This window comes from Bos taurus, chromosome 14 (assembly GCF_002263795.3).
Source record: "Bos taurus isolate L1 Dominette 01449 registration number 42190680 breed Hereford chromosome 14, ARS-UCD2.0, whole genome shotgun sequence".
Classification (NCBI taxonomy): Eukaryota; Metazoa; Chordata; class Mammalia; order Artiodactyla; family Bovidae; genus Bos; species Bos taurus.
Window position 1 is genome coordinate 80,823,631 of NC_037341.1, and position 143,651 is coordinate 80,967,281.

Below are 143,651 nucleotides of genomic sequence, written 5' to 3' on the forward strand. Positions count from 1 at the left end.
ATTGAATGGGCGGAGACACAGTCCCTGCCCTCGAAGCAGCATGGTGCAGCATCACCGCCTTGTCGTGGCAGAGGGCCTCGAGGAACTCAGCGACGCTAAGAGCCATGCTGGTCACGGCCACCCGAGTCAGACGGGTCGTACTCAAGAGTTCCGACGAAACGTGGCCCAGCGGAGGAGGGAACGGGGACCACGCTGGTGTTCTGGCCACGAGAACCCCATGAGAGTGAGGCACGACTTAGGGGCTGAAGAACAGCAGCAAAGGAGAGGAAAAACAGTAACAGTGATCATTCAAGTAAAATGCAACAGAAAACGTGACAGGTGACGGGAGAAAGCGATGGCTACGAAAGCATTAGAAGGAAGACCTGAGTTAGTCTGCAGGGGAGAAAGAGATGGCTATGAAAGCATTAGAAGGAAGACCTGAGTTAGTCTGCAGGGGAGAAAGCGATGGCTACGAAAGCATTAGAAGGAAGCGTGACAGGTGATGGGAGAAAGCGATGGCTACGAAAGCATTAGAAGGAAGACCTGAGTTAGTCTGCAATCAGGAAAACACTTCCCAAAACAAAGGACATTTTAACTGAGATTGAAGAACTACGTAAGGTGTGGCATCTGTGTTTTGGGGGGATAGAAAGACTGCTAAGAAGGACGTCATACGCAGAAGGCCTGTGGCAGGACGGAACCGCCAGCCGCATCAAGTCCAGCCCTTAGATTTCTCAGTGAAAAAACAGACTGAGTTTATGATTTGCCTAGTCGTACCGTGTTCAAGGCAGAGCAGGAAATAGGATCCAGAACTCCTACCTCCAAGTCTAGTGTTGTTTCCATTCCACTGACCTTGTATTCCCTAAGCTAATGTTGGGAATTACTAGATCATTTTCTATAATGACATTTGTCATTTTATGGCCCATGATACATTATGGGCAACACATAATTTTGAATTTTACTTCCATTTAAAAATCATTATGGCCAAATTTTATCTAAGATATATTTTTAATTGCCTATATTTTTATGTATTTACAAAGAATATGACACAAATTGTAAATAAATGTACGAGAGAGCCCAAAACAGAAAAGAATGAACACACACATTTAGCACGCTGAAGCCATAATAGCATCATAATGGCCGGGGAACGGTAATGCAGCTCCCTAAGTGGCTGGATGACACCCAGGAGATTCCCGCTCAGCAGCGGAAGCCGTTAGCACTTTCAGACATTTGGGGAAATGCAGCCATTGCCCATTCCAAGCTTAATTGGCATAATAAATGTCAATTAAAACTCCTTTAAGATTTTAAATCGCAAAACTCAATGAAACTATTTATGTGTAAACTCACACAAGACTTCTTTACAAGAAAAGTTGTATTTCTTGTACATTTACCCTGGGCTACAAATCTCCTAACATGGACACGCTGCAAACCTGCCTTCGCACGGGGAGGAAAGTGCAGAGCACGTCACTCTGAAGTGGCTTACAGCTGATTATAGGTTTCATGTGTTAATAAGATTCAGTTTTCTTTCAACAAATACATAGAGAGTACCAACTACATGCCAGGACTGGAAATACAGCGGGGAAGCAGTAGAAGGGTCCCTCCTATCGGGAGGAAGAGATCCTCCAAAATGCTGCCAGGAAGTCCCTTTTCATCTTAAAGGGATCCTAAATCTACACACGACTCCTTTAACTTTTACCTATGAGGCTTAAAAGACAATCATTCATCCAGTATAAATATAAAACAATCTGTGTTAGCTGCTGTATTTGGCAAAAACATCTTCGTGTCTTATGTACAGCTGTGTCCAAAACTTCCGCTCTAAGTAGCCCAAGCTGCCAAATGTTGGATGTCATCATCCTCTCCTTCTGTCCTCCTAGAAGATGCTGGAAAAACAACAACAAAAAAAGGATAAAAATCTGTCACTGGTGACATTCACACTTTCAGCACAGAAAACAAATTAGAATTACTCATTAAAAGGTGTATATTTATGAAATGGAAAATAAGTGCTAAAAGAGAGATGTGTGCTAAGTCGCTTCAGTCGTGTCCGACTCTTTGCGACCCCATGGACCCAGCCCCTGTGTCCACGGGACTCTCCAGGCAGGAACACGGGAGTGGGTGGCCACGCCCTCCTCCAGGGCATCTCTCCGTCCGCTGCAGGGCGGGCAGGCTCGTTACCGCTAGCGCCACCTGGAGGCCCAGGCGCGCTCATTACTCGAGAGTTGCTTTTCTTGGCCGCGCAGGGCCTGAGGAATCTCACTGCCCTGACCAGGAATCGAGCCCACTCCCTGCGGTGGGAGCACTGAGTCTGAACCACTAGGCCGCCAGGGAAGTCTGCAGGAGAGGCCCCCTGAGATGGGCCTGGCCACGATCTCAGGCCAGCGTTTGACCACGGGGGCCGGGGTGAGGCACAGACCTGCTCGAGAGCGGCGTGCCGAGGGCGCGCCGGGCATCCTGCCCGACCCTCTGTCCGGCTGAGCCGGGAGCGAGGAGGAAGGCGCATTCGGGAGTCGGATATTTGTCATCTTCTTATTTAATTCTTCCTGCTCCAGTTCTTCAAGTTCTGCCATCAGCTCATCCTGAACACAGGAGAAAGAAAGAATTATGGAGTTAACGTTTCAAGACGTGGGTTTCCTCAAACACAATAACAAAAACATCTGCTACCCAATTGATATGTGAGAATCCAGTGGAATGGAATATTTATTTTAAGACTAAGTCTTTTTTGCAACACTGAGCAATAATTAAAATATGAATATTTGGGGCTGTGCAAATTTGTTGTAGCTAATCTTATAATACTTCAGTCAACAGTTTTTTTTTTTTTAAGTAATTTGTGCTAGCTGAATATACAACCTCCAGAGCTTCTAGAAGTTTTACACTTTGCCTGTCATTTTTGCGATGTAACTTTTATGTTCTACTGTTCAGAATTCAGAATCCGTGAAACTTTAATTAGAGGAAATATATATTTTCATTTTGGCTAATGCTACTGAAAACAAAACAGATATAGCAAAACCTTAACATACCAAATGTAAAAAGAATCAAAGATACTCTGGCTCCTTTGTTAAATTTCCAGAGCCAGTGAAAACCATGCTGTGTGTCTGAGTGAAGAATAACTCCAGGTGGCTACGTTGTATTTCTTTCTGTTAGCAATAGTCCCCGACAGTCCTTAATCTTAAATTACTCTGTCCCAAGAACCCAGAAAAGCAAGTCCAGCTGAGACTTTGAGGGTAAAAGCCGCCTTATGACAGAAATAATATGACTTGAGATGACTAGTTCAGGTCTAACCGGCTCCAAGAGTCCTCAGGTTGAGCCCAGCCCCCTGAGGGAGGTTGGGAGTCAAAACTGAACTTGTCGTCATTATGATTCTGAGGCCGTTGTCGTGAGCAATGACCTAAGACTCATATTCCACCAAGGAGATTTCTTCATTTATTCATTCGTCACTGAACAAATTTATCGAGAGCTTACTCCAGGCCAGGCATGAACTCAGGGCTCGGGAGACAAAATCCAATCAACAGTCCCTACATTTAAGGAGCTTTTTGGAACGCAGGAGAGAGGCTCACAAACAAATAATTATTCTATCTTAAAATGAGAGTAACAATACTATGGCCAAGGGTAGAGATCCTGAAGCCAAGCACAACACTGGATCAAGTCAGCATGTATCAGACACACGGCGAGCTGAGCTGTCTGAGAACTGGTATATCTACCTCAAAAAAGGAAATAAACACGAAAAAGAATAGCAGGAAGCCCTGTGAAACAGTGCCTCAGGCTAGTTGCTGGCTTTTCAGTTCTCCACAGGCTGAAGGAATAAAATGCCTTCAGGACGAATATTCTGACATCCTATTTCTGCTAAAAGAACAATTAGGAACGAATATAGCAAATGTAGTAATAGCAGAACACACTACCCCACCCTGAATGTACGCCCAGAATCGCCAACACCGCTTGACGGTCATTACCAGCACTGAAAAGACTGATATTTTCTATAACAAATATGTGATCACAAAATAATCATTTCCATCATTTTCAGATTTCAGGGAGCGAACACTTTTTCATTCATTGGTAAAAGAATTTTAGAATTTAAGGGACTTCAGAATCGTCTAGGGACCGTCGTTCATTTTATGAATGAGAAAACCGAGGGTCCGAAAGAGAAGGGACCTCACGGGCTCAGCGGTCTGTGGCAGAGCGGGGCGTCCCCACGCGCCCAGGCCCTCCTCGGCGCGGCGTCGAGACTCCCCACGCTCACCAGCCGGCCAGGGGCAGGCGCACGTCTGGGGAGGCCCGGACAGCGCTGCAGGCCACAGACGGTCCCTGTCGAGCGGCCTTCTGGTTGCTACTGCCATTGCTGCTGCGGTTTCCCGCAGCCATTTAAACATACAAAAACCATCTTGCTCCACAGGCCAAACAGAAACAGAACTCGGGAAAGATCTGGCCTGAAAGCCACCCTTTTCCAAGCCGCAGCCTACATCACTTAAAAAGCTGCTGAAGAAACAGACCAGCAGACGCAGCAAACCAGCTCACGGTTAGTTACCAAAGGGGAAAGAGGATGGGGGTTAAATGAGGAGTCGGGATTAACACAGACAGTGTTATAAACGAAACAGACAGCCCTCAAGGACCATGGCACGGGGAACTCTACTCAGTGTTTTATGATAACCTGTAAGAGAAAAGAATCTGAAAAAACAGTTATGTGTGTGTGTAACAGAGGCAGGTTGCTGCACACGCGAAACGAGACAATACTGGCAAGTCAGCTGCACCTCAGCTTTTTTAAAAAGGAGAATGGAGGAAAATGAGATGAAATGAAGTAAGTATAGAAACGAGAGCTGCTGACACCCAATCCCCACTTTCAAGGACTCTGGAACTACGTCTTACTTCCTACATGTGCTGTGTTCAACAGGACGTGAATGCAGGAGTCAGGTTCTTTGCCACGCTAACCTGAAACGTTTCAGAACATGCACCAGTCCTTCTTGTGTGTGCTTTGAGGAGGACAATTGAAATTCACAGCGCAGACTTCACCAGTATAATTATAGTCTGTTATTACTGGACTGATTAATCTCAATGGAATGTGTGTGTTAATAATGCCACTCCACATTTGTTTCATAGCCCGGGTAATAAACAGAGGCAGCATAAGCCCTGATTTAACAGGAGCGTGATCTGCCTGTCCTGTGCAGAGTGACACAGTCTGCTCTCTTTCACCCAGATGTGTGAGCACTCAATTTCTCATAATGGGGCTATTTACGTACCCGTCAACAATTAAAACTCACTGACTTCACATAATCACATGCTGCTTTTCTTTAATAGCTGAGAACTTAATTAGGGGGCTATTTGCCAAACTATATTAATCTTTCCTTTAAATCAGAGCTGCCAACACTTCATTTCCCTCTTAAGACAGGTGTTTTTCTAACAGATATCATTTATTCTTTAGTGATATTAAAGGACATGTGTAAGAAAACCTGCTTGCTTCACATGGTGGGAAGCTATCTTTTTTGTCAAGATTTTTTTTTTTTTTGAGGTGGACCACTTTTAAAGTGTTTATTGAATTTGTTACAATATTGCTTGTTTTATGTCTAGGGTTTTTGGCCCTGAAGCAGTGGGATCTTAGCCCTCCAACCAGGGATGGAACCCACAGCCCCTGCGCTGGGATGTGAAGCCGTGACCAGCAGGCCTCCAGGGAAGTCCCAGGAAGAGCTGTCCTCCTCAGCGGCCATGTGCTCCATTCTTTACACTGCGTCACCCACCTCATCAAAGTCATCACCAAATCCAACCCGTTGAGAAAATGCTTCAGAGATTTCTTGGGCAATATCCTGTTGCTCTGTAATCTCTTGCATCAAATCGTCTATTTTGTTCAGGTCCCTGGGAAACAATGTTTTGTTAAAATATTGTAGAATTTTACTTTAAAAGTATGAATTTAGACACAATAAAATCCCCTATGAAAAGTGAGTCAACTTAATATAAACTCTTGGTTATTTCAGTAGGATTATAAACATCCCTGGTGGTAAGATTTATCAACTTGAAGACTTTACATTTCAAGAAATTAATAATTCTGTATATGCACATATTTTAAATTATGTAAGTTAATTGATAGCCATTATGTTTGGGAGTCACTAGGGGCATATCTGTAGACACATTTCGAAATTTTGTCTGGTAGGGCACGTTCAGGTGCTAAGTCGTGTCCGACTCTTTGCGACCCCATGGACTGTAGCCCACCAGACTCAGACTTTGTCCACGGGATTTCCTAGGCAGGTTGCCATTTCCTGCTCCAGGGTGGAAGGGCATATGAAATGGTTAAATACATGCTATGTATTAACTCTGCAGGAAGCGACGCCACGGGTCATCAAGGACCACGGAGAGTGAGATAAGCAGGAGCCGCTATCAGAGCAGCTTTTTGTAGAAGATGGACTGGAGACCAGAGATCCATTTTCCAGAATGCCACATAGCCCTGAGATTCTGACTCCCTGAGAACTTCCCCACGGCTGCTGATGGGCCGGGAGACAACGGATGAGAGCAGGGTTAGGCCTGTGAAGGCCTCAGAAGAATTAGCAGCTTCAGCAAAGGGATCACAGGCCCAGGGCCGACGGCAGCTCTCAAGCCAGTTCCTGGTGCCGAGCCCCTCTGGCCCCTGCAGCCCCATGGGCTCGGGTCCGAGTTTCCCGGCAGCCGCGTCTGCATCCCATCTCCAAATCATGCCTCCAGCTCTGAGGCCAGGCCATGCTGATGGGTACCGGGGAAGTGACAAGGCTACTCATTACTGAGCCGCTAACGCTGACATTTTCACTCCTAGTGGCATTAAATGCTTTGCGTGTTTTCCAGACTCCACGTATAGGAAAAGCTGAATATTTGACAGCATTCATGCAGTAATCAAAACGAGAACCTTCCATCTTGCCGTGCTGTGCTGTGCTAAGTTGCTCAGGCATGTCCACCTCTTTCGACCCCAGGGACCACAGCCCGCCAGGCTCCTCTGTCCCCGGATCTCTAGTCAGGACACGAGCCTGGGCCGCCAGTTCCTCCTCCAGCCGCCCTCCACCCACCCCTTATTTCCACTTCTTATATTCATAACAAAGATAGTAGGATCATGTATTTAAAAATCATATGTGAAATGTACAGCTAACATGTGGGCCCAGCAGTAGATTTTTCCCAAAAGGAACACCCGGGGAGGATGCGGCTTAACTGCCTGGGAGAAGGGCTGTGATTCTGGAACAGAGTTAGCACCTAACTCACAGCAACGACAGTGGGTGGTGACTCTGAGCGTGAGTCTAATGATCCCTCAGAAGCTGTCAGAATGACGGCTGGTGGTCAGCTGGTTATCAGGACAGGAAAAGGTCAGCAAAGCCGCCTTCACTGGCCGCAGCCTCTCTCCCCCTTCTCCCATCCACAGAACCTTCTCCACGAGTCCCTCAGACACTCGTTGCCCTTGTACACCTTTGGCCCAAACTTCACCGTCATATTTAAGCTCAGGAAAGGATTAGATTCTCTGTCAAATAAAAAGCAAACAGCCACGAGCCCCACTACCGCTATGATTACTGATGACTGAGTGCTACTTTATGCCAGGAACTCCTAACGGCAGTGTATCTAGTTTCCCATCAACTCTCACAAGAACCACATGAGGTAAGTATGATTATTATCTTCAACTTATAGACAAGGAAGCTGAATCAGGAAGAGACAAAGTATTGTCCAAGGACAGTCAGCCAGGATCTGGGATTACAATCCAGAAAATCTGGCCCAAATCCATGTTTGTATCTATTATATTGTATGCCAGTGGTTCTCGAACACTGGTTAGTGTCAGAACCACCTGGAGAACTTGGTTGAAAACAAAAGGCCCAGTCCCGAGCTTCCTCAAAGGGGCGTGGGCATCTCAGTTCTCTTTAGTACTGATTTCTGAGTCCTCCCAAAGTTTGACCCTGGGAGGGGAAGATCCCCTGGAGAAGGAAACAGCAACCCTCTCACAGTACTCTTGCCTGGAAAATTTCAGGGATGGAGGAGCCTGTAGGCTACAGTCCATGGGGTCGAAAAGAGTCAGGCGTGACTGAGCAGCTTCACTTCTGCAAAGTTTGACAGCTACTATTGTACAGTTCTAATACCCTCACAGATGTTACCACTTAAGCCTTTTTGAAAGTATAGGATGAAAATATTTGCAGGTGGAGTATCAGAGAACAGTGAGACCTGGAAAACATTAAAGGCAAAATGAGTGCCCTTTATTTTCTCATGATCTTTTCTTCTTTGGCTAATATATTAAAACTTCTGCTTTTTCTCTGTGGGAGCATTCCATTCCAACATGTCAAAGAGTCTCAAATGAGTAAGCCCATCCCTGCCCAAGCCATCAGAGTTCCAAAGCTCTGAGGGAACGTAGGACTCAGAGGGAGATCGCGGTCACTCACATGTTCTCATGAACGGCTTTCATGGCTTTCGCTGCAAGGCCCATATTCTTTAACACTTCCGTGTTGGTATATGAGTTTTCCAAGGCTTCTCTCTGGAACTCAATGGTGGAAAGTGTGCCATCAATCTGAGTGAGCTGCTTCTCAAGCCTCTTCTTCCTCTTCAGGGCCTGTAATGCAGCTAAATAAGGGAGAAGCCACATTTATAAGGAGCTTTACATAAGCTCACTTACTCAAAAGACATTTACTCAGCATCAACCGTGGAGACCCGGGTTCAATTCCTGGATGGGGAAGATCCCCTGAGAAGAGAATGGCAACCCGCTCCAGTGTTCTTGCCTGAAGAATCCCATGGACAGAAGAGCCCGGGGGGCTAGAGTCCATGGTGATGCAAAGAGTCAGACACAGCTGAGCGCCAGATGAGTGAGTGAGTGAACCATGGACTCGGCACTGTAGAAACCCACAAAAGTGAAGTCGCTCAGTCGTGACCGACTCTTAGCGACCCCATGGACTACAGCCCACCAGGCCCTCCATCCATGGGATTTTCCAGGCAAGAGTACTGGAGTGGGGTGCCACTGCCTTCTCCGTTAACAGCGGCGAGGCCTATAAAGTGGACTCCAAATAAACCTGAGGAACGTAGAGGCAGCATCTGTCCTTGCAATTGCTTGCACAAACTATCACTCCCTAAAACATTTTGTTATTCTCCCAAAAATCTGCCAGGTGTCAGAGGATGAAAAGTCAGAATGCCATATTCTATAATATATACCACAGAAACGTTTTTGTTAAAGTTGGATTTTAGAAAAAGACTAGGTAAAAATAGAAGTACCTATTGTGTAATATGAAAATAAAGCTTTAGAGAAAGAAAGAGCCTGAAGGAATATCTATCTGAGCCCTATATTCTTATTTCAGTTAGCAATAATCGCGCCTCGAATAAGCGTCACTGGCTATGATACTGCCACTGTGCAAAGTTATTCTTATTTCAAAGACAAGTTAGTTGAGACCCAGAACAGTTATGAGTTTCCTGAATTTAATAACAGTCCAAAACCTAGCAAGCCAACCGAGTCTTGATCTGAAGTGACTATGAGACAATCAGTAAGGTTACATCTAATCTTAAATGTCATGAAATCAAGAGTCATCCTCGAGGATTAGATGGCGGACTGCTGAGGGAAAAGACTGTTGCCTTCAGAAAAATGAAATCCAAATTCCCTCTATCAGCACTCAGCAAAATCTTAACACGCATCTTTCAGAAATCACAAAGCTAACGAGTCCATTTGACTGTAGCACCTTTGAAGGCACCCTGAAAAACAGGCCTTAAAATGTGAGTTTTTTGAAAAGGCATTTACGGAAAGTACAGGAAAGAGCAGCAGAAGAATGGCAACGTGAAGATAATCGAATGGCACTGACAAAAGAACGCAGTTTTATGGTTTCGGAGTGAAACGGGATTGCAAGAGATTTCTGAGAGAAGGCTCTTCTCTGTTTGGAATAATTTCTTCTTGCACTTCCAACAGATTTAGTATGTTTATTCAAATGCTTTTTGTTTGGTGCACAAAGACTCCTAGCCATTATACTTTCTTGTTGGATTTTTATTAGTGGTCAATAAATAAATATTTCTTTGTTGTGATTGTTTATTGTTTAATCACTAATTCGTGTCCAGCTCTTTTGTGACCCCATGGACTGTGGCCAACCAGGCTCCTCTGTCCACGAGATTTCCCAGGCAAGAATCCTAGAGTGGGCTGACATATTACTTGCCATCCATTTAATCCTTTTTACATTAAATTCCATTTTGTTTTATATTAATACTTAATATAAAATTAATACTTATATACTATATACTAGGATTAAAGAAAATTAATATTTCAACTTTCTTTTTTTGAAATTTACCTGTAATAGTTCTATGTGTACCTCAATTTCAAAATTTTTTCTAATTTTTTTTTTGGTATGCCTATAACAGGTAGAATATATTTGAATGTTTAATGTGTATGATTATTTTTGATCATTTGGATAGTCTCCAACTTTTAAGGTAAGTTTTTAAGTTATTTTTATTTATTGTAATAACTGATATTGGTCCAAAATGGTCTTTTTACCATCATTTTCTGTGTTTTATGTTATGCTTTTTATTTTCTTTTTGCTTTCTTGTCTATATAAAGATTAATTTTCCTTTGTTTATTTTATCCCCCTTTAATTGTATGATAGTTACACATACTAAATTTATTCTCCTACTGGATACACTTGTATTTAAATAATATGCTTAAAATTAAACTTAAGCTTTCTATACATGTTGAAAATTAATCAGCATCTATAAAACTAATTTGGAGAAGGCAATGGCACCCCACTCCAGTACTCTTGCCTGGAAAATCCCATGGACGGAGGAGCCTGGTAGGCTGCAGTCCATGGGGTCGCTAAGAGTCAGACACGACTGAGCGACTTCACTTTCACTTTTCACTTTCACGCATTGGAGAAGGACATGGCAACCCACTCCAGTGTTCTTGACTGGAGAATCCCAGGGACGGGGGAGCCTGGTGGGCTGCCGTCTATGGGGTCAGACAGAGTCAGACACGACTGAAGCGACACAGCAGCATCATAAAACTAATTGTTCCTAAGCAAGATTGTCTTAACACCCCAAAACCCCAAGTGTTTGATTGAAATTGTTAGGTAGGTAGAATAGGGAAAAGGAGTCCAAAATGGCGGTGGCTAAAAGACAAGGAAGGTCAAAGGAAGGTCCGAGGACCAGAGTGAAGACTTCAGGCAGAACAAACAGCACTCCTGGCTAAGCCCAATTTGCATAGGGCAGGCCCAGGTGGAGGAAAAAACAAATAAAAGGAGGAGCCAAAGCGCTTTCTCTCGGACTCTCTCTCCTGCGTGCCTGCGCTCTTTTCTTTCTCTCTCTCTCTCTCTCTCACTCTCCTGCTATCTTCTAAATAAAATGGAGCTGTAACACTGATTTGCCTAAGAGCTGTAACACAGTTTGTCCAAGACCCGAGAGCTGTGATGCGCCGAGGGCTTTAATGTCCATTGCTCCAAATCTTTGTTGTGACGAGACAAAGAACCGAGGAACATACACTCACGTGACAAAATAATCTGACTTTTATTAGTTCCAGATGACTACCAGTTTTTAAAATTATTCTTTCAATGTTTAAGGAAATATTTCTTAACAACTGCATTAAGCTTCATAGACACAATTTCAACAGTTACTTACACTAAACTGAGAGTGTCTGCTGGCTTGCTTTCTTACTACTGCTTCTTGTATCCTATAATATCATGAATCCAAGAGGAGAGAGATAATGTAGAGAATAAAATATGTTAAATAAAATCTGTTAAAAACAAAACTTACATTAGTGTCTACAGGGAGATCAAGAGGCTATTGTGTTATAAGACAAGAATGGGCTGTCTTAAAAATGAGCAACTAGAAAATAAGAAACAGTTCTTAGAAATTAAAGACATAACTAAAAAATAAATTAAAATGTTTAAAAGGTAGAATAATAAATACAGCTGAAGACTAAATTAGTGACTTGGAATATAAAGTTAGAGAATTCTCCCAGAACAGAGAACAAAAAGACAGATAATTTAATAAATTAGAGGACAGAACCAACGAATCCAACATCCATCTTATAGGAAGTTCAAAAGAGAGAGAATGTTTCAGGGGAAGTGTGGATACTAATAAAAATAAGCAGCAGTTTTAGTAGAAAATAGGCAGAAATAATGGAGGGGAAGAAGCAATAAAGAAATCACAGAATGCGCTGGAACTTTCTGCACACCCAGCACTTAGGACTCAGCCTACCACTGCAGAGGCCCAGGGTTTGATCCCAGGTTGGGGAACTAAGACCCTGGGAGCCATGTCCTGTGGCCAAATAAATGAAAGACAGTTACCGCTGATGACGTGATGAAAAAGAAATTAAAGAGTACAGTTTCCCCAAGACGAAGGGAGATGATTCTTCAGAATAAAAATACTCACTGAAGACATAGATGGGAAAACAAAAAATAAAAGGCACATACCTAGACCTCCACCTTGAGAAAAAAAAAAGAAAATCTTAAATGTTTCCAGAGAGGAAACAAACGAAACGATTATTGACAAACGGATGAGACTGATACTATTAGTAAACTTAAGACATGTTGGCTCTCCAACAGCAACAGCATTATAACTTTGGCAATGTGCTGAAGCCAGCATTCTGTAAAAATCCAAGCAATTATTTAAGTTTGAAACAAATGAAGTCATCTTGAGACGCATAGGTATTTAGAGAATTTATATTTATGAACCGTTTCTGAAAAAGAATTCTTTTAGGTTTTACTCCAGTAAAACTAAAAAAAAAAAAAGAAAAAAAGTCTTAGGACAATCTAGGATATCGGAAGCAACATTAAGGAAATAAGCCAGCAGACACCGTGGTTTGATGTCAATAGCTGCTGCAATCATAGTCACAGAGGTGTGTTTCTCCATGAGGCCTCCCCATAGACCTGGGCAGGGCGTGCCAACGGGCAGGCCTGCTTTCGGGGGTGGGGAGGAAGCAGACAGGCCGGGCGTTCCTGCAGTTGCCAAGGACGCTGTAGGTGTGGACATTCTTCTGCTTCCCTCGTGGTGGTAACTCTTCCTCCCCGTCCCTTCCGCCCACAGGGAAGGTCCAGGGTCATCTCGCCTCCTCCCTGGGGCCAACACCACAGTTTCCAGGATCGCATGAACAGCACTTACTCCTAACTTTAAGAACAGTTTTTGTGTATTTATTTAATCTTTCCTTTAGGAAGGAAACTAAAAAAAAAAAGAGGCCTCGGGCACAAGGGCCTTCCTACAAAATCACACAGAGCTGCTCTGCGGAGCGGCTCAGCACGGTGGACCGCAGAGCCGTGCTATCCGCCGGGGGCCACGACTGTGAGCGGGCCTCATACAGGACTACAGTTCTGTGTTAATAAAATCTATCCGACCCCATCTCCCCCACACTGAGAGTAAGCCCTCTGTGGAAAGATACAGTATCTTATTCCCCTTTCTCCCCAGCACCTGACCCAGCTCAGGGCACACAGCCAAACGAAACACAAAACAAAAACCGACTTTTATGGAGCATTTGAAGTGAAGTGAAGTGAGAGTCGCTCAGTCGTGTCTGACTCTGCAACCCCGTGGACTATACACTCCACGGAATTCTCCAGGCCAGAGTACTGGTGTGGGTAGCCTATCCTTCGCCAGGGGATCTTCCCGACCCAGGGATCAAACCCAGGTCTCCTGCGATGCAGGCGGATTCTGCACCAGCTGAGCCACAGTTTGTTACACACCAAGCTGGTGTGAATTGCTTCGAGCGCATCATGCGATGTGGTTAACTCTCACAAAAATTGCAAGAGTAAACACGTCATTGATCCATTTCACAGAAGACAAGATGAAGGAATGTTAAGCGAATAAACCTGACAATTGTGTGCGCCGTGACAGCACAGTACACTGGAAAGAGTTTGACCTTCAAGGCCAGAGGGTGAATTTTTCTTCCGTGACTTAATAGATGTATATTCTTGGATAAGTCAGTTCCCTTCTCTGAGCTTCAGTCTGCTGTGCTGGAAAAGGAAGACAGAATCCCCCAGAGGCTGGGCAAGTATTCTAAGAATTAGTGATCATTTATGGAAACCGCCCTAGACTGAGCAACTAAATATTGTTACTAACAACAGTGATTTATATAACATTCCTTAGTTAATGAGACTGTATATCTTACTTGTTTTTTGTTTCTTTTTTTACTGAAGTAGAGTCAGACTCGACTGAGCGACTTCACTTTCACTTTTCACTTTCATGCATTGGAGAAGGCAATGGCAACCCACTCCAGTGTTCTTGCCTGGAGAATCCCAGGGACGGGGGAGCCTGGTGGGCTGCCGTCTATGGGGTCACACAGAGTCGGACACGACTGCTGCGACTTAGCAGCAGCATGGACAGGGGAGCCTGGCGGGTTACAGTCCTTGGGGTGGCAGAGTCTGGCATGACTTGGCCACTAAACAACAAAATAGTTGACTTACAATGTTGATTAGTTTCTGCTGGATAGCAAAGTGACTCCGTTACACCTTTCCACGTTCCTTCTTATACTCTTTTCCATTATGATTTACTCGAGGTGTTGAGTACAGTCCCTGCACTGGAGAGCAGGACCATGTTATCTATCCGTCCTGTATCACAGCTTGCATCCACTAATCTCAAACTCTCAGGCCGTGGATATCTTGTTTCTGAGACCCTCTGGGCAACAAGTCACCTGTTTTTTCACCATAGCTCACCATAACAGGAATACACTATTAGAAAACAGCTCTACATTTCAGTGGTGCAGTACAAAATACTACGATACAGCAGGTATCCTCAGAAGTTAAACTCTAAATACACGTCTCCACCCGACAGACCCGAAGGGGAACGTCAGTGTCCGCCTCCTCCCTGCCTTGCTGAGCAGGCTCAGTGTTTATGCTCTTTTGGGACCACCAACCCCAAGACATTTTCTTTTAGAGAACTTTACAAAACTTTTTCATTTAAAAATATGCCACGTTTCCTAGTAAGAATTGATTTTAGATTACTTTCTACAAATCGAGAAATATAATTTGGTAGAAAAGACGGGGCTTTGGGATCACTGCTGCTGCTGCTAAGTCTCGTCAGTCATGTCTGACTCTGTGCAACCCCACAGACGGCAGCCCACCAGGCTCCCCCGTCCCTGGGATTCTCCAGGCAAGAACACTGGAGTGGGCTGCCATTGCCTTCTCCTTGGGGTCCCTAGATCAACATTTTAATCCTACCTATACCAATTAAAACCTGTGTGTAATACCCTTAGTGTGTGACCTTAACTCTCCTTAAATGATGCTTCCTCGCTTGAACAATAACTGTTGTGGTTGCTAAGTCACATTAACTCTTTTGCAACCCATGGACTGTAGCCTGCCTGACTCCTCTGTCCATGGGGTTCTCCAGGCAAAAGTACTGCAGTGGGTTGCCACTCCCTTCTCCAGGGGGTCTTTCAGACTCAGGGATAAAGCCCACATCTCCTGCACTGGCAGTCAGATTCTTCACCACTAAGCCACTAGGAAGCCCCCACGAAGAACAATAATGACACACGGAGGACGTAAACAGGCCTCTGCACTCTGCAGTCAGGCTGCCTCCTTTCCAATCAGCCTCCGCCCCTCCACGCTGCGTGGCCTTACACAGTTGCTTATGGGAAAATGGGGATAAAACTCACATTATTGTTGAAGATTAAATTAAATAAGGTATGTAAAGTACCTAGACTGGCGCCTGGTGAGCGATTAATAAATATTAGAAACCTTCATCATCATCACCATCTCCGTCACAAGATGTCAGACCACATGGTGGAAGCCACATGCTATCACGCCCAACCTTGCCAATGTTTTTTAATTAATAATAAGTTTTGGTTTGGACACAGTTTTGAATGTTTGTGTTCACATATGGATTTGGCTCTTCAAAGTAATTGGGAGAAATTTGAAAATTCACCAGTATGTGAGGTCTCAACTTACACTGTAATCCACATACCGCGAGCTACACAGTGGCCTGAATCAGAATCCTACACTCTGAAAGCCAGCAGGTAATGAAGGAAGTGACGGAGAAAGAGGTCAAGGGGAAAAGCTTTCTTCGTTTTCTCACCTTTGAGGAAGAGACAGGGCAGTGTTTCACTGCTATCACAATAACAGTGCAAGAGTGAGAGTAAACGGCAGTGGAGGCTGGCTCCAGCCGGGGGCCCGCAGGAACAAGTGGGCCCTCTGGCCACCAGGAGAAGTGAGCCCCACCCGTGGGGGCAACACAGCCAGGCTCCCGCCCACCGCTGCCATGAAGCTGCACACCCAGCTCTCCACACGCTCAAAACAAGCCAGACATCTGGGTTTGCATCCCAAATCCTTCAAATTTAAAAACTAAGCTACATTTTCAAAAAAACCTTGTGTGAGCCAAATTGATGAGGTCTGCATGGCTGAACCCAGCCCCAGGACAACGGGCACTCATTGTAGCTTCCATCTGGCACAGTAAGCTGAGATAAGAGGCTTCTGTTTCAGAGCCAAGAGGTGTACATGTCAGGAGTCTCTCTGTGAACTGTTTCTCATGAAATGATGATGCTACCGCCCACCAAGAGTTGGACAGGCTTTGTTTCCTAATAACCAATCTAGGAAAGAAACAGCTGTATTTTTTTTCCCCAAAGACATACAACAAATGTTGCAAATCAACCATGCCTCCAGTTTCCGCAAAGAAGGACACTTTTAGAATCCTGTAATTTAACCTGTGTAAAATGTGCAACTCAATCTTCCAAGCTCCTACATGCGGTTTTAGGCAGCTGATGAAACCTGGGGAACATCCTTTTGAAAACAAAGGAATCTGCTGTACCCCGTTGAGGGGGAAAAACTTGTAGGGGTTTTGTCTCTTTGCCTAATGGTGATGTTCCTCCAGCAATGGTTGCAGAACGTGCTGTATGTGTTCTGTCGAGGGATCCAGGAAGAGCCCTTCCTGTACATGCACTGAGCATTTGGAGCTGAAATGTAAGAACTACCCACTTGAACCAAAATTCAACTAGCCCTATGCGACTTTATCACATTGCCAGAGGAGGAAGGCTTTCAGTCACCCACTAAAAAAATAACTTCAAACAGCAGAGAAGAGCAGCAGTTTCACTGCTCAGATAAGGTACAGGGCATCCCGGTTAGAAAGGTCGATTTGTTCTTTGCTCATTCAAGATGTATAAACATGTCCATTGTTCATCCATCAGGTGGCAAAAAAACCTTTTCGGAACCATCATACCCAGGGACTATAGACAAAACTGTTTGTGAAATATGCAACTGCGTTATGACAGCTCCTCTCTCTCCCAGGAATGGATGATTTCTGGAGAAGGCCTAAAAAGACGAAGCCTGGAAGATTTAATCCTAGACAGCGCTTAATTGATGCATGCCACGCATAATTGCTTATGGTTCTCTTTTGTTTTTAACTGAGTAGTCTCATAATTGTGCTGTTTTATATGAGAAACTTTAATGCAAGTCCTGTGACTCACATAAAACTCACTTGATTATCCAGTACCTTCAATTTATGGCTCCCTGCTATTGTTCTCAAAAAACACAATCTGAGTAATCACCACCACGAGCATTCCATAAATGGAATAAAAACAAAATGTCTCTCTTCAAAGTCACAGGTTAGATGGGAAACAGCCAGTGAAATATTAGAGAATTCTAACACTCATGTATTTGTCCAGGGCCAGGCCTTAATGAATTCTCCCTGGCCTTCTTATTTATATAAAATATATATTGCTCATCTGTTCATTTTCAGTCACTCCACAAATATGTACTGAAGCATCATTGTGTTAGGCCACTGCAGGGACGAAGAAAGAAAGCTACGATCTCAGAGGAAGCAAAAGATAAAACGGGCGTTCAATCACTTATCCATCATTCAGCAACAGTACCATCTTACAGAACTGTCTCCATGGATACTAGTGTGTATACCGTACCTCCTTCACTTCCCTGGTGGTTCAGATGGTTAGCAGTCTGCCTGCAATGCAGGAGACGAGGGTTCAATGCCTGGCTCAGGAAGATCCCCTGGAGAAGGAAATGGCAGCCCACTCAAGTATTCCTGCCTGGAGAATCCCATGGACAGAGGAGCCTGGCGGGCTGCAGTCCATGGGGTCGCAAAGAGTCAGACATGACTGAGCGACTAACACGCTCCCTTCAAGCAGCAGAGGAGGCACAGAGGAAAAGAAAGAGCCAAGTACGAGGCACAGAAGGTACACGGAGGAGCACATCAACTCTCCGGAGGGCGAGGGACACCCTCACGGAGGAGCGCATCGACTCTCCAGAGGGCAAGGGACGCTCTCACAGAGGAGGTGACGCACATTAAGCCAGGGTCAGGGTGACTGTCTACATGGATTCTCAAACACACAGCCCGGTAAGGACCATGAGTGAGGAAAGTTATTACACAAAGGCCCTCCCCCTCTTCCCTATTGCAAGTCTCCTACTCAATGATGCAAAGTTTCTGGCTGAGATACATTAGACACCAGAGCAAATCACGCCAGCTTGCCACACTAGCTGAAACTTATAAGCAAGATCCCATTTTCGGAGGTCTCACCAATATTAAATGTCACGAAAAAAGGATGACCAGCAAGTCAAAAGGAGACTAGCCCACAGAAATGATGTAGCGAATTATACAGTGGCAAAGCAGATGCCCAAGAAAACAGTAAAGAGGAATGAGACTGGACAAAGTGAGTAAGAGACATTCTGAGGAAAGGGCATTTGGAAGAGGAATATTACTAAGCAGCTAGTAAGGTTGGGCTGAATTTTGTGTAAAAAGAAAAAAAAGAGTATTGATTAATACTGTACGGTGTGAAAGATTACAGTCAGGTGTCCTCACCCATCCGCAGAAAGAAAGAGACAAGGGAAGCGGAAGTTGTTTTCCAACAGAAATGTCCATCTCGTCATCCTAGAAAGCTCAGACTCTCTTTCGGAGATGAGTGAGAGCTTACTGTCAGGATGTCACCCAAGAGATCATGAGAGGAGATAAATCTGAGAGGAGAAGGTCATGACCTCAAAGTGCCATCAGCCTTGAGTTGACAAAAAAGGAAGAAAGGCTTGCATAAAAGACTCATTTTAAATATCCACTGAAATTCCTTTTTTTTTAAATAATTAATTGCTTCCAAGGTCAGTTTCCAGGCAAGTAAATTAACTTGATGTTGGAACATGATACCGAACTATTCATTAAGGTCTACTTGATATTCTTTGTAAAAACCCAATTAAGTGTCCAGGCAGAATATATAATCAATTGAATGAATGTGTTCTTCTTGCTACTAGTATCACTGGTAACCTTACACACTGGTAACCTCCGAGGGCCTGCTATTGCCGAGAATACAGGGAGAAAAGTATAAACCTGAAACCAGCAAACACTGAGCAGAAAAACTCTGAAACAGCTGATCATGCTCCATTCTACAGGGTAGACACAGGCGCCTGTGGATGTAGCTGTGTGGTGTGTGTGTACGTCTGTGTACGTCTGTATATACGAACACATGTGTGTATATATATGCATGTGTGCATACGCGTGTGCGTATCTTTGTGTGTGTATGCGTGTGTGTGTGATGTGCCCCTCTCATACTTGTCAGTGAGCATTCCTTGTTCACATGATGTACCAGTATTTCCAATGACTGTCGCTGTGCCTTGTAGGTGCTCCTGACAGGCAACAAACCCTGACCCTAGAGCCCCCTTTGCTCCCACTGCCTGTGACTCAATGACTGTTCCCCACAGATCCGGCGATCAGCAAATCTGGAGCGCCCCATAGCTCCTATCCCCAAAGCAAGCTATCACTACCAATACCTTTAATTCTTAAACAACACATTTAACTTGACCTCAGTGATGAACAATAGGCACTATGCTTTAGTTTTTCAAACGTGAGAGAAAAACACTCAGCAAATACAGTTCACATAAATAAAGCAGTCCGGTTGCTCAAAAAATGATAAAGCATAGGTTCTTGGGTGTATGATCTTTGAGCTACATATCAATATAAATTGGCTTAACATAATCGCAACTTTTTTTCTTTCTGCAGTTAACACAGTAGAAGTTCTGAGTTAGGATAATATCTTTATTCAAACTCCAAGGTTATATTGACTTTCACTTTACATGAATGAAATAGACGGAAAGAACTGGTAATGTAAATAGCTCTGCTCACTGAGAAAGGCTGTTGAACAAGGTTCCTGCTACAGCAAAAAAGGCACAGCCACTATGACAAGCAACACGCAGCACTGTGTGAGAGAAGCAAGCAGGGTCGCCAGAAGCTCATGTTCAGAGCATGGAATCTCCAAAGTGCTTGCCAAATGTTTGGCCACACAATTGTCTCTTTTATGAGTAACCAAACACAAAAGTGTAAACTTCATTCATTTAAACTAGATGGTTGGCATTACATTTTAATTTGCAAATAAAGAACTTCTAACGCAGGGATTCCCAACTTGTAGCAGAGAATAACCCACTTTTCCTTTCCTGTACTTCTAAAGTCACCACTCCTGCTTGCTTGCTCTTGGAGAGCTTGTTTTGTCTGAGGGTAGCAGTTACACCGTTGGTACTTCAGTCACTAGACTGCCGGACTCAGAAGAGCTGACGGAGGCCGCACAGAGCAGATGACGGGTGGGGCTTTAGCTTTTTCCCATCTTCTCACTGGAAATACCCACAAGGTAGAACTATTTGAGACAAAGGCTTAGCGTGGGCTGAGAAAGCCTCTGGTCCAGGTTTAAGAGTTCTTACTGCTTTAAAGTGTAACCATATAAACTTCAGACTAAGTACTAGATATTTCCAGTGAGTTTGAAAAAGACCCTGATGCTGGGAAAGAATGAGGGCAGGAGGAGAAGGGGGCCATGGAGGATAAAATGGTTGGATGGAGTCACCAACTCAATAGACATGAGTCTGAGCAAACTCCAGGAGATAGTGAAGGACAGAGAAGCCTGATGTGCTGTAGTCCATGGGGTCACAAAGAGTTGGCTACAACTTAGCAATAGGACAACAACAATTCCCTATTAGCACCATTTCTTTGAGGTAAGTAATTAAAATCTCTGGTACAAGAAAGTTAGTTACTCAGGAAATGGTTTACTATTTGCTTTATATTTATTCCATATTGGTTTTTTGTTGTTGTTGTTCCTTCACCTTCTGCAAATTTTTGAGCCAATTGTGTATATTAGAATTTCTATCAAATGATAGAAAAAGTAGGAGAAACTAAAATTACCAGTATATACTAGAAGTTATGACTACAGCTTGCTAAAGCAGAGGACTGAGAGTGTGACTTTAGAAAATAAATCCTCAATATTATCTATATATTTTAAGCATTGGCGATAATTTTGTCCCTTAAAAGCACAAATAAATCCATGTGTACTTAAGCATATAACAAAAATTGAGTGCCAAATTGGATTAATTATGTCCTTTCCAAACCAGAGCCCCAAAGCAAGGCATCATAAACTTTAAAACTCAGAATTGGAGCTCTTGCCTTATATCTCGTATGTTTTGAGTTGTGTTTTATTCTGTTATCTTGAAAATAAAATCTGATCTGAAATAAGTAGTCCTAAATACTGAGAAACGTACTAATAATACTAAGCACACCTGAGGACAAGCTCAGGGTCTTCTCCTGTCAGTTTCTTAAAGCTACAACAGGTCATGGGATTTTGGCATAATCATGGTATTAGTAGTAACTTTTCTATCTTATTCTATTTTATTGTGGCTGACTCAATAAACTGTAAGATAGCATAAATCATGGAAAATGATATCTTTGCTGAATGGAATTGTTTCCTAAAATAAGGTGCTCTTTTTTCAGCTTTGTGGAATTTAGATGAAGAATAATAACAAATGCATGCTCCTATATTTATAATATTGCTTCAAATTCATGATGGAAAAAGTTAACTGTATATATAAAATGTTATATAATACAAAAAATAGCAACAATTAGCCTCATATAAGGAACTATAATACATCAGCAAACTGTCAAAATTTGTGCCACAGGTACTTGAAAGAATGATTCTAGAAGAGAAACACTATATACTCTAGTTTCCGAGGAAGTAGAAAAGAAGCCAGTGGTAACTAGAAGTCAATTCAAGTTCACAAAGATGAAAAATGAGTTCAAAACCTAATCTTATAGGCTTCTTTTCTTTGGGTTACGCAAAGCTGACCCTAAGAAAAAATATGGACCACCCACTGGCTTTCTAACCTTAAATATATCAAAATCACCCAGAAAGCTATGAGTACCACTTATCCCAGATCTCAGAATCTCCTGCTGGGGCAGTTTAAAAGCTCTCCAGGTGAATCTGATGAAGCTAACACACTATCTATTCATAAACTGGCATTTGTGAACCAGAGGCGTGTGAATATAGTTCAGTTTTAGGAAGATAATTCACAAGGTGTGCTGAGGCATTGTTAGGGAAAAGAGAAAAAAACAGAGGAGTAACGTATATGGGCCAGAGATAGAGGTCAGGTGTATTCACAGCTAGATGAGCAACTGAACTCACTGAGTGCTGAGCTGTCAAACTGGTAACGTCGCCTTAGCTGAGTCTCACACGAAACAGCACTGCTCTGTGCAGACAGGATCCTGGACCGAGGGCTCTGGGAGCGTCCACCAGGCTCTGTCCTTGTGCGTGCAGACAGGATCCTGGACCGAAGGCTCTGGGAGCGTCCACCAGGCTCTGTCCTTGTGCGTGAGTGCAGTCGCTTCAGTCGTGTCCCACTCTCTTGTGACCCCATGGACTGCAGCCCCCCAGGCTCCTCTGTCCATGGCATTTTTCAGGCAAGAACACTGGAGGGGGTTGCCATTTCCTCCTCCAGGGGATCGTCCAGACCCAGGGATCTAATCTCTTGCATCTCCTGCATTGGCAGGTGATCCTTTACCACTAGCACCACCTGGGAAGTTTTATTCAGTATATTTTAACAAATACTTTGACAACAACGAGAAGAAAAGGGCAGCTGATTCAACTAAAAGAAATCGCTCATACATTCTGTTTGTTGTTCAGTTGCCCAGTCATGTCCAACTCTTTGCCACACCATGGACCACAGCACGCCAGGCCTCTCTGTCCCTCACCATCTCCCAAAGTTTGCCCAAGCTCATGCCCATTGCATCAGTGATGCCTCCAGCCATCTCATCCTCTGATGCCCTGTTCTCCTTCTGCTGTCAATCTTTTCCAGTATCAGGGACTTTTCCAATGAGTCAGCTGTTTGCATCAGATGGCAAAAATACTGGAGTTTCAGCTTCGGCATCAGTCTTTCCAATCAGCATTCAGGGTTGTTTTCCCTTAAGGTTGACCGGTTTATCAATATGTCTTATGTCTCATACATAAGATAATGAAATTGCAATTTAAAAATCTTAATTTTAAGACAACTGAAAATAAGATGATATTGAATAGACATAAAATGCGGAATGCAAGCTTAACATATTGATTTACACAAAGGGGCAAGGGTAAATCTGGCTGGGATTTTTTTAACTCTTTCCAAGTCCAGTTGAACAAAAAGCAACTAAAATGGCATCTGGAAAAAGCAGATACAAACTCAAACTGTGTCAGCAAAAAAGAGACACGACTCTGAGCTGGTCAGTACCTAAGTGTGTAAGTGAGTGTGTAAATCTATGCAGGGCCCAGAGGGGAGAAGGAGGGATTAGGAAAGCAAGAAGTTTTTAAAATTACAGCTCAAGTGAATAGAGCTCCCAGGGCTAGTTCAGGTATTTTAGGTCTTGGTAAGGAACCTGCCTGCCAATGCAGGAGACATAGGTTTGATCCTTGGGTCGAGAAGATCCCCTGAAGGAGGAAATGTTAACCCACTCCAGGATTCTTGCCTCGAGAATCCCATGGATAGAGGAGCCTGGCGGGCTACAGTCCATGGGGTCACAAAGAGTGAACACGACTGCAGTGACTTAGCATACATCACACACACCACCAGGTAAAGCCCGACGGGCTCCCGAGGTGAGGGAGGGAAATTGAGCGTAGGGGTTAAGAAAGTATCACATTTATATTGATCTGTCTTTTCCAAGAGAGAGCGAGGCAGTCGACAGGAGAATAAAACCTAGATGCTGTTTGTTAGGGGCTTCCCAGGTGGCTCAGCGGTAAAGAATCCACCTGCCAATGCAGGAGAGGCAAGTTTGATCCCTGGGTCGGGAAGATCCCCTGGAGAAGGGCATGGCAACCCACTCCAGGACTCTTGCCTGGAGAATCCCATGGACGGAGGAGCTGGTGGGCCACAGTCCACGGGTCGCAAAGAGTCCGACACGACTGTGCCCCGTAGTGTCCAGGAATAAAGTTCCTTTCCCTGACTCAGGATAGTGTTGTAAACACAATCGGACAACCAGAGACCAACAGAACGCTTCGTTCTGAGATGCTTGGGGGCGATCTGAATACTGGGGCCCTTCGCGATGACTGTGGAGTTACAGGACCGTGTGACTTTCCTACTGGAAGCTAATGCGGGTGCCTGAAAGGCCTTGCCGGAGCTCGGGAAATGTTCCCTCACAGCCCTCATGCGGGAGGCGGTGCACGTTTCCCGTCCTAGAATCTGAGCGGCGGCAGGCGGAGGGGAGAAACAGGGACGGATGACGGAGAAGCAGAGCGGAGACGGGGGCCCCCTGTTTCCCGGCCGCGGAACACGTCACAGACCCTCAGACGGCATCCGAGTCACCGCGCTGTCTGCTCAGAGGTCAGGTTCCCGACCCCTCCACTCACCCACTGAACTGGAAGTTTTAGGGGCCTCCTTGTAAGTGCACCCCTTCACCAGCACCCTCGGGGTTCCGGTGCGGCTGGACTGAGGCCCGGGTGGTGGGAGCTCTGTTCAGAAAGGAGGCCGCCCCGTCGGCGAGGCCTCCCCGGGGACCTTCCCCGCCGGCCGGTCTGCCTCCTGTTACCTGAGCCCCTGGCACTCGGCCCGCTGGCACTGGGGTCGTTCTCTTCGCCCAGTTCTTCGCGGCCCTGGTGTGCGGCTGCAGGATTCAGCTCTGTGACCACTGTCCTAAAAGCCCAAAGGGCGTCCAACACGGAGCTAACCCGGGAGGGCTGTGCGCACAGCCGACTCCGAGGAAGCCCAGCCCGCATCCCGACTCAAGCAAAGTCATCCTTGCCCCCAGCAGCGGGGCTCAGCGTGAGCGAGCGACGCCCACAGCGGACTCCCCACCCGGGGGCTCTCATTTCACCCACGCCTGCAGCGGGGTGGCCGGCCTCGGCCCCGCGGTCGGCGCCCTGGGACGCGGACGGCCGTGGCCGCAGCCCCTCGCCCCGGGCCGCCCCTTCCCGCACGGAGACGAGTCTGGTTTCCTGCTCGGCCTGAGAGGCCGCCCCGGGCTGAGAGGAGAGGGCAGCGAGGGCGCAGAGGCCGCGCGCCGCTGTCGGCCGAGCCACCCCCTGCGAGGGGCGGGACGGTGACAGACGCGGGGCTGCAGCGCAGGCGGCCCGGGGCTGGCTGACCGCGGCCTCCAGACGCCGACCGCCTGCAAAGACTCAGCCGTGCGGGGCCGACCTCACCTGTAACAAACCGCCGCGGAATCACAAAGGCGGATGCTTACAGAGCACCGAGTTAAGGGCTTTACACAGTAAAGTCAAGCGCCCTCGGCCCTGAGGATCAACCTTATCGTCAACTTCACGCGGGTGAGGAGACGGAGACTCAGGCCGGCCCAGCCAACGGTTGGAATCTGCTTCTGTTAAGCGAATCCCTGTGACCATCTCTTAATGATACCAGCTTTTAAAAAAAGAAAAGCCTCGTAAGGGAGGTTAGAACCGGGACCCAAGGTCTAAGGGTTCCACCTACCCGTGCGGCAGCAGGGGACGGCAAGGCACGGACACGCTGAGGCCCCGCTTGGGGGGCAAGAGTCCCTGGACACACGGCTGTTACTGTCCGTTTACGGTGGGGACGCAGACGCGGAGCACAGCCTTGTGGACGCAGCCGGGAGGGAGAGGGTGGGGCAGACAGAGAGCAGCTGCACACACACATGTATATGTATAGCCGACTCACTTTGCCTTACAGTAGAAACTAACAACGTTGTAAAGCGACTATACTCCAATAAGACTTTTAAAATAAATGAATAAAAACAATTGTTTACAAGTCCTCAAGCTGCTGGTCCTTGGTCATCCCAGTGACACACACAAATGTCATCCGTGCTCACGGGCGCCGTGATATGAAAATGGCCAGGAAGCGCTTGGAGTTCCACCCCATGGACATGACCATGGATTTGGTTTCCTCACCCTTAACCCTGGCCCCAGGGCAGAGTCACCCCCAGAGGCACGTTCAAAAACGGACGTCCCAGCCCCACTCCAGCCAGTTACACTAGAATCTGTGGGGGTGGGATCCTCTGAGCATCGAGGCGACTTTCACATACAGCCAGGATTGAAGACTGCTCTGGAGGACAGTGCTCAGCAGAAGCAGAAAAAGGAATTAAGTGGTATCTAAAAAATGTGCTTTCCCACCAAGCGGATTGCTGGTTATAAAGGAGTTCTGTCATAGTAATCTGAACGAACTGTGCTGAAGACTTTCTACTCTTCTCCAGTTTTAACCAGACTATAGACCTTGCTTCCAAATGTTACTCTTTCAGATCAACAGGGCCTTGATATCATGGTTGTTTTCACTCAGGCTCATTTAGGGAGAACATGGAAACTGCCAGAGAAGTCTGAAGGAGCATTAGCCACCACTGCACGGCCTTGTTCTGAGTTACAGTGAAAGCAAGCTTCAGACTCGCATCTGCAGATGCGCCTATTAAACAAACACATCTTGGCCATGTGGGCCAAAACAGTTTCTCAACCAGCTTTACGAGCTCACTGAAGCCCCAGCTCCATGTCTTTTAGTCTAATACACGTGATATGAAAGGCTCACTGAGCACAGACAATGACCTTCACTGGCAGGGTGCCATGCTCTATGGAAGGTCAGACACCCACCTGGACCCAGGACTGGACGCTGCACTGATCTGACCAAGCCCCAGGCACCATCCTAATGTTAGTTATAAACCTCATTCATCCTTAATGCCTGTCCTTACATTGTGAGCAAGGAAGTACCTCTAAACTCTTAGCCAACCCACATGTTTGGGATAGCCACAATTTCACCAATGAAACCCCATTTCTAAGGTTTATTATGCTAATATAACCGTTACTCATTTTACCAATAAAACCCATTTCTGACATTGAGGATGCTAGCTGTCAAAACTCCTGTTGTGGAGACCATGGAAGAACGTGAAGTGGCCGGGAATGTGCAGTGTGCACTGCAGCACTGCTCACAACAGCCAAGACACGGAAGCAACCTGTGTCCACGGACAGGGAACGGATAAAGAAGATGTGGTGCACGCACACAATGGAATATCGTCCTTGTTGTTTAGTCACTCAGTCGTAGCTAACTCTTTTGCAATCCCATGGACTCTAGCCTGCCAAGCTCCTCTGTCCATGGGATTTCCCAGGCAAGAACACTGGTGTGGGCCGCCGTTTCCTTCTGGAGTGGAATATTACTCAGCCATTAAAAAGAGTGAAATAATGTGTAGAAGCAAGGATGGACCTAGAGATTGTCATAGTGAGTGAAGTAACAAAAAGAAGGAGAAAGAATATGATATTCTCTATATGCAGAATATAAAAAGAATCTAAAAAGAAATGATACAAATGAACTTATTTACAAAACTGAAACAAACTCACAGACTTAGAGAACGCGGTTATGGTTGCCAGAGGGATAAGAACAGGAGGAAGAGATAGTGAGGGAGTTTGGAATTGATGTGTACACACAGCTGTATTTAAAGTGGACGACCAACGGGGACCTACTGTAGAGCACAGGGAACTCTGCTCCGTGTCATGCGGCAGTCTGGATGGGAGGGGAGTTGGGGGAGAATGGATACATGCATATGTGTGGCTGAGTCCCTTTGCTGCTCACCTGAAACTATGACAGCATTGTTATCGGCTATTCTCCAATACAAAATAAAAAGTTATTTTTTTTTAATTGTTCTGTCTGGGAGTGTGGCCCTTTCTGAAATGATATTAACTGGACACCCAACGAGTGTTCTTGACAGCATGTTCTTGGACTAACCACCTCTAGAAGTAAAACTTTAACTGCAGGTACACGTGTCACTCTGATTACCAGGTAATTTACAGCCATTCTAACACTGACATTGTGTAGCACAAGGCCCTTTTAGTAGTAAGTCTATTTGGCTTTATTACATGTGTGAAAATATTTCTTAGTGGCTAGTGGAACACAGTAGCCATGAGCATGTGAAGTTACTTGGTTTATTTGAAGATGCTGATGCTGACAGTGTATCCAATGCATGGTCTATGACCAGATTCTCTCACAGCTCAGACTACAGATGGCCTCACGCCAGCCACACTCTTCCTATTCAAGGCCCGCTGCAGAACCAGGTGAGGGCCACACCAGTGAAGGTCCCATGGATAAATGACAAAAGATAAATGGCCTTTCTGACATCAATTGATGATTAATACTTGAACTTGAGACTTATATCTGTAGCTACTCCGATTCCAGGAAGTTAGGTTGGCGCTCTTATTCGTGTCGTCTTTGTGTGAATCTTTATAAAGTCTGCTTATAGACACTTTAGTGTATTGCCACCTCAAGGACACTTCTATATTATTTTACATTATTTTCTTCTGAAAGCAAATCTGTATTTCCACCACTTCACAGAAGCAGATGTTTTTTATTTTTCAGATTTTTTAAGCCAATATTTACTTAACAACCACTGTGGATAAAGCTACAAACAGATCCAAATGGATAACAAAACAAAACAAAAAAAACCTTGACAGACACTAAGCAAATGTCGGAGTGCCTATCAAACCAAAGAGGAGGGACCCAGGAAAAGAACAACCAATGGCTTTTTAGCAAGTCTTAATGTCAGAGTCTCTCCACATAAACTGCCATTGAATAACATCCCAAAATATTTTCAGACATGAAGTAAAAATAGAAACCAGCACTTAACTCTAAAACAGGCCATAATGGGGACAAGAGTTGTACGCCAGAGCGGAGGAAAATGAAACTTGGTTTCTTTATTGTTGGCTATAAAATGGGCACAAGTGTAGCGGACACATTTTGTGGGGAGAGCAAGACTTTCAAGGCCAACTCCAAGACATGGTTCCTTTCCAGCATTAAACAATGGCAGGGCATTTAGGGCGAACTAAACCTTCCCAAGGTTTCATTATGACTCAGAAAGCCTAACTTCTTGGGAATGCAAGTTCAGGGTTCGGTGGAGAGCACAGTCCTGAATTGCCAGCCCTATTTCTGGGTCTGCCATTGACCTTGTGTTACAAGAGCAAATCATTTCAACTTCTTGCTGGGTTTTTATATGCGCCACGGGGGCTGTTTAGATTTGTTCTCTATAGAGAGAGCCATTCACCAAAGAAAGCAATTCACCCTGGCAAAGAACAAAGGGTTCAAGGTGCAAAAGAAGCATCCAGAATGATTACTGACTCAAAGTCCTTCCCAAGTGGCAATAGCCAGTGGTAGAATTAATATTTAAATCTCTGACTTTTTTTTTTTTTCATATCTCAACTGCACCACCAGCTAAAGTCTTCCACAGCGAAGGGAACCGGAACACACCAGAATATGCGTCCCTGGAGACTTACAGGCAAGGTAAACTGTGTGATTCAAAACACAAACGCAGGGCAGAGAAGTTGATATGTACAGCTGGAGTCAGCAGGACTGGACCAGGGTGAGACAAGCCGGGGGCAAACTTTAAAGCGGCATCCCCCCAAAAAAAAGATTATCTTATAACCCAGATAAGTAAGATTTTATTGGAATATTTTTGAAATTCAAAATTAAGGCAAAAAACTCGATGATGAACAAAACATCACATTTTAAAATGAATTTGATTTTTTTTTAAGTCTGTACAGAACACATAGGTGTGTGTGTTAGTTGCTCAGTCCTGTCCAACTCTTTATGACCCCATGGACTGTAGCCCACCAGGCTCCTTTGTCCATGGGATTCTCCAGGCAAGAACACTGGAGTGGGTTGCCATTTCCTTCTCCAGAACACATAGGAGCCAATTGCAAAAGAAAAGAACCAATAACACCAATCCGGTCTTTACTTTAAATGTTGATGTTTTGTTCATCACAGATGCTTCTGTGTCAACTTTGAGCTTTCTAAAGATTGCATTAAAAATGCGATTCGTCTTGATCACTGAGATGTTTGGTGTGTCTCCCTCTTTCGCCATCGAGGATGGTGCTGCGCTCAGCCCTCTCCCAGTCCGGGCCGGGGGATCATCACCGGTTCCCAGAAAGGCCGGGCAGGCGCCGGGCGGACAGGGCTGCCCCAGGCCAGGGGGTGCCTACCTCGTTTGTTCTGCGTCCCGTGCTTCCTGGCCAGGCTGAGCTCTCTCTGGATGCGGCCTTCCAGGTACTCCTGCTTCTTGCCCAGCATCTCCTCCGTCTCCCGAAGTCGGGCCAGAGCTTCCTGGGCGCTGGGGGCCGCGCGGCTCTTGGAAGAGCCTCCGCCTTTGAAGAACTTGCCCAACTTGCTCATGGTGCTGGGGGGCCGGCCAGCGGTCCGCGGGGCTCGGGGCTCGGGGCTCGGGGCTCCGGGCGCGCCTGCGAGCAGGTGAGCGACGTTCGCCCGGGTCTCGGCCAGGCCCGGGGAGGTGGCGCCCGCGAGTCCACACGCCGTCGGGCGCAGGTGACTCCCTCTCCCGGGCATTTCCTGGCGGCCGGGCCCGCCCCGCGCGCCGGGAGGGGAGGGCACCGCAGGCGGACGCGGCGGCCCCGCCCGGGCCCCGGGCATCGGGAGTGAAGAGAAGGAAAGAGCTGGAAAGGCCGCAGGGGCCGCAGCCCGGGGCTGTTGTACCCACGCTGAGGGCCACCCGGGGCCAGTGACCGATTTGATGCCGGCCCAGAGAAGCGCAGACGGCTGTCGGGGGTCTAGTGCGGGGCCCGAAGTTCAGTTCAGTTCAGTTCAGTCGCTCAGTCGTGTGCGACTCTGCGACCCCATGGACCGCAGCACGCCAGGCCTCTCTGCCCATCACCAACTCCCAGAGTCCACCCAAACCCATGTCCATCGAGTCGGTGATGCCATCCAACCATCTCATCTTCTGTTGTCCCCTTTTCTTTCTGTCTTCAATCTTTCCCAGCTTCAGGGTCTTTTCCAATGAATCAGCTGTTCACATCAAGTGCCCAAAGTATTGGAGTTTCAGCTTCAGCATCAGTCCTTCCAATGAATGTTCAGGACTGACTTCCTTTAGGATGGCTGGTTGGATCTCCTTGCAGTCCAAAGGACTCTCAAGAGTCTTCTCCAACACCACAGTTCAAAAGCATCAATTCTTCGGCGCTCAGCCTTCTTCACAGTCCAACTCTCACATCCATACATGACCACAGGAAAAACCATAGCCTTGACTAGACGGACCTTTGTTGGCAAAGTAATGTTTCTGCTTTTTAATATGCTTTCTAGATTGGTCATAACTTTTCTTCCAAGGAGCAAGCATCTTTTAATTTCATGGCTGCAGTTACCATCTGCCGTGATTTTGGACCCCCCCAAAATAAAGTCTGACACTGTTTCCACTGTTTCCCTGAAAGCCGGTGTGTAATGTACGTGCACCTTGATGACCTGGCCTGGAAGGACAAGATGCTGGTGTTCCACGTGTGCGTCCTGTGTGTTTTTGTCTGTGACTGCATATGAGTACAGGGTCAGGTCTCTGTGAATAAGAATATTCAGGTAGGTTCGTGCCGGGGTGCGTGGTGTGGGTTGGGAGGGTGGGGGACACCGGCTTGCAGGGACATTTGTGTGCCTCTGTGATGCAGGTGTGACGGCAAGTGGCTTATTCTCAGAGCACCTGGTCTGACTTAGACTGGGCATGTTGATGTGTGCTGGCTGCCCGTGGGCATGGGTGGATTCTAGATCACCACCACCCCCCACACCGCTTGAAGTGAGGGAGGCGGGGAGCATCTCTTTTCCTAACGTGGGGACTTTGGAGTGTGTTTCGTGGCCGCATTCAATTCAGTGTCACTGTAAGTATCTCTCTCTCTTTAGTCACTAAGTCATGTCCGACTCTTGCGACCCCAGGGACTGTAGCCCGCCAGGCTCCTCTGACCATGGAGTTCTCCAGGCAAGAACACTGGAGAGGGTTGCCATTTCCTTCTCCAGCTGTTAGTATATACAAAGCCTTTAATGGGGCGTCCTTGTGTTTGGATCTATATCAGATGCCTTTGCAGAGACACCTCAGTAACAAAAGGGAAAGAATGTCTTAGAGAAAAGCAACATTCTTTTGTTCCTTCTCAATATCTCAGTCCCGTCTATTAGAGCTGCAAACAAAGAATTTGGTAAGATGAAAGCACAGCAATGGGTAATGATTATGGATGATGCAATTCAGCTGAAAATCTGTGCAGAGCATGTTACAAAGATGTGGAATACGGGACTGAGTCTGTGTCCTAGTTTTCCAGGGCTCCGATGGCCTCCACATAATACAGGCCTATTTGAGCCACATTACCCACTGCCATCAGGACCTGTTTGTGATCATTAGCTACCCACTGATTATTAAAGCGGAGGAAGCACCCATTACTATGACAGACACACCTTGCTACTCAAGACCAATAACCCACTTTTGTCTGCTATCACACCAACCCAGAAGCATCAGTTCAGTCCATTTTACCCAACATTGGTAGATCCAGCATTACATCTTGACAAAGAAATTGGAAAATTTTATAAGAGGCTTAGTGTCCTATATCTTAGACACACAAACATGTGAACTTATAATTTCCCAGTAACTACAGCCTGCCGTCTCTTACCATTTCCTGCCTGGCCATCCAAAGCACTTATGAACTGTAATACATCTAATCTCGTGTATATTACACTATAATAAGCATTATCTTTTGTTATTATCTAAATGGTTCATAAATCTGTTTTGGAACTTATTTTCTTGCTTAGATTTTAAGCCCTTTGAGAGTGGAGAAATTGCACATGTTCTGCTGGTCAGTTTAACCAAAGTTTACTGAGAGTATTCTACACATAAGGTTCTGGGAATGCAAGTATAGTCTGCCATCTGGGAGCTCAGCTTATAGTAATAGTAGCAACGGGTGCCATATTTGAGCACCTATTATATGGCAAGCATGCCACATGTCTTCTTAATAACCCCTACATCAACCACACAAAACAGGTACTGCTGCTCTTCTGACAGGTAAACAACCCGGCTCAGCTGGTGACTTGGACAAGTTCACAAAGGTAGTGAGTGTAAAAGATCCTTTTGTTTTAAAGCTTCTGGTCTTTCTGCTGTTTACATGACCTTTCCCTCTGTGTGGTTCGGACCAGAGGAGAAACTCACAGAGCATTTATTTAATTAAATAACAGGGGGAGTAAAGAGGCTGCTATGAGGTATCAACTTTCAGAGATCATACAAGTATTACTGAGTCCATAAAGGGGTATGTTTAAATAAGAACCTCTCCAGTATAGAAAAAAAACATTCCTTTCTGGCTCACTAGATTCTGTATTTTTGTTGAGAGAACATTGAAGAAATAGAACAGAGGGACGGAAAGTTATGAGCTACTTAGTCATCCATCTAGCCATAGTTTCATTCAACAGCTACTTATGGAGCATCTCTGTTTCGGGCATTATGGTAGACAGTGAGGAGATGATTAAGAACAAGATGAAGGCATTTTACAGGTTAGGAGAGAAGACAGGAGGTAAGCAACTTATCCCACAAACAATAGGCTTTATAAGTTAAAGTTTTAATAAGTGCTATGGAGAACTCGGAAGGACAGAGACCTGTCAGAACAAATTGTAGATAAAGTTGATTTTGTCTTGGGTGTCAAAAAAAAGGTGGCTTGAAAAAGTGACATTTAACCTGGAATTTGAATGATGAATAGAGAATAGCTTGGTATAGAGAAGGGAAACTGGTTTTCCAAGATAAGGAATCATTCATTCATTATTTTTTGCTGAGTGCATACAATGTAGCCAGTACAGATCTGGATGCTGGAGACTCAGCAGTGAAGAAAGAGAAACTAAAATCCATGCATTTTTGAAGCCTACTTTCTAGTCAGGAAATGATGGACAATTAATTAAGAAAGCAATGTACTCGATGGAAAAAATAAAGCAGGTAGTGTTAGAGAATTAATGATCCAGACAATATGTGGAAAAACATTGACTCTAAAGAATTAGGTTTTGACATAAGGCCAGGTTTCTGGTGACAGAAGAGCTGTGAGATTGTCTCTAAACGTCAGCTGAGTCCTGGTCACATAGGGGCCACCTGATGTTCTAAGGATCTTGTTTTGTATCCAAAGAGCAAATGAAAATCAGTCAGAATTTAAAAGAAAGGATGTAATCATTAATTTAAAATTCAATGGAAAAATCTATTTTACTCAATTTAGTGTGTCACACTTTCATAAACACACATCGTGTGCAAAGCAAGCTACATTTGAATTAAAAATTGTTCCCTTCCATTAATATGTAAATTCAATAGGGAAAAAATAATACTGGCAAGCAAGCCATCCATCCAAATATATATTAGTGTTTAATCCAGCGGTGGGATTTAGAGAATAAATGTTTAAATCAATGATGTAGAAGCTGAAAATAACACATTAATCTTCATTCAATACTCATCCTATAAATGTGGTTTCATAAAGAGTTCTCAGCAGCTAGTGTGTTTTTCATTTTTTAATCTCAATTGATCTCAGCTAATAAGGAGGCTCTTGTTCAAAAGAATGATCTTGTTCAGAATGATTTACCATGGTTAAGATGGCAAAGGAAATTGGAAATTTATAGGTCTGTTAAAAAGACTTAGATGTCAGGCTAATTGATACATTTTGGTCACCCCTTGAAATTACATCCATTTTTAGAATGTCAAATGAACTCTCCAAAGCAGCAGCAGCAGAATTACCCTTTAAACACACTGCAGAATCATCAAATAGTTATTTATTAAACAGCTCAACGAACATGTACACATTCTTTCCATCAGCAGTTTTTTGTTTGTTTCTCAGAACTAGATATTCATTGTATATAACACAATCACAGTAATAAATACAAAAGTAGCCATTATGAAAAACAATAATTTTGCAAAAATAAGTTTTATTGCCCTAATTGATAATGAAGATCTATGGTGCCTCTGACTGAGTTTTGCCTGCATAGCTCTGTATGCATATTTTCTCATATCTCTGTCCATGCCTGATTAGAAAGAAATTAAAGAATCTAAGGGTTCTCAGATTGAGCTGTAAAATGTTTTCTACACCAGCCACTTAATGAATATAAAAGGAGAGGTAACCCATCCACCTCAGCATCATCTTTATCACATAACCTTCCCAAAGTTGATTCTTGATGCGTGCTAAGTCACTTTAGTCGTGTCTGACTCTTTGTGAGTCTATGGACTATAGCCGGCCAGGCTCCTCTGTCCATAGGGTTCTCCAGGCAAGAATACTGGAGTGAGTTGCTGTGCCCTCCTTCAGGGGATCTTCCCTATGCAGGGATTGAACCTGCGTCTCTTACGTCTACCTAGAAAGCCCCTGGTTCTTAACAAAGATCATTGGAGAATTGGATTCTCCCCCAAGAGCCTGCAGAAGGAACACAGTTATGCCAACACATTGGTTGTAGGAGTTTTCACATCCAGTACTGTGCAATGATAAATTTGTGGTTTTTTAAGCCATTAAATTTGTGGGAATTTATTGTAGTAACAATAGAAAACTAGTACATATAACAAGGAGCTGATCTGATCTAGGGCGGGTCCTAGAAACTCTTTTGAGAGCGATGAGGAGGAGAAAAGTAAGTAAGTGAGGAAAGGAGAGAGCATCCCAGACTGAGAGACTAGTCCATGTGGTGGAGCAGAATAGCTGGTGAGTACAATTACTTAAGACGTCAATGGGAAGACAGAGAAGGAGAGTAGTTTCAGATGCTAGGGACAGGGAAGCAGGAGGTGGGTAATTTTTTAAGCCATTCTATGAAATGGGAGTAATAATAGAATATATCTTAAAGTTTCATTATAAAGATTAAATAATTCATTTAGGGGCCTGGTACATAATAAAATAATCCAAAATTTTAGCTGTTATTATTGTTCAGTTCAGTTCAGTCGCTCAGCCGTGTCTGACTCTTTGCGACCCCATGAACTGCAGCAGGCCAGGCCTCCCTGTCCATCACCAACTCCTGGAGCTTGTTCAAACTCATGTCCATCAAGTCAGAGATGCCATCCAACCATCTCATCCTCTGTCGTCCCCTTCTCCTCCAGCCTTCAATCTTTCCCAGCATCAGGGTCTTTTCCAATGAGTCAGCTCTTCACATCAGGTGACCAAAGTATTGGAGTTTCAGCTTCCACATCAGTCCTTCCAATGAATATTCAGGATTGATTTCCTTTAGGATTGACTGGTTGGATCTCCTTACAGTCCAAGGGACTCTCAAGAGTCTTCTCCAGTATTGTTAGGTTTGAATAAATGTTCAAGATTTGATTTTGAATATATTGTGCAAGATAAGTGTTAGGGATAGATCAAATCTACTGAATGTTACATAAACATACAGAGACAGATTAACGAACAGCTACACAGTGAACATCTGTGTAACCACAACACAGCCCCCTGTCCTCGTGGAGCTTGCAGTACAGAGGAGAAGACAAACATTAATCAAATAATCGTATAAACAAGTAGAAAATCAAATCTGGGACAAATGTCTTGGAGGGGATATGAGGTGAATGTTACAATAGCAGGATTTGTCCTAGACAGGAAGAACAAAGAATTTCCTAAGGAAAACATGCTTGTGGTAACCGCTAAAGGAACAGCAGAAGTGAGCCAGATCAAATGGGAGAGGGAAGAGTATTCCAGGCACGACGAACACCAAGTGTGAAGGGCCTGAGACTGAATATGAAGAGGCCCCGGGGAGATAAACAGAAGAGAAAGACGGGTTGGGCCAAGATTTGTAAGACTTTAAATGCCAAGCAGAGTCATTCCTTTCTAGATCATGTGAGCTCCTTGAGATTGGGTCTTAATCAAACCTAGAATCTTTGATTCTGTATCAAACCTAGAATCTTTTTTGATATATAATAGATACTCAAAGGACTTGCTAAGTTGACTTAAGTGCAGATTTCATTTTGTAGCTAATAGAAGCCACTGAAGGTTTTTTTTGGGGGGGGACAGGTAAATTATAATCTTGCCTGGTTAGTGTTAGTAAGAAACATATGTTTCAAGTCCCACTCACTTACTATAGCAGACGGCTAATGTCCTGGAGGACTGAATTTTTGCCTGTGCATTCAGAGGTCTTTCGCAGGTGAAAGGGTAAAAGCGTTACACTCTGAAAGTGGAGTAAGAGTGAAACCTGTCTGCTAAACCGGCCCAATGACAAGAATGACAGTGAGGCCACTTGTTAAAACATAGCTTCCCAGGACCCGTCCTAGACCCTGTGAACAAGACTCCGGAGAAGCTGTGCGCAGCTGTATTTATTGACACGCACTTTACCTGATTCTTATTCTCAAGCAGCTTTGGAAAACTCTGGTATGGAGGACCTTTAAGGGCAACGGAAAGGCATGTGCAGAAGTATGAACATCTGAAAGAGCCAGAAGGTATATCATGAAAATGACTGGGGAATAGGGCGCCTGAGAGGAAGTGGTTGTTACTGAGGCTGGAAATTGTGAAAAGCTTTACTGGTAAAGTTTGTCCTCGCTAAGCTGAAAAATCTTGTGAATAATGGAGACCCAATGGAAGATCTTAGGCAAAGAAGTGAGGTTTGGGGGAGGAAATAATTCAAGAAATGGAAAAGTACAGGTTTGAGAGACATTTTTGAGAAATAATTGAGAGTGCTTAATGGCTACTTTTATGAGAGAAGTGAGAAAGGAGAGGTGGAGAATGAATCCAAGGCTTATCATGTGGCAGAGTGCCTTTGTTACGGAGCAGATGATGTGGTAAGAAAGCATTCCATTTTAGACTTAGAAATACAGAAGGAGAAACCTCCAATTTGGGAGGAAGTTCTCAAGGCAGAGAATATGGTTAAGGAAGTCATTGGAACCATGGGAGTGTCACTTGTACGAGGATGTAAACTGATAAATGGTCCAAGCACAAAATTATGGGGAAATGGGCATGTTTAAGCAGCACTTACGGAAATCCTTCCCAGGTGGCTCTGTGATAAAGAACGCAGCTGCCAGTGCAGGAGACTCAGGAGATGTAGGTTCCACCCCTGGGTCGGGAAGATCCCCCGGACAAGGAACAGCTACCCACTCCAGTATTCCTGCCTGAAAATCCCATGGACAGAGGTGCCTGGCAGGCTGCAGTCCACAGGGTCACAAAAGAGCAGGACACAACTCAGCAACCAAACAGCAACAAGGGGAGAAATCAGCAAAGAGACTCAATGGAGACGGAAGAGTTGGCAACTGTGTCTCAGCTGTCCTCACCATCTACTGGCAACCTCCTTCGAAAGGGCTTATGCCAGGACTGTTGTACTCATTGCCTCTGACCCCACAGCAGGCCACCACCGACCCACGCCTCTGCTGGAGACTCCTGGACACTCACAGCAAGTCTGGCTCAGTCTCAGTGGGGCCACTGCTCCTTTCTCCTGGGTCCTGGTGCGCATGAGGTTTTGTTTGTGCCCTCCAAGAGTCTGTTTCCCCAGTCGTGCGGAAGTTCTGTAACAAATCCCACTGGCCTTCAAAGTCAAATTCCCTGGAGGTTCTCAGTTCCTTTGCCAGATCCCCAGGTTGGGAAATCTGTTGTGGGTCCTAGAACTTTCACAACAGTGTGAGAACTTCTTTGGTATAATTGTTCTCCAGTTTGTGGGACCATCTAATGCTTCCTATACTCCCATGCTAGTGAACTGAAAGAACAAAAACATTTCCATTATTATTGCGCTGATAAATAAATATTTGCCACCCAGCTAGAACATTTAACGGTAAAATTCTATAGAATCTGCCCTTGGTTAATGCTATCAGATAAAGAAACATACAAAATCTATATAAGCCACTGGTTTTTAATGTTTAATTTCTTTATTTTTTATTGGACTATAGTTGATTTACAATATTGTTTTACCTTCTGCTATACAGCAAAGTGAATCAGTTATACATATACCCACTCTTTTTTTAGGTTCTTTTCCCATAAAAGCCATTAAAGAGTATTGAGTAAAGTTCCCTGAGCTATTCAGTAGGTTCTGACTAGTTATCTCTTTTATATATAGCAGTGAGCATGTCATCCCAACCTCCCAATTTATCCCTTCCCCCAAGCTGAGCTTCCCTGTGGCTCAGTAGGTGAAGAATCTGCCTGCAATGCAGGGGATAGGGGTTTGATTCCTGTGTCGGGAAGATCCCCTGGAGAAAGAAAGGGCAACCCACTCCAGTACTTTTGCCTGGGAAATACCATGGACAGAGGAGCCTGGTAGGTTACAGTCCATGGGGTCGCAAAAGCCAGACACAACTTAGTGACTAAATCACCAATCTCCTCCAAGCCACTGGTTCTTCAAAATACCGGAAGCTGTTGACACTTGGATTTTAGTCTGAACTCTTCTACTAACTTGAGCAAATCATTTAATTTCTCTCAACCTGCAATGCATGAGACAGGGTGCTCAGGGCTGGTGCACTGGGATGACCCTGGGGGATGGAGTGGGGAGAAGGTGGGAGGGGCGTTCAGACAGGGTGCTCAGGGCTGGTGCACTGGGACGACCCTGGGGGATGGAGTGGGGAGGAGGTGGGAGGGGCGTTCAGGACAGGGAACACATGTACACCCATGGCTGTCTCATGTGAATGTATGGCAAAACCACCACAATATTGTAAAGTAGCCTCCAATTAAAATTTAAAAAAGAATTCACACACAAAAAGAATTTCTCTGAACCTGTTTATCTTAAAAAAAAAAAATAAAGAAAGAAAGAAGGAAGCTGGGATAGCTAGATATCTTCTGCTACTTCCAGCTCTAAAATCTAAAGTTTCTCTCCAGACCCAAACAAGCCTGAGATGAAAATTTTAAACAGATTTTTGAAGAGCAAATCTTGAAGTAAGGATACCTGTTTCCCAGTCCACACTCCCCCTTCCTCAATGAATATTTGTTGGGAAATATTCAAAGGTATATAGGACGCACTGGATATTTCACAGTTCTTGTCCTTAGCACAGCTTTGTCACTCACCCACTCTGAGGCGGGTGGTGTCACGTCAGCGGCATGGCATCCCTTTAACCCCACCTAGAAGAGCCTCTCTTTTCTCAGTACCTTTGAAGTGACGCATCAAGCACATGAAGCTTCCTACCTCCCCATGGAATGACCACAAGCTTTCTTCAGGATGTGTTAAATGAGTCTGTGTTCTCTCAACTGAGGGGCCCTAGGCAGCTCAGTGCACACTCAGGACTTCAAGAGCTAGAGACCTTTTTTTCTGCCAGAACGTTCTTATATCATCAAGTAACACTGGTGTAGAATGAGTCAGGAATTCACACACACACACACACACACACACTTCTGAGGAAGCCTTCCACAACTCCAATTTCGCGGAAGGAAGATAAGCACAGAGGGCACACAAGCACGCAATCTCCCAGAAAACCGGGTATTTTTTCTAAGGACTAGGCGACAGGACTTGCACCCGAAGAAACGCCGGACAGATCAACAACCCCTCCTCTGGCTCCGGACGCTCGGAGTGCCCAGTCCCTCTCGGCACGGGCCACACCCCCACCTGTAGGCCCTGCCCCCTCCCCGCCCATTCCCAGCGGGGACCGCCTCGCCCCGCCCCCGCCCTACGTGCAGGCCCTGTGCCACCCCGCCCGTTCCCAGAGGGCGCCGCGCGCCGCCTCGCCCCGCCCCCTCTGCGCCAGCCCCGCCCCCCTCATCCTGCCCCCCCCTCATCCCGCCCCTCTTCCCGCCCCCACCTTCATGCCCCGCCCCCTCCCCGCCTGTTCCCAGCGGGCGCCGCGCACCGCCTCGCCCCCTCGCCCCGCCTCTCGCCCCGCCGCCCCTCCCCTCGCCTAGCCCCTCGTGCGCGCGGAGATGGCGGAGATGGACGTCGGGCGGCACTGCCAGGTGGAACGCTGCAGGCGGCTAGGTGATGCGGCGCCCCAGCCCCGGCCTCGGGGGTCCGGGCCGCGCTCTGCCTCCGGGGCGGCGGGGCGTGAGGGCCGCGGCGCGGGGCGGAGGCTGAGAAGGGGCCGGGCGTGTCCCGCGGGCCCTGCAGTTGGCCGGGTCGGAGGCTTTCTGGCGGCCCTGGGGCCTGGGAGCGGCTTGTCCCCCTGAGGGGCCTGCGCGACTCCTGGAAGCGTACCCGGCAGCGCCCGCTCCGGTTTCCAAGGCCGCCTCGCCGAGGAGCCGCGCGCGCCCGCTGCTGTCTGACGAGCCCGGGAGGGAGCGCGTTTCGGTGTGGAAACCGGGAAGGTGCCCCGTCCCGCCGCGGCGATCTGGGTCGTCGTCCACAGCCCTTCCGTTGTCTGTCAGGGAAGGACTGGGCTGGGTCAGCTTTGAGCCTCGTTTTCGCTGGCTGCTCAGGGGACGGACTTCCAGTGAAAAGGCCCCAAGCATCGCCTTGGGAGCGTGTCTGTGCGCTCTCAGCTCTGTCTTCTTCGGCTCTGACTGTTTCTGACTCAGTAGACGTTTACTGAGCACCTGCCTTGCTTCTGGCCCACGTAAGGGTCCAAGATATGGCCATTTCCACAGAAAAGCTCTCAGGGTAGTTCGCTGCGTTTTAGAGCTTTAGTCAGGTGATGTTCTGTCTCTGCTGAACTGAGAGACCTTGTGACACACGTGACCAAGTGTGTGACCCGTGACCAAGACCCGTGACCAAGCTCACGGCCAGTGGGCGTGTGGCACAGGCCTTAGGAATGTGCAGCAGGCAAGTCCTGAAGCCGAGAGCCACACAGAACGCCGTCTGTCTCTAGTACCCGGCTTGCACTCCAAATGGATGCTATCACATCTGGCTCGTGCTGTTACACATCTCGGGGCCAAACAAGTTTTCTCTCCCATTGCAGCTTCAGTCGTTGGTAGCAGGTACCCTGTCACTATTGAGAAGGGCTCTGGGGGTTAGCCCAGAATTAGTGGGAGTGCTCCAGTTGATCAGTGATGACCTGTTGTGGACGATGGGCTAAAGGGCTCAATCCCTACCAGGCTTGTTACTTACAGGACTCTGTAGCTTTCACCACTGGCTGTGATCCTCTGCCATTCAGTAGCAAGGACCGATGTTTCTTTGCAGACTCTCATAGGGAAGCTTAGCCTATTGGGTTTTGACCGTAAGTGATGTAATTCTGGTATACCTGATTATCAAGTCCATGATATCTACCATCTGTGACATAGTTCATCTTCCCTTCCAACTTCAGGTGTCTCTTAAAATGTATGCACTGAAATGAGGCCAGGGTCTGGCTCTTTTGGAGTTCGGATTTCTCGCAGTCTCTAGTGGAGAGCAGTTAAGATTTAGAGGATATTGTGAGTGTACTCGGAGAAGGCGATGGCACCCCACTCCAGTACTCTTGCCTGGCAAATCCCATGGACGGAGGAGCCTGGTGGGCTGCAGTCCATGGGGTCCGCTAAGAGTCAGACAGGACTGAGCGACTTCACTTTCACTTTTCACTTTCATGCTTTGGAGAAGGAAATGGCAACCCACTCCAGTGTTCTTGCCTGGAGAATCCCAGGGACAGGGGAGCCTGGTGGGCTGCCGTCTATGGGGTTGCACAGAGTTGGACACGACTGAAGTGACTTAGCAGTGAGTGTACTAGATTTCATTTAGCTTCTGGATGAATAGAAGAATGGTGTCAAGTGTTAGGAAGTTACCTTAACTCTTACCCCTGGGTCCTCTTAGTTTCCATCTAATACTTAGTTGGTCACCAAAGTCTCTAAAAGTAGCAATCATGCACATTTTCCCCATTTTAAAGAGACATAGGAGTTTTGCAGAGTAATGTGTATTTCAGTTTTCTTCTCTTTGACAAATGTATATCTACATACCTGGTATGGAACAGATGCTTACAATATCATGCTTTCAGGACAGTAGTGACAGTGCATTAAGCTCACTTCTCAGGTGAGGGAAGAACTATATTAGAGTCCTCTTGTCCCACAAGCAGCAAGTAGCCACGGGTCCCTTTGGGTTACTGTGCACGTGTTTTAAGTCACTTCTTTCATGTCTGATTCTTTATGACCTTATGGGCTATAGCTTCCAGCCTCCTTGGTCCATGGGTTTCTCCAGGCAAGAATACTGGAGTGGGTTGCCATGCCCTCCTCCAGGGGATCTTCCTGACCCAGGGATTGAACCTGTGTCTGTTACATCTCCTGCATTAGCAGGCAGGCTCTTTACCACTAGCACCAACAGGGAAGCCCTGGGTTACAGTAGGACCTCTTTTTTCTTATGGGTTACAGTAGGACCTCTTTTTTCTTATGGGTTAAGATACCCTGTAGGATGAGATCTTTTGGAGTAATAGTGGCTTTCTCTTAAGTGCAGTACTTTCTGTTTTCATTTTGTAAAGGCAGTGTGATTAGATACATCCAGCCTCACTTGTCTGTGTTCTGTAATTTATTATGAGGTACATTGAAAACAGATTAGAGAATGAATGATTATATTCAGTGATTTGTGGTCAATTGCCACATCTAAAAACAGATGCTTTCGTGTGCTTTCCAAAAATTCATTTCCTGACTTAATTGTTGCTTAGTCCTAACTTAGTTGTTCCTTAACAGCAAGGAAAGAAACAATTCAGGACTAAATTTTTCACTATCAATCCATCTATTTAATTTCTGGAATATCTTTGAACATGTCTCTACCTAGTCACCCCAGGATTTTTCTCAGAGTTTGAGTCTATTCAAAACAAGTGAATTGTTGTAATTATTCTTGTTAATTAACAGTTCTGACCTTACTATTATCTTTTACATATCTCATTTAGTTTTTACAATTACCCTATGAAGTAAGTGTGGCATATAACACAGGTATGTACACACAATAGATATACATACACACACGTATACATATCCACACAGGTGCAATGTACTTATATCCTATTTTTATCTATATTACCTAACAATATATTTTTGATTTTGTATACATATACAATACCATATACTGTATCTATATCTATATATATATCTAGTGTGTGTGTATGTATATATATATAACCCAGAGCTCTACTGTTAAGTAACTTGCCTAGCATTGCTAGATTAGTAAGCAGTGCAATCAAAACTGAAATCCAAGATTGTCACTTCAAATGCAGGATTTTTGTGATATATGTTCCTCAGAAGCAACATCTGGTAAATATGGGAAAAACACTCACAGAACTTCTTTTTTTCTGATTTAGTCTGTTACTGCAAGTAATATTTATCTCCTGATAATCTGGTTACTTCAGAGCACTTGAGGTTGTGATAGCCTTTGTTTAACCACTGCTTGCTGCACTAGGATATTGTTCAAAAGGAAAGTTCTCCTGTAGCCACAGTTCAGTGCTTGATTCCTTTTTACTTAAGAAACCTAAGTCAAAATCAGTTACTGACCAGAACATATAACATTTTCCCTTTATTTTAGATTTTCTTCCATTTGTATGTGATGGATGTTCAGGAGTATTTTGGTAAGTTAAGTTTTTATGCAGGATTTAGAAGTAATTTTAGTGTTGATATGAGATTTATTTCTAAAAAGCAGAATGATTTAAATAGTTTGTACTTTAGCCATTGATATCTGATATTCACTAGAATAATCACTTGAGGAAAAAACAGATTAGTCATAGGCTCTGATTACTTATGCATATATGTGGCTAGTCTTTAAACTTTCTAGAGTTACGTGTGTGAGTTTTATGTAAAAATTATGTGTATTAATCACAAGGAGAGAATATATCCAGAATATAAAGAATATGGTTTTTAAAATCCAATTATGATTATTAGTTTTTATTTTTATTAGTACAATGGAAAGAGTCCAACCTATATATTTCTTAAATTGGGTACTATATGGCCTTTGCATATATATTACATGCAATGTAAAACCTGGGAACAAACAAGAATTTTGGAAAATGTATTTTCAATTAAACTTTCAAGTATCAGGCATTTAATGTATTTAATAGAACACTGAAAATAAATTCTTTTCAGACAATAGTTCAGAAAGACTTATTAGAAGTAAATAAAAATAGTACATATGTTTAAGTCATTCAGAACTAGAATACTCCTTTGACATATTATTATTGGTTATTTTTGAGAAATAAAAGGAATCAAAAGAGCCTCTTGTGTTTTCACATACCTTAGAACACTCAAAGTAAAAAGGTAATTGAGGTGAATTATTTGCACTCACATTGAAGTGGAACAGTAGTTGGGTTTTAAAACTTATGAGACTATAGGCGCTCTGTCTTTTGTTTGTCTTTTCAGCTGATTCTTGTATGCAGAGTTGTTAATGTGGTGTGAGTGTAATTAATCTTAAGGATTTAACCATTAAAATATCTCAAATTTCTGCAGTTATCTTTAAGTACGTTATTTGATTACATGTAAATAAACACTTTTCTGTTGTTGTTATTTAAGCCTTGAACACAGGAGCAGAGAGTCCCATAGCTGTCCTGAGGTATGTTAATATCCCCTAGTGAAACGTGTTTGTATTTCAGAATTAGATTCTATTTATCTGTTTACTTTGGTTGTGCTGTGTCTTCCTTGCTGCTCACAGGCCTTCTGTAATTGCAGGGAACAGGGGCTCCTTTCTGGTCTCAGGGCGAGGGCTCTAGGCACCGAGGTGCAGTGGAGCTGCGTTCAGATTGGGGCTCGCGGGCTTCAGTGGCTGTGGCTCCAGGCCCCAGAAGGCACGGGCCCAGTAGTTGTGGCCCACGGCTCCAGTTGCTCCGCGGCGTGTGGGTCTTTCTGGACCAAGGGTCGAACACACGTCCCCTGCACTGGCAGGCGAACTCCTGTCTACTGTTTTGCCAGGGAAGTCTTGATTCTGATTAAAATTTGGCGTACTAAACTGATTTATAAGAGACTGTTACTTTATATTTTTTCCCAATTTGTTTTAAAAATAAACTTGCCTACTTGGTATTTATAAATTTTTATTCTTATAATTTTCATTCCTTTATACTACCGTTCTGTGGAGGTAGCCCACTTTTAGCTTCAGGCTCTATATTTCTAAATATGTAATGGAATTAACATCCTCATCATATGCTCCCTCCAGTTTGCTTCACTGTTGTGCTCATTTTCACTGGTGCCTGGGGTTAGGATTCTGTGGTAATAAACTGTGCTGACTCCATCAGCCTTAGATCATCAGGAGCAAACCTGCAGTCCAGCAAAATCCCTACCCTAATTCTGACCACGTCAAAGATTAAAAAGAGCTGTTAGATAAAAGCCAAAATACCGTCTTTATGACATGTAAAGAATAAGTTGAATGATGAAGCTTAATGTAGAGCCAAAAAGATCTTCAAAGAAAATCCAGAATTAGGTGGATTTGCCACCTGTCACAGCAGTGCTGCACCAGGTTAGGCCTCTTAGGAAATAAAGAGAAAGCTGAGCCTAATTTTCCTGAATTTGTAATCAGAGAAGTTGCTCCACCTCCTTTGGGTCAGAGGTCGGCTGGACGTTAAACTGAATTCACTCCATTTGGAAAGAAGCATTTGCCTGCCATTTTGCAGTTGATATTTATTCCTTCCCACCATTTACCAAACACTTTACCAAGGATTTTTACATCTGTTCTCTCAATTATAAAAATTAAGATTAAATGAGCTTCAGTCAAAATCTGGCCTTCTGAAGTTTTGGTGATTTGAGGGAAATAAAAATTAATTAACATACTGGTATTACTCAGGATTAACTGGAGAGAAATACTCAGAGTCATATAGTAAACATTATTATAAATCTCTGTGCTTTCTTTTTTCTTGTGATACAATTTGCTTTCTGTGAATGTCTCATAGAATGTCTCTCAGTTAGATCTTATTAATTAAATAGTGAAATAAAAATCTTCTACCTTTAGACCATTGAAATGAATTTGGAAAAATGGTTAAGAAATTACTTCCAATGAGATGTAACTATATTTTTATAGAGAATACCCTTTGGTCATGGATTTCAAGCAATTACCATTGACCCTTGAATGACACAGGTTTGAACTGTGTGTTTCCCTTACACGTGGATCTTTTTTTTTTTCACTAAATGTGTGCTGCACAAAGCGATGAACCTGCAGATGCAGAACTGCAGCTATGGAAAGCTAACTGTGAAGACACACTCGGATTTTTAACAGTGTGGGGAGTTTGTACCCTAACTCCTGAGTTGTCCAAGAGTCAGCTGAGTTCATTTAAATCTAGAAACCTGGTTACTTAGTACTCACAATAGCCTAAGTGATCTGGATTTTTTTTTTTTCTTAATTTCATAAAATCTTTTTCCTCTGGTGTAATATTTGCTAGTAATACAGTAGGTGGCACTAGTGGTAAAGAATCTGCCTGCCAATGCAGAAGATGTAAGAGGCGTGGGTTCTACCCCTGGGTTAGGAAGATTCTCTGGAAAAAGAAAATGGCAACTTACTTCAGTAATCTTGCCTGGGAAATCGAATGGACAGGAGCCTGGCGATCCACGGTCCATGAGGTTGCAAAGATCGGAACCAACTGAGCATACACACAAAAAATATTATATCGTTGTGAAAACTTTTTTTAACTCTGTGTATCATGGAAAAATATAATTTTAAGTGTTCTTTTACATATATTTAAGCCTCTAAAATCAGTGTGGAAGGTGGATATGACTTTTCATTTGAGGAGTGATGGGCTGATTTCCCAGTCCGTGTAAGTCACTCAGTTGTGTCCAACTCTTTGCGACCCCACAGACTATATACAATCCATGGAATTCTCCAGGCCAGAATAGGAGTGGATAGCCTGTCCCTTCTCCAGCAGATCTTCCTGACCCAGGAATCAAACTAGGGTCTCCTGCATTGCAGGAGGACTCTTCACCAACTGAGCTATTACTGGGACATTGCTGTGTAGTACGTTACAAAGTAGAAGACTGAAATCGTGGAGGAGGACAGAGTAGTCATTTTAACATGACTTAGAAGGTAAACACGCCACAGTAGGGAAAATTTGAAAATGTGGGGCAGTCAGTACAGTAATCGTTCTGCACACAATTGTTATAATCTGTGCAAGATTGTGTGGGTTGCTTTTACAAGTTGAAGCAAAAATGCTCTGGATATCGAGAATAGATTTGTTGATTTACGTTTAATGTGAAATATGATGCCATACCCCCCTTCCACCTTTTCAGGTGACTGTAATCAACAAGAGACTGAAGTCAGACACCGGTACATCTCACCCATGCTCCTTCAGGGACTGTGCTGAGAGAGAGCTTGTGCCCATTATGTGTCCTTCCTGTGAGAAGAACTTTTGCCTGAGGTGACCACTAAGACCGTTCAAACTGTGTCTGTTTAAGTCACATGCAAGCACATGAACTACTGTCCCTCTTCTGTCGCTCACAGACACCGTCACCAGTCAGATCACGAATGTGAAAAACTGGAAATCCCTAAGCCTCGTATGGCTGCCACTCAGAAACTCGTTAAAGACATTATTGGCAAGTACCTGGAAAGCATGTTTGTTGTTTACTTACTGCCGTATACTCTTGAGTTCAGAGCCCTGCTTCTGTCAGCTTGCCGGTTATGGAAGGTGCCGTTAGCAGCCCTGATGGTTATAACTTGCTATAGATTTTGAGGGCATTCTTGTGACAGTATTTTTCCAAGTCTTACCTAGCCAGTGGAAATTTGGAAATTCCATGGAAATATCCGGTAGGTGTTCTCTTGCTGGACCACTTGTATCAGCTGGTTAACCATCTTGGCTAGAAGTTCCATTCATGAAGCTAAAGTAGTGGTTTACGTTCTTCAGAGACTAAAGTTAGGACTTCCTGGTGGTCCAGTGGTTAAGAATCCTCCTGCCAATGCAGGGGACACGGGTTTAATCCCTGACGCGAGAATATCCCACATGCTGTGGGGCAGCCAAGCCTGTGTGCCCTGGAGTCTGTGTTCCTCAAGAGAAGCCTGAACACCGCAACTAGAAAGGAGCCCTCTCTCACCACAACTAGAGAAAGCCCGCATGCTACAGCGAAAACTCAGCACAGCCAAAAATAAATAAGTAAAAATTGAATGAAAAAATAAAATGTAAAACTATTAAAAAAAAAACTAAGAAAATGAAAGAAAAAGATCCCTTTTAAATAAAAAGACTAAAGTTTAAGCTGAGTCAGCTGTCCTCTGAATGCTGCTGATAATCTGACATATGAGGAAAGAATGTATTTGTGATGTTGACCAGTGTTACTGCCAACATACTCAACTGAATTTTCATTTTATATTAAGGATAATCAGATCAGATCAGATCAGTCACTCAGTCGTGCCCGACTCTGCGACCCCATGAATCGCAGCACGCCAGGCCTCCCTGTCCATCACCAACTCCCAGAGTTCACTCAGACTCATGTCCATCGAGTCAGTGATGCCATAATAATTTAAATTAAATTCTATTAATTAAGTAAAAAATCTTCTGTAACACTTCTCTGTAGAAGTGTTAGTGATTGCTTTGGATTAAATAGATTTAAGTTGGAAAGAAGGACATGTAACTTAAGTTTTTTAATGTGCAGCTCACTTACGTCCACTCAGTGCTATTTTTCCATTGTTCTTGTAAATATAATATCTACAAAATGAATGTGGTCTCCATATATCTTTGCTGCTGCTGCTGCTAAGTCGCTTTAGTCGTGTCCGACTCTAGTATATGTAATTCATATATGTTTCAAGGCCACAGTTAATAAAACTTTGGAAAATGTGCAAGTTCCTATTTGCTTATATCCCTATGCTTGCTTCTTAGATTCCAAGACAGGAGAGACAACAAGTAAACGACGGAAAGGTGCAAAAAATAGTGAAACAGCTGCAAAGGTAGCACTGATGAAATTAAAGATGCATGCTGCTGGAGACAAATCATTGCCACAGGTTGGTTTTAGATATTTAGGAAACAAAAAGGTTCCAGATACGGTTGGAGCCCCCTTTGTAGTCTTCCCTTTCATGAGTAACAGCTAAACCTGAACTCCATGTGTATCATTTTTGATACTACAAGGTATAAGCCTGCATAAATAATGGTCTTGCAAGTTTTTTTTGCATTATAGAAATGGCTGTAAGCCATATGTATCGTTCAACCTTTTTTTTTTTTACCCTTGGTATCATGTTTTTAAACATATATCCGTGCTGATATGTTTAGTCTGTTTCATTCATTTTGGTAGCTCACATTTTTCTGTAGTATGTATGTACCAGTTTATCTATTCTCTTAGTGAACACGATTCAGATTCCTTTTCCAAGCTGTTTGCTGTTATAAACTGTTCAACAGTGAACACCCTGTGTATACATGGGAACATTTCTCTAAGGCAGTTTCTTTCAAGCTCCGTATTATCAACTACATTTTCTACAACTATCCAGTACATATGTACCTACATATATACCTTAACACAGTTTTAGTAAGTAAGATCTAGCCTCATGAGGGTGTGTATCTACTCTGATATTTTTTGTTCTATGTAAAGACTGTTGACTTTATAGCCCCTGAAGGATTGAGACCATCAACTTGAAAAATGATATTCCAGGGAACATACCTAGAAATAGAAAACTGGAGAATGGGGTTTGCTCATCTTTGGCTTTATTAAATATTGTCAGTTTTTTATTGTCAGTAATTGTACTGATTTATCTCCTTCTTGCAGTGTCTGAGTTTCCTGACAGTGTTGGGTATTATTGATTATTACCAGTCTGACAGATTGAAATGACACATCACTGAGGTTTAAAGTTGAATTTCCCTGTGATGAGTGTGGTTCAGCTCCTTTGCATATGTTTATTGGCTATTTGACTTTCTCTCGTGAATTGCGTATCTTCTGCTGGGTTGTTTGGAACTTTTAAAAAGGTCTATAAGGGTCTGTATATTCTAAGTTCTGATCTTTTCTTGATTAAATCAAATCCCTTATGATTATACAGTGGAAGTGAGAAATAGATTTAAGGGACTAGATCTGATGAACTATGGACTGAGGTTCGTGACATTGTACAGGAAACAGGGATCAAGACCATCCCCATGGAAAGGAAATGCAAAAAAGCAAAATGGCTGTCTGGGGAGGCCTTACAAATAGCTGTGAAAAGAAGAGAAGCGAAAAGCAAAGGAGAAAAGGAGAGATATAAGCATCTGAATGCAGAGTTCCAAAGAATAGCAAGAAGAGATAAGAAAGCCTTCTTCAGCAATCAGTGCAAAGAAATAGAGGAAAACAACAGAATGGGAAAGACTAGAGATCTCTTCAAGAAAATTAGAGATACCAAGGGAACATTTCATGCAAAGATGGGCTCAATAAAGGACAGAAATGGTATGGACCTAACAGAAGCAGAAGATATTTAGAAGAGGTGGCAAGAATACACAGAAGAACTGTACAAAAAAGATCTTCAAGACCAAGATAATCACGATGCTGTGATCACTCATCTAGAGCCAGACATCCTGGAATGTGAAGTCAAGTGGGCCTTAAAAAGCATCACTATGAACAAAGCTAGTGGAGGTGATGGAATTCCAGTTGAGTTATTTCAAATCCTAAAAGATGATGCTGTGAAAGTGCTGCACTCAATATGCCAGCAAATTTGGAAAACTCAGCAGTGACCACAGGACTGGAAAAGGTCCATTTTCATTCCAGTCCCAAAGAAAGGCAATGCCAAAGAATGCTCAAACTACTGCACAATTGCACTCATCTCACATGCTAGTAAAGTAATGCTCAAAATTCTCCAAGCCAGGCTTCAGCAGTATGTGAACCATGAACTTCCTGATGTTCAAGCTGGTTTTAGAAAAGGCAGAGGAACCAGAGATCAAATTGCCAACAGCCGCTGGATCATGGAAAAAGCAAGACAGTTCCAGAAAAACATCTATTTCTGCTTTATTGACTATGCCAAAGCCTTTATGTGGATCACAATAAACTGTGGAGAATTCTTCAAGAGATGGGCATACCAGACCACCTGACCTGCTTCTTGAGAAACCTATATGCAGGTCAGGAAGCAACAGTTAGAACTGGACATGGAACAACAGACTGGTTCCAAATAGGAAAAGGAGTATGTCAAGGCTGTATATTGTCACCCTGCTTATTTAACTTATATGCAGAGTACATCATGAGAAACACTGGACTGGAAGAAGCACAATCTGGAATCAAGATTGCCGGGAGAAATATCAATAACCTCAGATATGCAGATGACACCACCCTTATGGCAGAAAGTGAAGAGGAACTAAAAAGCCTCTTGGTGAAAGTGAAAGTGGAGAGTGAAAAAGTTGGCTTAAAGCTCAACATTCAGAAAATGAAGATCATGGCATCCGGTCCCATCACTTCATGGGAAATAGATGGGGAAACAGTGAAACAGTGTTAGACTTTATTTTTCTGGGCTCCAAAATCACTGTAGATGGTGACTGCAGCCATGAAATTAAAAGACGCTTACTCCTTGGAAGAAAAGTTATGACCAACCTAGATAGCATATTCAAAAGCAGAAACATTACTTTGCCAACAGAAGTCCGTCTAGTCAAGGCTATGGTTTTTCCTGTGGTCATGTGTGGATATGAGAATTGGACTGTGAAGAAAGCTGTGCACCAAAGAATTGATGCTTCTGAACTGTGGTGTTGGAGAAGACTCTTGAGATTCCCTTGGACTGCAAGGAGATGCAACCAGTCCATTGTGAAGGAGATCAGCCCTGGGATTTCTTTGGAAGGAATGATGCTAAAGCTGAAACTCCAGTACTTTGGCCACCCGATGCGAAGAGTTGACTCATTGGAAAAGACTCTGATGCTGGGAGGGATTGGGAGCAGGAGGAGAAGGGGACGACAGAGGATGAGATGGCTCGATAGCATCACTGACTCGATGGACATGAGTCTGAGTGAACTACAGGAGTTGGTAATGGACAGGGAGGCCTGGCGTGCTGCAGTTCATGGGGTCGCAAAGAATCTGACACAACTGAGCGACTGAACTGAACTGATAAGGGTATATGTTCTAAGTTCTGATCTTTTCTTGATTAAATATGTTGCACATATCTTCTCTTGGTCTATAGCTTGTGTTTACTTTGTTTTTGATCTCTCTAGTGATACAGACTTTTTAAATTTTAACGCACTCAAATCTATTAATTATTTCTTTAGGATTGTAATTCTTAAAATGAGTTTTTTACTTACATTTTCCTTTAAAAGTTTTATTGCATTTTTTTGTTTAGCTTTTTATTGCATCTGGAACTTAATTGTAAGTAAGTAGAGGTAGAGATTTATTCCTCCCCCTCTCAACCAATGGGCTACTTATCATAACGTAAGAAAGTGAAGAGTTCATCCTTGTAATGTCACTTCTGTTACACACCAGCTTGTTCTGTAAATGTGGGACTCGTCTAGGGATCTCAGTTCTGTTCCTTTGGTCTGACTCTCGGCATCAATATTGTACTGTGTTAATCGTAGTAGCTTTTACAGTAGTAAGTAGGAGAAGGCTGTCCACCTCATTCTTGGCTTCCAACTGTGTCTATTCTTGGCCATTTATTCTTTTGTAAAAATTTTAGGATCACTTCGTCCTGTTCTGTGAAATGCTGATTTTGATAGAAATTGTGCTAAACTTTAAGTAAGAGACAGTGGACATCTTTAAAATTTCATTCCTCCTATTCATCTCCATAGTCTATCCCAACTCTATTTAGGTCTTTATTTATGTCTTTAAATAACATTCTATAATGCCTACCATACACATTTAGATGTCTTAAGTTTATTTGGCTCTTCATAACTTATGCTGCCATTATAAATGGTAATTTTTTTAAATTAACATTTTCCTAATTTGGTTATTGGTGGTTGTTGTATAATGTCTTTCTGTCTAGCAAATAAACTCTGATAGTTCCCATATTTTGTAGATTTCCTGTCTAGTTTTCTGTGCAGTCACATCTTCTGCAAATGGTAACTTTGTGTGGTTTTTGTTTTCAAATTTTCTTCTCTGTCACGCTTCCTCCTCCTCACTACTCTTGTGTCACTGTTGGCTGAGACCCCCGCCACCGCGTCAGGTCACGCAAGTGACAGCAGGGCTCTCCATCTTGTTTCTTTCTTTTTTTCTTCTTTTTTTTTTTCCCGTCTTGTTTCTGACTTCAGTGCAAATAATTCTAAAGTTTCATCACTAAATATTATATTTGCTGTGGATTTTTGATAGTAGCCTTCCTTGGGTTAACAGTATTTTTCTATTCCTAGTTTTCTAGGAATTTGTATCAGGAATGGGTAGTAAATATTGCTATAATTTTTTTCCTCCATCTAGTAAGACGATTATCTGGAGAAGGCAATGGCACCCCACTCCAGTTACTCTTGCCTGGCAAATCCCACAGACGGAGGAGCCTGGTGGGCTGCAGTCCATGGGGTCGCTAAGAGTCAAACATGACTGAGAGACTTCACTTTCACTTTTCACTCTCATGCAGTGGAGAAGGAAATGGCAACCCACTCCAGTGTTCTTGCCTGGAGAATTCCAGGGATGGGGGAGCCTCGTGGGCTGCCATCTATGGGGTCTCACGGACATGACTGAAGCGACTTAGCAGCAGCAGCAGCAGTAAGATGATTATATAGTTTTTTTCCCTTATTAATGTAATGAATTACATTGATCATCTTCTGTTGTGAATCACCCACATATTCTCAGATAAACCACTTGACTCTAGTATATAATTCTTCTGAAATGTACTGCTAAACTGATTCACTAATATATTATTTACTGTTTTGTCCTGACATTAGTAACAAAAAAAACTAGTTGAGTAGCTTTCCTCTTCTATTCTTTGAAATAGAGGCATATTGTTTTTGAAGGTTTAGTAATGGTTGTTACAGCCTTCAGATTTGTTGCCTTTTGTAGGGGGAGAGTTTTGAATACTAATTAATCTGTTAAATAGTTCCTTGGTTTATTTGGATAATCTATGTCTTCTGAAATATATGTTGGTAAATAACATTTTTCTTAAAAATTTCTGTTTAATACAGATTTTTCAGCTTACTGTTACGTTCCCACATCTCTGTTGTGTCTTTCATTAGTCCTTCATATTTTTCACTTGTACTTTGATTTCCCTTTGAACAGTCTTGCTAGGGGTTTGTGTTTACTTTTTTAATTTGCATTTTAGTTTTTTCAGAGAGTCATGTTTTGGTTTTATTGACTTCTCTATTGTTTCTTTGCTTTCTGCTTTACTGATTTTGTTTTTATATTATTATTTCCTTTTTTTGCTTTGCTCAGATTGTCTCTGATGTTGTTTTTCTAACTTCTCACATTGAATGGTGAGCTTACTTTTTCAACCTACTTATTTAGGTGTTTTTTTCTAGGGGAGGTAACTTTATTTTGAGTTTCCTGTGTGGCACTAGTGGTAAAGACTCCGCCTGCCACTGTAGGAGACATAAGAGATGTGGGTTCAGTCCCCGGGTCAGGAAGATCCCCTGGAGGAGGGCATGGCAACCCATTCCAGTATTCTTGCCTGGGAAATTCCATGGACAGAGGAGCCTGGTGGGCTACAGTCTATAAGGTCACAAAGAGCTGGATATGACTGAAGTGACTTAGCACACATGCATGCAACTTTATTTTAATACAATTTCAAACGCAGAAAAGTTCTAGAATAGTACAAAGAATGTTTTCATACTGGTTACCCAGATGTTCCAATTACTTACATTTTGTCCTGTTTGTTTTTTAATGTGCAATCATTCTGTTTGTCCACGTGCATATGTGTGTGTGCGCTCACTAACTTTTGGTCAGCCTGATCTATCAGGTTCTGAAACAGATGGTATTAAATAAAATCTCTCACTGTAGCTGTGGTTTTGTCAGTTTTTTCCCCTATAATTCTTAGTAGTTTTGCTGAGTTCTATATTATCAAGTACATTTAGTTTTTTCATCATTACGTCCTCAGTATGAATTTTTTGCCTTAAATCTATTTTGAATTATGATGTTTCACTGTGTTCCTTTTGGTGAATAGTTACTACTATGTGTGTATTCCTTTGTATTCAACTTTCTGTGTTGTTTTATTTTTAGAGTGTTTCTTGTAAGCTGTATGTAGCTGGACTTTGTTTTTTTAATCCAATCTGATAATATCTGTCTTTTATAGGTGAGTTGAACCCATTTATATTTATTATGATCACAAGCATTTAAATATATTTCTTCTATCTTACGTTTTTTTTGCTGATTGTCCTTTTGCTGTTGTTATTTATTTCCTTCCAGTCATCTTTTGTATTGATTGAATTTTCTATATTCTCTTTTATTCTGCTGGTCTAGAAACCATTGATTATAAACTTCTTTTAATACTTTTTTTAATGTTTCTTTTTTGAAGCCTTCCTTATTTTTCAGTTATAGAAATACTACATACTTTTAACAAGGGTAATTTAAAAAGCTATATCAGGGAAAAAGCCAAACACCCCCTCCTGTGTCCACGTTCATCCCACTAAAGCAGTGGTTGTCAAGTGAGGGTGGTTGTGCCCCTCGGGGAGGCCGGACAGTGTCTGCAGACCATTTTGGTTGTCACCCCTGCGCACGGGGACACGACTGGCACAGCAGGCAGAGGCCAGGGGTGCTCTCGGCACGGGACAGCCCCCGCAGGAAAGCACCGTCCAGCACGAGGTGTCAGCAGTGACGTAACTGAGAGGCCTGCTCTAGAGTGTCCAGTTCTTTTATGATTTAAAACATAGTAGCAGAAATTTCTGTAGCACTTACTTTGTACCAGGCCCTCTTCTAACACATTTAATCCTCGCAGCAGGCTTATGAAATATATACTATTATCTCTGCCTAATAGATGAGATAATTGAGGCACAAAAATGTTAAGTAACTTGGTAGTAACACAGCTAGTGAGAACTGCGAACTGGAATCAGGTGGACTGGCTCAGAAACCATGTTCTTAGCACACTTAACACTTTACCACAGAGCGTGCAGGTCTGTACATAGAACTTTTCCCCCTGCATCATTAAGATTTGTGTGTGTATACATGTATGTATGTACTGACATAAGTTATTTATATATATCCACACCCATGTATATATTAATATATGTATGTATATTTTACATAAAGTATCTACTGGTATATGTATGCAAAGATATAAAGAGTGCTTTAGGATCATTATTTCATAAAAAGGGCATCATATTCATTTAGTCAACACTTTTTTTGAATACCTGCTATAAATCAGGCCCTGGGGATATGACAGTAAATTGTTAAAGTCCCTGCCATATAGAGTTTATATTCTAGTAGGATGAGATGGTTATTTAATGTATACTACAATTTTCAGATAGTGATAAAGCCTATAAATAAAAATAAAGCAGTTTTCAGATAGATAATGTATTCTTTGAGCTCTGTATATTCCTCTATAAGTTTCTAACAGCAGTTCCTCCAAGGGAAATAGTATGGTTTTAAATCATTTTCTTTGAAAGATGGATAATCCAAGGGATCCTGAGTTTCGTTGCCTTTTTCCTGTTAATGAACATTCACTTCGTTTCCCATTTGGGTGACTAGTTCCCTATTTCTGATTTCTTTTGTCTGTGAGATAGATTCCCTGGAGTATGTTTGCCGAGTCCAAGGGTATGTCTATTTTAAATTCTTATAGATGTTGTCAAGCTGCTTTACAAAGAAGTTGCAACAATTTACATTTTTACCATCAGTAATTAGGATAGTGAACTTTTATTGACTGACTGTATCATGCCAAGCATTGTCTTGTGGCTCTGGGTTTTTTACCTCCCTTAATACTCATGACTATCCCGTCATATATCATTATCCTCATTTCACAGATGAATAATCTGAAGTGTTAAGATCACTTGCCTGGTCAGAACCTGCCATCTGCCCTGTTTAGTACACTGCCTCTTGTGGTCACTTATGAGCATACTTCTCCCCTCCCGTGGTGTCTAGTAACTGTTTAGATAATCTTTTTAAATGTGTTCAGTCTAATGGCTGTGAAAAGATATCTTCTAATTGTTGTATACTGTGGGTTTCCTTGACCATCGTTGAGTTTGTTGTTGTTGTTCAGTCACTAAATCGAGTCCGACTCTTTGTGACCACACGGACAGCCGCACACCAGGCTTCCCTGTCCTTCACTGTCTCCTGGAGCTTGCTCAAACTCATGTCCATTGAGTCAGTGATGCCATCCAACCATCTCATCCTCTGTCGCCCCCTTCTCCTCCTGCCCTCAATCTTTCCCAGCATCAAGGTCTTTTCCAATAAGTCGGCTCTTTGGGTCTTTGCGTTCAGTAGCCAAAGTATTGTTCAGTTTAAGTATTTTATTATGTTCATTGGCCATATATGAATGCTCTTCCCTAAATTGCCCTTGCATATCCTGTGATCATTTTTCTTTCACATTGTTATTTTTATTTCACTTTTATTTTGCTTGGTCAACTGTGGATATTCTTGGAATAGAATAGATATTGATCCTTTACCTATAATCAGTCTGCTTTGGAAACTTTTTTTCAAAATCTATCTAATAATCTTGATTTTACTTACGTACCTTATTGACATATCAGTGTTCTAAATTTTTCTAGGGTCTGTCTTTTCTTTCATTTCTGGTTTGGTTTTCTTAGGGTTTTAATTTTTTTTGTTCATCTGTCTTTAATTGGTCTGGAATTTGATTTTAACATATTCTATGAGCTAAGGATATTTTCTTCCAGTTGTTTAGCTCCTTTGCCCACTAATTATTAAATAAATCATTTTTGTCCTATTAAATTGAAATACCAAATATCACCTTCATGTTAAATTCAAGATTTATTTTTTACTAGGTTTGTTTTTGGATTTCCTATTCTAATCCCTTATCTGTTTTTTACTTGTTATGTTAATACCAAGTTGACTTCATGTAATAACTTTATAGAATGTTCTAACATATGACCATGTAAATCCCATCCATATTTTCCCAAATTTTGTCTTAGCAGTTCTTTTTTTTCTTTTGGTTTATTCATCCATATGAACCTTACGATTATTATATACACTTTTTTTTTTTTTAATCCATCTTGGGATCTCTATGGTTGTCATAATGGGACAAGGTTGTCAGTGACAGACTCCAGCAAATACTGCTGAAGGATGTAGGCTCTTTAAAAGCCAAAATGGAGAAACGGAGAGAAATCATTATGAAAAGCAAAAAAGAACACAGCTTGATCTTAGAATGTAGTTTCTTTTATCTGTCACTGTTTCCCACAAGGATGTAGGCTGTGAATAACAGTGCCTACAGAAGCCTGGCTGCCTTCTCAGGAGCATTTCTTACCTTGTTGGCTTCCTCCTCTTTGTGCTAGGGATTCTGGCGCCCTTCCTACCCACCAGGTGTAAGTAATTGGTACAAGACCTCCTTCGTGTTATCAGGTGATTTCTGCAAAGTTAGGTAAAGTAAACTCAATTTCCCAGCAGCGTCTATTAAATCCTGACTGAGGATCATTCCTGAGGATTTCTCTGATTTTGCTTTACATGATATATATTAATTTTGAGAGAAATGACATTTTTATAAAATTATCTTCCTATCTATGAACTTTATGTCTTCTCTTTTATTTAGATATTTTATTGCCATCTGTAACATTTTATATGTTTTTCTTCATCTAAGTCTTATTCCTTGTTGAATCCGCCTGCAATGCAGAAAGTGTGAGTTTGGAAGATCCCCTGGAGGAGGGGCAACCCTCTCCAGTATTCTTGCCTGGAGAGGAGAGGCTCATTGCATGGGCAGAGGAGCCTGGTGGGCTGCCATCCATAGGGTCACAAAGAGTCGAACATGACTGAAGCCACTGAGCACATATAAACATCTCTAATTATCTTACAGATTTTCTTTCTTTGGTGAACAGAATATTTCCCTGTACCTGTTTCCAGAACTTACTGTTCACATAGGAGGAAAAAAGGTCTTGATTTCTGTATATTCATTGTATTCAGTCACAGCATCGAATCATCAAATTCTTTTATTTATTTTAGAAGTTGTTTTGTTTTTGCCTTTGATTTCCTAGGTGTACAATTACATCCCATTGACAAACAGCTTTAGTTTTCACCTTTCAATAATTAGTTCATTTTCTTGTACTATATTATACATAATCTCCAATATAATGTTTTGTAATAATGGTGATAAGAGGCATGTGCTTATATTTAAAATTTTAATGATTAAATACCAATTCTTCTCTCAAAACCTAAAGTTACTTGAGATTGTATCCTCTTGAATAAGACAAAGAATTTGACATGTTTTCTGCAGTTGAGTATCTCCCATCTCATTGACTTTGTTTACACGATTGTTTTTAAATCAGTTGCTATTTAAATTTGCAGTATATTTTTTGAGTTTCTTTTTTTCTTAAGACTCACTTTTGATTTGGCTCAAGCACATTCTTTAGTAGTTCATTCGTCAAGGGTCATTGTGGTAAACTCAATCTTTTTTGTCTGAAACTGTGCTTATTTTCCCTCACTTGAGCTGGATTGTCCGTTTGCCTCTCTCAGCTCTTCTAATAGACTATTCACTGGCCTCTTTTGTTTATTGTTTGGGAAGTATGTGCTGTGGATCTTGCTCTTGTTGCTCTATGGGTAATCTATACCTTTTTTGTAACTTAAGATTTTTGTCTATGATATTTGCAGTTTCAGTGCAAGGTTTCTAGGTATGATTTGTTTCAATTACGCACCTTGACCCTTGAGGTACATTTTAGCTGTTGATCCCTTACCCTTAGAAAATTATTGTTGTTTTCTTTCTGAACATTGCTTCCTTCTCTTCTTTTCTGAAATTCTTATTGGACATGTTTTGGGGATTTATAATTTCTACCTTTATGTCTGTTTGTGTTGCCTTCTAGATGACTGCCTCAAATCCATCTTTCAATTAATTAAACCTTTTTATTGAATATTATAGAAATTTATTGTTTAAGTTTATTTCAGAAACTGTATTTTTAAGTTTTTTTAAATTTCTAATTGGTTCTTCATAGCTTTTCATGGTTCATTTCTGCCTGTTTTGGTTTTATAACTGTTTGTTCTGTTTTTATGAATATTATTCTTTAATTTTTCTCATTGTTCATCCTAAATAGGGGCTTCCCAGGTAGCTCAGTGGTGAAAGAATCTGTTTGCCAATTCAGGGGATATAAGAAATGCCAATTCGATCCCTGGGTCAGGAAGCTTCCCTGGAGGAAGAAGTGACAACCCACTCCAATATTCTTGCCTGGAAAATCCCATGGACAGAGGAGCCCAGAGGGCTACAGTCCGTGGGGTCACAAAGAGACGTGGCTGAGGACCCACAGATATCCTAAACAACTCTTTAAAATGTCTTTTTCAAGTTTAGTTTCTCCTACCCATAATAAGCTAAGCTCTGATGTGTTTGGAAGTTTCACCTTCTAGCTTCTGCATGTTTGTGTTGAGCTTCTGTGTCTCTCCGAACTGTCTCACTCACCTCTCCCCGAGTCTTGCCTTTTCTTCCACAGGCCCACCTACCCACGCCCTCTGTTCCAAACCCAAGTCTGAGACTGACAGTTTTTGCTTCTGCTCTGCACAGATTTTCAGCCTACTGCAGATCCACTACTGAGCTAGAAGGCTTTGGCTTTGTTCCCTCTCAGGAGGTTGTATCTGCACTCTTGTGCCTCCCTGAATGGCAGCTTTGTGAGCAGCAGCCTAAGTCGGCCTGCAGCAGTGACTTCCTCAGCCTCCTCTGCTGGGGTCCCCATCCCCAACAGGCCACTGCCTCCAGGCAGTCAGCCAGAGGCAGGGGCCCCCCGCCCTGTGCCTTGCTTTTTCTCCTTAACCCGCCTCTTCTGGGCCCTGGGGCCTGTGGCTCAGCCCTCCTGCTGTCACTCTGCATTTCTGTTTCATTTTGGATACTCAGACATAGTTATTTTTTTACTTTTAGGTGAGGGTATATCTTTTAAAATTTCTCTTTTCATGTGTATGCTTTTATTGCCATGTTTCTGGAGCAAGAACTGTGAGGTTACAGAGTTGTCCCAAAGCTTGAATTTCCCATAATTTCTTCTTTTCCTGTTATATGTAATAACACATTCCACTGGTCTTTAACAAATCTAAATTTCTTAGTGCTAAGATGGAAATTGTGTTGAATCTAGTATTTCTTAAAATAATTGTGATCTTTCCCTATAACTGAGAGACCTTCCAGTTATGCCAAAATATTTATTGTAGCAGGAATTGGTCTATAAAGCCAGCACTTTTTTAAAGTGATTTTAGGAAAGAAGAGTAGCTCAGAAGCTAAATACCCTTGCTTCTATTCTTGTTTCTTACATTTGTAATTTTGCAAGAAAATGCAATATAAAGGAAGCATATAGGGTATAGAATACTAGAGGAACCATCTCTGAATTTCTGAGTCTTTCTCTTTTGTTGATGTGGTACTTTTCTGATTTTTAAAGTTTCTTTTTTTCTCAAAGGCCCTGCTATCTAAGTATGTAGTGAGGTCTGTTGGGGATTTTCTCCCCGGGACTTGGAAGCAATGAACCTGAAAGAATGACACTCAGACAGTCTCTTGCAAGGACTGACAAGTTTATTTCTGCAGCCAAGCCTTTTTATATAAGCAGAAACAAAGAGCTTAAAGTATAAGCAGAGTGCATACAGGGTTAACACATAATCAGTAAAAACATTTCAAGGACAGCACTCTAAGTGACTCATGTGCTTATCCTACAACCTGTTTTCTCAAGTAACATCCCTATTTATTATTAAATCTTGGCGCCGAGCGTAACCAAAGGCAGGAGATGTTTTTCTGTCCACAGTACACAAAGCCAGGGTACTTCTGGCCCTTTGCCATTTTCCCAAGGACTTTCTCCTAATTCAGCTATTTTGTACTACGCTTCCCAACAAGGTCTTTCAGGTGAACAGAAATGTATATGTATCAGGAATTTTTCAGTTGTAAGAGACAGAAACGTGACTGAAACTCACTAGCCATATCTTCTCTTGTATAATGAGAAGTAATGCATTGATCTGGTCTCACAGGATGACTGAAGTCCAGGACTCAAAGGCTGTTGAGAGATGCCATCTGTTTTCTCGACTTGTCTCTTTCTGTTAGATTCACTGTTTTTCCTCTGAAAAAACTTTTCTACATTGGTTCAGGAGTGGCTGAGAGGCATGGGGGATAACTGTAGAAACTTTTGGATGTAATTTAGCAAGACTTATAAAAAAAAAAAAAAAAAAAAAACCTCTGAAAAAAATGTTGCTCCTCCCTACCCCCAGGTTTTGAATGCAAAATCCCAGGAAATGATTAGCCTAATTTAGGTCACATGCCTATTTTTGCACAGATCATCCAGACTAGTGAGAGAGTCATTTCCTAGGCAGGTTGATAAGGAGTCTGGCGGTCCCCAAGGAGAGAGGGGTCTGGAATTCTCAAGGAGGAAGAAAGGACAAACGTTTTTTTTTCCTTCTCTACATTCCTTAGGATTATATAACAATAATGTATCCTGCCTGAGGACAGTCTCTGGATTAAACCTTCTGGCTAATTCTGTTATCTAAATATGTAAATTATGGGAGTAGGTCTGGTGAAGTCTTTACAACCTCCAGACATTCTTTGGATTCATTGGAGAGTATAAAACTTCATTGCTAACACTAGCAAGTGGGTACTCTTTCTGCCCCCTTCGATGCCTATGTCAGAAGCTTTCTCTGTCTCCTTTATACTTTAATAAAACTTTATTACACAAAATCTCTGAGCAGTCAAGCCTCGTCACTGGCCCCAGATTGAATTCTTCTACTCTGGGGGCCAAGAATCCCGGTGTCTTCACGTGATTCAACAACAACCTTTCACTAGGGACTTGGGTCCTCTGCCCATGCATTTAGATGGATGCTGGGCTCTATGATTGTCTTCCCACTCAAAGGTGTGTCATCAGAGGATAAGCCTTCTCTGGCCAGGAGAAGCAAGGAAGAGATGTCACCAGACAAAACCAGATGTCTACCTCATGTGTATAACCTGTATTTTAAATTTTTATCTTTACAGACGGAAAGAATTTACTTTCAGGTTTTCTTACCTAAGGGGAGCAAAGAGAAGAGGAAAGCTATGTTCTTCTGCCGAGGATGGAGCGTCGGAAAGGCCACAGACTTCGCAGCTTCTTTAGCCAGCCTTAAAAATGACAACAACAGACTAACAGCTAAGGTAACAACAGGGTGTAACTTTCCCTGGAAGTTTTAGAATACTCTATAAAGCATGTTTATTTACTGCATATGATGTATTTCTGTCTTAACAGAAATTGAGGTTATGTCACAGTGTCTCAGGAGAGGCATTACCCTTGGATCATATTTTGGAAACCTGGATTGCTAAGGAGGATTGTCCTTTGCACAGTGGTGGAAATATTATCTTGGAATATCTGAGTGATGAAGAACAGTTTTTAAAAAATGTTGATTCTTACTTGGAATAGCCATGCAGGGACTCAAGCCAGAAATCACGAGGAAAATTCATCGTTCGTCAGCTTCTTTTACTACAAATACTGTGTGTGTGTGTGTGTGTGTGTGTGTGTGTATAAAAGTTCCTTTCGAATGCCATTATGTCATAATTTATATTATTAGTCTTCTATTAAATTGAATTTGAATTTTTGTGTTTTCAAGTGTAACCATGAACTGACATCCAGTTAAACAAATGCTTGTATCTAATTAACTTTTATTAGTTTATGCTGTAATTACAACAACAAAGATATATTTCTCATTTGGTTAAATGTCAGCTTTGATGGGCCGTGAGTCTGCTCTACCCAGAATCTAAGATGAGGCAATGACCGTTTTGGGGGACATTGCCGTTCTTATGGTAGAAGAAAGAAATGGCTCTTAGAAGATAAGATGCATGACCTTTTGCTTTAAGCAAGACACATGACCAAGCCTAGTCTCATGGGGTGGGGAAGTATAGCCTTAGTATCTGCCTCCATTATGATGCGTAAATTGGTGTGTATACATGAATCATAGAAACTTAGAGGTCATCTCATTCACTCTACAAAGTTTGTAGATGAGGAATCTCAGGCCTAGGAAGAAGAAATTATTTTTTTGTTGCCACCTAAGTGCTTTGGGGCATATCTCTGATAAAAACCCCCTCCAGTGACTTCATCATTTTGTTGGTATGGATATATTACAATAAAAAGGAAGATGGGATAGCTGAAGTTCATTACAGACCCTTTATATATACCCAAGCACAACTCATGCCAAAAGTAACAACCTTGTACCAACACATTAAAATTAATGCTCCTGACTGATGTCTTCCATCTATACTCCACAAAGTACCACTATAGAGAAGGAATGGAAATTATTTCTGTTTGTTATCTGTCCCTTTCCTACTTTGCAATAGACAGGGGTAGTGGCTTTAGGTTTAATTAAGGGAATAAACTCAGAATGTTTATTTCATCTCTAATTCTTTCTTCATACTGTTTTCATGCGGTGAATGGAGATAACTTCTGATTTCTATCAGCTGCTTATACATTCATTTATTAACCAAGTTATTCAAGTACCTTCTAAATGTAAGGATTTGATGCTAACTGCCATGGTGGATACAATGAAGAAATGCATACTTAATTAAAACTAAAATACAAAGCAGTATGGCAAGTGCCAAATGAATATATAGTAAGTGTCGTTACGCTCTAATAACTCTTTTATGAGAAACCAGAAGACCAGAAGTAAAAATAATCCTTAAATATATTACCAAATACCAGAAAGTTTTAATACCAACTAATACCTTAGCATCTGTCATAATTACTTGCACAGAGTAAGCTGACCATGAATTGAACAAAAGCTAAATGTACCAGAAAAAATACCAGTGGGGTTGAAAAGAGAGAAAGTAAGGCAGCAGAGATTGAGCTAAACTTGAGGAGACCAAAGAACAGGTCCTGTCATGCCTGTCATGATTAGAAAAGAGAAAGCAGTGTGGTGGGAAGGACTTACTTAAATCATCAGAAATCTTATCTCGGATAGTTGAGTGGACTAGTTGGAAGAGCCACAGTTGCCAGCATTCTTGGAGGCTATATGGATCCAGATGCTGGGAGGATCCAGATGCATTGTGGGCAGGAGAGGAAGTCCCTCAAGGGTCTCATTTCCAGATGACTCTTGCAATCCGACCCCTTTCTCAGGCTTTCTTTTAAGGCTTTGTGTCTGCTTAATACGGAGAAGGCAGTGGCACCCCACTCCAGTACTCTTGCCTGGAAAATCCCAGGGGCGGAGGAGTTCTAAGGTTGACTGTACCCACCTTCCCCTTTAGAATCTTTTCACTGCTCACAGGCAACTAGAACTGAAAGTAGAAAACCCACAAATTGAAATAAGTTTTAAACTCAGATAAATATTTAACGTACATGATGATAGAAATGAGTTGTTATATAAGCAGCCAGTAAAGACATGTGAATGATGAACTACTAGATTTTCCCCAGATTTGTCAGATTGTATTCTAGATAATTCTTAAGGAGAAGGGGAAAGGCTGCAGATGGAAGAATCTGAGGAAAGTAAAATTTACATGTCACACCTCTTTGATGTGGGAGACAATGACTGAATGAAGATATTTGGTCACAGAACATGAAGGCAGCTTTGGCTTCAAGTCCTTCGTGTCTGTTGTTCTCGTCTTTTTAAACCAGGGAAGTTCCCTGAGAATTTAATTGAGATATCACAGAAACAGTTCCAGTTGCTATTTTCAGTATTGGTACACTGTGTCTTGTTTTTCTTAATGTGATACATGGAAATAAAATTTATGAACTATAATGTATTGCATTCGAAATATTAACCTACATAAATCAAATTTTCAAAAACTTGTAAAAATGTGCAATAAAAATTGCTTGGACAGTTTTTGAAGAGCAAACGTTTTATGATCTAAAATACTCAGCACATAACTGTCATGGTTAGATGAGACACGTTGTCATGGTTACATGAAGGGTCTGCTGAAACGGTTATATGGTCAGACACTACTAGTTGTATAGGCCCAGTAGTAGATAACGATGAAGGGTTTTTTGTTGTTTTGTCTTTTTTTTTTTCCTGCTTAGCATCACAAACCCCTCCTCTTGTCTAGAAAATTGAAAGCATTTGTGAGTCTATGGATTGAAGTCCAAAAAGCCTGATACTTTTCCTTATTTCTGGCAGCCCTCAAGCATATGGCCTAAGTTGGGTCAGTTGAACTATCTTTGTCCTTAGCTGTGAACTAGGGTAGTGTTACAAGGAAGGAGGAAGAATTCCGAGTTAGTCCCAGTGGCCTTCCGTCACCCGATTGGGTCAGAGTCCAGGTGCCCAGCAGCAGTGGTCCACTATTGGCCGTGCGTACGGCTATATGCTTTCTCTAGGTTGCCAGGCTATCGGGTAACCACCCAGGAAATTGTTTTTCTACCTAAGGACACGGCAGACAGTTTCAGTTTTTGCCTCACTGATAGGATCACTATTGAGAGTTGTGGGAAACCTTACTGGCCTAAGGTTGCTGCACGGCCGGGTTGTGGGCTCCGCAGTTTCCTAAGTAATGACAAAGAGCCACCAGGACCACGCTCCAGGAGGGAAGAATCGGCTGGCTTGGTTACTGTGGTGTACCCTGCTCCTGGCCCAGGCCCCCAGCACGTGCGTTTAGTAAATTTTTATTTGATTTTGACCTGAATGAATAAAATAATAGTACTCAACTTTAGGCCTCCTCAACATCTATTTAAATTTTTGGATCCTGTCTGCTTTTAGCATAGAAGGGAACAGAACTCAAAGACGATGACACTAAGGTGTTAAATTCAGGTAAATAGGAGGCTGTTTTTCCAGTGGCAGAAATGAGGAAAGGGGTGGGGTTGGGCGGGAAGGAGCTAGGTTTCGACGGTGATAAACTGAACCTGTTAAATGCTGTGTCTTTTATGTTTCATAACTGGGTTAAACCGGTTGTGTCACTCCTTGGACAGCTCTGCACTTGTTTGAATAGTACAACAGTCCCTCCTACTGAACTTTGATCCGGCAGAAACAACTGTTAACTAACAACTTCAGACCATCACTGGAACACCTGTACGAAGAATGTTCTTCAGTTTAGCTTTGCATACGTGATTTCTTTTAAACTTTTAAAATGATTAGAAAACTTTTTATTATCCTGCTTTTGTCATCTGTGACTCTTGGAGAAGCCAGGAAATCCTTTCTCAGTTTCCTGAACATAGAAAAGACTGAAGTGCTGTTTATCACAAAGACGGAAGAAACTGTGGTTGTAAGGTCAAGTTACAGAGATAAACAGCCAAACTCCAGCTACCTCCGTGTGCAACTGGAAGATGATAAAATGCTCCAAGTGGTGAATGTGACCAAGACCTTATCGGATGTGACCAACTTTACCATACACCTGGTGACGGGTGGAGACGGAGAGACAAATCTGACCGTTCAGCTGTGGGATTCAGAAGGTAGGCGCGAAAGGCTCATTGAAGAGATAAAGAATGTCCGAGTCAGAGTGCTCAGACAGAGACAAGACAGTCCTTTCCAGGCATCAAACCTCATCAACAGAAACATCCTAATGCTGTTTCTGCCAATGATACTGTTAAATAAATGTGCGTTTGGTTGCAAGATTGAGTTCCAGGTGTTTGAAACAGTGTGGAAGAGACCTTTGCCGGTAGTTCTTGGGGCGGTTATACAGTTTTTTCTTATGCCGTTTTGTGGATTCCTTCTGACGCAGATTTTGGCCTTGCCTGAGGCCCAGGCGTTTGGATTTATAGTCACCTGTACGTGCCCAGGTGGGGGTGGGGGCTACCTCTTTGCTCTGCTTCTAGAAGGAGATGTCACTTTGGCCATTCTGATGACTTGCACGTCAACGTTTCTGGCCCTGGTCACGATGCCTACCAATTCTTACATATACAGTAGAATCTTAGGGTTATCGGGTACATTGCATATTCCTATTTCTAAAATTATGTCAACCCTCCTTTTCATCCTCGCACCAATGTCAGTGGGAATAGTCATCAAGCATAGACTACCTGACAAAGCAAAGTTCTTGGAGAGGATCATTAGGCCTCTGAGTTTTATTTTAATGTTTATAGGGATTTATGTGACTTTCAGCATGGGATTGGTGTTCCTGAAAACAGTGAACCTAGGCGTGCTTCTGTTGGGTGTCTTAGTTCCTGCTTTGGGGTTGTTGTTTGGGTACTTTTTTGCTAAAATTTCTATGCTGCCTCTTCCTGTTTGTAAAACTGTTGCTATTGAAGGTGGGGTACTGAATAGTTTCTTAGCCCTTGCCATTATTCAGCTTTCCTTTTCACAGTCTGATGCAGACTTAGCATCTGTGGCTCCGTTTACAGTGGCCATGTGTTCTGGATGTGAAATGTTATTGATCCTTCTGTTCTACAAGGCTAAGAAAAGATGTATCCTTAACATAGAAGAAAAAAGAATGAAAAATCCCCCAGTCTAACGGTTAAAGCTTTCCTGAATTTTCCTACTCTGAATGAGATACTGTGGGAGATGCAAAGAATATCCAAGATGATTCCTGCTCTCAACTCACTTATGCTCTGATTGAAAACTTGACATTAGGGGAGAAATACAGTCATATGTGCCTAACACCCAATGGACACTCCAGACTGTTAAATGTGCAGGAGTTCAGAAGGAGACTACTATAGCATTGGATTGGAATATAATACTTTATTATGATATATCCCAAGTATTTACAGGAGGGCTGCCCTTCCACAATAGGCATTTGGTAACCTCTCACACAGTGAAGGGACATGTAAATTCCTATTGAAATCAGTCCATCTTAAATGCAGCGCCTCTGGTCTCCTCGGTGTCCCTCCCGTCATCTCCACCGTTTGCCTTGGGGCACAGGGTCCTCTCTCCCCACTCTTCTCCCTTCTTCCCTCCTCTTTCCTTCATTGCAGTAGCTGTTTCCTACAGACCGTCTCCTGTAAAAGCTCTCTAGCGGTCTCCTCTCCATTCCCAGTCTCGCTTTTGTTCTGCCCTAGATTGCTGCCTCCCTAAACCTTTCTTCCCCAGCTTTTGGCCCGTCTACTCTCCAATCACTGGCAGATTAATGTTCCTAAAACTTAACTTTGATCATGCGCTTTCCCTGCTGCAAAGCCGTGTCACCTCTTGAATAAAGTCTGTATTCCTAGTGAGGCATTTCCTACTCTGCTGACTTTAGCTTTCCGGTTTTATCTCCTCTCCCACTTTTTACACGCAGGCTTTGTTCCAATCAGCAGATAACTGGGTCACTCATGACTGTGCCCTTTGTTCACATCGTCCCTGCAACCTGAGGGGCCCACAGCATCTCTGTCTAAACTCGGACCACTCTCACAGACCTGGCTCAAACACAAGCTTTAACTAATCCCTGCTAGCTACCGGGAATTGAAATTTCCTCTAAATTCTCATCAGTTTTTTACATTCATAGTATTTAGCCAGTCTGGCTTGCATTACAGTTCTTTGTGTTGCTATTGTATCCTCCTTATCTTGCTATAAGTCTTTGAACATGTATTTTATAAACATGTAAACAATGCAATATAATAAGTTTATATAATAGCATAAACAGTATAATATAAACAGTAGAATATGCTAATGCAAATAATATTTATTTTGATACTTTATATAATGTCTAGTACGTTTCCTATGTGCTTATTCAAATAAAGTGTTGAAGCACAGACTAGGGCCTAAATGAATAGTATGCTTGTTTTTATACTAACATTGAGTTTTTAAAGGCAATTTTTAGTATCTAGTTTCAGTTTTCACTTTTTTCCAAAGAGAGTGTGAGCATCAAGAAAGAAAAATATCACTCTTAAATAAATCTGCTTCCCACATTTCACAGGCCTGTAGTTGTAGGCAAAGTACTTAATCACTCTGTAGTACCATGTTTTCACCTAAAAAATGGAGATGATAGTGTAAACGCCATCAAATTGTCATAGGAGTTAACTGAGATCTTATGGACAGTATACTTAGAACAGGGTACATGCTCCTCAAGTGTTAGCTGCTATAATTATTTTACCACACTTCAAACTTTTGACCCTGGTGTACCTACTATTGTTTTGAAATACCAATCTGATAACTTTAGTATGGAAGCTAAAACTTTGAACATTTTCCTATCAGTGTCATTCACCATCTGACTTAGAGTATTCGGGAACTTTTGTTCAGTTTGCCAACTGACAAGACAACCATAGTTTGTTTTGGGTTTTTTTTCGTATTTTACCAGATCCAGTATTTGAATACCAAGATTTATCAAAGCCCTGGTTTGGCATGGTTGGTGGATGGTTATTATTCATTTTATAAAATGATAATTGCCTACATGAAACACTTTACTGTTGACTCCATTAAAACAGAAATCTCCACTTAGGACATTAAATTATAATTAAGCTTGCATACATTTGACTTTTGCACATTTTCATGAACATATTTTACTGATAGGGAGATAAGAAATTGCCTTTCCAGTTGTACTTTATCCTTTACCTTGCAGAGAAACAAGACATTTCTCTGCAGTTCAGTTTTCAAATTTGTAAAAGGAAGAGATTCAGTTGAAATTTAAGATATTGCTCAACTCCTACGCCTGTAATTCTGGCATGAAACTCCGGGTCATTGACACCATAGATGGTGATGGATTCAGGTTGACGGTAATAACCACCCACAGCAGCTGCTTTCTACTGGAGGCAAAAACCAAAAGAGGAGTTTCTTGAAGGCAGAGACCACATATTATTCTTTGAATTCCCTGTAGTTTTTAACCAATGGCTTTAATCAAGTTGGTGCTCAGAAAACATTGAGTTAATTAATCATTAATGTCTGTAAAAGTCAATATCATATACTTAGGGGCCAGGTTATGCCTGGGTCTTCATTCCCAGCTCTATCACCAGCTGGGTGACATTGGTCAAGTTACTTAATCTCTCTGTGCCTAAATTGATGTGGAAAGTGGGGATAATGATAATACATACCTAATGGTATTTTCATGAGGAGTAAATGAGTTAACATTAGTAAGATCCTCAGAATAATGCCTAACACACAGTAAACTCTAATTATTATGGTTACTCTATGCATGTTTGATCTTGCACCTAAAAGCAGACAAATGTGTGTGAATGGAACTTGAAATGTATTTCATTTATCTTACAGATGTATCAGGGAAAGACTGAAATTTTACATGAGACAGTTTGTCTAATTTAGATGGGGATGAAGTTATTCAGGCCACTTACTTGTTCTTTAAGAAGGAGAGACATAAAGCAGTCTACCTAATTGTTTGAGTTCAGACCAACAACTTGTCCAGCAATAATCAGTATCAAGGCTGCAGAGAACGAAGAGCTTTATTTGAGGTTTTAAGACTGCAGTTCAAGAGACACAGGTTTGGGTAAGCCTGAAAGAGTATCATAGGGGAGAAAGAGAGTCAGGAGCTTATACAGGTGAAAGTTAGAAGGATGTTCGCGAATTTTGACTAACCTTGATTCAAGAAAGGAAATAATTGTCCTTAAGGGACAGGCTGTTGTGAGTCATTTTAGGTTAAGGGCTCAATAATCTCTTGAGTTTCTGGAACACTGGGTAGATGTTCTGGGTGCATGTGTTAAGATATTAAGGTGTATTTGGGCTGAGACGTAAATCACACTTCCTCGATAGCATCCTGCCTACCAGCTCCATCTTGATTTTCTTTTCACACATTTCACACAGCCGTAATTAGTTAGACAAACGATCCAAGGGTAAAGGGATAAGTCATGTTTAAAAAAAGTTTCATCCCAGTCTTTAATAGAGATGATTCTATGATATATATTGATATATATATATATTTTGCAACTAAAACTGTCAGCAATTTCAGCATATGTTATGTCAAAACATGAAACCTTGTGAGGTATCCTGAAGATTCCACTCATGAAGACCCCCATTTTGTGTGTATAAATTCTTGTCATTTTTAATCAAAGTCCACTAAACAATTATTAATTAAGAAAATCTTGGTATGTAGACTCAGATTCTGTGTGTGTGTGTGTGTGTGTGTGTGAGAGAGAGAGAGAGAGAGAGAGAGAGAGAGAGAGAAAGGAGATTCCATTTAAAAGAAATCCACTCCAGAGACTAAATAGAGTTAGCAAGATACCCAGGACTGCCGGGGGAGGAATCACGATGAAGGTCACTCTTTATCACACAAATACAATGCAGCTGGACGCCCATCACTCAGGCAGGTGACCACGGAGCACTCTGCTTGACAAAGGCCGTCCTTCCCAGCACCTCTCCATGAACACTCAGGTCTCAGCAAGTGTCATCGGTACTGCATCTCACCTCTCCTCCAGGTTCTCATGGATGGAAGTCAGCTAGTAGGAAAAGGTATCAACAGCCCCTAAGAGGGATCTCCTTAGGGAAACCTGGAGTGGTGACCTGGACACCATGCCAGGGAGCATATTCTATCCTGAGGCAGTGGAAGCTGAGCCCTCTATAACCCCCAAGCACTCTGGCATAGTACACAATCGAGGGTTGGGAACAAAACCTGCAGGCGCGACTGTAACTTTAAAAATTACCCCTTTGGGAAGCGAAGAGCAACGCACCAGGCACCAGTCTCCGCAGCCATCTGAACCGCTCAGCACTGGACAGAAGCCTTGTGGATAGCGGGCAACCAGTGTGCAACACCGCCAAAACCAGATCTGAGCACTAGACCTCTCTGTGCACTAGAGGACTCTTCATTTCACTTTTGGTCAGGCATCTGAAAGCAGAACAGCTTCCTTGGACTGAGAAATTTCCAAGTTACTTGAAGACAATGGTAAACTAGCAGCTGAGGCCACTAGAAAAAGGCTGCACTTTCTGCTCATTTGAGGTAGAGAGCTTGAAATAGTTTTTAATTTGAAGGAGTGAGATAGTCCATCCATCTTATTTCAGTACTTATTCCAGTACTCTGATTTTAGCAGCTTTGCCAAAGCAGTGGGACTGTGTTTATTTAAATGAGATTTAAAGAGGACTCATCACATTTCTGCAAATGCCTGGAAAATTTTATTTGGTTAAAACCCAACACTTGTCATCACATAGTTGGCAAGATTATTATTTTAAGATAACTGACAATGAAGAACCAAAAATCTAATTTCTGAAGTTTTTTTTCCATCAAGAAAACAAAAGCAACTTTTATTAGACAAATCAAGGTTGTCAAATCAGATACAGCATCATTCTTTCAAAGGAGACAACGTTCTGGCTCTTTGTGAGATTTGAGAATTGGTCCCACGCTTCATGTCATTTACCTTTGAGAATTCTCATTTGCAATACATTGGTGACAATATCCCATCTTCTGCTCAAGCTAAGAGAAGAAATCACTGCAAATACAAAAAGCCAAATAACCTGCTTCCTTGATCCTGTTGTGACATCTTATATCTGTGCCATTTGCATTATAATGGTATATGATGCCAGATGTGTTATTTCAAGAAGAGGAAACATCTGAAGGACTGTAGACTAGTCCTTGAGCCTCATGTGATGCAACCTCATCATGCCAACACTCCACATTCCCTGAGTGTGGACTTTGGAGTCAGTGTTTTCTATGCTTTGCTCTTGCTGTACGACTTGAGGATAAATAAACACCCTGAGCCTCAGTTTCCTCATCCATATGATGCAGCTGATTATATCTTCTCATGGAACTGTTGCAACATTCAAGTAAAATAATGCATGTGAAAAAACAAGTGCCTGAAGCATGGTAAGTCCTCAGTAAATGGTAAGTAACCAAAATAATTCTTAATAGGGGCAGTTGGTTCTGGCCAACAAATACCTATCTGTCTATCAACTATCTATTAATCATGGGTTAACGATAGTGTTTATTGTTCAGAAGAAAGAAAACTTGCCTCTAGGAAACCTTCTAAGTTCTTCTGGCTGGACTAAGAATTACATTGACGTGAAAGTTGCTCAGTCATGTCTGGCTCTTTGCAACCAGGCCAGAATACTGGAGTGGGTAGCCTTTCCCTTCTCCAGGGGATCTTCCCAACCCAGGGATTGAACCCAGGTCTCCTGCATTGCAGGTGGATTCTTTACCAGCAGAGCCATCAGGGAAGCCCTAAAATGATGTGAGACAGAGGTAACAGGAGAAAATCAAATTTAATTTTATACTTACGAGAATTCCACAAACATAAGAGGGCCAGAGACCCCACATGCAGGAGAGGGTCAGAGGCAGAAAAGTAAAATGAGGACTATATACCATCCTAAAGGAGGTCAGTCCTGGGTGTTCATTGGAAGGACTGATGCTGAAGCGGAAATTCCAATACTTTGGCCACCTGATGTGAAGAAATGACTCATTTGAAAAGACCCTAATGCTGGGAAAGATTGAAGGTGAGAGGAGAAGGGCATGACAGGATGAGATGGTTGTGGCATCACCAACTCAATGGACATGCATTTGGGTAAGCTCTGGGAGTTGGTGATGGACAGGGAGGCCTGGCATGCTGAGGTTCATGGGGTCGCAAAGAATCAAGACACCACTGAACGACTGAACTGAACTGATACACCATCCTGAGCTAAGGAATGGGATGGGTCCTGGGAGCTTCCAAGGATAGGCGAATGATAAGAAGAAAAGCAGATGTTTGGTAATTAGATATTTGCCCTACCATATAGATGGGCCCTTTAGATAAAGTATATCTCCAGTAATAAACTGTTTTCTGAGAAAACCCCCCAATTTAAATTCTTCTAGGTAGTTAAGGGAGGGACAGTAATTTCTCTTGCATTCACCAGGTCTCAGTTGCCTTTAGCTCAAAATAATCCTTTTACACAAGTGGAACATTTGGAAGAGGCTCCTTTTGAACCCCTATAACATGCAAACATATAGTGTAGGTTTACACAGCATCGGTTCAGTTCAGTCACTCAGTCATGTCCGACTCTTTGTGATCCCATGGACTGCAGCACGCCAGGCTTCCCTGTCCATCACCAACTCGCAGAGCTTACTCAAACTCCTGTCCATTGAGTTGGTGATGCCATCCAACCGTCTCATCCTTTGCCATGCCCTTCTCTCGCCTTCAATCCTTCCCAGCATCAGGGTCTTTTCCAGTGAGTCAGTTCTTCGCATCAGGTGGCCAATGTATTGGAGCTTCAGCATCAGTCCTTCTAATGAATATTCAGGACTGATTTCCTTTAGGATTGACTGGTTATCTCCTTGCGGTCCAAGGGACTCTAAATAGTCTCCAACACCACAGTTCAAAAGTATCAGTTCTTTGGGGCTCAGCTTGCTTTATAGTCCAACTCTCACATCCATACATGACTACTGGAAAAACCATAGCCTTGACTAGATGGACCTTTGTCGGCAAAGTGATGTCTCTGCTTTTAAATATGCTGTCCAGATTGGTCATAGCTTTTCTTCCAAGGAGCAAGCGTCTTTTAATTTCATGGCTGCAGTCACCATCTGCAGTGATTTTGGAGCCCAGAAGCATAAAGTCTCTCACTGTTTCCACTGTCCCCCCATCTATTTGCCATGAAGTGATGGGACCAGATGCCGTGATCTCCTTTCTGAATGTTGAGTTCTAGGCCAACGTTCTCACTCTCTCACTCTCACTCAGATGCTGCCGCCGCCAAGTCGCTTCACTAGCGTTGGACTCTGCGACCCCATGGGCTGCAGCCCACCAGGCTCCTCGGTCCGTGGGATTTTCCAGGCAAGAGTACTGGAGTGGGGTGCCACTGCCTTCATGCAACACAGATTTAACAAATGAAAGTTGAAAAGCTAGAGACATACCTCCAGTTTGTGTTTTGTCAAAAGAGTAGTATGGAATAAAAGGGAGAAAGAAATGGAAATAGGAAAACTGGAAGGAATGAAAAACGCGAGAGATGGCAAAATAGAGGAGAGGAATTTTCTTTTAATTACAGACAAATGTATGGGCAGGAGAAAGAAGCACAGATGAGAGAGAAGGTGCAGACCCGGAAGGCCTAGGCAGGGCGGGGCGGCTCCGGCAGACGTGAGCCGCGGCGCTGGGGGCTGGGGGCTGGGGGCTGGGCGCAGGGGTGCGCGGTGGGGGCGGGGCATGCGCAGGCCCCGCCCATGGGCGGGCGGCGGGCGCGGGCCTTCCTGTCGGGTGGACGCGCTCGCTCCCCTCCCGCTGCGCTCGCTCCCCTCCCGCTGCCCTCGCTGCGGAAGCGCCGCGCGTCTGACAGGCTGGTGCGCCCGCGGCCGCGCGCCCGCCGCCCTGAGGTGAGCCCGGTCTCCCTGCTGCACTTGGGCGGGCGTGGGGTCGGCTGGCGCCTGCGGCCCCGCACAACGGGTCGGGGGCGGTGGGCTCGGCCGGGGCCACCTGGCGCGGAGGCCTCGGTCGAGCGGTTGAGGGCCCGGGACGGCCCCCGCACCGCGGGGCCTCTGAGCGGCGGGTGCGGGGTGACCCACTGGCTCTCGTCCCGCCGGTCCCGGAGGCCCGGTCCGTGTCCGGGGCGGGTGGTCCCCTCCAACCCCCGACCGCGTGTCGCGCTTCCGCGGACGGGCGGCAGGAGGCGGCGAGCGGGGCAGAGACATCCACCGCGCCTCAGGGGTTCGTCTCCGAGCAGGCGAAGGCGGCGAAGGTGCTGCCTTTGGGCTTGTTGTAAGACTGGTTGAAGGCGAAGGCGCGCACACAGCTGAGCACAGTGTGGGGAAGACCCCCGAGTGCGCCAGGGGTGACGGACGGCGGCCCGTGGGCTTCCAGGCGGGGCGGCCTCCTCAGGGTGTCCGTCAGAGGCGGCGCTCAGGGGCTGCCTGCTCACGTAACTTACGTGTTTGTATCTGCAGGCCGTACCTCTCTTTTGAGGTCAGGATCGTGTGTTCAGCGGCCGGATGGACCTCGCCTTTTGGCTTCACAAAGGCTCCTCACGCTCTCCTAATTAAACTTTCGATCTCCCCACCTCCTACCCAGATCTCAGATTTGACTCTCTTCTATCGTTCCATGCTGCGGTTAATGTCACGTTATCCATTCACTTGCCTAAGTGGGAAATCTGGGCCTCGTTAAACTCTCCCCCGCCCTCAAGCCCCGTATGCACTCTATTGCCGAGTGCCCTCACCTTTTCCTCCCAGAGCCGTTTCCCTACCGTCGGTTCCTCCCTCCACCCTCCCGTCCCTTGTCCTGCAGCCCCCATGTAATGATTCCTCATGGCTCCCAAATCGAAGTCATGCCTCTAAGGGGTGATCATCATGGCATGACCCCCAGCCACATCCTTCCTCCTGTTCCTCTTAATCTCTGAGCTGTCGTGTCACTTAGGCCTTTTGGTTCCTCTTCACATACCAGGAGTCCTGCAGTTGAGTTAGTCCTTCAAATCTTGGTTGAATCGTGTTCTTAGGGAAATGACATCTGGTACCTAAGACCAGGTCAGTGTTCTCTGTTAGGTGCTTCTCATTGAATAAATACTCAATGCATAGCTCTCGAATGATTGAACAAGTACAGCCTCTGGGTGGAGAATCCCCAAAAGAAAGGGTAACTGTTGAAATGAGCCTGGAAGAATTGGTAGGAGTTACACATATCAGTGCTGTGAGAAGGGGAGATGTGAGTGGCTTAAGCACAGTTTCCCGCTAGAAAGCAGATTCACGGTGAGAACATCCAGTTCTGTTGAAGCCTAGAAGAAGGGAACGGGAATAAGAATGAAAAGAAGAAAGAAGATCTTCGAAACAATTCTTGAACTGCTCTGAGTAACTCAAAGAGTGGCTTCCTTCTAAAATCATTTAAATGCTTATATTAAGAAACAGGCTCCCCACGTGGCTCAGTGGGAAAAGAACCTGCCCGCCAGGCAGGCGTTGCAGCAGACCCTGGATCGATCCCTGGGTCGGGAAGATCCCCTGGAGAAGGAAATGGCAACCCATTCCAGTACTCTTGCCTGGAGAACCCCAAGGGCAGAGGAGCCTGGCGGGTTACAGTCCATGGGGTTGCAAAGAGTCGGACACGACTGAGCACGCATGCATATAATATATATATATTAAGAAGAAACAGCTCAAAGTATCTGTCTTTTGCCCCCACCCCCATCCCCTCTCCTCCCCATTCAGATACTGTGAGCACCATGATTGGGATTTCAGACCGGTCTCCGGGGTGAAATTCTGGCAGTTATTCTCAACTGTAAAGATTACACAATTAGGGTTGCTTTATAAATGATGCCACACATTTCTGACTCTGACAGCTTAAAACGCTTCACTATCCTAGGTACAGATTTTAGAGTGTGGTTAAGCCTGTGGTGAGTTATTTTAGTCTTCTCTGCGAAAGTCAGTGGAAAGTTGGACAGTTCAGAAGACAAAACTGTTTTATTTTTTGTCCTCTCTGAAACCTGCAGCAATTCCTTTTTAGCTTTATACATTTTTTTAGTCCTGGAATTTTCTTCCCTCGGAATGTCACAGTGGAAAGAGCAGTGGACTTTCAATTCAGAATTGAGTTCAAATTCTGGTTGTGTCATCTGTCTATAAAACCTTGGGCAAATTAGTTACATTCACTGAGCTTTAAGTTCTTCATCTTTACAATCTCTTTAAAAATAATTTTACATGTGCAAAGCACCATACTGCCTGATACTCAGTTAGTGCTTTCTCCCCCTTCCCTTTAAAACTTCTTTAATTTCCATCCATGGTCAGTTGAATCCATGGATTCCAAAACTGCAGATACTGAGGGCTGACTGTTCCCTGTATTTTTCTAATTTTTACTTTATTCTTAAACCCAAATATGCATCTATCTTTTAGAATATTTCTTGTGTCATTTCTTCTCTGTTCCTCAAATGATTGTTGTTTTTTAGTGTGATATGGTATGGGCCCTTTGAGAAACACTTTCATAGAGTACTTTTTGTTATGAAAATGTTTCTACAATAGAAGTGAATGAAGCTAGGTTAAAAATGTTTCTTAATGGACCTGTGAATGAATATTGGGGAAAAAAAATGAATTCTAGAATCAGGAAGGAGGGTGAATCCTGAATGGAAGTATTTTGCAAATTGAGATGTTTTTGTGAACAAACTTCTGTAATTAAGACTTTGTAAGCAATTTGTAACTGCTTTGTCTTTGTATGTGTTCAATCTGTTGAGAAGATGGCTGATCCTTGGCAGGAATGCATGGATTATGCAGTAACCCTGGCAGGACAAGCTGGAGAGGTACGAACTGAAATCTCAGCCACGATGTGATGGATGTGGGCAGTATGTGGTTGTCTTCTTAAACAAAACATGTATTTTTATTGACTGGATTTGTTTTCAATTTACTTAATGGGTGAATACTTCCATTTTATGTCATTAAACATTTTGTAATAACGGTTGTGTATCTAAAATGGCTGTAAGATTCTATGGTTTTATACGTAGAAAGTCGTAACCACTAAGGGTTTATTTTATATACATTGTGGTAAGAAATATTTAAGAATACCATTCCAGACAGATTGATTGTTTCAAATCATTTCTATTATTCATCTTTTAATTCGATTTAAAATGACTTATATGCTTTTCTTATTTGCTTACCAAAAAAATCTTTTTAGGTGGTTCGTGAAGCGCTCAAGAATGAAATGAATATTATGGTTAAAAGTTCTCCGGCTGATTTGGTAACTGCTACTGACCAAAAAGTTGAAAAAATGCTTATCACATCCATAAAGGAAAAGTATCCATCTCACAGGTATTGCTTATGTCAGTTTCGTGTGATAAAAATGAAATCTAGGTTGGTCTCCAAGATTTTGACTTTAGACTCAGAAATTGACTGCGCTTAATTTAAGCTGAACTGGAATTTATTTGGAGGGTGTCAGAATCCCTGAGAGTAGGACTGAGCAACCAGCGAGGAAGGCAGAGCTGGTTAGGGTTGGGTTAGGGTTGGGTCAGGGTTAGGCATCATCATTCAGAAGCTGCTGGTAGCCTCACTCCTGACTGTTCTCTTTGGATGTCTTACCCCATTAGCTCAAGGTTACAAATCGTGGGCAAAAACATCCCTTGCTGAACTTAGGGGTTTTTTCCCCTAAGCTCAAACTTCCAGGGAGCAGTGAACAGGGGATATTTGGATTCCTTTATAGAAAGAGGAGTATTGGATGCTGGGAAGTTAATGTGACAAATGTCTGTCATAGAGAAGATTTGAAAGTTCAGTTTTAGTCTCTACATTGCAAACATTTTTAGGTGCTAAAGGGGTGGTAGCTTTGAGTTTGAGAGAAAATACTAAAATCTGTCTCTCTTACGGGCATAGAAATACAACTGAAATATTGTCATCATTTTAAAGTTTTAACATTGTCATTCACCAGTTCTTCTTGATCATGCCATCAGCCTTTCCCGGTATTTCAGCCACTGAGGAGAAAAAAATATTATTTAAAGCTGCATATGCTTTCTCTCAGTAAAAAGGTTTATAGCTAAGAGAAAAAGACATAAAAGAAATTCATGGTAATGATTATTAGGACTTTTCAGTTTTGAATAAAGGACATAAATAACAAAGAAAGTAGGAAAGGAAAGAAGAAATCCTATGAATTCAGATACCATTTACAGAGTTTGCCTGACATTTACTGCACAGTATGTTTTAGGAATGCATATTGATACAGTAATTTTGGTGGGTGATTTTCTTTCTCTTTAACTTATTTCATGTTCTCTGTATTATCTATTGCTGCATAGCAAGTTACTCTTGAAAAACTTAACAGCTCTAGATAACATAGAGTTTTCTAGGATCAGGAATATGGGAGTAGCTGGAGTGCATGGTTCTGGCAAGGGTCTCGTAGAGTCACAGTCGCACTGTGGGTCTTCTCAAGGCTCAGCCGGGGATGAAGGGCCCGTTCGCTTGTGGCTATTGGTGGCCTCGGTTCCTCGTGGCTTGCCCGCTGGCAGCTTCCTCCAGTTTCCTCACCACGCGGGCCCCTCCACAGAGCGGCTCACGGTGTGGTGAGCAGCTTCGCCTAGGGAGCAGAGGGGAGGGGAAGGGGGCAGAAATAGAGTGAATAAGACGAAACCTCAGTGTCGTTCTGTCAAAGAGTTTTCAGAATTGCATGTTGTCACGTACACTTTGTTCTTTTGGCTAGAAATGAGTCTCTAAGTCCAAATCCACACTCAAGGCAGGGACATTAAGCTCTACCTCTTGAAGACAGGGTTATGAGAGAATTGGTAGACTTAAACCTCCACATTTCCTTAGTAAGTTATCATCTGCAATAAAAGCCTTTTTCAGCGTGTCTCTTCTTATCTTGGTAATACATTTGAGAATTTTGAATTCTGTCATCTTTCACATGACTTGTTCTGGGGGAAATAAAATTTTCTCACTTTGATCTGTCTGAAGGAAAAACAATAGAAAAGTGTAGTTGTGTAGACTTTTGTTATGTTTTATAGTAGACTAAAGGTTTGAAAATTGTTGAAAACAGTAGAAAGATTCAGAATTTGTCATATTTGCTTTTAGTTTCATTGGTGAGGAATCTGTGGCAGCTGGGGAAAAAAGTATCTTAACCGACAACCCTACATGGATCATTGACCCTATTGATGGAACAACTAACTTTGTACATGGGTATGTTTTTAAAATTTTAATATTGTAATTACTGTTTGTATATTACCTGAATGGACTGTTCAATATAGTTTTCATAATCACATATACTTTAGAGAATTCTGTGATTGTAAAATATGTTATGCATAATTTTCATCAGCTGTGGATGAGGTAATGAATGATTAATGTTATAGACATGTGCAGTCAAGTGCCCTGTTCACCGTTCTTTTTCTCATTGTTGAAACCACATAAAAATGTACGCAAGCAACATTGCTGCTTTGAAATCAATTAAGGAACTGACTAACTCAGTACTAGTGTATGCCTTTATAGAATGCATTTAATCCAGGAGAAAAAACTGTTAAAAAGAACATGGGTTTAGAATGTGTGACTTTGTGACCTTGGGCAAGTTACTTAATCTTTTTAAGCCACAGTTTTATTTTTTTCATTCTCTAAAATGGGCACACTGATGGTACCTGCCTCATAGGATTGTTGATGGGACCTAATGAGTTGTACATTTATATAAAAACTTAATATAGTGCCTGGCACAAAGTAAGTATGTAATTCAGTATATGCTGAGAAGAATATGTTAAAAAAAAATATATATATATATACACACACACACAAATTAAATATGTAAGTCCAGATATATAGAAGAAAGCCTGATGGAATTAAGAGTTTCAACAAGTAGCCGAGTTTGGTGGGATGACACATAATTGTTATATTTGAAGTTGCCGTACGTATCTTTATGAATACAACTGTTAAAGCCATAAAGCTAAGAGGTAGGATCTATGTATGATGGAATGTTAGTGCAGAAAGATGCTCATGATATGAGGTAACATACAGAAGATTATAGTACAATGGATAGTATGATCCCATTTTTGTTGACATTTAAGCTATATTCATGGAACTTGGCATTCCAAAAGTATAGAAAGGCATGCGGTGCCAAGTGGCCTTGCCACTTCCGACCCCAGCTTCTCAGAGCCCATTTCTGGAGGCAGCTGTTGTTATCAGTTTCTTGTGAATCCTTTCAGAGATGTCTCGTGCCTGGAGGAGCGTTATGCGTGTATGCATCTGTGTATTCTGCCCCCCAACCCCCAACCCCTGCACTCACACAGAGAACTGCATGTTGTATACACAGTTCTGGGGAGGGATGAGACTCTTCACAGGGAAAAATTGTAAGCAGTTATATTATGAAAACAAGTTTGTTGAAAATAAGTTCTATCTTGGTAAATTTGTGTTGTTTTTTTTTTTAAGATTTCCTTTTGTAGCTGTTTCAATTGGCTTTGTGGTAAATAAAAAGGTATGTTGTTTAAATTTATGGTTGGTAGAATGCCTTGCTCTCATTTTCTGAGAAAGAGTAAACGAGTCTCTGTAATAAATTTAGGTTTGTCTCTATTCAATATATGTAGCTGCATTATTTTGAAATAAAATACAGACCTGCTAAACTTGTTATGATACTTTTTTCCAGTGAAGAAAATACAATGTCTTCCGAGAAGATTTTACAAGGAAAAAATATGCACAAGTAACTGAAATACGATTCAGTATTTAATCACCATTATATATGTGAATATGATAGGAATTGATGTAGGATCTGAAATGTGTAATGAAGAGTTGGGTGCTGAGCTAGGAATGCTTTAGTAGACATTTTAGTGAAGGGAAAGACCAGGAAGTGGTAGGGCCAAGTATGATGAGAAAATACAGAGTATGTTCAGGAACCTAAATACTTGCGATATCTAAAGCCCAGTAGAGTACACTCTACACCTGTTGCATTTCCATGCTATTTGAGTATTTGATTAATAAAGAAAAAATGAATGATGTTTACTAATACCTTACGTAACTGTCTTCAAGGAGCTTGCGATATATTTGATCAACATGTACACAAAAGAGTTAAGAAAACCCTGAAAATAAAAACATAAATTAGTGCAAATGAAATCTTAGGCACAGGATTGTATTAATCAGTGAGAACCTTCAAAAGGAGATAAGTGAGCATTTCTCTTATCGTCAGTTCTGGGCTGTTGAATTCCCAGTTCAGTGCAAATGTTAGATGTCGAACTATGAAAAAAAATTTTAAAAGTACTCTAAGAACATGAAGAGGGTATAACACATCCTGCCAGCAGCGGTTTGAGGAAATCTTCATAATAAATAGAAGGGATCTTAGAATTTGGTCATGTGAGTTGGGTCATATTGGGAATTTTCCAGGTAAAGAAGAAAAGGAAAGCATTTTAATCAGAAAGAACAGTTTGGGGACGAGCGGGATGTGTATGGGCGACAGTGAGATGTTCATTGTGCGTGAAACTGGAAATGGTTGGAGCAGAACTGGTGAGGTGAGCTCGCTGTGGTCAGGCTGTGAGGCACTGTGGCCTGTCTGTGCTGGAACACTTAGTGGCTTTGAGGTGGTCGGAAATCAGGAGAGGTTTTTCAGTGCAGAGTGCCAGATAATTCCAGCAACATTAGAGGTCACACCAGACGGGTGGGCAGTTCTGAGCTGAGATGGAGGTGGTGAGAATAACTGAAGAAATGGCCAAAATCAGCAAGTGTTTTCAAGATAAAATTGACTCATGGGGAAGGACTGAGACTGCGTGATCAGGTAGCGAGTGAGTGTGGCCTCTTTGGCTGAAGTTCTGCATGCCTAGGTTCCGAAGCACAGTCCTAACCTGTGTTGATGGGGTTGGTAGGAGCCACACACAGAGGGACGAGAAAGAAAAACCTGTCAGAACCGAGAGAGCTAAAAGGGAATTGGAAGAAAAGGAAAAGTGAAAACCCCTGAGACACACAACTGTTGGGGGTTAGGCAGAGAAGAAAGTCAGAAAAAAAAAAGTGACCGTAAGAGAGATCGGAGGTAGGAGGGCACCACCAGGAGCACAGAGTATGGGCTTAACTGTTGGTGGTCCGCAGCCTCCAGGTCTTCAGAGAAGACATTTGGTCCATAAGAGTCCATTCATGATCTCTTTGCAGGGAGTTTCAAGAGATGCATGGTCAGAGCAGAAGCCAGATTGTAATGTAGAAAGAGAATGAGAGACGCAAAGTCTCGACCACTCTGTGGCAATGAGGAGAAATGGAGAAGGTAATGAAGGCTTGGTGAGGGAGGGCCACTGTGGCGAGAAAGTACCAGAACCAAAGCCCAAGAGGCAGGGAGCTGTTGATGGAGCAGTGTTTCAGAGAAGAATTCACCTTAGAAAACAGGGAAGATTGCCTTCGTCTGAGGTGGGAAGGAAAGAGGTCAAAATGTATGCCCCGAGTTTGGAAACTGATGGGAGGGGAGTCAGGGTTCAGACCTGATGAGCTTTTCCTCGACTCGGTTGGGAATTAGCATTTTACATAGTCCACGGTCTAACCGTGGTCTAACCGTATGTTAAAAACATTAACATACCACATATTCTTGCTGCTTTCTTAGAAAAAGTATTGATTGAATGAAGACAAATACTCAGGTTTGGTAAAGAAAGCTTGCGTTCCTTCCACAGATGGAGTTTGGAATTGTGTACAGTTGCCTGGAGGATAAGATGTACACTGGCCGGAAAGGAAAAGGTGCCTTTTGTAATGGTCAAAAACTACAGGTTTCACACCAAGAAGGTAGGTTTACCCTCTGATTTTTGGCGTGATTCATACCATGTACTCGTACGGTAACCTTAGAGCTCTCCAAGGCTCACTGACTCATAAGTGTGTCTGTTTCTCTGTACTTTCTCATCGTGACCGCGGTTGTGGATGCGGTCGTGGAGGCTGGGGAGGCGAGGGCGGTGGAGCGGACGGTGTGTCCACGGGGCTCCGGCTCTGTCAGGGGACCTGGAGGAGCCAGAGTGCCCCCACCCTCACGGCGGCATTGGGTCACTGCTTCAGCCCCCGCGTCTCAGATTCTTTCTACAATTCCTCTGCTCTGATGCCACTGGGACTAGTTATTAGTAAATTGAAAGGGAAAAGGCCCTTCAAGTTGGGAATCATTAAAAATGAGACATAAAGCTATTAAATATATAGGATGGTAAACAGCACCTTTCTACTGTATAGCGCAGGGAACTATATTCAGGGTCCCATGGTAAACCATGATGGAAAAGAATACGAAAAAGAATACCTAGATATGTGTGTGTATATATGTGTGTGTGTGTGTGTGTGTGTGTATATATAAAGCTATAACTGAATCACTTTGCTGTACAACAGAAACTAACACAACATAGTAAATCAACTATACTGCAATACATTTTTTTATTTTATTTTTATTTATTTATTTTTTTTTTAATTTTAAACATTCATATCTTATTCATTTCTAAATGTCAAGAGTTATCAGCAGGACTTGAAAACACTTTAAAAACAAGTCCTTGGTCACCTCCAAATTATTCTTGGTGACCTTAACATCCCTCTGGCCATAGTCTTGGGATAGAGGGCATATAAAAAGTCACCATAATACATTTTTCTTAAATGAGGCATAAAACTTTTTGTAATGAGCTTAGTGATTGGCGTTTTTAAGTCTGCTTTCTCTGGGACAGCTCACTGTTTTGGAGGCACTTATCTTCCCTAAGGCAATCCCAACATTTTCCACGGTTGACACTTGCAGATTCGTTTCTTTTCTGTGTTTTTCAGATTCTTTTACGTGCAGCAAAAACTTGAGAATCCGCCTCCGCTTTTATAATATTTCTCCTCAGGCACTTAATTTGAGGGCAGATTTTGAATTTGTTTTCTTTTTATTGAACTCTAAGACCCCAGAGATTAGAAGATACATCCTAATTCTTGAGATGTTAATGTGAAAAAAATGTGCATTTTAGAACTGAAGGAATGTGGCAGCTTTCATAGAAAGAAGTCTTTCCCCTTTTCTGTTATTTATCTCACTTAAACAGGTTATGTGATTGTTAGAAGAGTTCACAGTTATAAACAAGGCTCAGAACAAGGTGGTGGGCATACATCTCAGCTGTGGGTGGAGATGAAGTGTGAGGTGTCCCAAGAGTAGCCTGTGAGCCAGGAGGGTTGAGTGTGTCGTGAGCGTTGGTCACGATGTTTCAAAGAGAAAATGGAAAATACAGGATAATTTGTCAAGTTAGTAAATGGAGGTCAGATGATTTATTTTAATTTTATTGACGTATAGTTGATTTACAGTGTGTTAATTTCTGCTATACAGCAAAGTGGTTCCACTGTACATATTTGTATTGTTTTCCATATTCTTTTCCATTGTGGTTGATCACAGGATGTTGAGCGTGGCTCACTGTGCTGTACAGTAGGGCCTTGTTTATCTGTTCTATATGTAGTAGCTTGCGTTCTCCAATCCCAAACTCCCAGTCCTCCCTGCCCCACCCTTCTCCCCTTGGGCGACCCCAGAGCCTTTCTCTGTGTCTGAGCCTGCTTCTGCTTCACAGGTATATTATGTGTCATGTTTTAGACTCCACGTGTAAGCGATGCCTTACGACGTCTGTCTTTCTCTCTCTCACTTCTCTTAGTATGATACCTCTAGGCTCATCCATGCAGCTGCAAATGGCAGTATTTTGTGGTCGAGCAGTATCCCACTGTGTATATGTACCACATCCTCTTTATCCATTCATCTGTCGATGGATATTTAGGTTGCTTCCATATCGTGGCTGTTGTAAATAGTGCTGCAGTGAATGTAGGAGTGCATGTATCTTTTCAAATTAGTTTTGTGTGGATATATGTCCAGCTAGATCATATGGCAACTCCATTTTTAGTGTTCTGAGGAACCTCTGTACTGTTTTCCATGGTGCTTACACCTGTTTACCTTTCTACCAACAGTCAGTCAGTCTCGTCAGTCAGTTCATTCACTCAGTCGTGTGCAACTCTTTGAGACCCCATGGACTGCAGCACGCCAGGCCTCCCTGTCCATCACCAACTCCCGGAGTTCACTCAAACTCATGTCCATTGAGTCAGTGAAGCCATCCAACCATCTCATCCTTTGTCATCCCCTTCTCCTCCCGCCTTCAATCTTTCCCAGCATCAGTGTCTTTTCCAATGAGTCAGTTCTTCGCATCAGGTGGTCAAAGTATTGGAGTTTCAGCTTCAGCATCAGCCCTTCCCATGAACACCCAGGACTGATCTCCTTTAGGATGGACTGGTTGGATCTCCTTGCAGTCCAAGGGACTCTCAAGACTCTTCTCCAACACCACAGTTCAAAAGCACCAATTCTTTGGGGCTCAGCTTTCTTTTTAGTCCAACTCTCACATCCATACATGACTACTGGAAAAACCATAGCCTTGACTAGATGGACCTTTGTTGGCAAAGTGATATCTCTGCTTTTTATTATGCTATCTAGGTTTGTCATAGCTTTTCTTCCAAGGAGCAAGCATCTTTTAATTTCATGGCTGCAGTCACCATCTGCAGTGATCTTGGAGCCTAAAAAAATAAAGTCTCACAGTTTCCATTGTTTCCCTATCTATTTGCCATGAAGTGATAGGACCGGATGCTATGATCTTAATTTTTTGAATATTGAGTTTTAAGCCAACTTTTTCACTCTTCTCTTTCACTTTCATCAAGAGGCTCTTTAGTTTTTCTTCACTTAACAGTGGTATGATTTAGTTTTAATTTTTGTTTTATTTCAAATCTATATATAAATTATTTCTAAATTCTACTTTTTAAAAAATATATAAGGCATTGGTAGCTAAATGTATCATGCGTGTAGCCAAACTGGGTATATTCTGCACTTTTGGGGAGGTAGTCTAAGAAGCTAGATGCCTTTTGATGATCATAAAAATGATGATAAAATGACTAGAAGAGAAGAAAAGTTCATAAATATTTAAAGCCTTAGAAAGAAAGAAATATGATTCAACTAGGAAGAAGGATAAAATTGTCCAATTTGGTGAGCTTCAAGTGTCAAATTTTTTTATCAGGTTCTTATTGATAAACTGTAGTAATTATTTGAAACTTTTTCTTTTAGATATTACCAAATCTCTCTTGGTGACAGAGTTGGGCTCTTCCAGAACACCAGAGACTGTGAGAATTATTCTTTCTAATATAGAAAGGCTTCTTTGCCTTCCCATCCATGGGTAAGCTCTCTTCACTTTATCCCTAAAGTTGAACATTCTATTAATGCTATAGATAATTTGACATCCTAAGGAATGAATTTTTATTTAGAAATGAACTTTTAATTAATAGACATGGAGTCAGTACCATAATTCTAATTTTAAAATGTGATTTTTAAAACTTTTATTTGAAAATAATTTGAAATTTTAAAAAATTTGCAGAAATAAAAACGTATAAGAAACAGCAGTATGCAGTTAAAAACCTATAAGAAACAATTCAGCTATTGTTAACATTGTACCCATTGCTTTATCATTTTCTCACTCCTTCTTCTCTCTTTGTGTATGTGTGTGTGTTTGTGTAAATATTCTCCTTTTTTTCCCCCTCAACTATTTCATGGTAAATTACTTAGTGTGTGGCTCTTTATCCCTAAATAATTCAGTTTGTTATTTCCTAAGAATAGGCATATTCTCTTCCATAACCACAGTACAACTATTGACTTCATAATTTTATCTATCCACACATACTTAGTTTTGTCAGTTGATCTAACTATGTTGTCTATAGCATTTTTTTCCTCCAGGGCAAGATTCAGTCTAGGGTTAGCTTTACATTTGGTTGTCATGTCTATTCACTGCCTTTAATCTGGAACATTTCCGTAGCCTAAGCATTACCCACTTTCTCTGAGTTTTCAAGCTATTTGCACAAGGTACGCAGGGTAGACTCACAGTTTATTTCTGGCCTGTCTGTATCAGTAGTCTTCTTCCCCCCTTATCATTTCTTATTTTATGTTATTTCTTCTTCTTTTTTAAAAATCTTGATTAAATTACTTGGCAGTTTGTCAGTTTTTTTTCAAAGAAAGAGCCAGGATTTTGATTATTAATCTGGTCTGCTGTCTTTATCCTCCCTGCTTTATTATTTTCATCATTGTGCTTTCTTGTCATTCATTTTGTTGTTTCCTATTTTTTTTTTTCCTTTTTAAGTGGAGAATTTATTTTTATGCTTTGATTTTTATTGAGGTGAGTATTTAGGCTTGAGTTTTTATCTGATTGCTGCTTCAAATGTATCTCACAGATTCTGATGTGTTTTCATTGCAGTTATTTTTCTGGTAACTTCTGTTTGTATTTCCCTTTTTACCCAAGAGTTGTATTCTTAAACTTCCATGGGGAAGTTTAAGCTTTTTGTGCTTTCTTAGTTTTGTTTTTTAATTTGTAGTTTTATTACATTGTAATAAACATATTTTATGGAGCTTTATGTTTCCTTTGTGCCCAGTATATGATCAGCTTCTGTGGAACTTCTATATGCACTGGAAAAAAGTACATTTTGTACTTTGATGTTTGGGCTTGAAATCTACTTTGACATCAGAATTGCAGTCCCTGCTCTTCTCATTGTTTCCATTTGCCTGGTTAATCTTTGTCCACCTTTATTTTTAGTGTTTTTGAAATCAGTGCATTTTAAGTGCACCTCTTGAATACAGCATAGAGTGGAGTTTTGCTCTATAATCAGTTTGAAAATCTTTTCTTTTTAATAAAAAAGTTAGGCTTGTTCATTTATTTATATGACCATTTTGTTTGGTATTATCAATTTTGTATTATCTTATGCTGTAATTGTATTGTGATTTGTATATTATGTTATGTTGTATATTAAGTACTCTGTACTTATTTAGTGTATCCTCTTTTTTCTCTTTTTCTATTTATAAAAGATTCAATTTTATTCTCATGGGTTTCTTTTATATTAAAACTCTTTATAATGCCCTTAATATTCTCTTTTCTTACTTAACCGTTCTGTTAGTTCTGTAAAGACTCCAGAACTGCTTAGCTTCTGCCTGTTGCCTATATAACATTCAGTGATTTTACTCTGCTTTTCTCTTTTTCTCTCCCTCTTAATCTAGTTTTTTTTTTTTAAGTTGCATTCTTTCTAGTTTGTCGGGCATATTATTACTACGTATTGTTTCACCCATAGTCCCATCCTGTGGTCTTAGTTTTTCCTTTATAAAATGGTCACTGTCTTGTGAAGTTTTCCTGGTGTCAAAAGTTCAGAAATAATAGAAGTAAAACCATTGAATCACTGAATTCAATATTTATTGTGCACACACCAAAAAGATACTTTGCAAACCAGGAACACCCAGACCAAAACATGGGATGAGGCTCAGCCATGTGTTGTTATAAAGCAGCTTATACAGTGAGAAGGCAGTGACTACTTATTCTTCAAAACGATTGGCTATTATAGAGTTTTCTTAAATGACAGGGAATTGATTAGTGGTTAACTCATATCTACCTTGAGAAACAATTGAAGGTTTGCTTGTAATTTTCAGAAGCATAAGCAAGCGATGATCCAGGTCTAGTTACTTTTGCAAAATGTGCTAAATTAAGCTTTGTTTTCATGACTAAACTGATTTGGTCTGCTCAGGGAATTTTCAAAACTGGTCTCTGTTTTTTGCTTTAACACCTATCACCTTTGGATTGATGAAGCTCATCCTCTAGTAGATTCCGTGGGAAGGGCACCTGTGCATGGTATGCCATGATTTCTGGCATATTCCAAACTGTTTTCCTATGGTCTTGAAACTCCAAGGGCAGCTTGGCTGAATAGAACATCCTTAGTGAAAGAAAGTATGAAGAATATTTCTTTAAAAATGCTATTTCACTGTTGCTTTGCTTTGTATGTTGTTTTTGAGAAATCTGGTGCCAGTCTGATATTATTGGCTTTTAAATTATTTCATGTTTTGTTTGGAGTCTCTGAGACATTTTTGTTTTCTTTTAATCTTTCATGGCTGACACTTTTATAAGGGTATATCTTGGAATTCTTACAGTTGCTTGTGTGGGATGGTTTTCTCCCTTTAATCGGTAGATTAATGTCTCTCTTCTTTTTTTCTGGCAAGTTTTCTTGAATTTTAAATATTAGTTCACTTATGCTGTTTTCATTTTCTTCTTCAAAGACACCAGCAGGAACATTCAACCTCCTTTGTATCTTCTCTTCTGTTACTTTCTCCCTGGCCCTTTTTACTTTCTTTTACTGTTTTTTTTTTTTCTCACTGCCCTTTTTCAAGTTTTCATTTGCATCTGTTCTCTTTAAGGGTACCTTGTGATTCAGTCTTAATTTCTAATAAAGTTTTGTCTTTTTTTATTCCCCTTCATTTCTGAGTTCTATTATCTCTCGTATTATTTTATCCTTCTTTTATTTCGTTCACTTCTGGGCTTACTTTTCCTTTTGCAGAGCAACCTTATCAGCCAGAAAAAACCCAACACTTAGTTACTGATGATGTTTGATGTTCACTGTAGCTACGTGCGGCCGCGTCCACTTCTTTCTGTCTCTGTTCCCTTTGTGATCTGGGTTCCTGGTTTCAGTTCTTTCTTCCGTTAGTTCTGTTCTTCTGTGTAGTTTCTGTTATGAATCTCTGTTAGGTGTAGGAGGCGGGGATTGGCATGTCATTTTCTCTTTCATTTCTCAGGGTTTTTCATTTCTTTTACTTTTTAAAGACTTATTTATTTCTGGCTGTGCTGGGTCTTCGTTGCTGTGCTCAGGCTTTCTCTAGCTGTGGCGAGTGGGGGCTGCTCTCCACGGTGGGCCACAGGCTCTGGGGCACACGGGCTCAGCAGTTGTGGCTCTCGGGCTCCGGGGCACACGGGCTCAGCAGTTGTGGCTCTCGGGCTCCGGGGCACACGGGCTCAGCAGTTGTGGCTCTCAAGCTCCGGGGCACATGGGCTCAGCAGTTGTGGCTCTCGGGCTCCGGGGCACACGGGCTCAGCAGTTGTGGTTCACAGGCTTCAGCAGTTGTGGCTCTCGGGCTCTGGAACATGGGTCAGCAGTTGTGGTTTCCAGGCTTAGCTGCTCCGTGACGTGTGGGGTCTTCCCAGACCAGGGATTGAACCCGCATACCATGTATTGGCAGGTGGATTCTTTACCACTAGATAACCAGGGAAGCTCACCACCTCCTTTATTTTATGTTGAAGTATAATTGTATATTAACTGTAAGTGAGATTTATGAGGCAAAGTAAATCATTAGGGATCCATTTCCTTTTTTTAATTTTTTGGGATTCATTTAATGAAATGCACTGTATTTGTTTACTTCAATGATGTTTCTTTTGTGTTGCTTTAGGGAACGATTTGATCATGACATGCTCCTCTTTTGAGGCCCTCTAATTTGCCAGGCCCTCTGCTGGGCACTTTGCTTCTGTTGTTTCTAATCATTGCAGCCATAGCCAAGTTGGTTATCCCCATTTCGATGACAAGAAGACTAAAACTTGAAGAAGAAACTTCTTTCAAAATTACAGCTTTTAAGCAGCTGAGCAGGGGAGCAAACTCAAAGCTTTGTGATTCTGAAGATAGATAGATTCTTCTTAGCGCTGCTGCTGCTACTACGTCGCTTCAGTCGTGTCCGACTCTGTGCGACGCCATGGACTGCAGCCCACCAGGCTTCTCTGTCCATGGGATTCTCCAGGCAAGAACCATCCTAACTGTAAAGGAGGATCAGACTAACAGAGGGTTCAGACAGAACACATTTGCAAAATCTAGGCCACAGCCTCAGTTGTTTGGTGATTAAGTACTATCTTTAGTAATACTTACCCATAAAAGAATATACTTACTGATCAAAAGACCTCTTGCCAGAGAGCTGTTGAGATACATCAGAAGAAGACAGAAGCATTGCCTCTAGCGCTGGTCTTCCAGCCCAGGGTTCCGTGTCTGAATAGAATGCCAAGAGATGATTTGTAGAAGATCTTGGTATTTTCTTTCTATGATGTGAGATATGAATTATCACATATCCCCTGAGAAAGTGGGGAAAGGGCACCATTCTTGATAACTGAAAAAAGCCATAATGTTAATTTGGGTTTATATATCTATGGACATTTTTGGAATCGCTAGTTCTTAATTTTGATATATAATAAAACTGTAGGCAGTAAAATGTATTTAAAAATCAAGGGCATCATGTAATTCTGGTCCTTTTTTGTTGTTAAATTGTTTTGGCATGAAGGATGTACTAGGCACAGTACTAGTTTATTTTTTAAATACAAAACAGATACCACATTGCTTCTTTTTTAATTTTATTGGAGTATAGTTGATTTACAGTGTTGTGTTAGTTTCAGGTGTTTAGCAAAGTGATTCAGTTACGCACACTCGTATTCGTTCTTTTTTAGGTTCTTTTCTCACGTGGGTCATCCCAGAATATTGAGTAGACTTCGCTGTGCTAGACAGTAGGCCCTTGTTGGTTGTCTGTCTTACGTACAGTGGCGTGTGCTCATCTCAGCCCTGATTGACCCCTCCCCCATATTTCCCCTGTAGACCGTAGGCTTGCTTTCAGTATCTGTCTGTTTCTGTTTTGTAAGTTCATTTGTCTCAATTTTTTAAAATTAGATTCCACGTATCATACAATATCACTGACATGTGGAATCCTTTTATTTCTTAAAAAATAATGAAGGGTCTCAGTGAACAGACCTGACTGCTTTATTTTCAGAGGACTTCCCTGGTGGCTTAGAGGGTGAAGCGTCTGCCCACAATGCGGCACACCTGGGTTCGATCCCTGGGTTGGGAAGATCCCCTGGAGAAGGAAATGACTGCCCACTCCAGTATTCTGGCCTAGAGAATTCCATGGAGAGTCAGACACAACTAAGTGATTTTCACTTTCACTTTCAAACAATTAAAAAACGAACTTTGAGTAAAAACCATTTGAAAGTAGTTAATTTATAGACATGACAGTTCCTTTTTCTTAAATACTTCAGTGTGTATATTTTTGATAAAAGGGACATACGCTAAGATAACCACAACAGTTATAAAACTCAGGAAATTAGCTTTGATACATTGTCTAATATAGTGACAATTACATTTTGAAAGAATTCTAATCCAAGGTCCAAGCCAGAATCATATGCTGCACTTTAAGTGTTCTTCTCATCAAGCTTTTTTTTAAGATTTATAGAACTCGGCTGTGCTAGGTCTTGGCTGTGGCGGTGGGGGCTGCGCTCCACGGGGCTGCGGGGGTCCTTGCTGCAGGGCCTCCTCTGGTCCGGGCGCACAGCCCCCCTCACAGGTGAAGAAGCTGCAGCCCCCAGGCTCTAGAGCCCTGGCTCAGTAGTTGTGGTGCTTGGGCTTAGTTGCTCTTTGGCACGTGGGGTCTCCCCGGACCAAGGATCGAACCTGTACCCCTGCATTGGCAGGCGGATTCTTTACCATTGAACCGCCAGGGAAGCCCTCATCAGGGCCTTTTAATCTAGAACCGGTGCTTAGCCTTTATCTTGTATGACCTTGACATTTTTGAAAACTGTAGGGTGCTCGCTTTACAGCACGCCCTTTGATTTGAGTCTGTTGGATTTCCTCTCGATTAGATTTGGTTTATGCGTTTTTGGCAGGAACGCAACAGAAGCACTGTTATGTCCTCCTCCTCAGTGCATTCTATCAGGAGACACGGGGGACCTTTGTTCCGTGGTGTGTGTCGCCCAGTCGTGTCCAACTCTTTGTGACCCCGTGGACTGTAGCCCACCAGGCTCCTCTGTCCATGGGATTCTCCAGGCAAGAGTACTGCAGGGAGTTGTCATGCCCTCCTCCAGGGAATCCACCGACCCAGGGATGAACCCAGGTCTCTTGCATTGCAGGCGGATTCTTTACCACCAGGGACACCCTTTGTCCCATTACTGGATGCTAACTTTGATCACTTGGTAGTGATCTTGCCATCTTTTCCATCGTAATCATTATGTATCTTATAGGGAGATACTCTGATGTGTAAATATCAATCATTTTAGCATTTATTGATGATTCTTTCCTGCATCAGTTATTATTATAATGGCTGATAAAGTGATGTCTGTACTTACCCTAACTTGGTATATTTCCGAGGACGAGGTTCATTGAGAAGGCAGATGTGAAGCAGGCCTCGCAGGCAGGCCTCGGTGACAGCAGAGCCCAGCAGGGCGGTCACCTCCTGGGCACACGCACCGACGCCCGCACCACTGGGGGTGGCCAGGGGCACACTTGCACTAAACTCCTACAGACTCCTTGTGTCGTGGGGCTCTCGTCCCTGGGTTTAGACCACAGTGACAAGTCATGCGTGCCATGGTGGCAGAATTAAAGCGTTTTCTTCAGTGTTTTTCTTCCCAAAGTATCATCATTTTAATGTTTATCTTACACATGATTGCTTTGTTAGGCTTCATTCTGTCATTTATATAGTATATCATGATAATTAGGATTTACGTATTTTGATTTTAAATTTAAGTACCACCTTTTTCTTTTTAACAGTCTGTGGATTGGTTCAAGTGATCTCAGTCACACTTGCAACTGCAGCTAAGGAGGAATGCCTTATGTGAAGAATTATTTTTCCCCGTTTTGTCTGTTAGGATCCGGGGTGTTGGAACAGCAGCTCTGAACATGTGCCTGGTGGCCGCTGGGGCTGCGGACGCGTATTATGAAATGGGGATCCACTGCTGGGATGTTGCAGGCGCCGGCATCATTGTGACTGAAGCTGGCGGAGTGCTCCTGGATGTCACAGGTAAAACTGCGGAACAGGAAGGCGTTGTTTTCTTTCCATACCTATGGGACTGTCCTCCAAATATGGCAGTTTTTTTTAGATATATCTTTTAATGTTTCCCTTTAATATTTTTTTCAATGTTTACACCTCAGCTCTTCAGGCAACACAAACCATGTAATTTTCTGCAGAATCAAAATAGCAGATATTGGGAGACAGAGGCAAAAATGAGAAGCTAATGGTAGTGTACAATTAATAATAATAAATGGCTAAGCCTCTTCAGGGCTTCCCTGGTGGCTCACCTGGTAAAGAATCCACCTGCAATGCAGGTTCAATCCCTGGGTTGGGAGGACTCCCCTGGAGAAGGGCAAGGCTACCCACTCCAGTATTCTGGCCTGGAGAATTCCAAGGACTGTATAGTCCATGAGGTCACAAAGAGTCACACACGACTGAGCAACTTTCACTGTCACTCTCAAGCCTCTTTAACTGTGAGTACCAGGAACTCTTGAGAGGCTGTAGAAAAAGTCTAGAAAGGCACTGGATCTGAGGTTGTACCAAGATCCCTTTGAGTGGTGACCGTGGTGGCAGCTGAGTATGGGCTTCCTCCACCATCACTTTCTGCCTTGGCCCTGGGGGAGTTACATACTTTCTCTGCACTGATGATGACATGTTTAAAAGTAAAGAGTGAGCCTGGGTTAAAACAGTTTACCAGCAGTCTGGGAGAAAAGCAGCAAAGAATTAAGGAGGTGGGCAGGAGAGCAGTGTGCAAATCCCTGGCCTCGGGTTTTCTGTCCAGAGGTTCCAAACATTAAAGAGGCAGTGAAAGTAATGAAAGCAGGAGCGGAGCACATCAAAGGAGAGAGAGAGATGGCGGTGCAGACCCGCACTCCTTTCATCCAAGGAGAGAGAGAGAGATGGTGTGGTGCAGACCCACACTCCCTTCATCAAAGGAGAGAGAAAGGTGGCGTGGTGCAGACCCCCACTCCCTTCAAAACGGGTTTCTAAAAGATGCTTAGAAACTCATTATGTACTAGCGAAGCTTAAACATTGTGGTTATGACACAATGTAGTTTTTTTTCAAGATAATAGAAAATATTAAATGTTATGATCAACCATAGTACATACTGCTATGCTTGTTTTATAGGAATTATTTTTTACAAGATATAACCATTTTCCATATTTGATTTTAGGTGGACCATTTGATTTGATGTCACGAAGAGTAATTGCTTCAAGCAATAAAACATTAGCAGAAAGGATAGCCAAAGAAATTCAGATAATACCTCTTCAAAGAGATGATGAAGATTAACTCCGACGGCTTCACACATTCAATCACAGTTGCGTCTCTCCAGGTTTTCTAATGCACTCATGGTGTTACAAAATTCAGGACTTCTGTTTCACTTGAATAATATGATTGGTGTGAATTGCTTTCAGCGTCCATATTTAAAAACTACAACTTGTTCTGTGTTTTACTAAGAGTAGGTGTGCAAGAGTGGATGAAATAGTCCATTGTTTTAAAAATGTCTGTGTGGTAAGAATGTCCTCTGGGAAAGTACGCAGGCCGTTGGTGAGACAGGTTATCACGTCAACTGAAATAGCCAGTTAGCAATTTAGAGTTTCTAAATATTTATGAGCCTGTGAAATTTTGACTTACTGTTTCTGTGGATATGCATTCCTAATGAGATGGTTAACTTTTTGGAAAAATTTCTTTAGTTTCAAAAGCCATAGTAAATTAAATTTGTAAGAAGTGTATAATGAATACTACGAAGACCAAGATTTCTTTCTCTGCAGAAAACCTTGCTTTATTCATCAGTGTAGCACCCAGCATGGTACCTGTCAAATAGGAGGCGATCCAAAAAGAAGCATCGGAAGAGTGATATTCTGAAGGCAGGAATGCCTAGTTGCTACAGAAAGTAATGAGCTGATCGCTCTGTGATTTTACTTCAGGTGTGGAGTAAGAACTATCTGGTCATCCTTTCTATATTTCACACAACCGTTCCTGCTCACATTTCATATTACCATGCCATTCCAGTGACTGCACCAAACAGAACTCACCTCGCCCCTCTCGGGCTGTGCTTTTAAGTGTTGAGTGGCCGCAATTAGAGCAGAGGAGAGCCCAGCGAGCCAGAGACGCCGTCCTCGCGCCTGCGTGGGGCTGCATGTATCGGTTTCCTCTTGCCCAGAACACGCTGTCCCCAGGCCTAGTAGCGTCCAGTGGGGCCTGCTTATTGTGGCACAGTTCTGCGGTCAGGAGTTCCGGCACCTTAGCGAGCATCCTGTCCCGATGGGCTTCCGTGAGCTTGCAGTCGAGACGTTGAACGGAGCTGGAGTATCTCAGAGTCCGACGGGGGCTGAAGCTCCTCCTCAGTCTCGCTTGTGTGGCTAGTGGCGGCAGCTCCTTGCTGTCTGGCGGCCGGAGGGTTACCTTCCTCTCCATCTTCGTAGCTGAGTGTCCTCATCGCCTAGCGATGGCCTTCCCCCGAAGTGAACCGAGAGCGGAAACAAGCAGGAAACGGCTGTGCCTCTTGTAACCTAGTCTGTGAAGTATCACCATCACTTCCATTCTTTTCTGTTCAATAGATGTGACTCTAAGTCAGCCACACTCAAAGGCTGGGGAATTCCCCGAATAGATAGCATCATTCTAGAATTCTCTCTCTTGAGCTCCAGACTCATGCTTCCAGAGGCCGAGTGAACTCTCTCTCAATGTGTTGCAGATGTCTCATACTGAACGTGTCTCCAAATAAACTCAATCCCTGCTCCCATCTGTTCCTCTGCTTACATTTTTTCTCTTAGTTAATATTTTACCCAGGCAGACAGGTGATATTTTTACCCTCCCGTGCCTCTCACCTCCTACATGCAGTTGGCCATCAGTTGTGTTCAGATGTACAAGGAAGTCTCTCTGGAATTTTTCTCCAGTTCCGCATCTCCATTGCAACACCTGGACAGTTACCTCCTGAATTATTACAGTGGTCTTGAGTCATTAGAGCCCCCTCCAGTCTCTCCTCCATGCCAACACCCAGATCTCACTTAAAATCTAATCACTCACATAAATATGAAAAAAAAAAAAAAGGGGGCTTCTGTGGTGGTCCGGTGGTTAAGAATCTCCAAGTCCCCTAGCAATTCAGGGAACTCGGGTTCAAGCCCTGCTCGGGGAGCCAAGATCCCCCCTGTTGTCTGGCAGCAAGTCCACAACCAGAGAGACTCCTGCCCACAGTGACAGAGGAGCCCAGGTGAGATCCACTAGAGAGATGCCTGCCCGCAGCAACAGAGGGGCCTGTGTGCTCGACTGAGACCCAGCGAAGATCCCCCTGCTGTGGGGCAGCTCAGTCCACAGGTAGAGGGATGCCTGCCCGCAGCAACAGAGGGGCCTTCGTGCTGCAACTGAGACAGCGCAGCTGCAGAAAACCTGTTCTCAGATCCAGTCCCTCCCCAGGCAAGGATCCTGGGGTGGAAGCCCATGTAACATACACCTGGGCTTCCCTGTGGCTCAGTCAATAAAGAAGCCGCCTGCGGTGCAGGAGACCCGGGTTCAACTGGGTCGGGAAGGTCCCGGAGGAGGAGGTGGAAGGTGGAAGCCCACTCCAGTGTTCTGGCCTGGGGAATCTCATGGTCAGAGGAGCCTGGTGGGCTGCAGCTACAGTTGCAAGAGTCAAACACGACTTAGCGACTACACCACCACCACCACCACCACCACTCACCGGATTGAATTTATCTCTGATCCATCATTTCCAACATGCGAACCTGAATCCCTCACTGATGCCCGCTTCCTTGCACTGTTGGACTCCTGTACTCGCTCCTTCCATCCAGCTGCTTTTGGCCAAAGCCCCACAGGCAGCCTGTGACCAAGCCACCACCAGAAAGTACCAGAGTGGGCCTCCAACCCAAGCTTCATCTGCCTGGAATCCCCTCCTCCTACCAGACTCAGCCTCCAAAACATAAGCCAAAGGTCACTGCCTCTCTACCCCTTTGGCTTACCTCTTCTTTAGGATTGTGTGCAAACTCATATTGAATTTGTCTCAGTGAGTAAGTTTTTGTTTGTGTGTCTGTATCCCCACAATACTCTGAGCTCTTTGGGAGCAAGGATCATGAGTAAGTCAGTTTTCTGACTGTCAAGCAGTAAATGTCAATATTTTGGTGGGGAAAAACAATTGGTATGTATTAATTTTTTTTAAGAGAATGGGTTTTATTTATTCAGCCATAGTTTGTTCTTTTGTGAGTGATTGTTTTCTGGAGAAAGTAGAATCTTTTTAGTTCTGAGTAGATAAATTTGGCTTAAAGAACGGAGTATCTGCATTTCAGAATGCCCCGCGTGTCTATTTGCTGAAGACCCCCTCCACTCTGTCCTCTGCGCTGGCAGAAAATGGCCACTAGGGGGCACCACAGTCACGTTCGCGTTATTCGCTGAGAGGTGATTAACTTCAGGGCAAAGGCCAGTTTTGAAAACAAAAAGCTCTTTTATGACCCACGGTTGTTTAGCTATGCATGACTTTTGAAAGAAAATTAACATTTAAACTTCCTACCCCTTATCTCCGTTCTTCATGCCTCTCAGAAATCCTTCCGCCAACAGTCATATTTGGAATGTTTGCTAAGAAAACTCAACTCCCCATTTTCCCTCTACCTCCAGCAAATTCTTCACTGAACCAAACATTATCTCCAACTCTACACAAACCAGTTTGACAGAAAATATCGCAGATAGAACATTTTCCACCAGCATTTATTAGGAAGCAGGCACTGCGCTGAGGTGTGCATAGGTGGGGGGAGTAACCAAGACTTGGTACATAGCTAGTTGGTCTATTTACAACCTAAGGTGGAAAAAAGTAACTTTGGGCGTTTTAAAGAGGTAACAGCACAGAAGAATAAGTGTGCAAATAAAGCCGCAGTGCAAGCACTCGGAAACAACTGGGTCCACTCGCTGGGCTCCGGGGAGGGCTTCGCAGGACTTAGGGGAGGAGAAAGCCAATTTAGGGTTTGGGGGGGGGTTGGCCATGCTGTGTGGCTTGTGGGATCTCAGTTCGATGACCAGGGGTCAAACCCATGCCCCCTGCTTTGGGAGCTTGGAGTCTCAACAACGGGACTGGCGGGGAAGTCCTGAGTAAGCCAATTTAGGAAGAGCAAATACAAAAAAATTTAAAAGAACAAGTTTCTTTTAAACTTGCACAAGTTTCTACTATTGATGGCCTATTCGAAACAAAACAGTCAATCTTGCATAAAAATGTGCTTTCTAAGTGGAAGAAGAAATCCCCAAGGTCTCTATTTAAAGAGGTATGATGGTTGAGGGACTAACTAGTAAATCCTGAGGTTTTCTTAAGGATATACCTCCAGTGTATTCCATACATTGCATTCAACGTATTCAATGAATCAGAAGACTAGCTTTGGAACAGGAGGACAGGGAAGGTGGACCTTAGAATCTGCATTTACCAACGACCACGAGAGAGGGGTAGAGTGGCTGAACAAATAGGAATCTTCTCTGAAGGACAGCATTCTTAACTTAGACCTTGGGGTGCCCACAGATTAAAGTCAACCATCTGTGAGCTTACAGTCAAAGGTCACCAAACAAAGGATAAGCCACCACCAGTGAAAGTTACAGGAAGCAACAATTTAGACACCTTAGGACCTCAGATCTCAGAACCGTCAGACACAAGATACAAAACAGCTAGATGTGAACTGTTGAAATAAAGCTAGGGTAAAATGTGCATGCTTAGTCTCTTCAGTCATGTCTGACTCTGCGACCCCACGGACTGTAGCCCGCCAGGCTCCTCTGTCCACAGGATTCTCCAGGCAAGAACACTGGAGCGGGTTGCCATGCCCTCCCCCAGGGGACCTTCCCGACCCATAGGTGGAATCCGAGTCTCTTATGTCTCCTGCAATGGCAGGCAGGTTCTTTACCACCAGAGCCACCTGGGAAACGAGGGTAGAAGGTACACAAACAAACAAATAATGAGCGGACGTATTTGGGGAAAAGAACAAGACAACTTTTAGGAATGAAATAAAGGTCGTTTAAGTACAGAACTTGGTATGTAGATAAAAGAGAAAATGCAGATCTTCTGTGGCACATGATGGGGTCCGTGTGCACGTGCATGCATTTTGGTCACGTCTGACTCTGCGACCCCGTGGACTAAAGCCCACCAGGCTCCTCTGCCCATGGGAGTTCCCAGGCAGCAATACTGGAGTGCGTTGCTGTGCCCTCCTCCGGGGAGCTGCCCGACACGGGGATCAAACCTGCATCTCCTCCATTGACAGGCGGATTCTTCACCACCAGCACCAGCTGATGGGGTTACATCCCTGTAAACGATTGTAAGCTGAAAATACTGTTGAGCCAAAATGGATTGAAAACACCTACTGAACATCAAAGCTTGGCCTAGCCTGCCTTAAATGTGCTCAGAACAGTTACATCAGGCCCCAGCAGAGTAAACTATCTAACGTAAGACCTAACATACGATGAAAATTGAACGCACTCTTGGATATCCACTGGGTCAAAAACAGTAATGGCACGCCTAGTCATTTACCCCAGAGAAACAAAACATGAGCATAAAACAGAAAGCAGCACCCAGATGTTCACAGACGCTTTATACATAATAGAGCGGGAAACAACCCAGACGCCCTTTAACAAGTGCGGGGTTAGCAGTCTGGCACGTCCACACCACATGTGCAAGCAGAGTCATGACTCTCAGCGATGCCCACGTCCTACATCCACAACCCATGTGTCTTTTCTCAATGTATGAACACAACAGCTGACTTTGTAGGTGTGCTGGTGGGTACAGGCCAACAGCCATCAAAGTGTGCTCGGCAGCGCTAGCAGCAGGATGTGCAAACTAAAGCCATGTGACATACGTTCTAATTTTAGAATGGCTGAGATTAAAACCTAGAGCAAAATGATGATAATGTGGAGGAACTGGAATGTTCATTCATCATCACTAGTTAATATAAAATTGTACAAGCACTCTGGAAAAGATTTTAGTAGATTTTTTTTTTTTTAAGTAGACATCCTCTTTCCTTATGTTCTAGCAACTCCACTTCTAGGAATCTAACCAAAATAAACAAAAGCTTGTGTCCACAAAAAGGCTTGTATCAGAATGTTTACTGCAACTGTATCTATAAGGGCCACGCCTGGGGGAGACAAACCAGGTGTCCAGCGAGAAGCAAAGGGTGAAATTGTTGTTGTTCGGTCGCTAAGTTTGTTCGACTCTGTGACCCCATGGACTGCAGCACGCCAGGATTCCCTGTCCTTCACTGTCTCCCAGAGCTTGCTCAGACTCATGGCCTTTGAGTTGGTGATGCCATCTAACCATCTCTAAATGGGTAAATAAATTTCTCTAAATAGATAAATTATGGAATATTTTTTCAATGGGATATTACTAAAAAACAATGAACTACTAGTGTGATATAACCACTGAGATGATGTTACTGTGGTGGTGGACACAGGACTCTACACTTTTAAAAACTAGACCAGTAAAGAGTCGTTTTTACCATATGCAAAATGGAAGCACTCAGCCAGGAGAGTGGGGAGGAAGGAAGATTAAATGTAGGCTGCAGCAAGTGAATTTACCTTTATTACAGATGAACGACATAACCCAACTGGAGGGGAGGGGAAGAAATAAACTGGTCTAAATATCTTTGTCAAAAAGTGGGTCTGGGAGGAATCACTTCTGGATGCATGTATACAGTATATTGTGGAAACCGCACTCTGTACTCCAGTTGAAATTTTTGTTCCTTACAGGGATATGGATAAGCATTCCGAAACAACTTTACATGTAGACTGAGACTGAACAGTTTAGTCAATAACCTGTCGAGGACGAGAGACAGGTTTCTCACCATCAGAGAAAAAAAGTTGCAAGTTAACAAAGGTGAGATGTTAGAATGAGTCCTGTGAGGCCGCAGGGTTGGAATCAGAGATATCACGTGACCTCAAGTTTCTCCCAATGCGCGTGCACCTTGGAATCTGCGTATCTACTTATGTTGGCGTGCACGTGCACATACAGACCAATCAGTACAGACATGAACAGAGGTGTGTGTATATACGGGTTAGCAGAAATACATGTATTTCCTAGATGTTAACATAAGGAGAACCTGGATGTAATATTTTTACCAACTCCCAATTAGTATAAATTACTTCAACATTTAATAAATTATATAAACTTAGAATTAAGTTCTGTCATACGGACACAGAGATCAGACTTGTGGTTACCGCAGGAGAGCACGGCTGGGGAGGGGCCGAGTAGGAGACTGGGGCTAACAGGCGCAGATTGCTAACCACAGGATGGAGAGGCAACGGGCCCTCTTGTCCAGCACAAGGAACTAGCTTCCGTATCCTGTGATAAACCACAGTAGAAAAGGATATAAAAAGAAGGTAGATAAAACTGAATCACTTTCTGCTGTACAGCAGAAACTAACATAACATGCTAAATCAACTATACTTCATTTTTTAAAATATTATATTGAAGTTAGGAAAAGAATAATAATTCACTACTGATAGATGCAAAAATACGGATGGGTCTCAAAAAAAATTATGAGTAAAAGAAAATAGACCTAAGAGTTCATAATGATGATTCTATTCCTATCAACTGTGGGAACAGGCGAAAGTAATGGTGATAGAAATTTTATGGTGGGTGCCCCTGGTAGGGAGGGAATGACTGCAAGAGCATACAAGAGAACTTGCTGGGCGAGTGAAAATACCCTGTGTCCTAACCGAGGTGATGGCTACATGGGTGTGTACATTTCTAAAGTCTCATCGAACTGCACTTTAATGGTGCATTTATTGCACGTACATGATACCCCAGTTAAGTTGCCTTTTAAAAAAGATAGAGTAGAAAAATGAGTTTAAAGCAAAAATGTATAAAACATATCAGACATAAATAAAATAACACTAACTTGATCAAGGGAAAGACCCAAGAACAAGCTCAGGTCTGTTTAAAGCTTTGAAAGTAACCGTAACTTCCAGACTGATCCCAAACTTCTGAGCACTGAACTGGAAAATGCCCCGTATCTCCAGGAAACTAGGTGAGAGCGGCTGTCCCCGCACCTCTAGTCTCGGCCTCCGTGTCTGTCTGAGATTAGTTTACAACCATCAAAGTCCTGATAAACGATCGGGGCCTGTGGCACCCACTCTGCAGCAGCTCGTTCTGAAGTTCGTGCCTCGTCCCTCCTTTGCTTGGAAGCTCCTGAGGCCCAAGACTGCTGTTACCCTAAGAGCCTGTCCAACAGCGCACCCAAAGAGCTAACCCGCGCGCCCTGGAGCCGCCATCACCCACACCTCAGCCCCACAGAAGAGTCCCCTGGGGGCCTGCCACGTCCAGTAAGCCACTGACGGGAAACTTAGCTGGGAAAAAAGGTCATGGAAAAGAGCTGACTTGGAGACCCTTTGCACGCGTCATTGGCATGACAGGAATGGGGGCCTGGGGAAGAGACAAATCTGACGGACAAAGGACCCTGGGCTTACGTGTCACCGGGGCCAGAAATCTGGAAAATGTGTTCTTGGGAAACTTTTTCAAACCATCTGGGATTAAGTTACCTCATCTGAAAAAAACGTTAGTCGCTCAGTCGCATCTGACTCTTTGGGACCCCATGGACTGTAGCCTCTGTCCATGGAAATTCCCCAGGCAAGAACACTGCAGTGGGGTAGCCATGCCCTTCCCCAGGGGATCTTCCTGGCCCAGGGATTGAACCTGGGTCTCCTGCACTGCAGGCAGATTTTTACCGTCTAAGCCACCAGGGAAGCCCCAGGTGAAAGTGCCAGTCGCTTAGTCGCGTCCGACTCTCTGGGACCCCATGGACTGCAGCCTGCCCAGTTCCTCAGCCCATGGGATTCTCAGGCAAGAATAGTGGAGTGGGTTGCATGCCCTTCTCCAGGAGATCCTCCTAACCCAGGGATCAAACTCAGGTTTCCTGCGTTGCGGGCAGATTCTTCACCATCTGAGCCACCAGGGAAGCCCCAAGAATCCCATGGACTGAGGAGCCTGGTAGGCTACAGTCCTGGGGTCTGTAGGGGTCGCCACAGAGTCAGACAAGACTGAGCAACTAACACTTTCACTTTTCACCTCTGAAAAAAATGAGCATATTCATGTCAAGGGATACCCACATTACGTTGGTAACCCTACCTGGACATCTACTGAATATGACAAACCTAAGCAAAAGGGCTTCCCTGGTAGCTTAGATGGTAAAGCGTCTGCCTGAAATGTGGGAGACCTGGGTTTGATCTCCAGGTCAGGAAGATCCCCAGAAGAAGGAAATGGCAACCCACTCCAGTACTCTTGCCTAGAAAATCCCATGGACTGAGGAGCCTAGTAGGCTACAGTCCATGGGGTCGCAAAGAGTCGGACACGACTGAGCGACTTCACTGGTTCAAGCAAAAGGTTAGGGTTTTCAGGCCTCCTAATATTCAGAGTACATCATGAGAAACGCTGGGCTGGAAGAAGCACAAGCTGGAATCCAGATTGCCGGGAGAAATATCAATAACCTCAGATATGCAGATGACACCACCCTTATGGCAGAAAGTGAAGAGGAACTAAAAAGCCTCTTGATGAAAGTGAAAGTGGAGAGTGAAAAAGTTGGCTTAAAGCCCAACATTCAGAAAATGAAGATCATGGCATCTGGTCCCATCACTTCATGGAAATAGATGGGGAAATACTGGAAACAGTGTCAGACTTTATTTTTTGGGGCTCCAAAATCACTGCAGATGGTGACTGCAGCCAAGAAATTAAAAGATGCTTACTCCCTGGAAGGAAAGTTATGACCAACCTAGATAGCATATTCAAAAGCAGAGACATTACTTTGCCAACAAAGGTCCATCTAGTCAAGGCTATGGTTTTTCCAGTAGTCATGTATGGATGTGAGAGTTGGACTGTGAAGAAGGCTGAACGCCGAAGAATTGATGCTTTTGAACTGTGGCGTTGGAGAAGACTCTTGAGAGTCCCTTGGACTGCAAGGAGATCCAACCAGTCCATTCTGGGGGAAATCAGCCCTGGGATTTCTTTGGAAGGACTGATGCTAAAGCTGAAACTCCAGTACTTTGGCCACCTCACGCAAAGAGTTGAGTCATTGGAAAAGACTCTGATGCTGGGAGGGATTGGGGGCGGGAGGAGAAGGGGACGATGGAGGATGAGATGGCTGGATGGCGTCACTGACTCGATGGATGTGAGTCTGGGTGAACTCCTCGAATTGGTGGTGGACAGGGAGGCCTGGCGTGCTGTGGTTCATGGGGTCACAAAGAGTCGGACACGACTGAGCGACTGATCTGATCTGAATCCAGTGGTTGGGCTTCCCAGGTGGCTCAGCAGTAAAGAATCTGCCTGCCAATGAGAGAAACACAGGAGACTCCGGTTTGATCCTAGGTTGGGAAGATGCCCTGGGAGAAAGAAATGGCAACCCACTCCAGTATTCTTGCCTGGAGAACCCCATGGACAGAGGAGCCTGGCGGGCTACGGTCCATGGCATCGTTGACTTGGACACGACTGAGCGATCGAGCACAATGATGTATCCTCATGATTAGGGCCAAGTTTCCACCTTGGATAGGCTTATCCCAGGTGCGATGCTGAGGCCTTCTCATTGCACGTGATTTCAAACTGCCCCATTACTGGTCACATTCACTTTATCACTCATTTGAGAAAAGAGAGTGGAACTGGGTCACGTCGCAGACTGTAAAGAAGAGGAGTGGCAGGGCATAAGCCTGCCACGTCGGCCCCGGGCACCCTGCTCTGGTAACACGGGGCGTCGGCGAGTGAAAGGCTGCCCCACGGTTTCTAAATACAATCCAGAGAAGGAAAATACACCTCATGTCCCCCATTCCAAGGAGATGGCATTTTCTTTCTCTTTGGAGAACAGACCAAAGTGAAAGATCCGTTCCCTCAAAGGTCTGAAGCCTTTTTTATAACTGTTTCCTATTGAATCTGTAGCAGCAGTCTGCCTTCTTCCGTTGCCAAGTTGGTCTGTATTACTGAAGCAAAACTCAAGGCTGTGGCTTTCTGGGAGAGAAAAAAATTCCTAAGAATAATAGAATAACAGTTGAAGGGAACAAATCTCATTTCAAGGGGGTTCCACATCACCAGCCATGCGGCCCAGCTCAGCTCAGCACCAGCCCTGGCGTGAACAAGCAACGGCCTTCTTACCTGTCAGGGGGGCGGCTCCCTGAACATTGAGTTACAGCTGTCTGAAGACCTGACTCCAGAATGAGAACTGCACTTTGTCCCTTTTTCCTTGGTCATGTGCTCCAGGGAAGAACTTATTTTTATACACTTTTCTTTCCTACACTCAATGCACACATGTACGCATACACACATGTACACAATTTTCTTTCCTTAGCTGAGAACATGCACAGTTTTAGATTAAAGCCATTAATGCCCTATCCTTGCAGAGTTGACTTTAATTTTTAATTTTCCTTGTGAGACTTTGGATAAACACAGAAGTTATTTCCATTTCTAAGCAATATTACATTAATCACATAAGCTTTGAGGTCAAAGAGAACCACGTTCATATCCTTAAGTGCCAATACTTCCTGGGTGACTTAAGTCAAATCACTTAAATCCACATCCTAAATGACTTGCAATATATCATTTTAGTAGAATTTGGGCATTTAGACAGAATAAATATGAGCACTATGAAATATAAAAAATATTTGCAAAGCTGTATGAACACAAAATTTCGTGATCAGTAAAACTATCATTCAGAGCATGATATTTAGTTTACAAAGTTCTTTACATGTATACTATCTAAATAAGATAATAAATAATGCTGCATAATGACCCTAACAGGGTGATATTATCAGGAGTCCTATTTTACAGATCAAGAAACCCAGACTGCCAATAGTTAGGTAACTTGCCAAAGACAAATACAGAATTAAGGCTTAGTTTCTGAAACCCATGTGATAGCTCTCATTTTAAAGATAGATAATTTTAAATGTCAAAAAATAATATAACAACATTTCAGAAAGTCTAGAAGTTTTGCTATTTACAGATTTTAGGTTTTCAATTAATGCTGTGCCTTTCATGGTACGTCAGGAACATATTCTCAGTACACTGACTCTACTTCTGACACAATGGCTTTGAACCCAGGCACAGATGACAGAACATGAATCTGGGTTGTGGTCACTCATCCACTACATCCACGACCCTGATGCTGGGGAGGATCGAGGGCAGAGGAGGAGAGGGCGACAGAGGACGAGATGCTGGGTGGTATCGCCGACTCAGTGGACGTGAACTTGAGTAAACCCCGGGAGATGCTGATGGACAGGGCACCTGGTGTGCTGCAGTCCGTGGGGTCTTGAAGAGTCAGACACACCTTGGCGACTGGACAAGAACAAGATCCACTGCAGAGCCTGGAATAAATGTGAGCCCCAAACTATTTGTAGAAAGGGGATAGAAGAGCTTTAGGAAGATCACACAAGACCACATATGCGAAGCACCTAGGGGGGTGCCTGGTAGAAGGTGGTCAAAACACATCGGTTTCTCTTTTCCGTGTAGCCCTGCCCCACTGCTCACAGCTGCCTGCCCCCAACTCAGGCAAGGAAAGTCCTCTAGTCCGGGAAGGCACACATCTTCCTGGTTGACACAGGAATACAAAAGACTGACCCTGGCTTTACTACGGAGTCTCTGATGTTCTGCGGGCCCGGGTGATGCCAAGACTAGATTTTATTAATACCCTGATAGTTGATCTTGGCTCCTTCTTCCCTTGTTTTTTTTTAATAGGATTTTCCTGAAAGGTGCTCCTTCAGTAAACCACCTTTATTGGGCACACCAGTTCCTGCTCCTAGAGAACCAGACATGAGATACTGGTCTCACGTCTGGGGTCCAAGCGCAAATAATTCTCCTATAATAATTAAAGGGTCCAAGCTCAAATAATTCTCCTCAAAGTCTTTTGACAATAATTCCTACGGAAACTGGCTAAATGCATTTTTCTATCTTGAATCAGCTCAAAATTCCTCCATTCTGACATGGGCCCAGAAACTCGATTGCCTATCAGCGATCTTTCACCCAAAGAAAGCCAGTCTCATAGTTAACCTGAGCTCTGCAGAGCGGATACTCTGTCTGCGGAAGCCGTCTTGCTGATGTTGTTCAGTCGCTAAGTCATGTCCCTTTGCAACCCCATGGACCGCAATCTGCCAGGCTCCTCTGTCCACGGAACTTCCCAGGCAAGAATACTGGAGTGGTTGTCATTTCCTCCTCCAGGGGAGCGAACCCACGTCCCCTGTGTTAGCAGGAGGATACTTGGCCACTGAGCCATCAGGCGGTCCAGACGCTGTCTGACTTCTGTCCTGCTACAGTTTATTAGGAAAGTGGAGGTTATCTAGAGCTCAGAAAAAATAAGTGAGATTTCTTGATGTGGAAGCGCCTGGTTTTAAAATCGATAGGCTTCTAGAAGTAACTATTTTTAGCACAAAACTGGTTGACATATCTACATAAATTTTCCTTTTTCTTTGATTTCTCATAAAGCAAGCTCTGGAGACTGGTAACATGAAGGGGAATCAGGGCTTCTTGAGAAAACATTGGGTTTAAAAATGGTTCCATGTGGTTCGAAATATATTTTAGACATTCGGTAGGAAAAAGTGTGCACTTAATCATAATAATGAGATTTGGAAAAGGTTTCTGTTAGCAGAAAACTCCAAGGAGGAGCTGGGGACTGTGAGGCATAACCTTAAATGGTTACGTGCAAAGCTTGTTCTCACCAGCAAGCTGGAAAGAGAGACTGGGTTGACTGAAAGAGGGATGATGGTGGTGGGAAGAGGCACAGGGTATGAGTGAGTGAGAGATCAGGAATAGTTGCTGTGGACATTTAATAAGGAGCCGTCTATCGACAGAGACAGGGATTGGCAACGAGGAGGTAGCAGCCAGTAGAAAACGGGCGGTAGAAAGTTTGGTAAAAGTCCGATTCATTCATTCTGTCATGTATGCATTCAACAATATTGTGTTTCTATGTACTGGGAACACCGTTCACTTCAGTCGCTCAGTCACATCTGACTCTTTGCGACCCCATGAACCGCAGCACGTCAGGCCTCCCTGTCCATCACCAACTCCCGGAGTTTTCTCAAACCCACGTCCATCGAGTCGGTGATGCCATCCAACCATCTCATCTTCTGTCATCCCCTTCTCCTCCTGCCCCCAATTCCTCCCAGCATCAGGGTCTTTTCCAATGAGTCACCTCTTCTCATCACATGACCAAAGTATTGGAATTTCACCTTAAGCATCAGTCCTTCCAATGAACACTCAAGACTGATCTCCTTCAGAATGGACTGGTTGGATCTCCTTGCAGTCCAAGGCACTCTCAAGAGTCTTCTCCAACACCACAGTTCAAAAGCATCAATTCCTCAGCACTCAGCTTTCTTCACAGTCCAACTCTCACATCCATACACGACCACTGGAAAAACCATAGCCTTGACTAGACGGACCTTTGTAGGAAAAGTAATGTCTCTGCTTTTTAATACGTATAGGGTAGAGGGAGAAAAAGTTTGAGAGGATATATACTCCCCCAAAGAGGGCGCCCTAAACTTAAATCCTCCATGTCCAGGGCAGCGAGGCAGGGCGTCCTCCTTCCCGCCCGAGCCCCTCGACTGGCTCCGACCCTGCTCTGCGCTCCGCATCACTTCCAGTCCTCGGCTTCTTTTCCTTTTCTCCGTATTTTAACCATCTTCTAGCTCCACCAGTTCTCTAACCCAGCCTCTTCCCAGAACCCTAGAATCTCTCTTCCCTCAACTTTTCATTTGCCCTTAAAGATGCTGTTAAATCCAGGATCAGGATGTCCTGGTTTCTATTTTTTCAGTTGTGTTAAGCACATAATATGAGAACAACCTTCTCAACAGATTTTTAGTACAGGTGCAATATTGTTACATACAAGCACGATGTCGTACACGGACCTCTAGAGCTTATTTATCTTGCATTACTAAAACTGTACACCCATTAAACAGTAACGCTCCGTTTTTCCCAGCCCCTGGCAACCACCATTCTTCTTTCTGCTTCTTTGAGTTTGACTGTTTAAAATACCTCACTGAAGTGGAAGCAAACTGAATGTCCACTGAGGGATGCACGGGGAGCACAATGTGTGTGTATACAATGGAGTCGTTTGTTGCTGCTCAGTTGCTAAGTCATGTTCAACTCTGCGACCCCATGGCCTGCAGTAAGCCAGGTGCCTCTGTCCTCTGCTATCTCCCAGAGCTTGCTCAAACTCCTGTCCTCTGAGTCAGTGATGTTCTGTAACCGTCTCATCCTCTGCTGCCCCCTTCTCCTGCCCTCAGTCTTTCCCAGCATCAGGGTCTTTTCCAATGAGTTGGCTCTTTGCAACAAGTGCTCAAAGTATCAGAGCTTCAGCAATAGTCCTTTTAGTGAATATTCAGAGTTGATTTCCTTTAGGATTGACTGGTTGAATCTCCTGCAGTCCAAGGGACTCTCAAGAGTCTTCTCCAACACCACAGTTCAAAAGCATCAATTCTTCGGCACCCAAAGAATGTTCAAACTACTGTACAATTGGGCTCATTTCACATACTAGCAAGGTTATGCTCAAAATCCTTCAAGCTAGGCTTCAGCAGGACATGAAATGGAATATTATTCAGCCATAAAAAGAAGTCTTACCATATGCAACAACATGAATGAATTTTGAGGACATAATGCTAAGTGAAATAAGACTGGATCCATTCTTACAGCTGGTCTTTGAGTATGGAAACCTCCCTAGGGGTTTTACTCATCTTTGTGATCATGGTATATGGTCCCATCACTTCATAGCAAATAGATGGGAAAACAATGGAAACAGTGACAGACTTTATTTTGAGGGGCTCCAAAATCACTGCAGATGGTGATTGCAGCCATGAAATTAAAAGACTCTTGCTCCTTGGAAGAAAAGTTATGACCAACCTAGAGAGCATATTAAAAAGCAGAGACATTACTTTGCCAACAAAGGTTCATCTAGTCAAAAGAAAAAAGAAAGAAAATGAAGTCACTCAGTTGTATCCAACCCTTTGCGACCCCATGGACGGTAGCCTACCAGGCTCCTCTGTCCATGGGATTTTCCAGGCAAGAATGCTCGGGTGCGCTGCCATTTCCTTCTCCAGGGGATCTTCCCAACCCCAGGATCGAACCCTGGTCTCCTGCTTTATAGACAGATGCCTTTAGCATCTGAAAGCCACCAGGGAAGTCAGTCAAAGCTATGGTTTTTCCAGTAGTCATGTATGGATGTGAGAGTCGGACTATAAAGAAAGCTGAGCGCTGAAGAATTGATGCTTTTGAACTGAGGTATCATGGAAAAAGCAAGAGAGTTCCAGAAAAGCATCTATTTCTGCTTTATTGACTATGCCAAAGCCTTTGACTGTGTGGATCACAATAAACTGTGGAAAATTCTGAAAGAGATGGGAATACCAGACCACCTGATCTGCCTCTTGAGAAATTTGTATGCAGGTCAGGAAGCAACAGTTAAGACTGGACATGGAACAACAGACTGGTTCCAAATAGGAAAAGGAGTTCATCAAGGCTGTATATTGTCACCCTGCTTATTTAACTTCTATGCAGAGTACATCATGAGAAACGCTGGACTGGAAGAAACACAAGCTGGAATCAAGATTGCCGGGAGAAATATCAAGAACCTCAGATATGCAGATGACACCACCCTTATGGCAGAAAGTGAAGAGGAACTCAAAAGCTTCTTGATGAAAGTGAAAGTGGAGAGTGAAAAAGTTGGCTTAAAGCTCAACATTCAGAAAACTAAGATCACGGCATCTGGTCCCATCACTTCATGGAAATACATGGGGAAACAGTGGAAAGTGTCAGACTTTATTTTTCTGGGCTCCAAAATCACTGCAGATGGTGACTGCAGCCATGAAATTAAAAGACGCTTACTCCTTGGAAGGAAAGTTATGACCAACCTAGATAGCATATTCAAAAGCAGAGACATTACTTTGCCAACAAAGGTCCATCTAGTCAAGGCTATGGTTTTTCCTGTGGTCATGTATGGATGTGAGAGTTGGACTGTGAAGAAGGCTGAGCGCCGAAGAATTGATGCTTTTGAACTGTGGCGTTGGAGAAGACTCTTGAGAGTCCCTTGGACTGCAAGGAGATCCAGCCAGTCCATTCTGAAGGAGATCAGCCCTGGGATTTCTTTGGAAGGAATGATGCTAAAGCTGAAACTCCAGTACTTGGGCCACCTCATGTGAAGAGTTGACTCATTGGAAAAGACCCTGATACTGGGAGGGACTGGGGGCGGGAGGAGAAGGGGACGACAGAGGATGAGATGGCTGGATGACATCATCAACTCGATGGACATGGGTTTGGGTAGACTCCGGGAGTTGGTGATAGACAGGGAGGCCTGGCGTGCTGCGGTTCATGGGGTCGCAAAGAGTTGGATACAACTGAGCAACTGAACTGAACTGACCTGAAGTTAAGCCAATGTACGGATAAGAGCTGAGAGAGACACACATGAAAGAAAACAAAATCTGGCAAAATGGCAGAAAGAGAAAGAGAAAATTCCTTCTAGAGCAACTATAAGACGGGAGAATAGAAGGGAAGAAAAAAGGGCATTTAAAAATATTTTGCCCTGCATTATTGACTAAATTCCCCTAAGAGATAAATGGCATACATTGATTTATTTCAGCCATGATTTTTATAACCGAACGCGTCCTTTGACTGCCACATTTAGTTAGGATTGGGCTGTATTAATCCTGAGATTTATGCAGGATACAGAAGTTTACCCTTGAATATAACTTCAGATTGGCCCATTGAGGATCATTTCTTACTTATCATCTTCCAACCTGCACATGCAAACTGGAGGTCGCAGCTATGAACTGATTCGCCCCTGTCACGGTGTCAGTGAGTGAAAACGCTCACATTTGTCAGACTCCGTGCCCCAGAATGCAGCAGCTCTCTACCTGAGAACTTCAGTGAGTGAAAACACTCACATTTACCAGACTCCACACCCCAGAATGCAGCAGCTCTGTACCTGAGAACTGACTGTAAGGGGCACAGTCTTGTATGTGTGTGACTACAATGGAAAGGCACGGTGCTCACTGAAATTAGAAAAAAGGAACAAAAATGGAAAGCCTGCTGATTTGTACACGGGGTGTGTGTGTGTGTCGCTCAGTCGTGTCCGAGTCTTTGAGACCCCATGGACTGTAGGCCGCCAGGCTCCTCTGTCCATGCGATTCTGCAGGCACTGGAGTGGGTTGCTGTGCCCTCCTCCAGGGGATCTTCCCGACCCAGGGATTGACCCCGTGCCTCTTAGGTCTCCTGCATTGGCAAGCAGGTTCTTTACCACCTCCCACCATATTCTGTTGCTTAATGCAATCCCAGGACATGCTCAGATTCAAGGGGGTAGAAAACTTAATTCTACCCCTAATGAGGGAGGGGAAGACAAAGTCATGTTGCATGTGGGATGAGCATTATGACCATTTTTGATAAGCTATAATCTGCTGAAACTCCAGTACTTTAGCCACCTCATGTGAAGAGTTGACTCATTGGAAAAGACTCTGATGCTGGGAGGGATTGGGGGCAGAAGGAGAAGGGGACGACAGAGGATGAGATGGCTGGATGGCATCACCGACTCGATGGACGTGAGTCTGAGTGAACTCCAGGAGTTGGTGATGGACTGGGAGGTCTGGCATGCTGCGATTCATGGGGTCACAAAGAGTCGGACACGACTGAGCGACTCATCTGATCTGATCTGAATCTGCCACAATCATTATTATTATACATGTCAAGTTAAGTAACTTGCTTAAGAACACAAAGGTAGTAGGTGGAAGCAGATCTTAAACGTAAGCATATAAACACTTGAACGCCCGTTAATGACTCCAAGAGTCCGTTCACGCACTGAATCAGTCACCTGCTTGCCTGCCTTTCTCTTCAGAGATGCTGTGCTTCTACAGCTGTTGTTTAGTCAGGATCCAACTTGTTGAAACCCCACGGACTGTAGCCCACCAGGCTTCCTGTCCATGGGATTTCCCAAACAAGAACACTGGAGTGGGTTGTCATTTCCTTCTCTAGGGGATTTTCCGACCCAGGGATCAAACCCGTGTCTCCTGCATCGACAGCCAGGTCCTCGTTGCTGAGCCATCAGGGCAGCCTCGCTCCATGAGGGCAGCCCCGCTCCATGAGGGCAGCCTCGCTCCAGGAGGGCTTGTCTAATTCTTCTTTGTATTTTTCCCAGTGTCTGGTACAAGTTCTATCACAGGGCGAGTACTCAACACATGTTTTGCTGAGAAAACAAATGAATTATATAACATCACTCGTTCCACCAAGCTCAGAAGGAGCTATTTTCTGGAATGATCAGTTTTTTAGCCCCTCTGGACATAAATGATGCCAATGACAAGGAAATTCCTGACGCAGATCAGCTCTGAACTAATCACTGCAGAGCAAAGACACGATCCTATATGGAAAAGTTTATCATCTTTTTACTTCATCCTCATTGCAAACGTTGATGGTAAAATTAAAGCATTAAGAAAGGAGTGCCCAGCTTCAGTGGGAGGGGAGTCTGGGGAAAATGGACACGTCCAGTGTTCTTGCCTGGAGAATCCCAGGGACGGGGGAGCCTGGTGGGCTGCCGTCTGTGGGGTCGCACAGAGTTGGACGCGACTGAAGTGACTTAGCACAGGCATGGCTGAGTCCCTTTGCTGTCCACCTGAAACTGTCACAACACTGTTAAGCGGTTGCACTCCAGTATAAAATAAAAGCTTTAATAAAAAGGAAGGGGACTCATGCTGGAAAACGTCTTCCAAATACTCTAGTCCGTGTGTATAAATTTGTGCCTGATTTATTTTTAATCACCATGTCCATTTTTCATTCATAGCTCCTGGATCTGAGAGGTGATCTGTATGTTGGAGGAAGGTGCCGGGTACTCCCCACTCTCTTTTTCCGCCCTGCTCCGACCGGCAGGGTTGACCTGTGTCGCAGAATCACTGGGTCCTCTCTCCGCGGGCGGTTCTGGCCCGGGGGAGTGAGGCGGGGTGGAAACGCGGGCGCGCTGGCTGCACCCTGGGGACGCTCCTCGCAGGCCGGGCGGGCTCCTCTGCAGAAGCGCTTCCCTTCAGGGGGCACCCCGGCCCCGCGGCCTCTGCACCCGGGTCCAGCCCGACGGCCAGGCCTGAGCCGCGAGGCTCAGGAGCAAGACACGGGCGCGCCGCGGCTCCCGCGCTTGTCCCGGGCTGGCTCCCAGCCTGATGCTCACGCTCGGCCATTCGTTACCGTCACCGCCACCACCTTGCTTAAGTGGGTTTTCTGTCAGACCCTGACTGAGAGACACGGTGTTAGGAATTCGAAGCTTTGTAAACGCCTTGGAATGAATTCCCTCATGAATCGCTCACGACTTTGGTTAATGTTCTAAATCTGTGTTACAGCGGGAAGTTTGGGGCGGTAGACGGGATATGAAATCAGCTTCTCTTTGACTCTTAGCTTAGGTTGTGCTTGGCTTCGATGTAATAAAAGAAGGTTTTTCATGAGGTTTTCTCCCTGGCTTGATCCTTTAAGATACATACTTTATGTTCATTAGTTTTGCATCATTTCGTAGTCAATCTTACTTTTCAATCATAAATTTAACCTCTTTAGGGAAAGCGATTAAGGCACAGATGTTTTTACGATTAAACCATATTATTTTAATTTACGACATAGAACTACAAAAGGATTGGTTTCAGTGGATTTATGTCACAAAGGGAAATTAATTGAATAAACATATTTTTTTTTAGCTGATACTATGTTCTAAGCACAGGATCAGGTTCTGAGGATGGACACATTGACTTAAAACATAGACAAACACATACATATCTTATCACAGCTTTACTGAAACATAATTCACACACCATATGATTCCCCCTTTTTAAGTGTACAATACCCCATTGTTTAGTGAAAAAAAGACTATCATGCCAGATTAAATAAAGTGAAATATTTAGCATTGTCTTCCATGTCCATCAATAATAGAACAGGATGATGTAATAGTTGGAAAAATTCTGAAGTGCATTCATAGTTGTCTACTGAAAAATAAGTTATATCCACAGCTATTGATGTGGAAATATATCAATGATGCATTATTAAGTGAGAAAGGACATTTGTAGAGTAATGTACATGATATAATTTCACTTTTTATTAAAAAAAAAGATCAGCCAAAACAATTCTAGACACGTCTCTGTACCCTTTGTCCATAAATAGGGAAAAAAGGATAGAGGACCTTGAAGTGTTAACATTACTCTGGAGTAATTGGAATGAAGAAATGTATTAATATTTACTTTACATAACTTTGCATTTACGTAGTGAATGCGGTGTAAGCATTTTTTGTAGGTATTTTTGGTACGTGTGTAATTTTACTGGGAAATTTAGCAGGAAAATGTTAAGAGGAAAAACAAGACTCATCCCCACATCTAGAGCTGCTCCTGAATTTTTTGACCAGTAAATAGTGACTCTAACAGCTTACATCACCTGTCTCTATGCTATGTGGAACATGAGTGAAAAAAAATCGAATCTATTGTGGTAAATAGGGGCAGCAACAGCAGGCAAATGGAATTCAATTTGTTTAAAATAGCATAATCAATTTTCTCAGGTATTAACATTTGTCTCAATGACCAAAAAATTGAATAGCACTGACTGGATAGCTATATTTTGATCGTGCCTCCTCCTGAAATGGAAGGTGTAGCTTCATGGCCACCACCCACTGGACCTGTCCTCATCCATCACGAAACAACCACTGTTGCCAAGGATATCCATCTCCAGCTTGTTTGGGTACCAACTGCACGTCCAATCCTGAACTAATCACGACAGGAGGCTGAAGCTGAAGCTCCAATACTTTGGCCACCTGATGAGTAGAGCCGACCCTTTGAAAAAGACTCTGATGCTGGGAAAGATTGAGGGCGGGAGGAGAAGAGGGCAACAGAGGATGAGATGGTTGGATGGTATCACCGACTCGATGAGCATGAGTTTGAGCAAGCTCCGGGAGACAGCGATGGACACGGAAGCCTGGCTTCTCTGTCCTTCACTATCTTCCCTGACTGTCTGTGTCCACGGGGTCACAAAGGGTCAGAGACAACTTTGAGACTGAACAGCAACAGGAAGGGAGATGGAATTCTGCTGCCTGATGAAACCAATTTGAAGCCACCAGCAACAAGAGATTGTTGTTAGAATCAACAGTCCCTTCTAATTCACGTGGCAACAGTGATTAATTTCATACCTAAGTTGGCCATAATCAGGCAAAGGACTTCAGTTTGATCGCAAAGATTTCTCTTTCTCTCTGGGATGTAAACAAGAAAACACTGGCCTGAGTTGCTGCCGGTACGTATCTTAAACCGTTTGGGGACTTTATAATGACATTAAGCCCTTGGAAGGCAAAGCAGAACAATAAAAAGAAACTAACACCTTGATTCTGCTGTTGAGTCACTGGCTCATAGCTAGCCTGAAGTGCATTCTCACACTGGATTTTATAGGTATGGAAATCAATACATTTTTTAATTGAATACATCTGTCTATTTTTACTATTTTTCTGCTCATGCAACCAAAACATCCTAAAAAGTATTCCCCCCACCCACCATCTGCATAGTCCAGATTGCTAAAAAAAAAAAAAGTTGAAGTTGTATTTCCCTCTACATGTTTTTACTGAGAAAACTCTGGCATTTTTAAAGCACCTTAACGAACACACCCTACTAAGGGAAGTGGAAAAGAAGCAAAACCCGGGCCATGAAAAGAGCACGATGGTTCCTCTCAGTGATGACACCCACCAGAGCTGGGGTGTGCTCTCCACCCAATTTCACATTTTATTCACTCATATCCTGTCGCCTGGCATTTGCTTTTCTCAGAAGTGAGCCACAGGCACAGCTCTTAGTATGTCGTAAAACTCTTCAGCAAAGCAGATCCTTGTCTCCACTGCTAATAAACATCGCAGCCTTCAGCCAGCCTCACCATCCGCGGCAAGGAGAGTCTGGGTTTGCTAAACCCATCTTCCTTTTGGCTCCCCGTTCACCGAGCTTCACCCTGTGCTTGGCCTGCGCAGAGAGAAACCTACCCAGGTCTCCTGAAAGGCCTGGAGGTCACGGCCACGTGGCCGGAATCTGGAGGTCATTTGGAAAGTCCTGCTCGGAAGCAAGCACCTTCAGCGGCTTCTTGGTGGAGGCAGCTTGGTTGAACGGTTAGAAGAAGTGCAGCTTCTGGAGTCAGACACTCCTGGGTTTGACTAAAACCTTGGCGCCTTAGTAGTTCGGGGCCACTGGACACGTTTCTTACCGCAGACATACCGCTGCATTCCCCTCCGTGCCGTGGAGACGGTAACTAGTGCCCCACCTCTGGGCCGAGAGGTTTAGCACAGAGACCTCCATCCATCGCTGAACAGGGCACCCAGCAGGCCCTGAGCACTCAAGAGACAACAGCCAGAAAGAGGGAGGGCCCGCGACAGTAACAACCTCAGCAGCTGCACCCGAGTGCTTAAAGATCCAGCCAAGGAGACGAAGGCGGGAGCGTGGAGCGCGGGTGTCCACATACCATCAGGACCTCCGCAGAAAGAGTCTATACTGACTACTGCGCTTTCTCCCTAACTCTTTGCCAGTTCTTCCACATTATCAATAACGAGTTCGCCTATCCCATCTGTGAATAATCAGAGCAGGGCAAAACCTTTCAGGCACTTTGCTTCCCCATCAATAAGCTGAAATTGCTTTTCCAGTCCCCAAACACCACACACACATACACACACACACATGTGCACACACACACATGTACACACACACACTCTAGACAGTTTATTGAAGTATATTTTGTGCATGACAGTGGGCAAAAAGAAAAGAAAAAAAAAAGAAAGCTATTCCTTAAGATCAAACATTGTTTTCGAGTCTAGGTTAGCCTTCCTGGAAAATCCATCCACAGTATTTTTAAGCAGGTTAAAATGTCTGAGCTGTGATCAAACGGTGTGCCAAGAACATGGTTAGACAGAGAGGCTTGGAAAATTGGAAAGGAAGGTTTGTTTCCAAATGAAAAGTATAGCACAGTCACAGCTGGCACTCCAGCATGGAGGGCTCTACCCGGCTCTGGAGAGAAAGAAATGCTTTGAGCCTGGGGCCAGATCGCTATCAGGGTGCAACTGGGTTCTTCCCAGACTGACTCTTCTGCCTTCCTCTGCTTTAAAGAAACAGCTTCTAACAGGACTTCTGCAGTCACCGAAGTCGGCTACCTTTTCTAATCCGAATCAGTAGCGGTTACACGTGGAAGCTTTGTCTTACTTGGTTGTGCCATCTCTCCCTTAGTTGACTGCTGGATTCTCAGGACAAATGTTCTCCCTGGAGCCTATGAACTGGATATACCCTCCAAACGAATATAGCTTCTGTCTTATCCAGGAGTTCTTTCAGAAAAGACTTAGACAGCTAGATAGTGGGACTTCTCTCCTAAGAGTCATCACAAAAAGGCATGAGGGTTTAGCTTTCATAAATAGGTCAGGTGGCACAGTTGGTAAAGAATCTGCGTGCCAGTTCAAGAGATGGCACTTTCGATTCCTGGGTCGGGAAGATCCCCTGAGGGAGGGCATGGCGACCCACTCCAGTGTTCTTGCCTGGAGAATCCTATGGACAGAGGAGCCTGGTGGGCCACAGTCCATGGGGTCACAAAGAGTCAGACACAACTGAGCGCACACAGACACAGGTCCTCTCGACAAGCTGCCTAGGGTAGAATCTGACCAACCCACCCCCACCTGGCAAACCAAAGAAGCCTGAAATTCTAGGTTTAGCTTCAACAGCATCAAATAAAACCCAGAGCACGCAATTTACAATTAAATGATTGTAAATGGTTTAAATAATCCTCCATTTCCTAGCTGTGTAATTTGGGGTAGGAAGGTTACATTCCCTGACTTTCAGTTTGATCCATTATAAAGCGGAAAGAATAAGAAATGGCCTCATAGATTGTATATAACAAATGAGATCATGTAAGTGGTTCTCCTCTGCAAAGCCAAACAAAATATACATAGCTAATACGGAAATGTTTATAATTATTATTCATTACACATTTATCTTGTATTACTGGTATCTGTTAAAATAGCTTTTCCCTTTGAGAAAAGCACTTCAGTCACACCAATTATTTGCACTTTAATGTGAATAAAAACAAAAGTAAAGAGGCCTTGCCTCGCTTGATGACTGAGGAAAGGCTCTAAGAAATAATAATGTTAGACTAACTATGAAAGCAAACAGGTCTTCCCAGAGGCTTAGAATAAACTTTCTCCTCTCCAAAACATCTTCTATGTTGCTACTGGGTTAACCTTCTTTTCCCCAACAGAGAAAGGTAGAAGATACCACTTTTCAGTCAATAAATGATGTATTGAGTGCTCGCTAAGTGCCAGGCATGGTGACAGGTGCTGGGAATGTGATAGACACACAGGTCAACGGCCCTTGGACCCTGCCGTCCGTGTTGGGGACTGACTCCACCGAGAGAGGAAAGGCCAAGACAACGCCTTGAGATCCTCCCATGCCTGAGGGTCAGGGGTATGTAAGAAAGAGGGTGAAGACAGGTCTACAGAGAAGCAAGTCGGGGAAAAAGAGATGGATCCAGAGTAGATATGGAGATCGATTTTAGGCAAGAGAAGGATGGTCTTCCGTTCTCTAAAAGGAACCAGTTGGTTATTCAGCAGATACGTTTCTCACTCCTTAGCAGCTGCACTGGGGCCCCAACAGCTGAGTGACAAAAGGCCGCCACGCACCGTGTTGCCCAGGAAGTAGGCTCTGTGGTGGAGACCAGCGTGTAGGGGCTTTGACAGGCGTGTCAAAGATCAGCCCCGGATGTGCAGGGAGAGGATGGAGGCACGCTTACGCAGAGGGCGGGGTCGAGCTGCAACCTCAGCAAACCTCCCCGGGGCTCCGGGCCGGGCCGGGGGCTGGCCCTGCAGGGTGGCTCCCAGCGGGTGGAGACGACGCCCCTCACCCGCGCTGAGTGGGCCTGCTGGGCGCGGCCTCAGGCCAGGTGAGCGCTGCACTCAGCGCTGCCGTGCGGCGGGCACGGTCTGCCCAGCACTCCAGCCTCTGGGGAACAAGGCCCTCACGGTGGGGGACGTGGGGGGCTCACCCACGCTGCTCCCTGCAAGCCACCTCACCCGTTTACAGACGCCAGACGACCACCCAGCAGGGGGCAGCAGTATGATTCCGGTCGGTGGGGCTGGGCTGAAGGGTTTGTAGAGTCAGGGTTCTGGAACGCAAGGAATCAAAACTCCAGCGAACTGAAGGACACCAGGATTTCTGGAAGGGCAGGGATTGGCTCGGGAAACTGATGAGAAGGCCCAGGAAAGAAGCTCCAAAGTGGAAGGAAGAGCAAAGAGAGGAGGGGGGCCCAGGGTCCCCACCGAGGTCCTCTCCTCCGAGCAGCCTGCCCTGGATGCCTCTCCTGAGGCCATGCACACGGCGCCGCCACCCTGCCTCTGGGACAAATCCTAACGTGCTCCCCGCTGCTCCGCATCACGGGCTCCACACTCAGGGACGCAGGTCGAAGCCCGTGCTTGGCCCAGTCCAGGCGGCGCTCACACGCCAGCTGCCAGGACTGAGCGTGAGGCAGGCTGTGTCCTGCCGGCATCCTTGGCCAGAGGGGAGGACCTGGCTTCCACGTCAACTCGTGAAAACGTGTCCTCGGCCATCAACATCAGAGGGGCTTCAGACTCCGGACCGATCTTTTAAAATTCTAGAGACAGATAGATGGGTGGATGGATGGATAGGTACAGAGATTGATAGATCGTGCAAAGACTGGCCCATCGACTTGGCCCTGCGCTCAGGAGAAAGGGTGAACGAGGGTCACGCAGGGCTTCCCCTGGGGGCTCAGCGACATAAAATCCGCCGACAACGCAGGAGACACAGTTTCAATCCCTGAGCCAGGAAGACCCCACGGACCTCGGGGCGACAGCGCCCGAGCCTCACGGCCACTGAGCCCACGCGACGCAACGACCAAGTCCCCGGCCCCGAGCCCGGTCCCGCGACAGGGGGTCCGCTGCGATGGGACGCCCGCGACCAAGGCTGGGGGCTGCCCCCTGCCTGCCGCCCCCAGGGAGAGCCTGCAGGGCCAGACTCAGGGCGGCCAACGCAAACAAAGGAAACGCTGTTTCAACAAGGGTGACGCAGAGGTTAGGCCCCCGGTGTGCGTTCGGGGGCAGACCCGGGGCTGGTGGGGCCACCGGGCACTGACCGGCCCACTGCCCGCTCGGCCAGGTGGGCAGGGCTGTGAGGGTTAGGGTTGGTGTGGGGCCCAGCCGGACAGACTGGGGCTGGTGGACGGCCTCCGGCTCAGCAGAAGAACGCGCTGGGGAGACGGGCACAGACCCGGTCAGAGACGGGGATCAGAGAGACCTGAGACCGCGGCCCCCCGCGCAGCGCAGCGCTGCCCTGAGGCTGCGGCCGGTTCTTCCCAGCAGGCGGAGGAGGGCCTTCCACCTGTGGTCACACGCGGCCAGACCGCGCCTTCGGCGGAGAAGGCGCAGGGAGCCTGCGAGTTGAGAGTTTTCTGTTCCAGCAAGTGAGCGCCCGAGACCAGGAGACCCAGAGGGAGGCTCGGAGAGCGCTTCTCTCCTTGTCTTCTCCTCCAGATGAAGGAAGGGCCAGTCACGTTTATTCCCTGCCTGCAGGACTCAGACTGTCTCACAAATACCTTCTCTTTAAAACCACACAAAGGCTATCCTCAATCTTACCAAGGCAGAAGCGGGTGTCACAGACTCTGAAAACATGAAGACCGTCAGAGCTCAGGAGGGTCAGGGTCATCTCTCGTTTACCCAGAGCAGAGTGCCTCCATGCTCTGGGAGTACTGGCTCTCTCACCCCACCAGATGCTAAACCCTTCCTTCCACACGTGGCCCTGATGGGCACTTGTACTTCTCAGAGTTTTGCTTCTCAAATGGGGATTTGTATTCTCTGTATAACACGTCTGGGGGCTCTGAGGTCCCAGACTCAGTATAAGCACATTCCTACGATGACAATTCATTTGTTTGGTCCACAGCACTTGGCGTGCGGGTCTTAGCTCCCTGATGGGGGATTGAACCCACAGCTCGTGGAGTGGAAGCACGGAGTTCTAACCACTGGAGTGAGTGAGTGAGAGTCCTGTCCGACTCTCTGCGACCCCATGGACTGCAGCCTGCCTGGCTCCTCTGTCCATGGAGTTCTCCAGGCAAGAATACTGGGGTGGGTTGCCATTTCCTCCTCCACCAACCACTGGACCACCATGGACTTTCCTCCTATGATGGAGGAAATTTTACTTGAGGATTCTGCAGGGCTGGGGTTTCAGGTAGGAGAGTATGCAAAGTGGAATATTTTCATTGACTAGTGTTTAAAACATTTTTTCTTTAAAGAAATACAGATACATTTAAGATGTGAAAATGTAAGAGCAAATAGGCCATGTTGAAGAAATCGCAAGCTACTTTGGGCGGAGCCCTCTGAGATATGCATTCATTTGACTAATGGCAACATTTGAGAAAGACTAGCTATGAGAAGACCTAAGGAAACTTGGCTAAGCTCTCCACCACCTCCCAAGGCCACTCGTGTGCAAAGCATCTCTGGCCTTCATGCCTGAGCTTCCTGATCATGGGAAAGCATGACTTGCTGATGGGTACTGGGAGAAGTCAGGCCCTAGGGGAGCACCCTGAGCGTGGCATGCCAGCCTCTGCGAAGACTGGAACCTGCCAGAGACAAAAGGATGAGTCAGAGGCCCATGAGTATACCGGACGAACAATGAGAAGAAGGGCAGCGAAGGAAAGCTTTGGCTTGGGGTTGGGAAAATCTCCAAGCAGTGAGAAGAGTTAGGTGGCCGACTCACAGAGGAAGCAAACGAGGTTCCCCCAACACTGAGCTCATCAAACCCAAGAGCCCTCACTCAGCTTTGTCAGAGAACCATCTGAAAAAACTCCGGAAGGACAGGCTGGCCAAGCAGGTCGTTTTCGGCTCCTATTTCTGTTGCTCCATGGAATGAGGGTGATTCGAACCGTATGTCTTAAAACCACTCTGCATGTTGGTGGTTTGGCTGTTTGGGTTCTTTGAAAGTACCACGAGACCCTGGTCCTTGTGACAAAGCACAGCACCCTCACCAAGTTCATTTCCATCCTGACTCCCTTATCCTCTCTTCCCGAGCGTGTCACGTAATGTGCTTTCTTTTAGAACGTGTTCCAGACTAAACTGGACTGATGTGCTTTAGGTAAATCGTGAGGCCAAAGAACAAGAGAATATGAAAGATCCCACACTGGGTAAGATCAAATTTCAGGGCAGCCTGGGGTTCTGAATCTGACAGTGGTACCCAGGGACATGTGGTTAAAAACAAAACACGCACTGGTTGTTGTTAACCTCAAAAAGACAGGGATGAGCCGTGAGCAACTAACATGCCTATCTTGTGGGCAGATGTTTTATGACTGTCTTATTCCAACTCTAGTCAAAACAGTAAAAACAGCCTGGCCTTTGAAATCAGACAAAGCCGGGTTCTGGCATCCTGGCACACAGAAAAAGACTTTGAAGAGTGCCTTTATCTTCTCCGAGCCTCGTCTGTAAAATGGACACAATGAACACTTCCACCGAGCACGGCTTCGAGGAGGAATTGGGAAAATGCCTGCAGAGGCGGGCAAAGAGCAGGTAATGGGTAACTTTTAACAAGTGGTGTGCAGAGGTTCTGTCTGAAGCTCCCTTAAGATGTCACGCTTTCTCAGTGTCTAGTGCGTTAGTTCAGCTGTATATGAGATATAAGCCACTGTTATGATTATTAGCCTTTAATGAATCATTTCCTACTTCATCAAGAGACACCAGCTGCCTTTCTATTTGGAAATGGTCTTACTCCTCATCTGATCAGGCTGCTGCAACTGAATAACATGGACTGGGTGGAATAGCAAACCTTTATCCCTCAGTGCTGCTGCTGCTAAGTCGCTTCAGTTGTGTCCGACTCTGTGCGACCCCACAGACGGCAGCCCACCAGGCTCCTCCGTCCCTGGGACTCTCCAGGCAAGAACACTGGAGTGGGTTGCCATTTCCTTCTCCAATGCATGAAAGTGAAAAGTAAAAGTGAAGTCGCTCAGTTGTATCCAACTCTTAGCGACCCCATGGACGGCAGCCCACCAGGCGGCTCTGTCCATGGGATTCTCCAGGCAAGAGTACTGCAGTGCGTCGCCATTGCCTTCTCCACCTCACAGTGCTAGAAGCCATGAAATCCAAGAGCAAAGTGCTGCTAATCTCAGTTCAGTTCAGTTCATTTCAGTCGCTCAGTCGTGTCCGACTCTTTGCGACCCCATGAACCACAGCACACCAGGCCTCCCTGTCCATCACCAACTCCCGGAGTCCACCCAAACCCATGTCCATCGAGTCAGTGATGCCGTCCAACCATCTCATCCTGGTAAAAACCCTGCTCCTGGGCTGCAGATGACATCCTCTGACTGTCTCCTCACATGGCAAAGAGAGACGGAGCTCTGTCAAGCCTCGCTCCTTTATCTCTTGGCTCTACCGTGTAGTGTGTAGGGTCTTAGTTCCCTGACCAGAGAGCCAAGCTATGCCTCTGCAGTGCGAGCACGGAGTCTTCGCCACGGGACCACCGGGGAAGCCTCCACGTCTCTTTTTAAAAGGGCGCAAATCTCATTTGTGAGGGCTCAGCACTCATGACCATGTTACCCCCCGTTTCCCACCTCCGAATCCCATCGCCTAGGGGATGAGGGCTTCAACATGTGAACTTGGAAAGGGAGGCGAAGGGGGCACAAACATGTAGTCCATCGCAGAAGGGAGTGTTTCATTAACAGTGCCCCGACTTCAGACTGCAAGCAGGGCTCTGCTCTGTTAATTCTTGATCCCTAGCGTGCTTCCCAGACTTCCTTCCTCAATCCCTTCCTGAATCCGAAGGGATTAACCTATAGCCTACTTTCCAGATGCTGTGCGTTAACTCTGCCCTTTTATAGGTTTACCTAAACAAATATAACACTCTCTAACATCTGCCATTTAAATAAGAGGAGATTTACGACCCACTTGTTGCAATGAGAATGTCAAGAAGAAATGGATAACTGCTTGTGCTTGCCTTGGCAGCCTGTCTGGGTTTACCAGTAACCTCTTTTCTTGCCATTGCTGTGACGGCCACAGGGCAGGTGCACAGCTTTGACAGCGCATCTGAATGAATGACCTGGAGGACTGCTCTGACGGGAGACGGTCCACGCTCCAGAGTTTCTAACTGTGGGATCCCACACGCGTCTCCGTTCCCGCCAGTGTTTTAGCTGCTACGGAACAAGGAGGGGGCCTTTCAGATGGCTCCGCGCCACTCGCTCAGACACCAGTCCAAGTCCATGAAGCAGCTGTGTTCCAGTTTGCTGGTAATCACTTGTAAATAAAATCAGGGTTTTGTTCACTTCTAGGCAGCGGGGGTCTCTGGGATGTATCCCTGCCAACGCAAAATGTGCCGGCGTCATAGATAAACAAGGAAAGCAGAGAGCAGAGACCACAAGGAGCAGAGTCCAGGCCAGAGGACAGAAGGTCCCTCCTGCTTTTACTTGCAGGGCCACCGCAGGGTCATTTCCTTCAAGGGACAGACCGAGGTAGGTGCTCAGAGCAAAGGCCGGGAGAGCCGGGCCGTCAGAGGGTGTCGGTGGTGGAGTGCTCGCCTTCCCCTCTTTCCATCTACCTTGCACCAATTTGCCCTGAAGTTCAAGTGCCTGAGCTCCTCAACCCCACTAAGGACCTGTGCCCAGGACTCAGGAGTGCCCCGGGGTTCAGATACCAGTGAGAGCATGGGATGCAAATGACAGAGATTCTGACCAACTGACGCAGGAAAGGGAACCAGTGTGGCAGGGACCTAGGGAAACAGCCTGGAGACCATCCGCTTCTAACGTCACTGCTCTACACCGACGACCCCTCGGCCACCAGGTTCTGCTATAACGACCCTGGGCTCGTGAGTCTGCCATCCTGTGCAAAAAGAATTGGTAAGTGGCCGTGCTAAGTGCTGGCAGAGTGTCCTCAACACTCGGAGTTGGATGCTGGAGAATCTGATTGGCTACACACCAGTTGCATAATAATGTTCAGCTGCTAGAGCAAAGCTAAAGAGAGAATAGCCCGCTGCGTCCAGTTCTATAGCGAGAGTAGCCTGCCACCTCTCTCAGGACTTTCTCCAAAACGCAAAGGACATTTGTAGGTTCTGGGCGGTCAGAATGACTAACATTCATGACATCCTCCATTCTGACTAAGGTCTCCCCAGATCCTTCTTTGCTTCTTAACTTTTTTAAAAGCATTGGTCCTGTAAACACAGTGAAACGCTTCTCATGACAACCAGACTCTTAGAGTCATCTGATGGGAACAAAAACAACGTCTTGTTGGGTCCTGTAGCAAGCCCCAGGTTCTGGATCTTACTCCTTCCTGATATTCTTCCACTTTGACTAGACAAGACGTCATTGCTCAGACTTCCCTGGTGGTCCAGTGGCTAAGACTCCAAACTCTCAGTGCAGGGGCTCCAGGTTCAATCCCTGGTCAGGGAACTAAATCCCACATGCTGCAACTAAGACTCAGCACAGCCAAATAGATAAAAGTCATTACCTGACAATATATGATATGTACACACATATGAAAATGAGATAGATAAAGCAGATAATGAAGTACACACACACGCCTGTGTGCACACATACATGCCTGTGCACACACACACACGCCTGTGTGCACACATGCATTGCAAGGTAAGAGATATGGGTTGATGTTGTAGTCCTCATTTTTGTAATTGAGATGAGGCTACAGCTGATGTGGGGCTTCCCAGGTGGCGCTAGTGGTAAAGAACCTGCCTGCCAACGCAGGAGACATAAGAAACACAGGTTCAATCTCTGGGTCGGGAAGATCCCCTGAAGGAGGGCATGGCATCCAACTCCAGTATTCTTGCCTGGAGAATCCCATGGACAGAGGAGCCTGGTGCGCTACAGTCCATGGGGTTGCAAAGAGTCAGACACGACTGAGTGACTTAGCACACGCACATAGCTGATGTTACAGGTTGGGTTCTTTGAGAAGTAAACTCTGAGATGGCATTTAAATTCAGTATACTTATTTAAGAGACCCCTTGGGATCAGCCCCTGTGGAAAGGTGGGGAAGGAAGCAGCGCAGACAAGGGCAGAGTCCAGCTGCAGCGCAGGCCATTTGGGGACCTTGGTTAAGCAACGGGCAGGTGAGTCATACATAATTCATCCATCTCAACCCTCCCGTCTTTAAAGTCTTTAGATTCCATCTCTACAGTGAAACTAACATCTTTTTCATGTAGGTCCAGATTTCAGTCAACCAACTGAAAAAAAATTAGAACCACTCCCAGATGTTTAAACATGCACGATGAACCCAACATAAACTGAAAATAGACCAATTTCCAAAAGCTCAGCCTGAAATAAAATGATCCTCTTCCATTTTTAACCCAACACCCTCAGAATCCAACTCCTGCACACATATCTTAGATTTTTGTCCACATAAGTTAGTAAAGTCTGATAATACTTTTGGAGTATAAAACTCTTTTCTCAGATTTAATTTTTTAAATGTCCCCAACCCAGATATTCTCTGGAGAAGGAAATGGTAACCTACTCTGGGATTCTTGCCTGGAGAATTCCATGGACAGAAGAGCCTGGTGGGCTATAGTCCATGATGTTGCAAAGAGTCGGTCATGACCAAGCACGCACACATGAGGCTCAAAGATGTCAAGACAGCACATGAAGTATTAGGCCCTGCTACTCAGTCAACTTAGAAAGGAGCCATAGATTTAGGAAAGAGTTACAACGTCTATCTGTGCCCTCAAGCTCTACTCTTTATTCGGGGGGCCTCTTTTTTTCCTTTTCCTCTTTGAATCCGGATGCTACACACCCCTTCCCAGGTCACCTCTAGGGAAAAATCCCATAAATACCTTTGCCCCCAGCCTGATAGTTGTACTTGATCCCGTGCTGGCCGTGGGGTTGCAGAGACGTCAAGCGGCAGCGTTTGCCACGCCTCTCCTGTGCCTCTCAGGCTTCATGCTGAAATGAGCAGCTGTCTCCAGCTCAGCTCCCTCACTGTCCACTGCGAGCCTCTGGATGCTTCTGTCCTCATTACATTTTAGCGTACCTTTCAACCTTTGGAATCGACAGTCTAAAAATCGTTGGTGCTGTCTTCTATTTTGACTTTGAATGAAATAGACTTTTCACTATTAGAAGAATTTGAGAAACTAGAAAGTTTGTAAGATAGAAAGTGTATAAAAGTGGGGTATTTCACTATACTCATATTTTCATGGGGACAATAAAAATAAATGGGCTTTCCCAGTGGCACAGTGGTAACGAATCTGCCTGCCAATGCAAGAGATGCAGGTTCTATCCCTGGGTGGGGAAGATCCCCTGGAGTAGGAAATGGCAACCTGCTCCAGCATTCTTGAAGGGGAAATCCCATGGATAAGAGGAGCCTGGGGGGTCAAAAAGAATCGAACATGACTGAGCACACACACAGCCCAGATATCCTAGGAGCAAGTGTTTAACAGACAGATAGTAAGGTTGGTAGAGAGGACAGAGGAAGAAATGACTTCTGTAGGAGCTAGAGACTTGGTCACAAAGTTCTACAGCAGTCTTGGAAAGGGGCAAACTATTTCAGCTGGCCATGCAGGCTCACTGCAGTTGCGAGCGTAGACACTTAATGCTTTCACAGGGTCCCATTCTAATTCACGGAGGTCCCATCCTATTTCATTTCTTCTAACTTTAGAAGAAGTTTAACAAACTTTGAATTAAGCTGATTCTGTGATATGTCAAACCTTGGAACAAAACTGTTTGGTTTGGGGCCATCCCCATCCTAAGCCTCTGAGAGATAAGACATTCTTTTCCATAGCCATAAAAAATACCTTTCTTTTAGGCTGTTCCTTGAGCCAAGAATGTAGGAATTTGAGTTGGCTAATCTCTTGAAAGCTCTCTCTAGTGCCATTAGAAGTAGCCGCCCAGTGAAGAACAGCCTCTGTTTGTCCGCCCTGATCTACACTCCATTCTTCACTTCCTCGCTCTTTGTCCCCAAAAGCCCTCTCCAGGTTCTGCATCAACCGGGTGACCTCAGCCTTGCAGCTTCAGGTTGGCTGCAGCCCCTGGGGTGCCTGAGGGGGAGACTTGGATTGAGAAAGATAAGGGAGGATTTGCCTCCTGGCCTGCAGCCTGCCAGGACAGAAGGCAGTGGCTGGGTCCTTCTACCAAAGTTCACAGCTGCTTTCCTTATAAACCTACAGCTGCACCGCCAGCTGTCTGCGGCCCTGGTGACTGCTCCTCCCTCTCGCTCTTTCAGGCGCAGGAGCTGTGGGGACCTTGCAGTTCATATCCCTTCGCTGCTGCACGGCCTCTGGTTGATTTCCCTCAGCCCTGCTCACAATACTCTAATAAGCCCTTTGTTAGACTTTCCTCAGCTCCCTATTTGAGTGTGCCATCTCCTTTCTGCTGAGACACCGTGTGATACACACCTCAGCCAATAGTTCTCAAATTCTGGGAGTCTTCATTGCACCCTGGGGCATGAAACGACTCAGTCCACCAAATCTTGCTTTTGATATGCGTTTTATCCCAGACTGACAAGCTTCATTAGCGGATTCTCAACTGTGCACCATGAGCTCTGGATGCTCAAGACCGAATCTGAGCAGAACTTCCATTGTTCTTCATTCTAATAGATTCAAGGAGCCCACAGCTCACACTGTCCTAAAATACACCCGCGTATACTACGGTTCCAGGATCCGCACTTGCCAAGCTTCTTGTGTATAAAGGACAGAAAGTACCACTGAATTACTTAAGCAAAAGCAGTGACTTCTTGGGAGAAAACTGGTAGCTAACAGGATTAACAGGAAAGTTGGAAAACGAGGCTCCGAATGGAGTAAAAGGAGGCAAAACATAATCAGAACCGCACCAGAGCCGCCTCTCAGGTCGGCGCCACAGAGCGCTCATGGCCCCAGCGATGCAGGGTGCAGTGAGCGTTGATGATCAGGGCTTGACAGCCCCAAAGCCACTGAACTTGAACGCCCTCGCCACCGAGTGCTCAGCCCACTGCAGCTGTCCTGATAACCTCTAATTCACGGCAGTTCTTTCTTTAGTCCATTGACTCCAGCATTTTCACGTCAGCCGCAGACCAACCCTGAAATTAGTGTCAACATATAGTTCAGCCTTTTTATCCTTCTTGGACTCAGAGCTCTGTTGTCTTTTCTGCCACCTCATCTTTGTCCTTTTATCCCCTTATTAGACATTCTAGCAGAAGACATTTTTCTCCCTTTCTCTCACAACAGAGTGAGGTATAGCTTGAGCAGAGATTTATAAGTCAAATGTTCATAAATTCAATATTTCTATATAATTTCTTAGAATTGTTTCTTAGATACATTTAGTATTCAAATGTCAGGACAAAGTTCTACTTCGGTATAGAAGGCTTACCTAAATATTTAAGTCACACTAAGGCTTTCAATTTCTTCAGCAGTCTGGGACACTGGTATATCAAGTTGCCTTGATAGGAAATCATGAATTTGTTCCTGGTTTTGTTAGGCAAAATATGTAAAGGACATATCCTCTCGACTTCTTGGTCCCACAAAGAATCATCCAAAATACCTCTCTTAGATATGTGAAGATAAGACAAGAGTTAATGGGAACCATTTGGAGGTATTTGCCAAAAGCCCCTCCAGATGTTCTTTGCTGTGCCAAAGGCACAGCACATCTCTGATTAGATGGTGAGGTTTGCGTGGAGCTTCATGGACTTTGGGATACATAGGTGGTGTGTGTGCTCAGTCGCTCAGTTGTGTCCGACTCTTTGCAACCCTATCGACAGTAGCCCACCAGGCTCCTCTATCCACGGAATTTTCCAGGCAAGAATTCTGGAGCAGGTTGACATTTCCTTCTCCAGGGGATCTTCCTGACCCAAGGATCAAACCCGCATCTCCTGCATTGGCAGGTGAGTTCTTTACCACTAGCACCACCTAGGAAGCCCACTTAGGTGGTAGATGCTTCAACAACTTCCACTGTGATAGTCAACATTAAACTCTCTCTGATAGATTGGGATGATGTCAACCCAAGCCCAACAAAGGCCTTTGAAAAGGGCTCACAAAGATGGAGCATAGACAAGTCTAGGTTCAAGGCCAAGGCCCACTGCTTACAGAGGGAGAGCTGATTCTAGTGGAGCCTGCTGCTGACGTCCAAGCTTGTCTCTACCAACAACCATTGTGAGCCCTTTGAGAATAACACCTTTGCATGAGGAGAAACCAAAGCACTCTAACAATGGTCAACTCTCTGGCAGCAGATAACAAGGGGGGAGTCAGACTGCTCTCCCTTGAAGAACCACTGTGGCAGGTACAGAAACCTGGGCCAGCAGTGTCTTCTACCAAAGCAACTTGAGATGCAATTAATGTGAATATCAAAAAGTTTAAGACCAATCTTCCTTTGTACTGTGAAGTGGGTGAGGCAAATGGGCTTAATGAAATGGAACTTTTACTCATGAAAGATTCCTGTTACGGTCATTCTGTCTTCTTTCTGGAGAACTCTTTGTACACCTCAGGAAGAGATACTTGGTATGTGTATGATGTGTGCATGCATGCTAAGTCCCTTCAGTCATGTCTGACTCTTTGAAATCCAATGAACTGTAGCCTGCCAGGCTCCTCTGTCCATGGGAGTCTCCAGGCAAGAACACTGGAGTGGGTTGCCATGCCCTCCTCCAGGGGATCTTCCCAACTCAGGATCAAACCTGTGTCTCTAATGTCTCCTGCATTGGCAGGCGGATTCTTCACCAATAGTGCCACCTGGGAAGCTCAAATGTATGATGAGTCAGATTACTGAACCAGTAAAGCCGTCATTGTGCTTGACACAAAGATGCACGGAAGTCCAAGCCTTGAAGAGCAAAGTCATGGTCTTCAGTGCCTTTTCTAACTTCGTTATACCTGCCTGCTTCAATCTGTGGTATGGACATTATCTGCCACCAAGACTGGACTGTCATTCATTCGATGAATAAATTTAAGAGCCTTACCAAGGAAAACCACCTGGTTAAGTATAATAAGTATGGACATTATCTGCCGCAAAGACTGGACTGTCATTCATTCGATGAATAAATTTAAGAGCCTTACCAAGGAAAACCACCTGGTTAAGTATAATAAGTATGGACATTATCTGCCGCCAAGACTGGACTGTCATTCATTCGATGAATAAATTTAAAAGCCTTACCAAGGAAAACCACCTGGTTAAGTATAATAAGCCCTAGACTGGGAACGAACTGACCAAGTTGATTCCCAGACCTCATAAACATTTGATTATCTTTGCAAATACTAACAAACAAGTTACTGTCTTTCAACCCACTCCTCATCTGTAAAATCCATAAAATGGAAAAAGTAAGACTGTTCTTGACTACAACCCAGAGCGACTATGAAGATCCAATGGGATAATGTATGTGACATAACATTGCAAATTGGATTAAACAATGCATAAATGTGAGAGATGACCTAATTCATCTTCCAGTTTTAACTGGTAAGTTTGGAATTGGCAAGCACTCATTTGAAACAACATTTCTCAGAGGAGCTCAGGGCCTCTCAATCATCAATTCCCCAAGGCTTTTAAAGAGAGTCATAGGACTGAGTCTCCACGGCCACATTCAGAGTATGAAAAGCCCATTTAGCTGTCATCCCCTGCTATTGGCAGACTCTCCGGGAATGCCAGCAAAACGTCTGAAATTGGAACGGCAACCCACCAAGTACATCCAAATCTTTCATCAAACTGTGCCGAGTTTAGAAGCAATATTATGTTAACATAACCCCCACCATGGATTATTTCTAATGAAACCAATCTGCCAAGGTGAAATGAGAGTATGTGTCACAGAGAAGCATAATTGGATTGACCTGAAAACTGGGTTGAAAAGTAAATATCCTTTCAATTAAAGATGAGCAAAAAGATTCCAGAAAATATCAAGACTTCTGACTCTTTTAAATTTGTGGCCTGTCCCTTGGCCCAAAGTATAATTGTCTTTTAAAGCTTCTGAATGTAATTAGAATAAAAATTTGTAATTCCGTTTATTGAATCAGATTCTCCTGATGGCTGAACTCTCTTAACTGTAGGCTGGCAAACTTCAAAGGCAGAATCAGCTCCTTCAAGCTGACATGGCATTCAGGACTGGGAGACACCACTCAGTCTCTACGTTCAGCCGCTATGGTCATCGTTTCCTTCCTCTCTCTCATTGCTTCATCATCTTCCACCTCCCTTTGTAGCCATCTTCCGCCAGACCCCAGAATTTTATGGTCATTCTGTTTTCTGCACACTACAAAATGGGCTCTAGGAATATAAAGATGAGTAAGACTTGAGCCTTCGTCTTGAATATTCTGCTTTTACCCCAATCACCTTCTTAGTTCATTCTTTCAATCTTTGATCAAATACCTCTTCTATGATGTTTATCCTTATTCACCCAGGAAGACACAAAACTTCTTTATGATTTACCTGTTTCTTGAACATGTGCTCATTCTGACTTGTACCATATTCTTTGTAATTATTAATTAACATATTTCCTGGAAATCAATGATCAAGCCTTTTCATCTTTGGACGCCAATACCCATATTGTATCTGGCACAAAATCGGTGTTGAAAATATTTGTTGAATAAATGACTCTCCAACCGAATCATCCCTCAGATACCAAACACTTCTGTCCGCCCTCTTAGTGGCTCTTCTTCCGAGGCCCTTCTGTCACTGCTTGTCTTTGGCAGCACTACGCACCATGCGGCATCTCAGCTGTCTGATCAGGGATCGAACCCACGTCCCCTGCACTGGACGCTGGGAGCCTTAACTGCTGGGCCACGGCTACTACTTCACAGCTTTCAGTACCCGCCTCGGGCCTTTCATCACCTTTTGCTCTATCTTTTTCAAATACGTTTTTCATATACTATTCTTATACCTCTCAGATCCATTTTCTATTCCTACCAAAGTTATCTTAAGTCTGCCTCCAACCATCTTACTCCATTCATCAAATAGTGTCTCCTAGATACACAGCAAAAAATACACTGTTCTAACTGACATTCTTCAGCCTATTTCTGCCGTCACACTCCAAGTTCCCTGTATGCCTAAATAGTTATGCATTTTTGTTATCTCTATGGCCTTGTTCATGTGTCCTCTAAGCCCGTCTACTCATGTTTGCCTACTGAAAACTCACCTATCTGTAAGGTTTTAGCTTCAGAATCACATAAAAATCGCAAAAGCCCAGGCTAATAAGAACTAGTCCCTCAAGCTTAGTAAAGTTGCTTGCAGGAGTCAGGTCTAAGGGCAGAGTCAGCACGGAAACCTCAACACCTGACTCCAGAGCTCTTTACACAGGGCGACCGCCCGAGGCGGCCCTGGAACACGCAGGAGGTGATGGTGAACAGAGAGGGACACACACGTGTGAGGCTCCGGGGGGGGAGGATCTGCACTGGAGACTGAGGTTTAAGTCATCCCTGATTAGGCAGTTACGACAGCCGTGTACATCAAGGAGATTCTTGAGAGAAAGTAGAAAAAGGAAGAGAAGAGGGTCTAAGGCTAACCCTTGAGGACATGTTCCTTCTTTCTTTCTTTGTGGCCACACTGTGTGGCATGTGGGGCCTTGGTACACACTGTACCCATGAGGAGGAGGTGCAGGGTCCTGACCAGTGGGCCAGGAGGGAAGTCTCCCCTAAAGCCTCCAGAAACTGTGATGGAAGGTCAGAGGGGGAAAGACGTTGCAAAGAGAAGGAAGACTCACCCAGAGATGGAGGGAGACATCCAGCAAGGCGCGGCAACTTGGAGTCCCCATGAAGAAGGCAGGGATCAGCGGTGGGAAAGCCTGCCCGGAGCCGGGGAATGAAGGAGCGGCCTTCGGATTAGACGGCGCAGAGGTCACTGTGATCTCAGCGAGTGCGGCTGGAGGCGTGAGAGAGCCGGTGGGGCGGAGAGGAAACGGAGCCCCGGGTGCAGACAGGCCTTCAGAGACGTTTAGCCCTGAAAATTGGAAAGGATTAGAAGGCTGTTTGGAGGAAAAACAGAAGAAGCTGTAAGAGGACACAGGTGTAACATGAGGGGAATTTTTTTTTTTTTTTTTTCACAGATTGAAGAGAGCCGTGTGTTTAAGTATTTATGGAAAGATCCAGCTGAGGGGGCTCATTAATAATGTAAGTGCGGAGTCTGAAGCACATGGAGGAGGGGTTGCTCTTAGGGGAGGGACCACCCCAGTAATGGAATAGGAGGTGGAGATGGGCTTCCCTCTGGAGACAAGGCGCACACTCACTCGGCTGAGCTTAAAGAACTTGCGGTCTGATGGCCTCAACTTTCTGTGCAGGAAGGAGACAGTGAGCTGTTCAGAGGGTAGGAGCTTGAACAGAGGTTGGGACAAGGTGATGGTCCCCGCGGAGAGAGAGCTGAGCGCCGTGTTGGAGGCCCACAGGACCTGCGATCACCAGCTTCCTGTGATTCCACGACGGCCTGCTGCGCGGCCTTCGCCATCACCGGCCTACTCAGACAAAGATCTGGAAAAGCAGAGAACAAGGGTGTGTGTTAGCCGCTCAGTCGTGTCCGAGTCTTTGCAACCCCACGGCCGGTAACCTACCAGGCTCCTCTGTCCCTGGGATTCCCCCGGCAAGGATCCTGGAGTGGGTAGCCATTCCCTTCTCCAGGGGGTCTTCCTGAGCCCAGGATTGAACCCAGCTCTCCTGCATTGCAGGCAGATTCTTTTCCATCCGAGCCACGAGGGAAGCCCTAAAATAAGGTCAGGGTTTTGCCATAACAACGTGAGAAAAAACAAGCAGCACGGAGGCAGAGTGCGTCTGGGGACTGGCGCCGAGGCCCCCTCTTCGCAAGCGGGCGGTACCGGCTGGGACGGCCCTGGGCGGGGCACCCAGAGCTGCAACCAAGGCCGGAAGCTGAGGGCCGCTCGCATGTCCGCGCCGCGTTCTAGGGGCGGCCTCCGCGGCTGCCGACAACGAGGGCCCGGCCCCCACTTTGCCTCAGTCCCACGGCCAGGACCCTGAGAAGAGGCGGACAAGGCCCTCGGACCACAGTTCACGGCGAACACCCCTCAGTATCACCAAACATGCGCAAGTGTCTGTAAGCACCTCGTCACCATTTTAGGGATGAATAAGGAATGGCACCCCACTCCAGTACTCTTGCCTGGAAAATCCCATGGACGCAGGAGCCTGGTGGGCTGCAGTCCATGGGGTCGCTAAGAGTCGGACACGACTGAGCGACTTCACTTCCACTTTTCGCTTTCATGCATTGGAGAAGGACATGGCAACCCACTCCAGGGTTCTTGCCTGGAGAACCCCAGGGACGGGGAGCCTGGTGGGCTGCAGTCCATGGGGTCACACAGAGTCGGACACGACTGAAGTGACTTAGCAGCAAGGAAACAGACTGAGCTGGAGGCTGCAGGCTTTCGGGAGGATGCGGAAGCGGTCAGAAAGCCGGGTCTTCGCTCAACACCCTGAGGCCAAGGGAAGAAGGAAAGCATCCGCGTGCGTGTGTCTCATCGGTCACGTGGGCCTCGCACTGACCGGGACGCGCAGGCGCGGTGCGTTCACGCGACACCAGCGCCGTCTGCGGAGCCGCGGTTCTCGGTGACCGTTTCCCCTCTCGGGGCCCGCGGCCCTTTCTCTGTCAATAGCTGGGCTGCTTCAGCCCCCGGGCGGGCAGGTGGAGGGGAGAGAAGGGCTGGGCTGGGGAGGTCGGCGTCTCTCGGACAGCCGCTTCCCCGCGCGGCCCGCCTTTGCCCAGGCGCTCCTCACCTCACCTCGCCGCCCCGCGGGCCGGAAAGCGGCGGTTGTCCGCTCTGTGCCCTCAGGGGACCGAGGCTTCGCCTCGGGGGCCCAGCGCTTGGCCCCTGCAGACACAGGAGGCGTCCCCGCGGCAAGGCTCGGCCTCGGTGTTCTCTGACTGCAAGGGCGCCACCCTAGCCCTGAAATCCGGGGGACACGGCGCGTCTCCCCAGCTCAGCAAAAAGCAGGGATTCCTGCCAACGTGTCAGTCCCACCGGGGCCATGAGATCTTACCTTAGTGCAGAGCCGTCCGTGAGCCCCAAAGCAGGAACTTCCCCTCCCTTTCCCGAAATCAACACCCCACTGTTTGATGAGTCATTGCTTCCCTGACATTGGTAGAATTCGCTTGAAACGCTCCCAGAGGGAAGAAAATTACACTGCAATCAAACCACACTCTCTCTCCTTTGCCCTCTACAGCCTCTGCAAGCGAGGAGCCCACCAGTTAACAGTGGAGGCCTCTGCAGCTACCTCCCTTTCTCATCTAACTCAGCTGAATTAGAGCTGGCTCATGGCTTTTCAAAAAATCAACAAACGAGGTCTCTCCTAACCTGGCTCAGATGGTAAAGAGTCTGCCTGCAGTGTGGAAGACCCGGTTCAATCTCTGGGTCAGGAAGATACCCCGGACAAGGAAATGGCAACCCACTCCAGTATCCTTGCCTGGAAAATCCCATGGATGCAGGAGCCTGGTGGGCTACAGTCCATGGGGTCACAAAGAGTCGGACACGACTGAGCGACTTCACTTTCACTTTTCACTTTCATGCATTGGAGAAGGAAATGGCAACCCACTCCAGTGTTCTTGCCTGGAGAATCCCAGGGACGGGGGAGCCTCGTGGGCTGCCTTCTATGGGGTCGCACAGAGTCGGACACGACTAAAGCGACTTAGCAGCAGCAGCAACCTCAGGATCAGGACACTCAAATTTTTGTCACTGAGAAAGAATGAGACAGAACCAGTCAATAGGTGACTATTGGTTAGGTACTTGTTCATTACAGCACTGAAGAGGTGCCAGTGGCCAGCTTAGAATCTGTCGAGGACCAGCCAACATTAACAAGGGAGCCAGGCGCTGGGAGGCAGCTAGTGAGGATCGCTGCGACCAGGTGGGTCGCAGAGGAGATAGATGAATTGGTGAAGGTGCTTGTGTGGGAAAAAAGAAGTTGAAGCAAGACCTTTGAAACGACGAGGCTGATGATGGTAGGGTTGGGAGAGGAGTGTGTGGTTATGATTGCTTTCTGAGTTTTGAATGGGTTCATAAACCCTAATTCACAGAAAGAAGAAAAGACCAGCTCCTGGGCGAGTCAGCATTCCCTCAATTACATATCAAATTCAAGCTCAAACTAACTGAAGCAAGAAAGGCATTTGCTGGCCCATGTTACTGAAAAGATTGGCAGACGTGTCTACCTGCATGCTTGGCTGAGATAAGGAACCTGGGGTGTCTCTCTACCTTGTTCTGAGTCCACTTGTGACCTTCTACTTGGAGTGACAGCTCCTCCTGGAAGAAAGAAGACTATCATGGTCCAGCTTCACATCCTCCTGGGCCCAGTTTCGTGGGAAGAAGCATCTCCTTTCAGGACGTTCCAGCTAAAGGCCCACTGTGTCTTGTTGGTCCTAATGAGGTCATATGCCATTCAGAATCACTCATGAACTCAAGGAAAAGCACATCTATAATTGGTCAGATCTGAGTAATCTGCCTGTGAAACTGGGATGGATCCTTGTCATTCAAACAACATGAAATCAGAGATGGGTAAGAAAGATTTTTTTTTTTTGCAGCACCTCTCAGCTTGTGGGATCTTGGTTCCCTTACCAAGGATTGAACCCTTGACCCCTGCAGTGGAAGCGCAGACTCGTAATCACTGGACCACCAGGGAAGTCCCGAAAGATGATTTCTTAGAAGGAAATTGGAGTGCTGCTCTCAAAATAGGGGTGCAGTGGATCCCAGCAGCCAGACACACTGCACATGTCACAGTTGGCCGAGACTTTGTAATGATCTCTATATTCTGATGACTTCTAAAAAGATCAACAAAACTAAATTAAATCTAGTTTATGTAACTGTGAGTTTTTCTGTAATAAACATAGCTAATTTTCATGCCAGGTTTATCTGAATTATGTTATTCTGACAATGATTCTACAAAGGCTGTGCCTTACCATATTTTACAGACAGGAAAGTGATACTCAGCAAAGTGACTGTTGCAAGGTGTCATTGCTAATTAGTGGGCGAGTCAACGGTCACAAACAGGCAGACTTAAGCCAGAGAGGCTGCTTTTGAAAGTTTTCAAGTAATATTAAAGTCTGGTCCAGACATTTCACTTTAGAGATGATTAAGGGAAAAAAAATCCCTGAGGGACAAAATATCTTACCCGTAGAGTCAGATGCAAAGACACTTATAAGAATTTATATAATTTAAAGCTACCTGCAAGAGCTTTGGTGTCCAGCTCACTTCTGAGAAGGCCTTAAATTTATTTTCCTGCAAAGCTAAATGACTGCAAAGACAAGATGTCATTGAGGTCTAGAAGTCAGTCCATCTTGCAGGATTACTCAAGTCTCTTCAAACAGCCAACCAGGGAAGTAAAGATGCAAAGCAGAGGTCAGGGGAAAGGTGGGGAGGTCGGGGGAAAGGTGAAGAGAGACGGGTTTAGGCCCAGCCGTAGGCAGTGGCCAGAGCAGCACAAAACCAAGAGCCATTTATATTAGCTTTGGTTGTGAAGTCGCTTAGTCGTGTCCGACTCTGTAACCCCATGGACTGCAGCCCGCCAGGGTCCTCCATCCATTGGATTTTCCAGGCGAGAATACTGGAGTGGGTTGCCATTTCCTGCTCCAGAGGATCTTCTCAACCCAGGGATCAAACCTGGGTCTCCCGCTTCGTAGGCAGAAGCTTTTACCGTCTGAGCCACCAGGGAAGTCTTTGGTTAAGGACAATAATTTGATGATCCTTCCCTCCCTCTGAAAATCATTTGAAACTTCTCGTCCTAACATTCATCTGTTCCTCTGACATTATCAAGTTCTTGGTAGATACCAGGAACACACTAATGCATAACAGATATTATGAGCCAAATATTTTCTAACCCAGCCAGAGAGGAACCAGTGGCAATCAACTAACTAAAGAATGTAGAGATAATTGTTATCTCTTACTTGGTTAGACAGCAATGGGAGTACCAAGATGGGAGTAAATAATCTTGACTTTGGAATAAACCACTGGCGAAGGCCACAGTAAGAATTCTATATCTGAATTGAGGAGACGGATTCAAAAATTGGGGGTGGAGAGGGAAGGAAAGTTAGAAGCTCAAAATTATAAGATTCTTTTTTAAAAATTAATTTATTTTTTAATTGAAGGATAATTGCTTTACAGAATTGTGTTGGTCTCCGCCAAACATGGCCAACCTAGACAGCATATTAAAAAGCAGAGATGTTACTTTGCCAGCAAAGGTCCATCTAGTCAAAGCTATGGTTTTTCCAGTAGTCATGTATGGATGTGAAAGTTGGACTATAAAGAAAGCTGAGTGCTGAGGAATTGATGCTTTTCAACTGTGGTGTTAGAGAAGACTCTTTAGAGTCCCTTGGACTGCAAGGAGATCCAACCAGTCCATCCTAAAGGAAATCAGTCCTGAATATTCATTGGAAGGACTGATGCTAAAGCTGAAACTTAAAATACTTTGGCCACCTGATGCAAAGAGCTGACTCATTGGAAAAGACCCTGATGCTGAGAAAGACTGAAGGCGGGAGGAGAAGGGGACGACAGAGGATGAGATGGTTGGATGGCATCACCGAGTCGAAGGACATGAGTTTGAGTGAACTCCGGGAGTTGGTGATGGACAGGGAGGCCTGGCGTGCTGCGGTCCATGGGGTCACAGTCAAACACGACTGAGGGACTGAAGTGAACTGAACTGCCAAATATCAACGTGAATCAGACATAAGTCTGCCTTGTCCCCTCCCTCGTGAACTTCCTCCCACCTCCCACCTCATCCCAGCCCTCTAGGTTGTTACAGAGCCCCGGGTTAAGTTTCCTGAGTCGTACAGCAAATTCCCATCGACTAGCTAATAAACTTATAAGATCGTAATCATTGGATTAATCCAGAGAGATCGTCCAACTCACTCTCATTCTGCTTCT

General features: G+C 44.2%; 4 protein-coding genes and 1 non-coding gene across 11 annotated transcripts; 3 read left to right on the forward strand and 2 right to left on the reverse strand.

The window, feature by feature from the left end:
- Positions 1-965: 965 nt before the first annotated feature.
- On the reverse strand, positions 966-30,292 carry CHMP4C (charged multivesicular body protein 4C). Of its 2 annotated transcripts, none has more exon segments than NM_001045976.1 (5): positions 966-1,856; positions 2,387-2,549; positions 5,697-5,811; positions 8,334-8,511; positions 30,011-30,292. In NM_001045976.1, coding segments are annotated over 5 exon segments (711 nt in total). In that variant the 5' UTR covers positions 30,201-30,292; the 3' UTR covers positions 966-1,791.
- A 4,263-nt stretch (positions 30,293-34,555) lies between these two features.
- LOC100335514 (uncharacterized) lies at positions 34,556-41,869 on the reverse strand. The gene is made up of 2 exons (XR_003038135.2): positions 40,848-41,869; positions 34,556-38,435 (listed from the first exon to the last, which is right to left on the reverse strand). It is a non-coding gene; the product is annotated as an uncharacterized protein (transcript).
- On the forward strand, positions 40,557-67,864 carry ZFAND1 (zinc finger AN1-type containing 1). 2 transcript variants are annotated; one of them, XM_002692835.6, is made up of 8 exons: positions 40,557-40,631; positions 44,070-44,112; positions 45,047-45,086; positions 47,741-47,868; positions 47,952-48,043; positions 49,318-49,439; positions 63,345-63,500; positions 63,592-67,864. In XM_002692835.6, the coding sequence occupies exons 1-8, from the start codon at positions 40,577-40,579 to the stop codon at positions 63,760-63,762; spliced, it is 807 nt and encodes a 268-aa protein (XP_002692881.1). In that variant the 5' UTR covers positions 40,557-40,576; the 3' UTR covers positions 63,763-67,864. The 2 variants fall into 2 exon arrangements, with proteins under 2 accessions (XP_002692881.1, XP_059730493.1); XM_059874510.1 differs by lacking the exons at positions 44,070-44,112; positions 45,047-45,086 and having other exon boundaries at positions 40,557-40,609.
- Positions 67,305-68,699, forward strand: SLC10A5 (solute carrier family 10 member 5). The gene has a single exon (XM_010812265.4). It carries the CDS (start codon positions 67,383-67,385, stop codon positions 68,697-68,699), a length of 1,317 nt encoding a protein of 438 aa, XP_010810567.1. The 5' UTR covers positions 67,305-67,382.
- On the forward strand, positions 67,305-98,725 carry IMPA1 (inositol monophosphatase 1). 5 transcript variants are annotated; one of them, XM_005215652.5, is made up of 10 exons: positions 76,298-76,367; positions 76,935-77,507; positions 79,193-79,255; positions 79,627-79,760; positions 81,501-81,605; positions 82,836-82,881; positions 85,043-85,151; positions 88,444-88,552; positions 95,840-95,991; positions 97,157-98,725. In XM_005215652.5, the coding sequence occupies exons 3-10, from the start codon at positions 79,193-79,195 to the stop codon at positions 97,270-97,272; spliced, it is 834 nt and encodes a 277-aa protein (XP_005215709.1). In that variant the 5' UTR covers positions 76,298-76,367; positions 76,935-77,507; the 3' UTR covers positions 97,273-98,725. The 5 variants fall into 5 exon arrangements, with proteins under 5 accessions (XP_059749106.1, XP_015330016.1, XP_005215709.1 ...); XM_059893123.1 differs by lacking the exons at positions 76,298-76,367; positions 76,935-77,507 and adding an exon at positions 67,305-73,901; XM_015474530.3 differs by lacking the exons at positions 76,298-76,367; positions 76,935-77,507 and adding an exon at positions 67,683-67,704.
- Positions 98,726-143,651: the final 44,926 nt, after the last annotated feature.

What these genes read in the sequence shown, in the direction of transcription:
- ZFAND1 (XM_002692835.6), top strand. Translation starts at nt 40,577, where the DNA reads ATGGCGGAGATGGACGTCGGGCGGCACTGCCAGGTGGAACGCTGCAGG. An exon ending in AGTCCCATAGCTGTCCTGAG is followed by an intron (nt 45,087 to 47,740) that starts GTATGTTAATAT and finishes CCACCTTTTCAG; the next exon opens with GTGACTGTAATCAACAAGAG. An exon ending in GAGAAGAACTTTTGCCTGAG is followed by an intron (nt 47,869 to 47,951) that starts GTGACCACTAAG and finishes TGTCGCTCACAG; the next exon opens with ACACCGTCACCAGTCAGATC.
- IMPA1 (XM_059893123.1), top strand. An exon ending in GAAAAGTATCCATCTCACAG is followed by an intron (nt 79,761 to 81,500) that starts GTATTGCTTATG and finishes ATTTGCTTTTAG; the next exon opens with TTTCATTGGTGAGGAATCTG. An exon ending in GCTTTGTGGTAAATAAAAAG is followed by an intron (nt 82,882 to 85,042) that starts GTATGTTGTTTA and finishes TTCCTTCCACAG; the next exon opens with ATGGAGTTTGGAATTGTGTA.
- SLC10A5 (XM_010812265.4), top strand. Translation starts at nt 67,383, where the DNA reads ATGATTAGAAAACTTTTTATTATCCTGCTTTTGTCATCTGTGACTCTT.
- CHMP4C (XM_059893160.1), bottom strand. Translation starts at nt 24,811, where the DNA reads ATGCGGGCTGGGCTTCCTCGGAGTCGGCTGTGCGCACAGCCCTCCCGG. An exon ending in GCCGAGTGCCAGGGGCTCAG is followed by an intron (nt 8,512 to 24,624) that starts GTAACAGGAGGC and finishes TCCCTTATTTAG; the next exon opens with CTGCATTACAGGCCCTGAAG. An exon ending in GGCACGCCGCTCTCGAGCAG is followed by an intron (nt 1,857 to 2,386) that starts GTCTGTGCCTCA and finishes TTGTTTTTCCAG; the next exon opens with CATCTTCTAGGAGGACAGAA.